We start from the raw sequence: 126,347 nt of genomic DNA, 5'->3' as shown, positions 1-126,347 counted from the left end.
ATTTCTAATCTAGTGTCAGTATTCGTTTTAAAGTTGAGATTTCCAATTGGATAAAGTTTCTGCTTGATGTAATTCTAGTGTAATTTTTTAATTTCTGGCCATCAGTATTTGTGTTGATGTTAATATTTCTAATTAGGAAATTAAGTTCTGTTCATTATTAGATCAAGGTTCTGTGCATTATTAGATCAAGGTTGTATTTGCATACATTGTTCAAGACAGAGCACTAAATGTCAACAATACTAACCCCTACAAAACGCTGAGGTTACCGATATAGAGAGCTAAAAATCAATAACTCGCAAAAAAAAGATCGATAGAAAAAAACTAGATTGCTGCGCAAGCCTGGCATCGAACCTTGATCGCCTTTGAATTAATTATTAACTTTCCTTTATGCTACACATACTAAGAATGTAGAGTTACACTATATATAAATATACATATTTGATTTAAGCATTTACTACACTTACAAGTTATACTTGACTATATACTCTTGATTAATTGGGGAAGATATACGTAAAAATATATTCAAACAAATCATATATATGCAAATCATATATATGCCTGTGTTCAAATTTTTAAAGCACTAATATTTTTTAAATAAGCCATGTTCAGGTTATTCAAGAGAGGAGAGAAAAAAAAAAAGATAAATATTCTTACCATTTTAAGTAGACTCGAGACTCGGATAAGGACTAATGGAAATGTTAGAATATTGTAGCTATAGTTGTTACAGAGTACGCGGTGTTTAAGCAATTTGACACTTGTAGAAGAGAAAACTTAATTATAAGCTTCAATTTTATACTGAGTACAGTCCCTTGGGACTGGAATGTTTTTTCATTTTTAATTACTTTTTGCATACAGGAAATGAAATTCCAATGAATAAACATTTAAACTCCATTTGCTATTTGGAAGTTAATTCAAACTCATCTGAACCAAATTTTAGCCTAGTGACAATATTCGTTTAAAAGTTGAATTTCTTAGTAGATAACACAATTTCTTGTTTTAGTTCTTGCCTTTATCAATAATTTCTTGGTGTAGTTCCAGCTTTTATCAATAATTGCTAGAAACTTGATCATTTCTAAATGGGTAAGTTCCTCTAAATTAGCTATTTTACTCTACTTCTCAAATTTCAAGGCTTCTTGTTATTGTTTGTTTTAAATGCAATATTTCTAATTTGAGTTCTCTGCTTTCTTGGCGGAAACTTCTATATTTTTTTTACCGTTGACATTTTTATTTGGATTAAAATTCTGCTCGGTGTAACTTTAGCCGAATTCTGCAACTTCTAATCTTGTGTGTATATTCGTTTTACAAATGACTTTTTTAACCGAATTAGGTAATTCCTCGGTGTAATTCCAACCCAGTTTTCAAATTTCTACGCCAATACCAATATTCGTTTTTTAAGTTGATATATAATTGGAATAAAATTTTGCTCGATGTGATTCTGACATAATTCTCCGAACTCTAGCCTAGTGTTAATATTCGTTTTAAAGTTGACATTTCTAATTAAAATAAGTCTCTGCTTAGTGTGATTCGGGTCAGTTTTTCCAATTTCTAGTCTAGTGTCAATACTTCTTTTAGAATAGATACGTTGAAGTGGATTTAGTTATTCTTCGATGTATTTCTAGTTTAATTCTCCAATTTCTAGCCTGATGTTAATATTTGTTTTAAAGTTGACGTTTACAAATGGATCAAGTTGGAAACTTCAACTTTAGGACATCTCAGATGACATTAAAGTCTCAGAGATATCAAATCTATCAGTTAGACAAAGCAACCTAGCCAGATAATGGTGTTTGGTTTGGTTGCTTCCAATTGTCTCAAGATATCGCCAGTATTTCTGCCTTCTGGTTTCAGAATGGGAGCTATGGATTAGTTGGATAAGGTGCTTCGTTCTCATCACCTTCCTTGGACTCAAAACAGCTTTGGGGACCAAAGTTATGTTCTGATGCAAGATGGGGCTTGTGCCATACAAAAAACATAGTCCAAAACTGGCTATAATGAGGCATCAACTTCTGGGATAAAGACTTGTGGCCCCTTAGCTCACTAGAATTGAATTCTCTAGATTAAAGCATATGGACTCCAATTCAAGCTTGGCGTGCTACAAAAATTATCCTTACCTAAATGATCTTTCCCGATCCATTAGAAAGTAATGGGATGGCATCTACATTTACTACATCAAGAGCAACTAAAAGAGGGTCAGGTTTCTTTTGAAAATTTTCAAAATTTTCATTTAAAAAATTTAATGTATAACTTTTTAAAAATAAATTAAACGATAAAAGAAACGAGTCTATTTTTAGCTGATCTCACGTTAACTAACTTTTTCATAATTAAGTTTGATTGGACAAATCGCCTACCGCGAGCCGTAAATTTTGTTAACTGTTTGAACTTTTTATTAAATTCAAGTTTGGACAAACTTGTTCGCAGTCTTATCCCTTATATATAAGTGTAATGTGTATTTCACCAATCAACACGTGAAAATTCACAATCACAAGAGCAGTGATGTACAATGATGTTGTTAAGATAGATTGTCGCTACTTTGAAAACGTTATTGCCAATCTGTTGCTCGGTGTCGTTGTCAATGTGTTGCTCGATGTAAGAATAGAACTTAATACTTGCAATTTTTTTTGTAGATTGGAAACTCTCAAATGGAAGTATTAGACATTTTTTTGTAATTTAAATGATTAGAACTTCAAGAGTTGTTAGGTTTTCTGCTTTTTTAATAAACTCAAATTTGATTTTCAACTTCTAGTGGTTCATGGTCGTCACAAAATCAGTGTGACCCGTTTCAGACTGATTGTTCAAAATCACACGCTCACTACATAACCTAAAATCGATCATGAGCTGCAAATTTTAAATGCATAGTTTCAGTGCTGAAGTCCTAAATGCCCAAGACACTACATAATGAAGAATACCCGTATTTATTAGATGGTGATAATTGCAGAGTGTAGTATATTCCCTCCTAGCGAAGTTTGAACAACCAAGCCACTTTTAAAAGCTTGTCTAAATAGTAGACAATCAGGTGAGTTGCATAAAAGAATGAACCAGTTTGAAAAGCAATAGTGTTAAATTATGTATGCGCTTTAATTTCTGTTTGTGTTTATAATTAAAATATCTTTTGAATTTTCTAATGAGCTGTACGGCTCTCTGACACCGTACAGACACCAGCACTAAACAATTTCTCTCTTGATGTGTTAGGTCTTGGACTGGCTAATGACTGAGACAGGAATGCCAAACTATGGCAAACAATTGATGGCTTGAGAATGCGACAACATTACTCTTATTTGCAGAGTTCAATGATGATTTCTCTGTTTTGCAATAGGCAGCTAGGTACTGGATGCAGCTAGATACTGGATGCAGCTAGATACTGATTAGTGCCAAACAACGTGAATTGTTTAAATTGTAACATGCAATCCTCACTGAACAAACATTGTAAAAACCAAGATGGGTGGCTGTTTCCTCACTGAACGAAATTTAAATTGCGAAAATGTTTTTTGAAGAGTTTTATTTCAATCTACAAAAATTGTTTTTTTTATCTATCTGGGTTTAAAACTCGCGTCTCGATGCAACAAATTTTAGTCTTCGGTTAAATGGAATTTGGGTCATTTTTTTCTTGTTTAAGGATAAGTTTTTTACTTAATACCCAGATTATCTTTAAACCAGATCAGATAAATTGCCTGTTAAGAAATGAACAGTGTCTGCTAAGTGATGAATTGGATTTAACTAGTAATGGATTCCTCAACAGAGATTAAAAAAAACTTTTTGGACGAACGTTTTTCAAATTCAAGTTTCAAGTTCAGCAGCTTTTAACTATTTTACTTTTGTGATTGGTCTTTGTTTTTGGATTTTATACTTACAAATTCTTTTTTATAAGCTCTTGGCTTTGTTTAGATTTTATGTTTCCATTCTTACTTGGTTTCTATTACTAGCGTGTTGCTTTATTTTTCACTTTTTTTTACTACACTACATCCATTATATTAGTTTAGAATATGTTGTTGGGATTTGTTATGGAAAAAGTTAGCATAAATACTTCACAGGAATGTTGTTGTTGTTTTAATGTCTGTCTGTTCTCCAGCTTTTAATTTGATTTTCTTCGTTCAACTTTTTAATTAAATCAACATGAAGTTAAACCTTTTCAAAGTTTCTATTTATATTTTTCAATGTTTAAAATGTCTGACTACTAAAATCTCTCTTTCTTCAAAAACAGGTGTTGAAAAAAAGAAAAGTTAAATATCAGAATTCTCCTGTGGAGATAAAAACTGCTAACGACTAAAAATCTAAATTGACAAATTTAAAAGAACTTTGAGCTTTAAGCTTTCAACTTTCATTCAAAATGGCTTCCCAAGTAACGATAACTTATAACGATATTCATTAATTCAATGTTCTCTAACTCTTTCCTATTAATGACTTTGATTTACCAAATAAACATGAAAATGAAAAGGATCTGAAATACTTTTTCATCTTCCTTTCACTTCTTTGTATAGCATAGCAATAAAATTGAAAAAAAAAGATTTTTATTGATATCAAAAAGTTTAGTTTATTTAAAAAAATACCGCCAGAAAAATATGTTTAATGGAGTAAAAGTTTTTTAAAAAAATTGTCTGTTTAATTAAGTTAACAAGTTATTTAAATTTTTTTATTAAAATAACAAACAAGAGTAATGTAAATAAAATTAGTTTAATTTATATTCTAGTTTATTATTTTAATCATTATTTATTTAAAATAATCATTGTTCATAATTTCCTCATAAAAACCCTCAAACGAATGTTACAATATAAAATATCTGAAATACAGTTTATCATTTCGCCATACTTAATTTCGCAAAATATTTTTCGCCATAGAAACTCAGTTACGTATAACTGAAAAAGCGGTCCACTGGTCCCATGTTGGCTGCGCAACTTATCGCTCGCATCCAGTACCTAGCTGCCTATTGCAAAACAGAGAAATCATCATTGAACTCTGCAAATAAGAGTAATGTTGTCGCATTCTCAAGCCATCAATTGTTTGCCATAGTTTGGCATTCCTGTCTCAGTCATTAGCCAGTCCAAGACCTAACACATCAAGAGAGAAATTGTTTAGTGCTGGTGTCTGTACGGTGTCAGAGAGCCGTACAGCTCATTAGAAAATTCAAAAGATATTTTAATTATAAACACAAACAGAAATTAAAGCGCATACATAATTTAACACTATTGCTTTTCAAACTGGTTCATTCTTTTATGCAACTCACCTGATTGTCTACTATTTAGACAAGCTTTTAAAAGTGGCTTGGTTGTTCAAACTTCGCTAGGAGGGAATATACTACACTCTGCAATTATCACCATCTAATAAATACGGGTATTCTTCATTATGTAGTGTCTTGGGCATTTAGGACTTCAGCACTGAAACTATGCATTTAAAATTTGCAGCTCATGATCGATTTTAGGTTATGTAGTGAGCGTGTGATTTTGAACAATCAGTCTGAAACGGGTCACACTGATTTTGTGACGACCATGAACCACTAGAAGTTGAAAATCAAATTTGAGTTTATTAAAAAAGCAGAAAACCTAACAACTCTTGAAGTTCTAATCATTTAAATTACAAAAAAATGTCTAATACTTCCATTTGAGAGTTTTCAATCTACAAAAAAAATTGCAAGTATTAAGTTCTATTCTTACATCGAGCAACACATTGACAACGACACCGAGCAACAGATTGGCAATAACGTTTTCAAAGTAGCGACAATCTATCTTAACAACATCATTGTACATCACTGCTCTTGTGATTGTGAATTTTCACGTGTTGATTGGTGAAATACACATTACACTTATATATAAGGGATAAGACTGCGAACAAGTTTGTCCAGATAGTTGAGGCTAAATGATCGTAACGAAAATTTATTAATATAGCCTTTAATTTGAGTTTTTTTCTGGCCAATTTTTTATGACTACGATCATTAGAAATTAGCTACATGAAACTTAAAAAGCTGAAAAAACTTTTGAAAAGTTTTAGTTGTTATCTAAGCAAACCAACTCTCACGTAAAAATAATCTTATGGTTAAATCTTTATAATAAATAGTATTTTATGTTTTACATGGACAACTTGTTAATGTAAATCATTGTAAATAGAAATTATTCATTCACATCAACAGCTTTGTGTATTAAATATTTATGATTACTTTAGAAATGACATAAGTTATATCCTTGTTTATAATTTCTAAAAAACTTCCTTACTGACTTTAAACTTATAAATTTAGTTTTAAAACGTTCGGCGTACATAATTGGCGCCCCATACTTTGTATAAATTTAAGCCTTTTTTGTAATATAGTCTTTCTAGAAATGAATTTTAGAAAGAAATTTAGGATGTGATTTTGGAATGTATGAACCAATTGCTCTATTGAGCGACTGCTCAGTTGTTCATTTCATCGAAAGCATTTTAAAATATTAATTAAGGTAAATAAAACGCGAATTCTCTTTCTGCTTCTAAAGAAGTTTTGAATGTTCTAAAATGTTTTGTAAGCTCTTTTCAATAAACTACAACGCATTACATTTCGTCTTAATACAAAATCAAATTTAGTATTACTTTAAGCTCCCAAAAATTATTCATTCTTTTGGATTCAATTGTTGCTTACGATTGGCGCACGTCTATTATTATTAAACCCGGTACATTTCAAAGAAAAAAAGACTTTTTTTTTTTAAGTAAAGAAATTTTGTTGTTGAAAAAAATGTCTGACGGACGTGGTCAGCGTGTTTTTCTGAGTTTATTTTTTGTTCTTTGCTGTTGTTGATTTTATTGCTACTTTCTAGTTAAAACCAGGTCATTTGAGTTATTGCTTTGAGTGTTTCTCAATGATATATTAAAAATAGCTAGATGTCTAACTACCGCGTATTTTTTGCAGCAAAAATCGGCCATTATGGGGGGCAAATTTAACAAATCAAAAGCTTCGTATTTGTTTTGTTTTGATAAATAGCGTAAAGATTTTGCCCCCCATAATGGCCGATTTTTGCTTCACTTTTTCTTAGGCCGATTTACGGCAGTTAGACATCTAGTTATTCTTAATATATCATTGGTGTTTCTATCGTCTTCTTGTTCTTCGTGGTTTTATTTGCAATTTTATTCATCATATTGTTCGCCGCTTTTTGGTCGTTTTATTGGTGCTTTTGCTAGTGCTATTTTTACATTAGAAAATTTTTTAGAGGGAAGTTTATTATGAGGCTGACTTGAAAAACGTATCTCAGCGGGCCTTGCATTTCTTAGGAAGTTTTTTCGACTAAGACCGATTTAAGACCGAAAGTTTTCATACTAAAGAAATTTACAGAGTTTTAAGTTTTTTCTTCAGCAATTTAAATTAAAAGGCAAAATAATTTAGAATGATTATAACTTTTTTATAATTAAATATATATTTTCATAAATAACTTTAAGTAATTTTAACAAACTTGCACCTTTATTTTTGATTTTTTTAAAAAGGACATCAGTTTCATCGAAATTGCTCAGTAAATTACATTTCTGGGGAACTCTCATTTTGGCATACAATTTATTAGAGCTTTATATTAAAAAAAAAAAAAAAACCTGCTGGAAATGAACTCCACGGAAAGTAACCACACCGTTGAAAAACAGTTACCGATTGTGTTTTGGTCATTCTTAGCTATTGAAGTGTTTACAATTGTGATTGGAAACGCCGCATTGTGCTGGTGTTTTTTCATGAACAAATATTTGCGTACCACACAAAACTATTTCGTTTTTTCGCTGACTCTGAGCGATTTGCTTGTCGGTCTTGTTGTTCCGCCGTGTGAATACTGCGCTTATAATAAAGGAAAGTACTGCTCCGCAATATGCGGCAGCTTTATAAGTTTCAGCATGTTAACTTCAGTGATGAATCTTGTTCTTATTGCTTGTGACAGATACTTTTCTGTCACTTTACCATTTAAATACCAAGTATTTTTATCAAAACGAAGAGCCAGAGTTATTATTGTCTTCGGTTGGATTTTTACAGCGGCTCTCACAGCAACTCCATTAACGTGGCAACTGAATAAAAAAGTAAGTGAACATCGTGCCTCGAAAATCAATGTTACATTCTCGATATTTATGTTCAGCGTAATAATCGTCATCGGAAGTCTACTATGCTTTGCATACGCTAAAATTGTCTTGCTCGTTAAACAAAAACTATCTGGCATGAAAGCAGCAAATCCGGCGGGTATAAAAGTTAGTATTATGGTAGCAATAAGCTTCTTCGTTTGTTGGATTCCAATATCTGTAATTGAAATCATGTTACAAAGCAAAGTAGATGTTAATCCATTTGTTTCGTTTGTTTCATACTGTATCTTACTTTTTAACCCCTGTTTCGACCCGATATTTTACGCCTACTATCGAAGAGATATTAGGAGAGAGCTTCATAGATCACTCTCAAGTCTTAAGAGAAACTCAGCTTTCGAAAGTGCTCAAGTGACTGCATCCTAGCATATACTTAAGCAATATTTAAAAAAAATAACAGCTTTTGTGGATTTAGACTGATTTTATTTTATGTACTCGCTATTTTTACTATACCATTATTTTGCAACTTTTTAAATTCATCTCTGAACGAGTTCCGAGTTATGTTTGATGCTTGTAAACAGTTTGTTGTTGATCTTGTTGGGTTTTTCAAACCCCTTTTAAAAACCTTCTATATATTCGGTTGCATATTTTTAATTACTCTTAAATAGCTCATTTTCACAGTTTTAAATATTTTTGAATTTTAAAATGAATTAATAAAATGAATATTTTAATAAAATTGTATTATTTTAATAAAATAATACAATTTTATTAAAATATTCATTTTATTAATTCATTTTATTAATTCTAATATCAAAGCATAGGAAGAATTAATAACGAAAACCGCCATATCTTTAAAAAAGTGAACTGCAACTGCAAAATTGCATTCAGAGGATTTTATTGGCTTTTTACATTTTAAAAATTATTTTAATAGAAACGATTGTTTTTGTAAAATTTTTGGGTTAGCAAAAGAAATTAGGCCGGGTGAATAAAAATGAGCAATTGCTTTTACTCAGTAATTGGCCAGCTTTACATGAATAAAAACTGCAACTTTTCTTAAGTTTTTATTCACGTAAAATTGAGCAAATACTAAGTAAATTGCTTACCTTTACGTGAATAAAAATAAGAGGAAAACTCCTGAAGTTTTTATTCACGTAAAGCTGACCAATTACTGAGTAAAAGCAATTGCTCATTTTTATTCACCCGGCCTATTATCACTCAGAATGCGATCAAAGTCCGCAGTCAAATTATACTAATTATACGTAAGCTGTTATTTTAAAGTAGGGAATGTCATCGGGTCCCGTTCGGCCGCTGAACGGGTAATTTCAAAAAATTTTTCGGATCCCGAACCCGTTCGGGTATAGACCCGTTAAATACCCGATATCCTGATAACTCGAAACAATGATCAAACGGGTTATCGAGCACCGACAGCTAAGGAACCGAAACCGATAAATTATCGGGTACCCGTTCGGGTATTGAACTTTTTTTTTTTACCCGAAAACCCGAACCCGTTCGGTTTTTGGCGTTATCACCGTTCGGGTCCCGAAACTTAGTAAAAAATTTTTAAAAATTGCGAAGATAACTAAAAATACTAAATTTTTACTACGAGTTTTTGCTTACGGTAATTTTAGCATCTTTGGAAGATTCTGTGAAATGTATAATTTAAAATTTAAAAAATGTACTAAATTAAATTTACTTAAGCAGGGAGTTAATGAGTATTTAATCAAAGTCCACAGTTAATTAAACAACATGAGTAAATGAAAGAGGTTAAATGATGTGAAAATGTATGCAGTTTTGGTACCAAAAGTCAACTTTCTAAACACACTAGTTGTCTTAGTCATCATAGAAATAAAACACTGGTAAGTATAGCATTTCACCTTAGAATTTTTACCTAACACTGATTACAAATAAAAATTTAGAGTTTAAGGATGCACTGATTCAGAGACTGTTTTCACGAGTCTCTTAGCAAGAAATAAATCGGAAGAATTCTGAACCAAATTTTAAAAAAACATTTTTGCCAAATTCATTGTCTTTTTCAATGTCATACATGTCCATAATCTTAATTGCGTCAACAGGGGGTTCCTTGATATCATCATTCGGGTCCTCATTTGGAATTGATGAAGAAATTTTGGTTTCTGGACAATATTTTTCTCTCAAACTAGTTGTTTCTCTTGATAAAGAGCAGTTTTTCAGCTTTCAGAGGATCCATACAATTTCTTCCCTTCGTTTCTGTCTGGCTGGCAGCGCTGAACAAGCGCTCTGAGGATGCTGAACTTGCAGGAATGCTCTGGATAGCAAAGGCAGCCTTGGAAAGATTTGGATAGATGTTCCTCAACATCATTTTCTTTGGCAAAAAGTTCTCCTTTCAATCCAGTCGCACTCTTCTTCTGCTTCTTTAGCCGGATAAAGCTCAAAGAGAAACTTCCAAATTGTGAGTGTCAAAGGCTGTCGTTGACGAGGAATGGTTCAATGTCGGAGGCTTCTTCCCCACTTTTGCCGAACAAACTTGACAAGAACTCTTTGACAGCTTTTTCAGGATCCTTGGCCTAATTCTGGAGACTGAACTTTGTTTCTTTGAACTTGGCTTTCAAGAATTTGATGTATTAGTCTGAAAAAATATAAAAGAGAATTTAAAAAGCTAGGCTTTCATGGGCAAAAAGAGTTTAAGGGCAGATGGTCAGACTTTTCATACTTTAACCAACTTTTACTGACTTTGTGTCCTAATATTTACATCTATTTGCATTTTTGGAATTATTCGCAACTATTCCCTCTCGTTTCTTTTAATTATTCGCAACTTTAGATTACTTCAGATCAATAGCATTTATTATTATTAGCAACTTTAGATGTTACTTTTGACAATTAGCATCTCTAATGGTGGATTGGAAACTTCCACAAAAGTAGACTACAGCCAGTTACATTGTAACTTTTGACTAATAATGTTTTTAAATGATTTTTCACTCACATTTGTAACAAGGATCCAAGTGGTTGGCAACCAGAGAGACAACTTGTCTGGATTTTTTTCAACTTTAAGCGATGCTGGAAAGCAGTTAGCACCCTGTGTAAAATTTACAGGCACTAAACAAGGAAATTAAACTAATTAGCAATGTATTACCTGGTTTTTCGGCTTCGCTGAGGAGGCAGGCATCTGAATCTGAAGATAGTTGGATTTTCTTTTTCACGATCACTTCCTTCTTTGTTTTCAGTATCAACATCGCCTAGACCTTATGATGACTGAGCACTTGACTGGCAAGTAAACATTTTCGAACTGCTTTTCTTTTTTACGCATGTCCAATTTTAAATTCAAAATTTTTAAATTACAACCTTTTTAACATTATTTCAAGAAACGGAAAAGGAAATAATTCTGACACACAATAATGCTTTACGATCGCTTTTACTGGTTTTGGCTTACCTTGGGTTTTTTGTAACAACCAATCAGAGTCGAGCATTTCAAATAAAGGGTGAGATAAAGTAATTTTGCCAAACGGATGGCGTGAAAAGCACAAGGAAATATTAAATTTTGTTTAACTGCCAAAAGGCCATGTGAAAATGTAATTATTGCGATTATTACGGCTATATTCCACTTTGGTAACTTTCTTAGAAATATCAATTATCTTTAAACAAAATGGACCTTTTTCACAGAATACCCGACAGAACCGTTCGGGTAATCGGGTAATCGGGGACGGGAACCGATAGGATCAATAACTTTCGGGAACCGATTATTTAAATTACCCAAAAGATTGAATCGAGTCGGGTATGAAAAAGTTCGACTACCCGATTTTATCGGCGTTATCGGGTAATACCCGTTCGGGTAATCGGAGTCCGATAAAACTATTTTTAGCTTTTATCGGTGTCCGATACCCGTTCGGGTCGGGACTTGTTCGGTTCCTATCGGGACCCGGACATTCCCTATTTTAAAGTTATGCGAATTGTTGAATACTAATAAATAGGCACGGGGGCAATGAAGCAGTTGGAAACGACCCCGCTTTGTGAAATTGATGTTAGAAATGACCCTGCTGTTGTACGATTGTAGTTTACTCATTCGCCTTGTCCAAAAAAACGGCACAATAATAGGAACGTAATTGATGCTTTGAAATCTCTTCGTTATCAACTTGGTGATATCTAGATTCATGACGGCACAAACTTCACAGGAGCAGCTGTTTATACATCACGGACATGTCTGGTTATTGCAAAATCCATTTCTAGTTTGAATTTGGATGTTTCTCTGGTTGCGTGGTAAGACGTGTTGATTGAGACCAATAAGACTTGTAAGCAACTTCAACCAAAATAATTAACCGAATTCAACCGGAACTATTATAAAAAATAAAAAAAAAAAAAAAAAACACAACAAAAGCAACCTTTAGGTTGTGTGTGTTCACATTGCCTAACTAATGGATCATACGGAATTCACACATTAGACCTTTCACCGTGCAACTAAGTTATAAAAGCTTTTGTCATGTTGTAGAGGGTGATTAAGATCCAAAAGGTATCATGTTTTTTTAAACTATATTTAAACACTTTTTCAGATGCTGCTTTAAACACCTAGTTATCTTATCACATGATATCCAGCCATGAGATTTTTCTGAGAAAGTAAAAAAATATATTAAATTATTAATAATTACTAAAGATAATAATAACTCACCGATTTTTTAAATATTGTAGACTCTAAACTTTTAAAGTATAACTACAATTTCACAATTTTAATGACTATGAATTTAATTACTCAAATTACAACTACTATAAACTAAATAAAAAAAGGTTTACAAATATTAAAGAATTATTCCAGTTAAAATACTACACTGTAAAGTTATTGTGCATCGGCAACAATACCATTCAACACTCTCTTATTCCAAAATATATCGATGTATACGTTCACAATCACGGTGAAACCAACATTCACATTTTCCACATTGCACCATATGTCCCAATAGATTCTCATTTCATTACTTTCAAATGAAACATAGCACGGATTAGAGCCAGTAGAAGCAATATGCTGTGCAAGTGTCAATGCAAACAAACCACAATCTACATTATTTGTTTGTTGTTGCACTGGTAAAACCCGTACTGTCAAGTTATCTTTGGCACACTACATTATTGTGCAAATTTGCCTGACAACATAATTTTTTATTTTTTCTTTAAACATGCTGTCTAAAAGACATACCTCAACTTCAGAACAGCCAAAAGTGCTAATTGTCAGCCAGTGTACATCACCATAATGTAATATCTGTACAAAGGATTCCTTTACCACACAAAATGACAAATTTTGGCCTAAAACTGGATCCTGCAGACCAGAAACACCAGTTATCATTTTTTGCACTGAGTGGATAACAGTGTCTGACAACATCTGGTTGGTTGTAATATCTTTTATATCATCTAAGGAAGGATTTTTCTTAGGAAATATAGTCAAATTTTTTTGCTGAATGTTCATTATCATTATCTGAAAGAACAATCACCTGGTCAGCAACAAACATTTTCTTGTTTACCGGTTCTTCAACAATTTCTTTTTCAAATGTGCCTGCTAAGTAACTCTCTTCAGTTTTGAATACTTTAGAAGCAATGATTGTTTTTTCTTTCTGATCTCCAACAGGCTTTGTTTGAACTTTTACTGGTTTCCGAACAGGAATTGAAATGTGCTTGTTTTTTTGTTTTTTTTTGATTTACCATCTGTTTGAGTAACCGGAATCCCAGGTTCTCTAGCTCTTCTTTTATTTAGTTTGTCAATGAGAGAATAAAGAGTTTTGTGTAACATAACAATTTCATCGGAGTTAGCCTCGAATTCAAATGATAGATTTCTTATAGTATTAAGCATCTCCCTAACATCAACATCAGAATAAATGTGAGAATGTTTTTGAGCTTCTACAACAGTCTGTTCTTCTTTTAAAGACAAAAATAACTCTTTTACAGGTAAAAATGACTCCATAGAAGGTAACAAGGAGTTTGAAAAAGTAAAAGGGGTTTTTTCTTGTAATATATCATGGTCATCTGCATCCAAATTCAAGAATGGAGAATTTATGTAAAGTTTTGATAATGCATCCCATGACCAAGTAGGATACTTCCAGAGTACAGTAAAGAAGTGTTTGCATGGGGAGCCTGTTAACATCCAATCATAACAAGTACATTTTGGCATAGTATTCTCATCACCAAAGTACACAAAGTATTTGGTAGAAGACTCAATAGTACCAGATACAGCAAATATACTTTCCTTTATCATTACAACGCTGTTTAAATCCATGTGATCAGCAAATGATCTTCACAATAAGCAATGCTTAACAAAACGGCGCTACTGCAGTTTCTCCCCCCCTCCCTCCCCCCTTTTTTTATTATTGATTATGATAGAGAATTTTATGCTGATTCAGAAAAATATAAAAACATGGACCTGAAAATTAACGGAAAGTACTCTAATTTGAAGTCAAAGTTGTAAAAAATCCCACTAAAAACCCTAATATTCGCCATTTTGAGAGTAAGAAGTTAAAAACGTTTTAACCGGACGTGGACAACATGGTTTTTACGTTGAAAAGTCGTTAAAGTACGTTTATCTTGCGCAATTTGAGCAAGTTAAACCTGCGGTATTTAAACCAGCGGTTATTGCAATCAAAATTTATTTATGATTTATGTTATATATAGTACGTATTAACGACGATGGATTTGTAGGCCAAATGCCTGACTTAGAAATTGATTTTAACGGGTTTTTTTAACTGACTTAGAAACTGCCAGCAGGTAATACGAGTGGTAAATATTAAAAACTGTCCAACTTCACCCTCCCTAACCTAAGTTCTTTGAAAAAATGTTTTAAATAAATTTGTGGCTATGAAAATAGCCGTTTTTTTGGTTTACTAGAGCATAAATTGTAAATGCAAGTAATGTTCTTTATGCACACAATAAGAATCATGCTGATTACACAGGATATGTTGTTGCAACTTGGTCCCAAAAATGAAAAAAACGATGTTCGTTAAATCTTTGTGCCCACATAAATTCTGATAGGTAGTTTCCAATCATCTCGCGATTAGTTGAACCCATCATAGATTTAAATTTGGCTTTAGCTCTAGACCACATAGCTTCCACGTGATTTGTGGTCACTCCGGTCTGCGGATCTACAAAGTTGTAGGAGTGGTTAACTGTGCCGTATTGATATAAAGGCCCTTGCAAACCATTGTAAGCTGCCCACATATCGCTCCAGATAGTAGTGCCAGGAAGGATCCACTGTTGAATAATTGGAAGCAATGTTGCAGCATCACGATTTTGCACTGAAATTAAGAAACCTTTCTTGGTCGCAGGTTTGTAACCACCAAATATTCACTGTTGCAGAATTATGCGACCAACGTGGTTTTTTCTTCTGCAAAAAACGGATTCATCAATTTCAACAATGCACCCAGGCCCGCCTATTGGGTCAGGGTTATTGATGAAATATTCAACGCAAATGTCTCTGCAATATTGATTCCAATCAACAATGGTGTGATCAGATTCAATGCTGAGTTCTTGCCTGATATCGTTTAATGAGAACCCTCGACTTTTACCTGCGCCTCTACTCCAAACGTATGTCAAGCCTAAAACCTGCCATAAATGTAAATGCGATTTCTCGAAGAAACTGCCTTTTCTAATACTAAGAGTTCTTTTGCAGCGCTTAACGGGACATCTCCAAATTACTAAATCGATCGTGCTGTTTTTTACTTGCTGTGTGCATGGAACGCCACATACACTACAGTTCATGCTTTCGGCCAGTAAACCATGAGTTCTGCACCAGCGAATAGTACCTTCTAAGTTATACTTAAATCTTGCTCCAATTTCTGTTAGAGAAAGAGAATCAAATTCGTTCATTATTGGTCTTCGAAGAGCCATGTTGCTTAGTACTTTATCACTCTTTGAAAGTGTTAATTTTATGTCGGTATTTGCGTATTTAATATATATATTAAAACGGGGGTTATATAAAAATGTAAAAAAAAAAACAACTTTCAGAGAAGAAGTTAGCAGTTCTAAATAAATTTTTTTTAAATTAAGAAATTTTGTTGCTTAATTTTTTCTTAATAGAAAAATTTTCAAAATTTAATTCTTAAAGGGTTTACAAATTTAAAGTTTTAAAAATACAACCCTTATGCCGTCTTAACCATTGTATGATACGATCATTATTTACTGATTTGTCTACATTTCTCACGTTCTAAATTCGATCTTTCTTTGAAATTTTCAATTGATTCAATTTCATTGTAACATTTTAAAATGCTGATATTAATAATGCTGATAGAAACCAGGTCTATTTATTGCGCAAAGTAACGGTAATTAATTTTCGTTTACAATCTTGAAAAATGGCGAATATTAAGGTTTTTAGTGGGATTTTTTACAACTTTGACTTCAAATTAGAGTACTTTCCGTTAATTTTCAGGTCCATGTTTTTATATTTTTCTGAATCAGCATAAAATTCTGTATCATAATCAATAATAAAAAAAAAAAAAGGGGGGGGGGGAGAAACTGCAGTAGCGCCATAACAGTATTATATTAACATCATTACTATGAACAATTTAAAAATTGACATTAGTCCCACCAAACATTAATTCAATAATTTAATTTTGTTTTTAACTAACCTTTTTTAGCTTATCAGTGAAGAATTCTTCAATCGATAGAGTTAACATGCCTGTCAATGAGGAGTTGTTATATTTCTTTAAATAGGAATATTTAAATGACTTATTTTGTCTTTCCACACCATTATTTGTATTGCAATAAATTAAAAGACAATTTTGTCTGTACCACGAGATCCACTTCTAAATTAAAAAGAAAGCAATTCTACTTTCATAAGCCTTGCCTTGAAATAATGCAAACCAAACCAAATAATTGTAACAAGCATTGGTTTCAAATAAAAGTTTAATTATTCAAAGTCATGCTTTTCTGAAATACCTTTTTTATAGGAACCCAATAAGTTTCAACATGTTTTAATTTTGAAAAACCCTCTTGACACTAGAATTCAGAGAGCTGCAACCTTTTTATGGCATCTACTTCCTCTTCAAAAGATCTTGACCAGGCAACGGATCTCAACATTCTTAACAGGCTTGCGGAGCCGCCCAATTTTTTTCACGGCTCCGCTCCGGCTCCGACTCCCAGCAAAAACTCAGCTCCGGCTCTGGCTCCGGCTCTGGCTCCGGCTCCAGCTCCGGCTCCTCATAACGTCAATAGAAGAATAAGATTTAAAAGTATACCTCGCCGTCTATTCATAAATTTTTTAATGAATGAAAAATAAGCTACTACATTTTTTTGAAGAATCAGTCCCTTTTATATACCCTTTCATTTCGTACTTGCAAATTTATGCCTTTGCCTGGTCATTTCTACAAAAATTTTTTAACTAACTTATTTAGCATCAAATTCCAAATTCAAAACGTTTTCTCTTTTTTTTTTTCTGTCAATACACACTCAAAAGTCAAATGTACTCTTTATTCATTCGAAGAAAAAACATGCTATCAATCAAATCCGATTCCATATGACTTGGCTGGACTGCTCGCTTTTTTGCTTCCGAGCACGTTCCATTCGAATTCGCATCCTTTTTCTGGGACTCATTTACTCGGATTCCTCTTCATTTTCCAAACCACTTCCAGTACTCTCGCTAGAGTCATTTCCATGAAGACCAATTCCACTCCCCTCGATTTCGAACTTCTTTTGCTCATTGAGCTTTTTCTGGATCTTCCACAGAGTGTCTTTAACAATCAATTGAAACATTGTAAAGCATTTTTAATGTTTTTAAATTTCAAGCAAATTATAATTTATCACATTCTTGCAGTGAGGAAAGTAGATTGTCAAAAAGTAAAGTTAAATGAAACAGTATTTTGAATTTCATTAAAAGTACGTAACTTCAAATTCCAATTTTCGTTTAAAAAAATAATAGATTGAAAACTGAGATAAAAATCTGTTGCTCTTCTCCAAGAAGGCATTGATATTCACATCTACAAAGACAGCAGCACAAAAAAAGGGATTATCGAACAAAAGTAATTCCCGATGCACCATTGAATCCCTGATATTCTTCCCAAAATCAGACGTCTTGAATTCACCAGAAACTAGCTCCTCCTTCAGAATTTCCTAAATGTAAATAAAGTTCCCAGGCGTGAGATCCTGACTCTGGAATTATTGAGTTGCAACTGCCGGTTTCTCGAGGATTTTTGCAAGTTTCTCTATTTGCTTCCACTCGTAATTTAGAAACGTAAAGTCACGGGTTTTAAATTCCGCTTCCAGTGTATTCAGGACATCACGCATCTTAAGAAGTTGGTTGAGCATGTTGAATGTACTGGACCATCTGGTTGCATTGTCGATTATTGCAACCTGTAAATATGAGAAATTTGAGTAACTTTTTTTAAATTTGATTGTTTTCAACATTCGAAAACGCATAATTGACAAATGTTAAATTCAAACTCAAGTTCAGATTCTTATTAATATTCATTTAAATATTTTCATTTATTGCGATTTGCGATTATATTGTATGTACCTTTTTAGTTTTGTGTTGTTTGCAAAATTCATTAGCTTTCGACGTTCGACAAGCTTTTGCTACATCTCAAGCTTTGCCAACCAGAGACTTAATGCCTCGTTTTTCCAAACCGTCTTTAACAGCCAGCTGCAAGGTGTGAGCACCACAACGTTGCAGATTAACGGTGCTCATGTTTTCCGATATTTCGTTGAAGTAAGGCCTCTGCTGTTCAAACACGTCGTCGTCGTCGTCAGTGATATAAGCATCCGGCAGATCACCTTCAATTTCAACCTCAAGTTCTTCTTCGATTTCGACGCCAGCAAGTTCTTTAGCAAACTCGTCAGTGACGTCACCTTCTTCATCTGTCTTTCCAAAGTCTCCAACCATTTTTACCATGTTCGACCCGTTATCAGTCGTAATTCCGAGGACATTTTCTTTTCTGATGCCATACGATTCCAGCACGCCTTCAAGAGATTCTTGGTTTTGCTATCCATGAGGAACTGCACATTGACGCCAAGAAAACTTTGATTATGTCTTGAAGCTCCGTCGACTTTCAGAAAAACCAGCTTTCCCTGTAGATTGGTTTTTAACTTAGCCCGCTTTTGTTGAGCCAAAGCCATGATTTGACTTCGAGCAGAATCCCGGTTGACTTTCAAGCCAAAATGTTTTGCCAAATCGCCAGTCAAAATCTTGATTCCTTCACTGCTGAATAGGTTAAAGGGAGCGCCGTTTTGAAGAATCGTCATGTTCATGCCTTTCTTGAAGTCCTCTTTTGAAATTGCGATGGTAACTTTGTTGAGAAAGCGATCGATGGGTGCTTGTACTTTTCTTGTCTCACTAGTCGAGCCCTGATTTCCTCCAAAAACGGATGAGGTGCGTTTCTTTTCCTTTTTGGCCTTCTCTTTCTTCAGTTTCTGCTCTCTTGCCTCAACAATTTTTGTCAAAAGAGTCGAATGTTTATTGACAAAATGGCGTTTCATGTTGGCGGTGGGTTTTTTTTTTCCGTTGCTCTTTTCCCTCGTACTTCATTTGCATGTTGCACAGCAAAGTTTGCTGACTTCCTCCCCTACACTTATCTTAACTTGACAAAAAAACACTTCGTCCTCTTCGCGATAAGTAAACCATTTCAGTTAATCATATAACCTCTCGTCTTCTACTTTATCACTCATGGTTGCAATTTTTAAATAACAGAAATAGCGGAAAAATTCCAAATATATATTCAACTTTATATAAATATTGCAGGAGAAGAAAAGAAAAATACAAGAATAATTTTGGGTCATTGAATAATTTTGAAATGAAAAAAAAATGACAGAAGATAAGAATAAATATGGCACTTCATTCATTTCACAAGAATAAGAATTTAAAAAAACAATTTAAGCAAATATATGGTGGCGGCCATTTTTTTGAGATTTATTTTTAGACTAAACTTGTAAGTGATTTTATTGTATATGAAATAATTTGTTAGAGACTTAGAGAATTTTGAGTTTTAAGTTTCTTGAATGAAGTGCAGAGGTCGCTAAAAAAATGTGTCAAAAATTAATCTAAAAATTAAAAAAAAAAAAAAAATGTTTAGTTCAAAATTTTTTTGAGAGCCGGGATCTACTAATTTTTCTCGGCTCCGGCTCCGGCTCCGGCTCCTGCAAAAAGTATCGGATCCTCGGCTCCCGGCTCCGGCTCTGGCTCCGGCTCTGCAAGCCTGGTTCTTAAAATATCATCCTTTCTGCTACAACAACCATTTGTTGTTTTTTTAATCCAACAATCCCATGCCTGTTCTCTATGAAAATAGCAGATGAATACTTCTCATCCTAATAAGATAACAAAATTTTATTAACAAGTAATTAGAACTTGCGTTGCATAAAATATAATATAAATATATGAAATATATAGATAAAATAAAGACACACCAGTAAAAACAGATTCCAAAGCACGTATCTCCTCATGAAAATAGTCAGTCATGCAATATAAAGGTTGAAAATTGACATTCCAAGATTTTATAACATTAAGGGCTTTTGAAATTGTCTCAAAAGTTTCACTTTCAGATACAAATGTTGCAACTATTTGATAATCAACATTTGTTTTTACCACTAAGAAAAACAATGGCAATCAATATCGAGTAGTTTTGTAAGTTGCATCTAAAAACACCATTTCATTACCTTATCTATTTAGAAGTTTTTTTTGCCAATTAGCTTGATATACAAACAACAGCTCATCACTTCTATGACTACTTTTTGGATGAAAATGTATTTTCACAGTAGCATCAGTCTTCCACTTGCCTATTTTGTTTTCTAAACAATCTTGATCAATGCTTGAGAATCTTTAAAGCTAATAAATTGAAATTTATGATATGAATCAAAACTTACATTCTCAGGGCTCGACAAATTGATGAACATTTAGAGAAAAATAGAGAGAAAAATGAGCATAGATTTCATAACCTTCCTTTATTGAAACAATAACATTAGAATAAAAATTTAAAAAACAAATGCCACATTTCACAATATCTATTTTTAAGTTTGTTAAATATATATATATATATATATATATATATATATATATATATATATATATATATATATATATATATATATATATATATATATATATATATATATATATACACATATCGCTATTTCCACGATGGAAATTTTGTGTTTAAAAATTTCTTTTTTCAAAAGATTTTTTTTCTTTAATTGTAGTTTAAACACCTTAAAATTATTGTTAAAATATATTTTGAGTAGAAAATATTTGAACCGAGTAGATAAATTTGATGAATGTTAGCAACTGTTTTTTCTTTTTATTATTCGAAAAAGTGAGTAAAATTTGAGGGCAAGTTATTGCAATATTTTAAACAAAACATATCCATTTTTTTGTTTAGAAAGAATCTTTGACATTATATATGTCTTGAGTGAAAACACCTTTAGTCTTTAAAAATAATTCAAGTGTTTTTTTATCACATACACATCTGTAAAAATTAGGTTGCGTCACCTGAGTTGCGTGAACTAAAAGCTAAAAAAGTTTAATTATCACAATAAAAATAAGCTTTAAGGCGAGATTTTTTTAGAAATTATATATTTTAATGTAAACTTTTCATCATTACTAAAAAAAAGTGGGTCAAAAAACATTATATTAACTTATAGTAGTAGTTTAAATGCTGTTGCGTCACTGAGCCCATCAACGTGATAATTAGCGTTTTATAAAATTATTGTTTATTATTATCTAAAGTATAAAAAAAAAAATTAAATCTTCTCTGCCTAAATATTGATAAAAATAAATATTTCTAAAACACTGCTGTTAGTTGGAGTCTAGAAATAGTAGACACCATCGCTATTCAATATTAACTAGTATAGCAACTTTTTCATCGTTTGACTAGTCGATGCTAAGACATCAATTATTGCATCGTTATTAATTCTCGGAAGAACGTCTTTTTCACAAGACATCAGCATGATTGACTGTAAACTTGACTGGCTCATCAAATTTCTTAATCTGTTCAAAATATGTTTCAATTTCGAAAATGACCTTTCGCAAGCAACTTGTGATGAGGATTATGTCAGCACAACTTTTTAAGCCAGAAACAAATTTGAATACGCAAGACTATGCAAGTTAAACTTCTGGAGGACAAAATAACAACAAAAAATACATTTTTTGCAAGATTTGCATTTTTTTCTGTGGCTGTCACTGTTTTCCACTTCTGGGATTGTAAAGACAGTTTCAGATTCTTCGGATTTACATTGTTACATGTTGTCCGAGACACAGTGAGATACTTCCGTGTCAAATATCAAGTTATATTCATCTTCAAGAGTTATTTCGAAACTTTCCCCTTTCCTTGCAAAGTCCGATAATTCCGTTTAAAGCTGACCTTTTGTTACACTAGCATCAAACTTTCTGAGCAACCCACTCAGATGCTGCAATCTGCTACTAGGCATTTTTTTCAAAATTTTTGCAAAATTTCTTGGATCTAAACAAGATAAATCAGCATATAGACTACCATGCTCTGAGAATCTCTATTTTAAACTTCTGATTACTTGATTCATTACCATGTTGTGAACATTGATACCAAATTTATCTTTTGCACTTTCAAGTAGTTGATTTGCTCTGATTCTTTTCTCTTTCAAACCAGTCTGAACTTTAATTTACATTTTATTTGGATAATATAATGTAGCCTAACTAAAAATATAATACAATTTTTATGCCAACCGGCCCATCGGGAATCTCCCGGTATCCCGGCGGCCCAGTCCAAGCCTGTATATATATATATATATATATATATATATATATATATATATATATATATATATATATATATATATATATATGTATATATATATATATATATATATACACACATATATATATAATAAAACACTAAAATACATATTACAACTTTGTTGAGGTAACTCTGAACAATCATTTAATTTATATTTTTAGTATATATTTAATTGCTTTAATATTTTTTACCTGTACTACCAAACTCTTTTGGATTGGGAAAGCAGCAAATCGAACAATATTGTATATCTCATAGTTATGAAGACATTGATTAGCTTCCTCAACCGAATTACATATGTAGGTGTCAATTTTATCTGAAATGTGAAGATCTAATTATTTCAAAATTAATGGAAAAACATTGTTTTCTTCAACAGTATTGTAAACACAAGTCGTTTCACTATCTAAAAATTTAATTTACATAGTTTAATGACTTTTTAGATTTACAAAAATTAAAATTTCAGGAAAGTGATAAGTTAACCAAAACATCTTGCAAACTTAAAACATCTTCTGCCTCACCATTTGGTATGTCTGTGTCATCACAATCTGAAATATCTGAACTAATAACATAATAGTAAAATTTGATAACAATAAATCATTTATTGTTTTTCTTTTCATTTAAATTTTTCTTAATCAAGAATTTAGTTCATTTGTTAAATGAAACAAATTTTTTTTTTAATTGAAAAAGATTGAATGTTAACTTATATATTTTCTAGATTAATAAAAATTTATAAAATGTTAAAACTACAAAAATTTAAACTTTTAAATTGACATATACATGTCATATCCATTTCCACTTCAAAATTTCTTTTTTTTTTTTTAACATCAAAACCTTTTATTTTTCTCTTAGCTTAGAAGCCTGTAAAATATTTTAAATTAAAGCGCGTTTTGATAAATTAAAAATTAAAATTAAATAGAGAAAGACAGGGTAGAATGAAATAGAGGGTAGAATGAAATAGAGGGTAGAATGAAATAGAGGGTAGAATGAAATAGAGGGTAGAATGAAATAGTTATGACAATCTTTATTCTTTTGCTCTTGATTAATTATTAAATATACTTTTCGCAAATATTTTTTGATCATATTGTAGAAAATTTTTTTCTGAATTAGACGATATCAAATTTTAATTAAAAAAAAAAAGTTTTCTTTTATAATTTGTTAAGTTTTCGAGTGCGTGATGATATTTTTTTTTCTTTTTTTGAAAGATGGGCATTAAAACTCTCGGAAATTAAATTTAATGTCAATGAACTTAATAAGTATACTGGTAGAACTTTTTACGCTGGTCAAGAATCTTTTCTCAAAATTAAATTTACTACTTAGGGAAAAAAGTTATGAGTTAAAAATGAAAACGGAGACATGTGGGGTTGAATGAAATACGCGAATTGATCACTTGTTAAATGCGGCTTTTATTTATTAAATCTCAAGTGATCAATCAATCTCTATAAATTTTTTGTATAAATTTTAAATCTATTATAATATAAAATATGTCTCGAAATAACTTGCTTTCAAAGAAAAAAGAAAAACCATACACCGAAGAGCAAGTTGTTCTTAATCAAAACTGCTCAATCATTCAGCATACCAGTAGCAACTCTTCATGGGCGTGTCCACGGCATAGGTGAAACAATTGGGAGTAGTTCAAACACGAGATTGTCGCAACAACTTGAATTAATTCTAATTGATATTCTCATCAAATTATTCAATTGGGGGCTTTGGTAGAACTTACAATGACGTCATCACACTAGCTACCGACTATTTGCAACACCAAGTTCAATCTCATTTTTTTCCTAATGATACACTACGGAGAGATTGGTATAAGCTTTTCATAAACCGGTGGAGTCGTAAGTTAAGCAACACCAAGGTCAATCTCATTTGTTAAGTAACACCAAGGTCACTCTTACCTCATAAACTCTTACTCTTGAACAGTTTTATGCAGAGACAAATTTCAGCAACTAATCAAAAGAATGTTTTAACCAACTGCAAGCAAAACTTTTTAGCTCTGGTAAAGTTTTTACACGCACCCAAATAGTTACTGGATTTCAGAATACTGGCTTATTTCCACTCGACATCAGTAAAATCGATCAGTCAAAATTGCAAATTGCTAATACGTTTGAAACACCGTCATCTCAACCTGAGTCTTCATCATCTCAACCACCAGAATCTATGAAAGTACCATCACCACTACTAGCACCAGGAACTAAACCATCTCAGCCACTGCTCTCTGAATCTATATCAGCAGCATCTAGCATCAGCATATATCGCATAGCATCAGCTTCAAAGTCTCCTCCAAAGTCAACTCCCCTGCAAACAACCTTCAATAGTGTAGTAACTCCGGCTATTCAAAAGGAAATTCAAAGAGAGGTTGAAAAACAATTGTAATCGGCCCAATCGCTTGCAGCAGCTTTGCAACTAATATTTCGTATCCAACACGTTGACACAAAAAAACGAAAAAATGTAGTCGTACCAAGGTTCGAAGGGGAGTTTCTCAATAAACCTGAAATACTCGAGAGATTGAAAAGTACTTATAGCAAAAGAGCAGCAAAGCAAGCTAAAAAACATCGCAAGATTTGCTTTAATGACAAATAAGCCAAGCAACAACAGCAACTCCAACAACAAAAACAGCTGCAAACCAAGTCAAGTGTAAAAAGTGCCGTAAAGTTTTAGGCGAAGCTTCAAGAAGTCAATATAATGGAATGGTATCAGTATGAAAATTTAAAATGCAAGGTTTGGCTTTGTCAAACATGCATACCAAAGCGATATGTAAAAGGCGCTGAGTTTTATTGCACTAAAAAGTGCCGCAAAAGTGACAACTCAACTTAACCTCTTGTACTTATCATCAACTCAACATCATCACAAGAATAAAAAAAGTTTTAATTGGTTGTTTTTTTTTTATTGTTATCATTGGTTGTTTTTTAAATTATTATGGTTGGTTGCTTTTTGTTTTTTTTTTTTTTTAGTTAAGTGTTATTTTAATTACATTTAGATTTGCTTATTTCATTCTCCCCGAATGTGGGGGTAGAATGAAATAGCTTTTTTTTTCAATTAAATAAAGTTTCTTTAAAAACTAAAAAAAAATTTTATTTTATTTGTATATATTTAAATACAGCTCAAAGTTCTCTACAACTTTTTTAAAAAAAAAATTAAAAACCTTTTTCCCCGTTAAAAAAATTAACTAAAATTCTTAACTATTTCATTTGACCCTATTTTACTCTATTTCGCATAACTTAATAATTACTTACGCATAATTATGTATTGCGAGTTAGTGGACTTTGATCGTATTCTGAGTGATACTTAATTGTGTTTACCAAATTTTTGACCCTGGCTTCCTCTTCTTAACTATAATATTTTTGACGCTGGCCTCCTCCTCTTTATTATTAAGTTAGAATAATAATAACAATAATAAGTTAAAATTTTAATACAGTAACTAAATTAGAAAGTTTAAACTTAACATAAATTAAAATAAAGAAATAAAAAAAAGAAAAAGATTGCAAATGCTTTTAGCGAAACAGGATCAGCGACATTTTCTTAAGAACATGGAATTCAGTTGAGTAACTTTGTTAATAAGAAAACAAGATTGACACATTTAAGCGTGGCCACACTCTTCTTTTTCGACTTTATTCTTTGAATAAGGTGCAAAAGTCGACTCCCTTTTTGTATTATCTTTTACTTTTAGAAAGTCTTCTTAACCTCAACACCCTTATTTGCTTAGAATTTTTACTTAATTTGGCAGAACAAGGGGATTTTATAATGAGCATGTGCTAATCATATAGTGTAGGGATGCTGACTAAGGTTGAGGATGGAGTTGTTTCATTGATTTGGGACTAGCTATTAATTTTTTGAATTTGATTTTTAACTTAATGCACCAAACCAAGGCAGCTTATTATTGTGACCATAATAAATGTTTTATTTCTCCGCATCGGCAAAAATTTTTATATTTATTTTTTCCAACTCGACGTTTACATAACCTAATATGTTAGTGTGAATCTGTTCCTTTTCTGTATGTTAAGCTGATCAAATATCATACCGTTTATCATTTTGATCAGAAAGGGGAATGGGTCTGAATGAATCTCAGCGAAAATTTTTAAGCGTTAGCAGTTAAAAAATTTATTTTTCTATAAATAATTGTAATTGTAAATATCACTATATAAGATGTATTACTGTAAATAATAGTTCCACATTTTTAACAAAGATCAAAGTTAGGAATAATAAAAAAAATTTTGCTACACAATATCAAAAACAAAAACCAACCTGGTTCATTCATTTTCCGTACATTGAGTTGTTCCTTTTACTCCTTTTTTTCCTACTCCTTCGAAATATAACATTTATCGCTAAGAATGTTTTGTCAAAATTAGCATGCAATGCAGTTTAGTTTTTTTACATTATAATTTTATTTATATTCTAATTATATATTATTATATCAACCTAATAAAGTTTTATTTGAATTTGAATTGTTTTTACTTTAGATAACAGCAGAAAAAAAAAGAAAAAAATGAAATCTGTGATAGGAATTTTTTTAATATCTTGCATTAGTTTGCAAGCATTAGGGTCAGATCCTTGGATGTCAAGGTTAGCTGATAATGTGTCAATTGATTGCATAACTATACCCGGCACTCACAACTCAGCCGCTTATAACACAATTTTAGTATGGGCCAAAACACAAAGGATGAGTCTTCCGATCAACTTAACAACGGTATACGCTTTCTGGACATAAGATGTCGTCACGTAAGCAATAAGTTTACCATTCATCACGGAGCCGTGTATTTGAAGATGAATTTTGATGATGTACTAAACAAGGTTATTGATTTTTTGAATCAAAATCCAACAGAAACTGTGCTTATGCGAATTGCACAAGAACACGATCCAGAAAAAAACACAAGATCATTCGAAGAGACCATGCGAGAATACTATTATAATCAAAGGTATAAAAGTTTCTTCTGGAACTGGAACACGGACACTCCTACTCTAGGTGAAACAAGAAAAATGATTGTTGTGCTCCAAGACTTTGTTACAAGTGGAGCTCGATTTGGTTTGTTTTATAATTCTTTTAACATTCAAGATAATTATGAAACTGATGACTACACTTTTTTATCCATTGATAATTCAACGACAAAAAAAAGAGCATTAAGGACCAAGTAGACAATGCTAAGATCCAAAAACGTATTATAAACTATTTAAGTGCTATTGGAAAGGGAGCATTGATATTTGTTGTCACGCCTGGTGCTGTTGCCCCTGTGACAAATGCATACATAAAAAGTTTAATCTATCAGAACTTATACCAATATTTTGGAATATTAGTAGCAGATTTCCCTGATAAGAGTCTCATTGATCTTGTTATCGCAAGAAACCCCCCCCCCCCCCCTGAATCTATTTTCGGTGGTCAAGTCTTAACTTCCAAAAATTTTTTACAACCACCGAACGGAAGATACAGAGCTATTTTCAAAAACCCAGGCGAATTCTTTGTTTTTGATGTTGATAAAGTAAATTTTGATTTTAACTTTAAAAGGATTCTTATTTGAACTTCAGAAAACACTTTTAAAAAATGTTTTATTTTCCGCAGATGTATTTCACCAATTTTATTTTCCAATCTTATTTTCATCAAACAAATTTTTTACAAATTAAAACTTTATCAAATACATTTACATTTTTTTTTTTTTTTAGAATGTTAGAATATGGCAAGCTTTAAACAACCAAGAGGGAAAGATGTGGGCCGTTAAAATGCAGCAAGATGGCAATTTAGTCATGTACAATGACTATTGGAGATTGTTTCGAACTGTTAACGATCCAAACTGGGCGTCAGACACAAACAGCTATTTATCTGGAGTTTTAAAATATGAGCTTTCTATGCAAGATGACGGGAATTTAGTTATCTATGCTCACAAAGCAAACGCAGGTATCATATCTATATGGGCTTCCATGAGTTTTGTCGATAAAGAAAAGTGGAGAGTAACAAGCTCTAATAGGAACTGCCAAAAATAACCATTTTTCTTAGTCCTATTTAAACAATGGTATATTTAAAATATTTTTGTTTACTTTCGTTTATGATTTTTGTTTACTTTCGTTTATGATTTTTGTTTACTTTCGTTTATCATTTTTGTTTACTTTCGTTAATCATCTTTGTTTACTTTCATTTATCATTTTTGTTTACTTCCATTTATCTTTTTTTTTACTTTCATTTATCATTTTTGTTTACTTTCGTTTATCATTTTTGTTTACTTTCATTTATCATTTTTGTTTACTTTCATTTATCTTTTTTTTTTACTTTCATTTATCATTTTTGTTTACTTTCATTTATCATTTTTGTTTACTTCCATTTATCATTTTTGTTTACTTTCATTTATCATCTTTGTTTACTTTCATTTATCTTTTTTTTTTACTTTTATTTATCATCTTTGTTTACTTTCTTTTATCTTTTTTTTTTACTTTCATTTATCATTTTTGTTTACTTTCATTTATCATCTTTGTTTACTTTCATTTATCTTTTTTTTTTACTTTTATTTATCATCTTTGTTTACTTTCTTTTATCTTTTTTTTTTACTTTCATTTATCATTTTTGTTTACTTTCATTTATCATTTTTGTTTACTTTCATTTATCTTTTTTTTTTACTTTCATTTATCTTTTTTTTTTACTTCCATTTATCATTTTTGTTTACTTTCATTTATCTTTTTTGTTTACTTCCATTTATGTAATTGAATTGCGTGAAGAAACTATTTACGGCGGATTTGATTGACGTAGTTTATTTGATATGTTGTAAATATAGTTTAAGCGGTTTATTTTATGAGCATATTTGAGGTTCTTTGTATAGTATAAATTGAAGGAAAACTTTTTGTAAAGGGAATTTTAAGGAGAAGAGAAAATGTAGAACTGAAACGTTGTGTTCGCTGCGAGAAAACAACAATTTATCATCTTTGTTTACTTTCATTTATCATTTTTGTTTACTTCCATTTATCATTTTTGTTTACTTTCGTTAATCATTTTTGTTTACTTTCGTTTATCATCTTTGTTTACTTTCATTTATCTTTTTTTTTTACTTTCGTTTATCATCTTTGTTTACTTTCTTTTATCATTTTTGTTTACTTCCATTTATCATTTTTGTTTACTTTCGTTTATCATCTTTGTTTACTTTCATTTATCATCTTTGTTTACTTTCATTTATCTTTTTTTTTTACTTTCATTTATCATTTTTGTTTACTTCCATTTATCATTTTTGTTTACTTTCTTTTATCATTTTTGTTTACTTTTATTTATCATTTTTGTTTACTTCCATTTATCATTTTTGTTTACTTTCATTTATCATTTTCGTTTACTTTCGTTTATCATTTTTGTTTATTTTCTTTATCATTTTTTTTTACTTTCGTTTATCATTTTTGTTTACTTCCATTTATCTTTTTTTTTTACTTTCATTTATCATTTTTGTTTACTTCCATTTATCATTTGGTAAACAATTTTAAAATGTTATTCATTTAAAAAACATAAAAAAATGAGTTTGATATTTTTTTTTAGTTTTGCTTCATCTGCATTTGAGTTTTAGGTCTAAAATGATTTAATAAATACCATTTTTAATCACAAAATAAAAAGCAGTGCTGATGCTTGACTCACGGTGAGAAATCCGCTACTTCTCTAAAGAAGCCCTGCATATTTTAAATTTAAAAGAAACTCTTTTTCACACCTAATAAAATTATTGAATTTCTTTTCATCAAATTAAGCAACAGCTTCGGCAACTATCAGAAAAAATTTTTTTTCTTACATTAAAAGTGAACCAAATGGTGGTAACTTAATTGATTAGCTCTTGAGACCATCTTATCAGCTCTTGAGACCATCTTTTCTTTTTATCTGATCTTTCCCCATTGAGAACTTGTCAATTACGTCAATTACAATGACAATGTCCAGCACGGAATTATAGCTAGTATTGCATTTGAGACCCCCCACTTTGCATGGGAAATATCAGAAGATGCATGTGTAGCAGCATTAGTCACTTCTAATGTAGCAGCTGTTGAGATGCCAATATCAGTATTAAATAAGCTTTTGCCGCATTCCAGGCTGCAATAAGCATAAATGCTCTGCCACTCTACCTGAGGAAGTGAATGGGTTTACAAGCTTCAAACCTCAGGTCCTCTGAGAAAGTGGCATTAAACACGGTATAAATTGAAGTATCAGCGTTGGGCGGCGCTAAAGTAGTTATTAACTACACCTTAATCCAATTTCTGGTTAAGTTTGTAATTTCTTAAAGTAAGATAGAATTTAAAAACATTACTTATAGATTTACATGAAAATCATATAAAGATGTATACGCGAGGTTAAAATTATTTTGTTCTATCTCCAACTTTAAACGTTGAGAGAAAGTTTTTGATTTTTTTTAAAAGTAAAAATTGTTTAAAGTTTTAGCTTTTATTTTTAGAGAAATAATAACTTATGCTTTAAATAATATATGTTTAAGCAAATTATTTAGAAAAAAATTAATAAAATAAAGCGTATTTTAAATGTTATTACTAACTAAATTATTTTTTTTCATGCATAATGGAAGTCTAGTGGCCTGAAATCTGAAGTGTAGACTGTCTATATGTATCAGTTGTGCAACTTTCCTCATATTTAAGATAAACATAATTTTTAGACCATCACCAATTCTTTCGAGAGCCGGTGTGATGAGACTTTCCGCGTAGTTTTCGCAATAATGGAATACAATTGACACATGTATTGTCAATAGAAGGGAGTAATTTGCCAGAAGTTTTCTCTGCATTATTCGTTTATTTCAGGACAAAATGTTATTGATGTCCCAAGATAATCGAACTAATGCTTAATAAGACTAAATAAATATATCATTACACCAACATTTTTTCAATTTCAAAATTTAGCAACACCAGTGACTCCTACTCAAACCATTAAAATTTGTAACACTTCACAGAAAGACTCGAAGGTAATTTGAGAAATGTTTTACAGCCCCACCATGTTGACACACAAAAAAAAATCTAAAAGAGTCAACATTCCGAGTTTTGAAGGACAGTGTCAAAGTACATCTCAGGTACTCTAGAAACTAAAACAAGAAGATAAGACCAAAAAGCAGTTAAAGAAACCCAAACGCAAACTGTCGATCGTATCATCAAACCACTGATCGAAGGTCGCGGTTTGATGATACAATTTAAAAAAATCTAAATATTGATTACATGGTTCTCGAAGTTTTTCAAAAATCCCATGGGTCGTTACTATTGCAGACAAAATTTGTGAAAAAACTCTTCACAAATTCAAAATTAGTGAAGAGTTTTTTCACAAGAAAAAATGTCGTGACCCAAGTTGTCTTGGAAAAAATGAAAATGACTTCGAACAAAATGCACTTTCAAATTGATGCAGTGGCCCATAATCTTATTAGGTTTTCGTAATTCTTGCCACCACACATCTTTATAATTAAGATCTTTGTAATGCCCAAAAAACCCATAAACCGCATAAGGCAAGACAAACAGATTTCTTTTCCACTTGGCTCATTAAACTCACTGTCTTCAATAAAGTTACGATAAACGAGAAATTCTCGAAAGATTTGTTATCTAGTCTAATCAAAGTTTGTTAAAAATTAAAAATAATAACCGATTGAATTTGAGGATCGCAACATGAGGGTGAATGACAGAGTGTATAGGAGAGTTTAAACATGAGTTTGAACACATTTGAGAAATTCACTCACGGGGATCTTTAATATTGAAAGTACAAAAACAAGTGTTGTAAATACACATCACGTTTTTTCTAAAGAGAAGCAAAGATATCAATATTAAAAAAATTTAGATCAGTTTATTATTAAATGTGACCTTATTTTTGATTTTTTACAGTTTTTAAGAGCACATCATGGACATAGATTTAAGTTCTGCTTGAAATCAAGTTTTTGTGATAAAAAAAAGTGGTTTAAAGAATACAGAAAACAGACACATTTTAATATGGTCAATTCAAAACTTTAGATATATTTCAATTGATCGTATAAAAAGAGATTTATAAAACATTTTTTTAAAAAAGTATTCAAAGCTCATTTTAGATTGATCTTCATTGATAAAACACATTTATAATAGTATTTTAAATTCCGCTCAAAAAAGCCTCGCACCTTTAGCCAGTTATTAGCTCTAAGTGCAAGCCTAAGTTTTTGACGACATTCAACTGCTGGTCAGGATTAAACTACGAAAGGCAATAGAAGTTCTTGAATTTAGAAGTGTTTTGTAGATTTAGCCACAAAACTCATCAAAACGCATTAAAAACACGAATAATAATTATTCTTCTGCTCACAAAATAATTTGCATATAGAAAGTAAAAAATAACTTTTATATATACTACAACCGCTTTTCTATGCAATAGATAATTAAAACTCGTATAAAAATTCTAAACGACTTAGAGAAGTTAACTTCAAAATCGAATTTCAGCGAATTAAACAAGTTGACATAAATAACATTGTATTAACTAAGAAAATATAAATAAAATTGAAACGCAAACAAGGGTAAAAAGCATAAAACGTAAAATGGGGTTAATTTAAAGTTGACGTTGTATTCGTTATCAACAATATTACCAAATAAATATATTCTCATAATGAATCGAGATTAAAAATAAAACACAGACCGATAGTAAAATACTCTCATAGCACATAACAAACGAATATAACAACAGAAACAGCTTAGAAATACACGTAGTTTAAGATAGCACTAAGCTCGTTATAGAAAAAGAATCAAGGGAAATGGAAATGACAACATTTATATGAAGAAATAACTTTAATTTCATGTTAGAGAGACAGCAATAGGGCTGTGCAAAGTGAGATAATCTGAAAGATAATTAGGACGAACAGAAAGAACGTCCTGCCCGTAGTTTTCGCATTCTGCAAATCCGTTCTCATACTTAGGTTGCTCTTCTATATCATTGTTATCCGATGATTCACCTAAGTTTAGTCTATTGCGAAATGATATAGCACGTTTATAAGCCTCCTGCACATTTTTTCGCATTGATGGTTTTTTAGATTCAATAAGCTTAACTTCATCAAGCCGTGAATCTAATCCCAGGGGTTCAATTTTATCGCGAGGAAGCCATTGCCTAAAAAAATTCAAAACTATGAATTATAGTACGATTTTTTCAAGATGAAAGACCAAATTTTGGTTTGAGAATAGAAACATAAGCATACCATGTTCTTCTGGCATCGAAGAAGAGTATTAAATAGTTTTGTGTGTCGTCATTCATTTCGAGAACATCCATTGGGGGTACAGATATGGGAACACCATTAAACTGGTAACCTGTGCGGGGTGCGTTTGGATCAATAGTCTGGAATAAAGTATTACTACAGTAATATTTTACAAATTTCTAAAAAACTATTTTTTAGAAAAATTAGATTTTAAAAACTAAAAAATATAAATAAAAATTACTTAAAGCATATAAAAGTATAAAAAAAAACTGCAAAAAGTTTGAAATACAAATAGTTATAAAAAAATACTTACCAATGCAGGATACGATGGATACCCTTTACATTTGGCCCAAACTAAAGTTAGCATATCTAAGGTTTCTGGGTCTGATTTTGGATCTTTCAAACCAACATCATCTGATGAAATCATATAAACACCACATTTTATATCATTCAGACCTTCTAAATCTTTGAACTCGTCTTTTAGACACAACTTATTCACAGACTTTTGACGACCTCGTTTATGATTCATCTTCCGCTTACTATAATGATTTTCACTGTCAGAATTAGCTGAGCTGCTATAAGTTCTTTTCCGAGGTATTTGCCCAAAACCAAGGTCTTGCTCCAAAATGTTGTCAATTGTGTCCTCTATACAAGCATCTGTTTCATTAGAATTTCTTACACAAACAGGTTTTGATGTGTGGTCTTGTAAACGAATAACATTTTCATAAAGTGAACTAGATCGTCTCCTTTGAGTACATTTAGCTATGATATTAGGGTCACTATTTTCATTTACAATAACTGCAGACTGATCTAATTTACTTTCATTACAAGGAGCACTTTCAGTAACAGTGTCTGAATTATTTAAAATGTTCAAATTTGTATTGTTTGGTGAAGCAATTAAAATATCTTGAGTATTTGTTGGGGAACAATTTAAAACTAATGGGCTTGGTTTAACTGGCTGGTACTGTTTCTTTTTAAACAAAACACCACTTCTGCGATTGCGTCCAGGACTAGGATTTTTTATTATAGGTATTAAATAATCATTACTGATATCATTGAGTGAGGATTTTATGCTTGGGATTTCAGCAACAGGTAAATCGAGATTTAATTCTAATTTTTGATTGTTTACTATATTATGAGGTGACTTGTAACATGTCTTGATCTTCACCTCACCATTATAAATGTTTTTTTGCTTTGTAAAACTCTTAGGTTTACGTCCTCGCTTTTTTATAATTGGAGGAACAAAAGATGACTTCATATCTAAAAATTATTTTTATTCTAATCAGTGTCATTAGTAAAGAAAAATAAAAAAAAACTTAAACATCAAACAAAATGTAAAAATTGTGACTGAAAGAATAGAATTTAAGAACCTGTGTATTCTGAGACTTCATTAGGAGGAGTAATATGCAGATCATTTGCCTTTAAAAAAAAAAAAGCCCATATTATAGTGTAGGATAAAAAAAAAAGCCCATATTATAGTGTAGGTTTATTCTAAAGTAAAAACATTTTTTTATCAAATACACATAAAAGTTTACCATGATGCGCCTTTTCCTCCTTAACTTGGCAATTTCTTTTCGTAAGACCTTCTGACGCAAAAAACGAGCCACTAAAATGAATTATATATGAAATATATAGTACATTAAAAGTATATAAAAGTATATCAAAAATATAAGATTAAAAGTACAATAATGTAATAGAAATAATAAAGAAATCTAATTTAATATATTTATAAAAGAATTAACCTTGCTTAACTTTAACTAGAAGCAAAAGAAGTTTTAAGATTAAAAAACATTAAAGATCATGGAAAAAAGGATAAAATCCTCAAAAGATAAAAGCCTCAAAGATTATTAACAATCCTTCTTTTAATTCTTGCAATTGTTTGCTATTATCATATTATCTATATATAAACTAAATTTATTGTAATACTGTTTAAAAAAACATACATGCTGACTGAATTGTAGATGAAATGTTTAACTTTTGCTCCAGATCATCTATTTTTTCATCTATTGTCATAAATGGATTATCAACAACGCCAAGTACATCTAAAATTAAAAATAGTCAACGCTCAAACTTAAAAATAAACAATTTTAATACAGAACAGTTTCACTGGCAAAAACTGAAACTTTGTGAATGTTTGTGGCATAAAATAGTGTTACAGGTACAAAACACTTAATACTACAAACAGCTAAAAAAAAACTATTAATGATGATGATCATGATTGTGATTTAAAGGACACTACATATTTTTCCATTCATCCACAAAATAAGACTGATTACATTACTAGACAAAGTACATTAAAAAAAACATTAGTTAAATAATATACCATCAGCAACTGGTGCTATAGTTTCTCTTTCAGGAGAACATAATGCAGGAGGATGATCCATATGCATCCCAGTTTTCTGATCAATGCCTGCCTGCTTTATACGAATTTTTGCAGCCTTCAGAATAGGCTTGCATTCTTTTCGCAGACGCACAGCATATCGATAATACGTAGTATCATCTTTATTAAAATCAAGACAGTTCTTAATGATCAAGTTAAAATCTGCTTCAAAATCATCAAAGTTCATGTATTCGTAGTCAGAAAGCTTTTGCCGCATAGTAGATAAATCCATTGGATTTTTTATAAACTCGTGGTAATCAGGTGCCTGTATAAAATATTCCAAATTTTGTTTACAATTAGCAACAACAACAAAATAAAATAAAAAATTAACAAAGATTTAAACTTATTTAAAACTAAATTTTTTCAATTATAATAAACTATTAAAAGAAAACCAGGATATTTTTAGAAAAATAATTCAAGGTAGAAGAATTAACTTAATAGAGAAATAAAGTAAGAAAATCTGTTTATAAATATAAGGGTTTAGGGGCTAGGGTTATGAGGTTAAGATTAGGGAATTAAGGTTACCAGTTATGATAGCATGACAACTTTTTATCAATAAAAAATAATGAATTCTTTATGAATTTTTTTCAGGAGAATTACCATCAATGTTTTAAAAACACACAAAGTAAAAAATGATAGTCACATCTTAAATTTTCTAAGTTATTGGTCCTGATATTCAAATAAAGATTGTTTTGAATTAAATTTTAAGTTTTTTAAAATTTAAGTAAGAGACAATTTAGTCCAAAATCAAATTTTGAAAGAAGTTAATATTAACAATCGAAAAACAGTCAGCTAATTGAAAATTCAAAAACAGAAGGCTAATTGAAAAAAAAACTGATTATACCCAGACCAGAAGTGTTATTTTTTTCCCTGTTGTCTTCATTTCTAGATCAGACTTAAAATAAGAGTAATATAAAAAAAAAAATTAAGCAACCTGCTCTGGGTCAACAGGATTTGAAAATATAAGTGAAACATCTTTCTCTTGAATCATTTGTAATGTACGCTCCATTTCAATTTGCAGTGGTTTTAACTGAAGATCAACAACTTGCTGCTTCATGCGATACTAGTATATAAAAATCCAAAAGCTTCCAATAAGAAACTTCATTCAGATTCTTTCTTAAATTTATGAAAAAACTAAAAATGTGTTTACAACAATAATAACAATAATAAAATCTCATTTAATTAATATCAATTGTTTATTTAAACCTATTTTGTAAAACCTATTAACATATTATCAAGAAATGAAGATACCTGATCCTTTTTCATTTTCTCTCGTTTCCTAATGAGTTCAATTAAAAGACGAGCCCTCTCCAAATCATGCCGTAGTTGTTGCCAATAACGCAACTGCTCTTTTAACTCCTTTGATTGACTCCAATCTTCCAGAGACTTAAATTAAAGAGATTTTCTTACTCAAATTTTCAGAAAAAAGTTTTCAAAAAATTTAAACTATTTAATTTGTTAGATAATTTTTTTACAAACCTGCTGTTCATCTCGTTGATTTTTGTTTATGCCTGTGCCAGTATTGGCTTGCAATCTACGTAGCAATGGGACACCATTGCGGGATTGTCTTTTTAGCATCCAATAGGATTGAAGCTGTTGTATGAAGAGTGATTTTTTGGCAATTATCACCTTTGAAACAATTTTCCCCAATCTTAAAAAAAATATTTCAAATTTTTCAGTTGCAATAATAGCTAACTAGGGCAATTTTTCAATAAACTTTTAAACTGCACTGTTTTGCAGCACTTCAAGATTGAAACCTTAATTCATGAAAATCTACTTTTTATTGCCTTTTAAACATTTTTCCTATAACTCTTTATTTGGTAGAAATAAAAAAAAAAAAGATTATATAGAAAAGGAAATCATTTATTTGAATGCCTCTAGCCTCATTGCCTTGACAAACATCTGCTAATTATGCCAGGCAGTGTAACTATGTAAAAAGCAGTTTTAGCTAACAAAAGAGACATAAATGGGTCATAATAGAATTGAAGACCGTTTTTTCAAAAGGGATATAAGTCACATTTTAAATATTTTGAAAAAACTAAAAAAAATTAATAATCTATTTAAACTTTCAACAAATAAAAAATTTTCTTTTTGTAAGCGGTAGTTTATTGTGATTTTCATAAAAATAATTTTACAATTAAAATTTTTCTTTTTTTGAAGTATACTTATAACGGGTTAAAATGTAAGAAGTTTTTCAAAAAGGGCATAAGTCCACATTTTTTTAGAGAAAAATAAGTATTTGTGACAAAATTATGTTTTAAATTGTTTGCGAATTAAGTTTATTTGGATGGACTTACAAATTTGTAACGTAAGTTCTTAAAACACACCTAATATTTTGACCACCTCATCCCTTGTTACATGATAAGTAAGACCCTCTCTGTGATTTTTCTTTTTTTGTAAAAATTTAAAATTCATACGTACGCTGTTTAAAAAATAAAAAACTGTTGTTTAATGCCAGAAATATGTTTAATGGAGATTTGAAAAGCGAAAATATTTTAAACGTTTTTTGATGGTTTTCAGCCATACCAGTTCAAAGCATGCTGCAGATCAGTTTTTTTATTTTCATAAAAATACTAAATTGAGTTAATCAAACATTGGTTAAAGAGTTTTTAAGGAATTCAAGATGCCTATGATATAATTAAATTGTTTAATTAAACATTTTTGTTTTAATTCAAAATTTTACCAATAATTACCATCTGAATTAATTTACTGATACTCCCTTCAGCAGAGACGTCATTAGTACCCCTTTAAGCAGAGACTTCATTAATGTATGAACCCTTAATGTTTGGGACAAAAAATTATTTGAATGGATTTAATATTATATTCTTTTAGTACATATTTTTAGACAATCTCATTTTAAGACAACAATAGAGAACATTTTATAATACAAAAAAACAAAACAAAAGTTTAGTAAAATTATTTTATTAAGTTTAAACAAACGGTTCATTTTCATCAAACTCATCAACATCATTCTGCATTACTCCCTCAATACCATCAAGAATACAGGCATAGAAGTCCTTTGCATCATATGGTACCTCAAAGAAAGCCATTAACTTTTTTACATCTGCTTTCTTTTCCTTTTTGACTTTGTTTTCTAATGGTCTTGGTATTGCTTCAGTCATTTTTGCAAATAACTGTCCTTTTTTTAATAAAGAACTAACTAGACAAGGCTCTGCAGAATATGCACTTTGCACTTCGATTTTCTTTTGAGAGTAAATTATAATTTTCTGATCTCTCATTGGAAATGGCTTTTTTTTTTTAAGAATCTGTTTAGCCATTTTTTGGTAATCTTTAAGAAACCAATCTTCTCCTAGTTTTTGCACTGCTCCATGCTCTGAAAATATTTTGTAATATTCCAGAGGAGAAAGAATGGTTTCTTTTTTGCGTACCACTTTTTCTATACGCCCAAAAACTCGATCAGGAGGTAAAAAACTATGACCCCTGATTGGAAAAAAATGTTTAACAGCATTAAACATAACACTCGTTTCCACAAAATTTTTCAAACAACACAAAACAACAAAGTTTTTGTTCTGTGATGAACAAGCATCAGAAAATAAATGTAGATCTAATTTCACTTTAGCTCCTCTTTCTGTAATTAAATCTTTTTCCAACTTAGACAAATAGTGAACCAGGGCTGAAGAAACTTCATTAGATCCTCTACCACTCTGAGTTTCCAACCAGGTATAAATAAAAATGTTATCTTTGTTTTGTACTATTTGATCATGTCGAACAAATGTTAAATTATAGAGCCAAATTTGTCGAGCATAAAATACTTCACTAACACTTAATTTAGGAAGTGGTTGGTTTTGTTGCATGTCAAAGCACACTTTAATGACATTTTCATTTTTCTCTTTCATAAGAGAGTAGAATTTTTTTGCTCTTAATTTGTGCAGACGATATTTAGCAAACTCTTCTCCCTTTAACTTTGTATCAAATGTTTTTCTTATCAACTTCTTTTGTGCTTCACAAAAAGAACAGATATCTGTTCTTGGGTTTCCAAATCCAACATTAAACTTTGTGTAAAAAATGTTTTTAAATTTAGAAAGTGATGAAATACCCATATTTTCTTGGTTTCTATGAAGTTTCCAGTTTCTCCATAACTTTACAACATTTAATTCAGGTGAAAGGTACACTCTAACACTTTTCCCTCTCCCATAGTGTGAAACACAACCTTTATATTGACTTATAAAATTCACTATTGAATTGGTGATTTCTTTATCACCTATCGTTTGTCTAAATCCTCCGTGTTTTTCAGGTCTCAGACACCCATTTTTAGAGTAATATTTTATAAGATTATGCAATCTTTTTATTCCAACACATGTTATGGAAAGAAATGTTTTTTTACAAACTGGAACTGTTTTACAACTTCTGTCAGCAATACTGTAGTTTATTGAATGTTTTCTCAAACAAAAATATTCATTCCTTGGCCTGTGTCTTTTAACTTGAGTTAATTTAACAAACTTCAGAAGAAAATTATCCTGTTTAACTTTTAATTCTTCATTGTACAGCTTCTGGAAAAAACCTAAAAAAAATTTTGGTATGTCAAGATTGATATAATAAAGAATTATTTGTATTTTAAATTCATAGTATAGATTGAAACTCATAGCTAACTATAATAATTCTGAACTAACAAAAGTGGCTAGTGTAATACAACTGAGCTCACCAACAATATCCAGGTTGCCAAGATTGCCTGCTTTACATCTTTTGTTGTTGTGCCTACAAGCTATGACAGGTAATTTTCCAAGAGATGAATATCTCTGGCGTTTTTTCTCTCCTGTTTTGCTTATTTTCGATCTTTTCCGACCATGTCCAGGGGTTAGAGAGTAAGAAAATATTTCCAGTTCTGAATCTATTATTTTAGATACCATTTTTAGATAAAATTTGTTACGGAAGTTGCTACTGCGCAAGCGTGAACTTAAGTTTTTGCTATACTTTTTTCTAATGCTGGGACTTATGCCCTTTTGAAAAAAATTGGTGATTTTAATATTGAAAGTAAAGTGGATAAATAATTTTCTATCCATGTTATTATAGTTAGATTTGTTCCATTTACACTATAGAATCCAAAAGTAAAAAAAACTCAATTTCAGCAAAAATGGACTTATATCCCTTTTGAAAAAACGCTCTTCAATTGGAGAAAGCTATTAGTTATACATAAAAAACTCTAGGCTCTGTTTGAGAAAGTCAATTGTGAAAGAGTGAACTATTAACTAAATTATTAACTTAACAGTCTCATCAATACTGTATTGGAAATTATATCATAGCAAATTTAAATTAGAATATGTTGTAAGGCCAAGAACCAGTAGTAGTGTTGCTTCTAATGCTTCAGATCAGTTGAATGTATTAGTTTCTGAAAGTTTAATTTTTTAACTTAAGCAAGTAAGCTGAAACATTCTAATCTGAAAGATTTTATTGTAAGAACATATATCTATCAGAAAAATTCTTTAGATAAGCACTTAGCTCACTTTTTCTTCAGCTTAAACCCATCATTCAATTCAGTTGATGGGCCAGAGTTTAAAAGGCTTTAATCACTTCAGCAGCTTGGATATGTTTTCCTAAATTGCAAGTTTCCTAAATTGCAAGTTTCCTAAATTGCAATTGCTAAATTGCCTTAGGAATGGAGTTGCTGGATGATGCACACGATATCTCGCTATTGAAATTTGCAAGGAACTTGAGGCCAAAACCACACTGGTTATTTGTCAAGATGGGCAGTCACGCATTTAGAATGAACCAAACATTGCCCACTAAGTTCATGATGGGAAAAAGAGTTATGTGCACAACATTGTTGATTTTGGAATAAAGAAAACTGGAGACTATTGCTTCACAACCTTCAATGAAGCAATTGTAGAGATAAAATACAATATGGCAAATATGTGTTTAACTAACTGGGCAGATAATGAGTCCCAGAAAATGAACATGAGAGAGCTGACTCTGAAAAAGTATCCAGCAGTTCTAACATATGGATGCAGTGTTTCAAATATAAAAACTCATTACATGAGCTTGCTTGAAAAGATATTTAAAACACTGCCATTTTGAAGCAGATTGTAGAAATTCAAAAGATTGTAGAAATTTAAAAAATTTCAGAAATATTTATCTTCCCCTTAGACTGTTAAAGGAGTACATGCCACAGTTGCTTGATGAGACACAGAGCTTGCAGGTTGCATTGTTAGAGGCCTACAAGTGGAACTGCAACTTTTACTCAGTTATCTTGGGGAAACATGAAAGAAATACCTACATATTGGAAGGTTGATTAGCAACATTAAATTAGATAGAGAAGCCAGCAGTTTTCTTGAACAAATGAAGACATTTAGAGCCACTCTAGACAAAATGGAAAGAGACCATTGTCATCTCTCTGATGTTGTTTACATCTGGTGAACACTGATGAAGAACAATGATCTGGCCTACAACCATGGTGCAATATAAAAAAGAGATTTGGAGCAGTTATGCAACACTTTTACTTCCTTACATGATAGATCACTGCTACCTTGATGAGTGAAAGGCATCAATGTTGTCAAATTTAATTTTAAGTTATCATAACAAAAGATATTTTAAAAGATATTTTCTTACTAAAAACTGACTATTACTAAGATTCATTTTTTATCATAAAATTTACAGTAACTTTACATTAGGAATTTTTTTACTGTTAATGCTTATTTTGTTGAAGTTTGCATTACCTGATTATTATAGTTTACATCAATTCTGTTTATTGTTTATTCAAAAGCTTCATTTAAACATTTTCTTAAGGCTCATCATGATTTAAGTTTGCTGCTGTAAAGTTTATTTGTTTGATTAGTAAATTCAGTGAGAAAAACAAACAAACAAAAAAAGTTTTTTAAAAAGCTTTTTTCAATAACTTAAAGTTGCAAGCTGTGTTTGGTTAAAAACATAGTGATCTGTTATGGCAGAGGCATGTAGGTTTTATAGGCTTTTTATTTAAACTTTATTGACATGTATGTTGTTAACAGCATTACCTTTAACAAAAAACTGTAGATTTTTCTGAACAATGTATTTTTGTACATTTCTTACATTTAAGTACAAAGTTACAAAGTTTCTTATATTTTGAATTTATTTGAATAAAAAAAAAATTTAGGCAATTAAAAGAATTTTATTTATAAGAAAATATTCCTAAAGACAACATGAATTTAAAAAAGAAAAAAAAAAAAGAAGTTACCTGTGAGCAGGGACAAAAGGGATGTGAACAGCTGGTAATTTAAAACTTTGTTTTTCTAACAACTTTTTTTGTACTTCTTTTAGTTTAGCAGACGGAGTGATCAGATTTGATTGACTTTTTAGTTTTGATGAAATAGACACTTTACTATGGACTGAAGCTGAATCGCTGTCTTCATCGCTACAACAGTCACTTTGATAAGGAGTACCAGAATTAGGTGATGTTGTCAATGGAGTATGAGCATCACAGTAGGCAAACTTTTTTACAGTAGGTTGACCATTTTCTGTTCGTCCTGGCTCTATTTTCATATACAAACCACCTTGTTGTGCACAAGTTACATGAAAGGCAGTGTAACAATTTGTTTTAAAACATTGAATACATGCACCCTCTTTCTTTTTGCAAATATAGCACACTAATTTCCACCTGGCAGAAGGGATGTCTTGAATAGAGTCTATAGGTTCCAAGAATACAGTATTTGCAAAACAAACCTCTGGGATCCACAAAGCACATACAACATGTGCCCAATGGTTTGTGTCTGTTTGCTTAAAAGCACCGCTTTTGGTTGGACAAAGAAGACAACTAACTGGTTTTGAAGGCGATCGAAAACAACGTCGACAAAGCCACTGACCTTCAGGTATATAGGGAACACCGTAGCACTCTTGATGAACAGCTAAGTTACACATGTCACAAAACAGTATTACATTACTGTTACTGCATTCACCATCACAGCAGATACTGCAAACAGCATCCTCATCAATTAAATTATAGGGATCACCATTTACAGTCCTTGTTTCAAAATATGATTCTTTTTCTAATCGATCCATAAGAGTTTCAAAAATTGAATGTGATACAGGTGGTATTCCTTCAGACTTTCGATTTTCATTTACTGCTTCCAGCCATATGTAATCTTCTTCATCCATTCCATACTCTACTTCCTCATCTAACTCTTCATGTGGCTTTTCTATGTAACGATAATACGTAGTTCTCTCTGGAACCTCTGATGCAAGAACTTCATCATCTGCTAGAATAGAGTAAACAGCTACTGGCAAGGAAGGTTTCTCTTCACCACCATTTTGTTTAAATTTGTTAAGATAGCTGTATCTATGTTTTGGCTGATTAAATCGAATTTTTGCACCTTTCCCTCTCTTTCTCGGAGTAACTTTTAATGGAGATTTTTTAGGTGATAAATTTGGTATATCAAAACTAGATTCACAAACTGCATTAGTTTCAATTTGAATTGATAATGGCTCTGAAATGAGATTTCTAATAATATTTCCTTTTAAGTCGAACTCCACCATGCACTTGGACTCAGCATAAGTTAGTGACTTCTTAGTTTTCTCAGGTATAGATAAATTAGTAGGACTTGAGACAGAAAGACTTACTGGATTATCTGAATGAAATTTTACCACATGATAACTAATTCCACTAAAACTTCTATAAAATTTTCCACAAAATGGACATTCTAATGGCGACTTTTGTTTCTGTAGACTTTTTAATATTGAAGCAATATCCATTATGTTTAATATTTAACTCTAACTATAGTTATAAATATATATATTTTAGAAAAACTCATGAAAAAATAGATAAAAATAGTTTTAAAAAGAAAAACTTTTAAATTTCAAATGAAAAGTATATCTTAAGACACAAAAATATATATATCTTTAACGACACTTTTGCTACTTTTAAGTGATTGTGCTAAAAGTAAAACTTATTGAAAAGCATTAATTTAAGTTCTCAATGCACCGTATCAATAATATTCACAAATCTAAATACAAAATACATATTTTCGAAAAGATTGTTAAAGTCGTTCAGGATGCATACACAGTAGATATTTGAAAATACTTCATACTTAAAAAATAAACTTTCGCCATATTTCTGTTCTCTTTGAGGAATGAATATAGACAAGAAAGCATCGATTGGCGCAGGTAAACAAACAGTAATTTGATTAGGAAGCTCAAATTGTATTATTAAAGATTTTAATCCTTTTTATAAAACATATTTAAATAAAACAGAAAAATTAATTTTATTAAAAAGTTAGTAAAAAATTATAAAAAAATAATATTTTATTGAATTAATGATAAAACTTAATTTTTATGACCTTAAACTAATAAAAATGCACCCCCAAACAGCTTTTTCATTCGATAACGATTTTTTTACTACGCAATTAAATTGCTGTCGACTCTTAATAATTTGCACTTTTGTTTGCATATACTTCAAATATTAAATAAATCCTATGCAAATAAATTTGTAAAACTTTTTATTTGTAACTATTTTATATTATTATTTAAACGGCTAACTAGAATATTACTTATTTAAAACTAAATTTACACATAATGCTATTGAAGAGTTCTTTGTTTACCTAATGACGTCACTTATTTTTAGAAATTTATTAACTCTTCAGGCTCTCATCAGGCATCTGGCAGATTTGAGTATATCTGCTGGAAATTACTAGGTTTGAATATGAAATAAAGAAAAAGAATAAAAAATCAAAATTACTTAATTATGCAAAAACTTTGATCTTACAAATTTTTTGGTAAATATTCTAAGCTCAAAACATATGAAAAGGATCAGTATAGAGAAAAAGTTAGCTACAAGCTTCGGTAATAAAAAGTTCTGTAATAGACAGATGAAAAAATGGTAGGTATTAAATAGATGATTATAGTTCTTTAACTTTATATTCTTATTTTTAAACTCTATTAGCTAGACTGTAAGTAAGGTATTGTTAAAACAGTAAGTTAATTATGAAAAATGATCTTCAATCAAAGCACACTTACCATTATTAGATGATTGTGGTAATTAAAGAAGTTAAGAAAAGCTGAATTACCCTTTCAAATTTTAGGTAAGAAATATTAATTAAAATACTGGTTGGTTTTCAACATCTTTGGTTATTGGTTAGGTCTAATGATTTTTTAACTAGATTAAAATGATAGTATCATGGATATACTAGATGATAATATTACTCTTTCCATGCTCATGAAGCGCAATAGTGAAAAGACACCTGCTGAGCGAAAGAAAACTGAAAGTTTAAAAGTTACTGATTTGCCATGGTCAAAAGAAAAAGAAGTCTATGAACTTCAATTAAATCAATTGCAAGAACAATTAGTGGCTTCCATCCTCCAAAATCAAAATTATGGTATTTTATATTTTGTACAATATTTTCATATCAGTGTTGTTTCATATATGTACAATATTTTCATATCAGTGTTGTTTCATATATGTACAATATTTTCATATCAGTGTTGTTTCATATATGTACAATATTTTCATATCAGTGTTGTTTCATATATGTACAATATTTTCATATCAGTGTTGTTTTATATATGTACAATATTTTCATATCAGTGTTGTTTTATATATGTACAATATTTTCATATCAGTGTTGTTTCATATATGTACAATATTTTCATATCAGTGTTGTTTCATATCAGGTTTAGCTCCTATTAAAATAACTGCCAGTCTATAAGTCCAGATATTAAGGTTTTAAATGTGACCCCAACTTATAAATCAAGCTGACTTATACACTGGTTTAGACAGTATATAATAAGTAAATAATGAAGAGTTTATTGTAAATCTAAATATATTTCTGTTTTCTTTCTTATTCTCTCAGAAAGTGAGATTAAAAAATTAAAGATTGAAAAAGGGTATGATGCTATTGAAGATTTAAAAAAAGAGCTAGAACAAGAGAAAGAGAAACAAGCGAAAAGTGAGGCATTAGTGAAGATTTTGCTGGAAAGAAACAAGTTTGTAATAGCTTATAGTTCTTTAACAATTAGTATGCATTCAGGAGAATTTCACACAAGTATTTATGAAAATTTTAGTTGTCTACTTGATTTCACAATTGAGCTGGTGAGAATCAGAATGGTGTAAGTCAAAAAAAAGAAAAAAAATTAGTTACTAATGACTTACACCAAGCTCAAATTTAACAAAATGATGCATTGTAATCATAAATATTGACTTAAGTAGAATTTTTTTTTTGATTTACACTATTTTGATTCTCACCATCTCAATTGTGTAAGAGCCTTACAATTTTTTGTGTTTTGTTTAACAAAGACATTTTCTCCTCAAATATTAGGAATGAGTTCAATACATATAAGCCTGGAGATTTTTGTGAAGTTGAACAGACGGGTGGTAATGAAGAAAGTTCCTTTAAAAAAAATGATGGTATATATATTTCCTGCTATTTAAATCACATGATGAGATGTAGTTTATTTAATATGTTTTATCCACCTATTTTTGTTTTCTGAGTGAATTAAATAAGTGTAGCACTTTTTTTGTTTTTAGATGACCTTGTGACAACCAGAAAAAGTCAATTAGCAAAAAGACTATTTGAATTAAAAATATCACTTTGGAATTATGTAAGTTCCCTGAATGATCCTTTATTTCATTTTAAATGTTAAGCATGAAAAGTTGTTCATTTTCTTTTACCAATAGAGAAATGGCATTGATAAGTCCGCCTTTTTTTTTCAGTTAATAAAATTTTTTATGAACACATGTGAACTTTCATTTAAATGTGTCTGTACACTCTTTTTTTTGCAAGTCAGGTATTGTTGACATGTCTGTATTTTTTTACAATTGAAAAAGTCAAATATTTCAGTGATTGAGTTCTTGGAAGGTTAAGACTTATAAATGTGTGAAAAGCAAAAAAAAAATTGTATATCCACCTTTACATGCAATAGTATAAAATTGGGTTTCTGGGTTTAAATTTGTTTACACAAGCCTCTAAGGTGATCCACATACCAGATGTCCAAAAATTGTTAAAATACCAGAAATCATTTCAAATGTTCCTGATATGGTGTTAGATGATAAAAAATCGAAAGTATGTAAAGTAGCTGAGGACCTAAGCATTTTAATAGACTGAGTGTGTTATGTAATATATGAAGAATTTATGATGAAAAACTCTTGAGAAAGATGGGTGCTGCATTTGCTATCAATTGATCAAAAGCCTGCTTGAATGCTTGTTTCTCAAATTTGTTTAGACTCTATTAGCAGATAAGTTTGTTGCAGGAATTTTTTGAGATTAAAAACAAATTTTTTTGATCAAGTATCTTCAGAAAGGTAAAACTAATAACATTGAATATTGTACAAGTCTTTTATATCAAGTTTTGTGAGCTTAAACCAGGGTTAGCAAAGAAAGAAATTACTTCTCATAAAGACAATGCATCTGCTAACAAAACCATTTTGATAATAGCTAAAATCAAGAAGTTATGCTATGAATTTTTTTTGATCATCCTCTGTATTCACCAGATTTTGCCTCAGTTACTATTGTTTATTTCCAAACCTGAAGAAATTCCTTACTGGAAAGCATTTTACATTAAATGAAGAAGGAACAGACAATCAGGAATCATTTTATAATAAAGGAATAGAATTACCGGAAAAAATGCTGTTACAAATTTGTTGTAACTGAAAAATGTTGTGTGTTGAAATGTAAGGAGAAAATTAAACCTTGTTTTATGCCCCAAATAAATTTTTGATTACTTTTCTAGAAAATTATTAGACACCCCTTGAACATAATTAAACTGGTTGCTATTTTAATTAAAAATAACTTAGATTGTTTTTAAAAAAGCTAATAATGGGGTGAATACCAAAAAATATGACTTCTGTTTTTAGGTTATATCAATGAAAATTTTTATAAATTATTTACTGTTTAATAAATTTACCCAAATGAAATTTCATTGTCCAGTATTAGCAATCAATATTATTTGAAAACCTCTGTTTGTCGTTTAAGTTTATAAGTATGCACTTTTCAATTCTTCATCACCCTCTGCAGTAAGCTGGAAGGCTTTGTAACATAACTATAAGATGAAAAACTATGGAATTGTCTTAACTTCAAAAGCTGTATGGATTGTTAGCTAAAGCTCTGTTAGTAGACAGAACTTTAGGGGTTTCTTTTAGCATTATTTACTTAACTTTATTTTGTTTTTTGGCAGTCTTTCTCTTTCTCTCTCTCTCTCTCTCTCTTTCTCTCTCTCTTTTCCTCTCTCTCTTCCTCTCTCTCTCTCTCTCTCTCTTTCTCTCTTTCTCTCTCTCTCTCTCTCTCTTTCTCTCTCTCTCTCTTTCTCTCTCTCTCTCTTTCTCTCTCTCTTTCTCTCTCTCTTTCTCTCTCTCTCTCTCTCTTTCTCTCTCTCTCTTTCTCTCTCTCTCTCTCTTTCTCTCTCTCTCTTTCTCTCTCTCTCTTTCTCTCTCTCTTTCTTTCTCTCTCTCTGTCTCTTTCTCTCTTTATCTATTCATACATACATGCATACATACATACATTAGTATATAATTCGGACCCAGAAAACCTACAGGTTCTGGATACACCTACAATCTCTCAAATTTTGGAATTGGCACTTGGGCACTGAGCAAACCCAGAACTCATTTTTTTTTTTTTAATTGCATCTTGAAGCTTGGTTCTAATTTTTTTGTTTGCTTTTGTTTCGATTTAAAATTGATTGAAAAAGCCACCACTGAAAAAAAATGCTTGAAATTTAAATTCATTTTCATGAAAAATAACAGGATTAAACACAAATTAAAGAGAAGTTTTCCTAACCAGAGTGCCTATGACCTGTAAGGGTAAAATGTGCTAACCTAGTAAGGAGGGATGGTTTAACTGTGACAGTACTTTTAACATGTTTTAGCTTCATGAAAGACTGGCAGATTTTGTTAATGATGAAGATTTAACTGTATTAGAGGAAGAAGATGAACAATTATCAGTAAGAAGGTTTGTGAAGATTTTATAATTTTAAAAAGCTTTAGCTAGAAAAATGTTTCGTCATATTATTGCCATTGTTGTTAATTTTACTGATAATGTGATTGTTGCTGTGGTTGTTATTGTTTACATCATAAAAAGAAGAGATCTACACTTACAAAGAAATAATTGGACTTTAATCATCTGCTGTAAGCTATCTATTAGTGCATTCTGTAAATCAGTAATTAACATCTGTTTAACTCTTACAAGATCAATATTTTATGAACTTAAGACTTATGTGATAAGATCTATCCCTGTTTGTTTACCCCATCAAACATTCATCTGACAATAGTTTATAACAACTTATGAGTTAAGTTTTATAGGTGTGTTTAAGTTGGACGGATGGTTGGTGGCTTCATCACCAAACATTCATCCATTAGAAAAATTTTTTTTTAAAACTTCTGCTTCAACAAGAAAAAAAAAGTTAGAGGATTTCAAGTCAAAAACCTTAATTGTATTTTCTTTAAATAAAGGAATAGTGATCTACAATCAGTAATTTGTAGAGTTTTTTAATTAGAAACTTGTTGAATTGGTTTATGATCACATTGTAATTTATAAATGAATCATAAATACTTCTTTTTTTACTTTAACAATAATTTGGTTTGTTATTTTAACTTCAAGATCCATGTCATTTTTTAATTTATTTTTTTAATTAAATTTTAAAACTCTTTAGGTTGAAAGAAAACATGTCACGCTTTTGTAAGAAATTTATGTTTTTCAAATATTATTATTTTAAATATTATTATTACATATTATTATTTTGAATATTATTATTTTGGATTCAGAGTTATTCACAAAAGGGATTTTTTTTTCATTGTTAAATGGTTTTTTTATTTTGATTTTAGCTGATGCAATCACACCTATTAAGAGGTTCTACAGTGTTATATATGACTTGTTTGCATGGAGGAACCCATGGTTCACTTTCACCATATTTGTGGTATGTTTTACTATATTTATCTCATATCTTTTTAAAAAGTATTTGAAATATGAGAACAATCATTTTCTCATTTGAAAAAAGAAATAAAAAATTTGCTTAATCTGAACATTTTCAAAATATCATTTTAGTTTATTATGGTATTTTCAAAATACTATTATAATTTTTCTTTGGTATTAATACATTAAATGAAAGAAAGTTTTGTTTTGACATATGTTGGTAGTGTTTGAAGTTAGGTCAAATCAGATCAGCTGAAGTCAGATCAATTAAGGAATTTTAGCAATCAAAAGACACTAAAATTCTTGTAAATGTAGATGAGTTAAAAAATCAACCCATGTTACTTTTTCTACTCTTATTTTGTTATAAACACGACCTGCTTTCTAAAATTTGTAGAGATTATAGAAATTTACTGCTTATTATTTATTATTAGGATTGTTAATTTTCTATCAGAGATCATGGCAAAATTCTGATTTAAGATCAAAAGCAGCTTGTTTGATTAATCTTTTGACAAAAAAGTATTCATCATATTATCTGTTATTTCTGGGTTGTTTCAGGATATTTTTCTTTGACAATAATGCTGAGTTGAATGCTGAATATTTTAGATGGCCTGAAATATTGAGCTTTCCCTCATCTTATCAACAATTTTTGAAATCTGATTCATTTCTGTAATGTAAACAAAATAAAAAGCAGGTTTTCTAGTTGCTGTTTTGCTTTTATGATATCAAGCTCATTGTAATGCTGAATATTCTAATGAAGTTATTAGACAACCTGTGAAGAATACTGCAAGACAGAATGGCTAATGAATAACTTACCATGTTACAAATCACAGCTGATTAAATATTTTTTTTTGCATCTTATATAAAAAAAACACTCATCAAGAATAAAATTTAAGGTGATCTGTTATAATTGTTAGTAATTTTCTATTCAGTGTCATTCTGCTTCTTTGCATTGATATCATCTGTTTTAGTTGAAGAATCATTTCTGCTTTATGTATTTTTACTTCATCTTGTTTTTTCATAGAATACTTTCTAGTTTTGTGAAAAATTTCACTTAACATCTTTCACTTAAAATAGCTTGGATTTTTTCTTTCTTTTTGATATTTGAAAACCCATTATGTGGATGTGTCCGTGTAACCAAGGCGTTTTCTGTAACTAAATCGCTTAAACTTCTAGGATAAAGACTTTAACATTTTCTTCATTTAAAAAGCAATTTACCTTCTACTCCAAAAAAAAACTTTGAGTTTGTTTGGTTTTTAGAATGACAACAAGAAAAGCTAAACATATGTAAAAAAGCAAAGAAGAAAAGCTAAAAAAATTTTAAATACTCAATTTTAACTTTGTTTTTGATAAAATTATGACGAATATTAAATTGTTAGCATAATCAAGTCTTGCTCATATAAAAGTAAATTAGCAGTCGTTTTAAAAGTTATAGCTTACTGTTGATAGTTTGAAATTTTTGAATGCCATTGTTGTGAGATAAACTTCACTTAATTTATCAATTTACCATTTATTTACATTTAGTTTTTATTTACATATTATATCTTTTTTTCTAAAAATTTTATATATTTTCTAATTATTTTCTAATTAAAATATTTAAGTTTAGTAAATTTTTTTGGTTGCAAATCTTTTTTAAAAAATTTATTTTTCTTTGTTTAAATAAATCAAATAATTTGTATTTAGATTTTTTAATTTTTTTGTTAGGTATATTTGTATGCTTTATGGGTGGAGATGACAATACCCCTTGTGTTTTTACTTGTTCTTATTCAGCTTTCTTTAAATTTCCTTCATATGAGGTATTTGTTTTTTTGTTTTTTTTTTGCTGTTGCAATTTTATTTATTATTTTATTAAACAAGCTTATTTTGCAAAAATCTGAGTAACCTATTTACAGTTACATTATAAAATACTTTGACCATTTTAGTTTTTTCTGGTCATATTTTAGATTAATAATACAATTAGGGTAAAACACCCCACATTTTTGAACTTCCACCAGTGTTCATCTATACGTTTCTTTTTAAATAATATCTATTTTTTCAGTCATTTTTTGACTTTAATGTATTTAAAATTTATAAAGACAAACCAAAAGAATGAAATCTAAAAAAAAAATTTATACAATTTTATGCTTTACAATTAAAAATTTGGTTTTAATCCTTATTCATGTAGTTTCACCAGCTCAAACTTCATTGCACCTGCTCAATGACATCATATCAACTGAAAAATAAAGATAAATTTACTTAACACATTTTGTATCTATAGTGCAATTGAATTGATAGAATTGGGCACCCTAAAACTTTAGATATTTTTATGTTACGTTATAAAAAGAACAGATAAGTAGTTAGACTTAAGTTATTTTTAAGAGGTTCTTACTAGAATCAGAAGTGTATTGCACAAATGGCTTTTTCTGTTTAGGCTTATTCTTAGATTTAACTTCCTCTTTGCCACCACTGATTGACCTGCAAAATTTTCTTTGAAACATACTCATTAGGATTGGCAAATCAGAAAACATCCACAACTTCGTCCAGCCACTTTTCATGGGGCCAAATAGCCCCACATCGAGTGGCTGCATGAAATGAGTTTTGTTAGGTGGAATGAGGAGAAAAATTATTTGTAAATAAATGAAATTATTTTGGACTTTCATGTTTATTGGTCCAAATAAAAACTGGTATTTGAGTATTATCATCTGTCAGCCACTGGTCAAGAGTGCTGCATAAATATTCCTAAAGAATTTCATGGTTTATATAATCCTTAGCAGATATACCAAGAGCAACTAAATTTGGAGTCAATGACTGGTATACAGTCATGAGGATTCTCTGGTTAGCATATATAATAGGAGCAGGAGGAAGAGATCCATCAGCACCGACATTTGCTGTAATAAAAGTACAAAGAAAATTGTAAAGAAAAACTGAGGAGACTAAGCTCTCATGCTATCATGCTATCATGCTATCATGCTATCATGCTATCATGCTAAGCTCTCATGCTAAGCTATCATGCTCTAAGATATGTAAAGTTAAAAGCAATTTATATTGCTGCATTATAAATAATAAATAAAAGAAATAACAGAAAGATAAGCAATAACTTTTATATAATTTTACATACCATAGCTGTAATTCTTTCTTTGTCTTTAGCTACTGTGGCATAAGGAACATTTTTTGATTGTCTCTCATCAAAGTTAAATTTGTGCTTGGGTTCATATAGGATATCTAGATCTAGTCTTTCTCTGCCAAATAGCTTCTAATGTCCACGAACTGCTGTTTAATTACTTGTTGTGACACATGTTGTTTGGCACTTAGTGACTCCATCATACATGAAATTATGTCACTATTCCCACAATAAATAGTTTGTACCTTAGAAATGATTGGTAAAGATAATATGGTAATGTACTTTTGAAATACTCTAAATAAATTAATATGCAGTTATAGGCCTATTACAAATTTTATTATTGAATTAAGTAATTGCCAATATTATCAATAATTTTTAAACTAAAAAATTAGTAGTAAAGTTATAAAATTAAAATTTTCACCAAACACGCATATCCAGGTTTTAATGACTCTGATCTACCAAATTGATAAGATCTATCCCTGTTTGTTTACCCCATCAAACATTCATCTGACAATAGATGGCACTTGAGTGACATGATGATGTCTTAGGTGACAGGATGAGCTCTCCTTTGTGTACTGATTATATAGCTAGCCAACACTCGCTTCTCAGCTTTGGTCAAAAAAATGCAGAGATCCATTTTTTTTTACCATAATCTTCTTCTTCAAGGTTGTTCTAGGAGTCCCATAATGCTTTGATTCATCAGTTGCATCTTTGACTGCTAAAAAATAAAAATATATAATATGTAGCTACCTAGGCATTAAGAACTTATAGCAAAGGTTATTAGATAGTGAAAAGTTAATAGATAGTGATGTTTTGTAATGACAAATATAATTTAAGCTTACCTCTTTACATCTGCAACACCCTCCGCTATATCTTCTTCAGTATATCCATCTGAAGTAGCCATTCTAGATGTGTCACAACTTTTGTTAATTATCTTTAATTTAATTGGTTAAATTTAAATAACAGTAGCAAGTTTAATTTTAGTAGCCTGGTACCCAGTATTAAATGTAAAATTGGTTTTAAAATTGTTTATGACCTATGAAGAAAGTCTGAAAATAGAAAATAAACATGTATAATTTTGTTAATCAAAAAATATATATATATTTCTATACAACAACTACTATTTAATTATTTAATTTAAAATACATCATAACTATTCAAGTTTAAATTTTTTTAATTAATCTTAAAACAAAAAAAACAGTGTTGTATAATGGTTAATAAAAAGTTAAAATGGTAATTATCAACAATGGCAAAAACTAGCAAGTGGGTGTGGCAAAGACTGCCAAACATTTAATTGCTTACTACATGACTATTACAACATTGAATTTTGTGTCACAGTTTGCATTTTATAATAAGTACAAAAAAAGTCAGTTTTGATAGAAATTACCAGGAAAGGGGGTTATATTGTCTCAAGTGTTTGCCACCATCACCCCACACCCATTCTTTCAAATTCCTCCATTAATTTTACATTTATGAGATATTCCTGCATCTTAATAACACCCTGAAAATGAAAAAAAAAAAAAAAAATTAGATAATAAACAACATGTTTTTGTGAGTGATTATCCAAAAGCTTTTCTAAAGTTTGTCATTTTAGATTAAAGGATTTTTTAGGACAGTTTTTTTTCTAAAAATGTTCTGTGCGTTTATTTTTAAAGTTACAATAATCAAATTTTTGTCAGTTATAAAAAGAACATCAAAGTTTTTTTTAGACATGATTTCTGAACTTCTCAATTAGTTTTTGCACTGCATGTTTTTTATTGACCAAGTGGTGAAGATTAGGTTGCATGGTAAACACTAGGTGTTTTATTCAATTTGTTTCAATCAACTATACAATCATTTATTTCAAATAATTGTACAATCATTTGTTTCAATCAATTGTACGATCATACTTTAATAAAATTTTGTTTGCAAGGTTTTTATTCTTTAAAGTTCAGTTCATTTTTTTCTGCAACTTTTTTTATTTCCAGTGTTCTTATTCTTCTCTGCTTTCTAATATACTTTCCATACTCTTAATAGTGCAAGGGAAAATCCCAGTAAAAAATATAAAGTAAAAAATCTCGTACATAAACATTTTTTCTTTTAAAAGTAAAAAGTATTTATAAGATTTTTTTTAATAGTCTCAAAATTTCCTATAAGATTCTAATGTGTTTACTTTGCTTTATCATTTACCTTCTTATTTTCTAAAATGAATTTTTATATTCTCTTTTATCACCAGAGGTGTTTACATATTTACAGATAAGAAAAAAGATTCTGATGCTGAGGTCAGCCTTTTTTTTTTTTTTTTTTTTTTTGATCCATACGCAAGACATAAAGAAATTTTTAAGAAACAATGTTTATTTATATTTATTATAACCATATAATCCTTTCATTTTATGAAATTTTCTACAAATTTTTTAACTATTCGAATATACAGTTCGTTGTGTTTACAAGTAAGAAAGTATTATTGATCTTAACCTCTTTTTTTGTAAATGAAATTGTATTAAAGCAAATAAAAATACAAACTTTGTTCTGATTTAGTCCTGACTGCTTCTTCTTTAAATTAAGTTTTTAAAGAAGTTTTAAGTAAAAAAAGTTTTTAAAATACTTTTAAAAAAACATTTTTAGGAGATAAAAGAAGATTCATCGTCTCTCAGTGAAAGGTATCAGTTAGTTTTGCAGATAGCAAAAAAAGTACAAAACACGTTGGGGAGCTTTGCTGATACTTTAGAAAAAATTGAAAAGTAGGAAATATATTTTTTTTAAATATATATTTTTTGTCTGTCTTCTCCACTATTTTATTTTATAATTTTTGATTTTATGTTATATAATATTTAATGTTTTCATCTTAAAAACATAAAAGAAAGCCTTAATAGTCTAATGGTAATTTTTTTCAGAAAATTTGTAAGTCTTATTATTGTTGTTTTAGGTGTAATTATGTGAATAATTTAATTAATATTTAGTTTTAGAATAATTGCTATATTACATTAATGTTACAACAATTTTTTTTTTTTAGTTTGTTTCTTTGGGAGCAGATGGAAGCAACCAAAACAATTTACTGTTCTTTATGGCTTATGTTTTTAGCTTCATGTATTTTGCCCACCAACACCTTTCTGACATTAATAGGTTTGTTTTGTATTTATGGTGTTAATGGTTTTCTTCATCCCTGATCTGATTATGATCTATCTTGGAGGAAAAAACATCATTAAAAAAAACATTTTTTTGTTCAATCATTCAAATATTTCCAATCATTCAACCAGATTTCCTATGTGATAAAATGTATATAAGGAGTTTAAAACAATTAAGAGATGTTTTTTTCTCGATATCTTTTTTGTTGTTAGAAAAGTTGTAATAATGATTACATGGGTTGCATAAATGAAGCGTCTATATAAGTAAATTTTAAAGCTTCTATATAAGTAAATTTTAAAACTTCTATATAAGTAAATTAGCTGTAATTTTTAAAGGTTTTTTTTTTTTACTTAACTTACTCCTTATTTCCGATTCACTGTAACAAATAAAACTCAATTTTTAAAATCACTTTTATAAAAAATAAATTTTTTACTCAATCTAATCTGGATGTTCAGGATCAGAATTTAACTGGGCACCAAGTGTTCTTTGGTCGAGCAAAAAGTTAAATAATATTTATATGTAAATATGTATATGTACATGTATGTGTGTGTGTCTGTAGAGGGTAAGGTTGCTTAAGTCATACTTTTTATAAAAGAATCCACTTAAAACTAAGGATCTCTCAAATATGTTGGCAAGTTGTATTGTTGTTATTTATTTTAATGAAATTAGTTTTTGTATTTTTTTGTTTTAGTTTTTGTAATTAGTTTTTTTATTTTTTGTAAATTAGTAATGTAATTAGCATTTATTTTAGTGGAATTAATCTATATGCTTTCAGTAAAACAAACTGAATCCTTAAAAAATGTTTCTCAGTTTGATTCAAGGAACCTGTTTACTCTCAAAATGGTTAGCTGTGTTGTGACTTGTGAGAAAGTCATACATTTAAACAATTATACATTATCAAGTGTATAATTGTTTGAATCCTCGTAGTTTGTGTTCAAACCGTAGTTTGTGTTCAAACCGTAGTTTGTGTTCAAACCGTCATAAATGCAAAGAGTTTTTTTTCTCTATGAAAGTACGCACTTTGAGTGCAATAATTTTTTTTTAAAACTAGGAACAGAAAAAATTACATTTAGTCTTGAGTATTTATAGCATAAAAAAAAATCAATGAGAGAAAATTACATTTTGAGTCATGAAGATCATTTTTGTTAAAATTCAACAAAAAGTTAAAATTGGATTAATTGTGGCTGTGGCATAGAAATATATTTTAAGAAGTGAAACTTTTGCTCCTGTAAAGTGCTTTTGAGTTTATTTAAGGTTTGTATTTTAAAAAATGCCCAAACAGTGAGATACCTGGCCTGATAGACCAGAAACTTGAGATTTTCAATAAGATCAACTACAGTTAAAGTTATGGAGCATCAAATTTGCCAAGTCACAATATTATTTTATGATTCTAAGAATTAAGTAGCAACAGTAACTATAATGTATTTTTTTGTTAACATGAAATATTTAAGTATTTAATAAGTATTAATGTTAAATGCAAAGTTTTTTTTTATCCTTCTGTCAACTTCATCACAAATCATGCATCATAATGATTTGCTATTTAAGCATTGAATCATGTTTTCCTCCCAATCTTCTTCATAAATAAAACAAGTCCCAATCTTTAAATTTATTTTAAATCAATTTTTTTCTTCTTACTTTTGAAGCCCAAATTCTTTTTATTAATCATTGCACTTTTTTTTTTTTTTTTTTTTAACGTTTTTTTATCTGCCTTGCCAGTAGAAATAGTTAACATTATTTCTACTGGCAAGGTAGAGCTCTGTGGAACACTTTTCTTTGGTATATTTTTGGGACCTGAGGTAAAACATTTGTTTTTTTTTATTTAGTTTCTAGGCGCAGTGCATCTTTCTCATAGATTTCTTTACTTTCTTGAGCAACCACCACAGGAAATCTTTTCTTGTTTATTGATGTCTAACAAATGAGTGCATAATGAGTCAAAATAATCATCATATTCATGCCTACTGCATAGCCAAATATCAGTTTTTTATAATTGGTTTTAAGAAATTTAAAAAAAGAACTGTCCTTTAGTTAGAGATGGTGGGTTGTATGAGTAAAAATGATAAAGTTGTAATGCCATACTTGCGTGTTAGCTCTATACCTTTAAAATCATTTGTATGAAGGTGTCCATCTAAAAGAGGAAGTGCTTGTTTATTGTTACACCAACTTTGTGTATTTGATGTTCCAAATTTAGTACACTTTAGTGCTCCTTTCTTTAAGCAATTGTTCATCTTTCTACATTTAAATATTATCAGAGCAGGTATTAATTCACCTGCAGCATTTATACAATATACACCAGTAGTGAGCAAACCTTTTTCATCACTTGTAAGGCCAAGAAACTTGATTCTTAATTGGGAATGTGTTCAACCGACTCCTACATACTTTCAGTGATATTCTTAGGCCTTCCAAATTTGACACTCTTAATTATTTCTTTAAAATAATGCTGTGAAATTGGTACCAAAACATATGCCGTAAATTATAAAAAAAATTTAATTTAATTGCTGTGAGAATTTATAACAATGTTGGTTTACAACAGACAATACTATAAAGAAATCTGTGACACCTGACATGTATTGAGTTGTGATTATTCGCAAAGATGTCTCCCTAGTTTGTTAGAAATTCAAGTGATACAACTAAAGTAATCGTATGATTTGAGCAACTTTACACTAAAGGAAAATTTAATTGTAATGTTTTATTAAATAATAATGCTTTTAATTAAATCATTCTCTTAGGTATATTTGCAGGTGTAAAACTGTTCCTCATTACTCCCATATATGTGCGTTTTCCCAAGGTAAACTTATTTCATTTGGTTATTTTGAATTGTCCTTAAGGCTATTCATAATCTTCATAGTTGCATTATATATAATCAAAAAAATATATATTATAATTAAAAATAATTAAAAAGTATGTTTAGAAATTATGATTGTTTAAAATTATGTAATGGAACTTTTACAGCATATATTATCTTCCTTTTTTCCTTTTTTAATTTTACAAGAGATTATTTTGTTTTATTTCAAAACTCTGACATTATTTTAGAGAGTTGTAAGAATAGTTTTTCTAACAGGAACAGCCTTCTTCTATCAACAACCTTTTGCTTAAGTTCAAAAAATAATAAGTTTAATAGAACATTTTAACTTTTTGTGTCCCTACCAGTTCACGGTTATCATGGATGATGATAATGCCAACCTAGCTGACCCAAGAATGCCACTTATATGGGGTATAACTTCAGTTGGATTAGTTAACTGGTTACGGATTTATGGTAGTTTTAGTTTAAATTTTGTTAATTTTTGCTACTTATACCTCAAATCGTTAGCGATTACTGTGATATTCGGTCACTACTTTTAAAATAATGGTTACACGAGTGTTCTACTATGTAATACCAACAATTTTTATTATAACTGTTTAATTGCTACATGTACCATTTTCATTTTATAGACCAAAATATTGATTTGCTATATAAAGTGTGGCTTGACTTGGCTCATGCATAGCATGAAAATCTCAGTATTTCCTAAGGTATAAACTACTGCCAAAGTGCAAATAAACCCTAAAAAAAAGTGTAAAGCCTGGTCAAAAGACTACCAGTTGGTAAAAAAAAAAAATATGTTTCTGTTAACAAATTTTTATTGACTCTTGAAACCTTCTTAAACTTTTAAAAAAAACCTTCTTTACTTTCAAAATTAAGTGAAAAAATAACTATTTAAGCCCTTTTTTTTTACATTATATTTTACCATTAAATAGCATCTGATTATAATTTAAAGCATGTTTTTTGATTTTCTCCACAACAAGTTTGTTAATAAATAGCTTAATAATACTATTTTAAATGTAATATTAAAATTCATAATTTTTAAGTTAAGAGCTTTTAAGGATTAAGTTGGTTAAAATGTTCATTACAAACTGTAAGCTATGATTTTCTACTTATCTCTAATAACTCAAATTGTGCAAGCAGTTCCTTAAAGATGCTTACTGTTTAGATGCAGCACAACAATCATTCTTTGTACTTTGGATGATTATTGTTTTGTTTATACCTTGACAAATGTTGATAAAAATCTTGATGAGTAGTTTTGACAGTTTGTTCACTATTGGGCCCCAGAGGGGATCCTTTGTGACTGATGAAATCCTTGTGGTAAAAGATGGTGTAAATTTTAGGAGCCATGCTTGTACCAGTTATCATTAAGTAACACCTTTTGAAATTTTCAATTCTTTCAGCAAAGTCTGGCTGTAGGATATATTCAAAGCAAGCCTTGACAACTAAATTGAAACTTTTGAATGATTTAACTATGTAAAAGATGTTGGGAACCAAGTTTGTATCAGCAAGTTGCTGCAACACATCCACATTTTTAAGATGCTTTCTGCATTTATTTCTGTCAAACTGGTCCCCATGATATGAGCTAACTTGAATGCGGAGGGCAGCTGGCCACTTAGCAGCTTCTATCCAAGTAGTTTTAAGGATCTTGAAAAGATGATTGACTTAAGAGGAGATGCAATTCAATTGGTGGAATGATTTCCAGAATCAGAACATTGTCAGGCCCGCTGATGATTGGCTTTCAAATGACATTGCCGAACAGCTTTGCATTAGCAAAAATCCCGCCAGATTGCTGAAAAGACTCAAGGCTAGATTTGATTGAGTCCAGTGTTCACAAGTTTCCAGATTCGGCAAGACACCTTGATTTGATGTCATACTATATGCAAGGGTGCATAGTTGAATGGGTTTGAAGACCACAAATTATATTTGCAACTCTCATATCACAAGCCTAGTTTAAGTCCATTTGCATTATTGGTTTGTTCAATATTGGAGTAAGTTTTTGGCAATTCTTGTGTCTTTACCAGTCCTTTGAGTGAGAGACTGATTTTGTGGCGATGAGCTGGTTTCACCCCTTAATGCAGCATTGACAATGCTTAGACAAAGCTTGAGAAAACCTTTGCCACCATAAATTCCAAAATTAACAAAATAGCCACCAGAAACTTTGTGAGATTAAATAACATGATTCACAAGACTTGATAATTAATTGCAATGAACATTACCCAAACTGTACCAGAAACTCCTTTTCTGTTGGTGATTTTTTAAGTCAATGCAGTTGAAGAAATCACTTAAGTGTTGACCTGCTTTTAGGAAATTCAAGTAAAAATTTGGCTCTAACATCTTGCAGCTTGATGTTTGGTTTATAGTTTTGACCAGTTCTTTTAATCCGTGGTCAATTTTGGAGCATTTGATGGTGATCGGGCACTACTTTGACCTGAAACCAAAACATGCATATTTTATGTTTAAAATAAGCTTTGTTTCGAAAGTTTGTTAAAGCTTTTAAATTATTCTTTTTTAAAGAGATTAGAAACTTGTCAAAAATATATTTCCTGAAATCTATCTATTCTCATTTCTTAATAGCCAAGACTTTCTTTCAATATATGTATGCAAAAATTACTTAAGTATAAATATTTACCGGGGGTAATTGTAAGTGGAGGCCTGGCGGATGCCTAAGCAAGTCAAATAGTTCCTTGCGGGGATAAATCTTTATTGGAAATAACTTGAGATGCAATTTGTTTGGCTGCTTTGGCACCATTTGCTGCTAAAGACTGAAGGTTTTCCCTGTACTTTATTTGAGAGCATTGGTGTGGCAAACATTTTCCTAAAAAGCTGAAGCATGCGCTGCAACACACAGTTGGTTCTTTCTCAATTGTGGTTTGCTCTTCAAGAGGATGTTTTTCTTGCAGCTTTGAAGGACCAATTTGGCTGATTAGGCAATAGCACATCATGCCTCTTGTTTCAAGTCTCACTTGTATTGATTTGAAATCAATCAAAGGGAGGAGTGAATTTCCTTTCCCCTCTTATTTCCTGTGCAAAGTAATTCTGCACGATTTGCAGAGTCCTTGTTGTACTTGAGAATCACTGATATTGATCTTGGTCTTGTACAGTTAGCAAATTCGATCTGCTCGGAAAACTGTAAGCTGTCTTAAACATTTTTTCAGACAGAGCAAGCACACAGACTTTTGATTTTCATCATGAATCTTTGCTTGATTTGGCATTGTGTTAATTCACTAAATCTAACTCTGCCTTTTATTAAATTTAACCCAAATTTATATTGGGTAACAATCCACTTAACATACAATTATTAACATACTTATAATTATTTAAATTAATGATACTTTTTAAAAATTATTAATGACACTTGTTAACAATTATAATTTTAACATACTTATAACTATTTAAATTAATGATAATTGTCACACTTAATGACAATTTAGAAGAGATCTTATTTGATGAGATAGTCCTACAAACAATTTTTACTCCTCTTCAAAAGACTATTTTGCCCTTCGTAACATTTCTCTCTTCACAATTTATTACACTTTTAAAAAACTTTTGATAGAGATTTTCTCTTTTTGTGCCTCTGCAATTATTTTTATAAAGTTTTTACAGATTGTTACCCAATATAAATTTGGTTTTTTTAGACTGGTCCTCCAAACTTTTTAGCAATCAGTTATCTTAGTTATCTAAATTTTTTAAGTTAATTATCTTAGTCAATATAACAAATATTTGGTTTTCTCACAATTTTTCTGTTTTAAGAGAAATAAATATTTCTATTTTCTATGTAGGTATCCCTAGAAAAGCTTTTCAATCATTTTTTAGCATTTTTATGCATTTTGGTAGAAGTTTGTACCTTAGGAAATGCTGAGATTTTCATGCTATGCATAAGCCAACTCAAATCACCCTTTAAATAGCAAATTAATATTTTGGTCTATAAAGTGAAATCGGTACATGTAGCAATTAAGCAGTTATAATAAAAATTGTTGGCATTACATAGTAGAATACTCGTGTAACCATTATTTTGAATAATGGTTACACAAGTATTCTACTATGTAATGCCAACCGAATATCACAGTAATTGCTAATGTTTTGAGGTAAAAGTAGCAAAAAACTAATAAACTTTAAACTAAAACTGCCATAAGTTCTTAACCAGCTAACCATTCCGACTGAAACTTTATCCAGAGTTTAATGTGGCTATAGTCTACATTTGCAATAATTTTCATTAAATTATATAGAGGCGCACTTTGAAATCAAAATTTCACTCAATTTGAACATTCAAATTAAATTGTTTTTCGTAAACAAAGTAAAAAGGTTTCAAAATTTGCATCACAGGGTACCTTGATGTGTATGCTATCACCCCATATAAGTGGCGTTCTTGGGTCTGCTAGGTTGGCATTATCACGATCCATGATAACAATGAGTCGTTTATATCCCTCTATAGCTTATTTACTATGTTAATAGAAATACTTAAAGTAATCAGTATTGAGTTAAATAGAGGAGTAATCCTGCATTATGTTTATTTCATCCTGCATTATGTTTAGTTCATCCTGCATTATGTTTATTTCATCCTGCATTATGCTTATTTCAACTTTGACTACTGTTTACTTCTCTGTATCAAAGAAATTTTTGTTTGTAGTTTTGCTTTTTAAAATTCAATACATCACAGTTTTCAACTTAACTGTTGTTTGATTGGCTGTACCAACTAAAGCATCAGTATAGGCTTTTTGATGACTGGTTGAAAAAAACATCCATTCAGTTTACAATAAAAAGTCTTGTTAGTGATGCATTATTTTAGAAATATTTTATCATTTTTGTTCCTTTTCATCCATTAGAGAAAAAATATAGTTTAGAAATTAATGGAAAACCTTCTTTAATACAGTTAGATAGAACAGTCTGAATCTGATAAATAAAGTAGGCGTCGTGATGAGTATCATCATTTAAATCTCAGCTGAGAATGGGGATCCAGCTTTACACTGATGTTGTAGCTTTTTATCTTATCTTGTACAACAATTTCATAGTTTTCAGAAAATTTACAAGGGACTATTTTTCTTCAATGATATTAAAACTTTAACTTTCAATGGCATCTGGAAATACATAACATCTTGATCTGCATAACATTTGGGATATAAAATATCTGGAGATGTGACATTTAGAGATATATGACATTTGGAGATATGAGTAGGCAATCACTCCGTCAAAATTTTTAGCACTAAGTTTTAACTGTATGAGTTTGTTTGATGAGTTGATTGTTTGCCACTGGATGAAACTTATATCTTCCTTAGAATATGCTCCTTTAGCTTTCTGAAAGGAAACATTTAAGGGGGTATGTTCATAGGCATTTCAAACATCTATGAACATTGGTTTGTGATATCTTTTGTTATATCACAAACTCCCTTTTAATAAGATTTTTTTTTCACTAATTTATCTTGATTTTATATTAATATACAGATTTCAAATGTTTATAGAAAAAGATTTACAAACAGCCAAAAATCATCAAAGAAATTTCATCAAATATAATTTAGGTCAATTTCTAATTGAAATTGCTCATTCTATAAGCCTAACTAAAGAGTCTATGAGTTTTAATCGAGGTAACACAAATACTCTGAAATAATATCAGGAATTAACTTTTTCCTTGAAAATAAATTTCCTGAAACTTGAAAAAAGTTGGGATTCAGCTACTTACAGTTATTACATACACTTTTATCTTTTGTTGTTGAATTTTATCTGATGTGTTTTTGTAAGCAAAGTTTTTAGTACCTAAAAAAACTGCTGTGTATTTTTTAATGTTTACTCCTTTTGTAGACCTTTGAACTTATGAAAGGTGATAAAAAAATTCATAGTTTTGTAAATAATTTCATGAGTAATTTTGTTAGTTTTTTAAATAATTCTTTATTTTTATTTAATGTTTTTAGGTTCAAAATCGTTATGATGATTTTAACCGTATGTGGAAGAAACTCCCAACTCACCGTGAATTATTAAAAGAAAAAGTTGCAGAGGTTAATGAAAAGGGTTCTCAAAGTTCATCTGAAGTGAGTACCTACTTTAATTGTACCCAATTTATTTAGTTTAAAAAGGTTATCACAATCTAAAAATCATCTAAAATGTTTTTAAGAGAAAGAAAAAAAAAAATAGGATTTTAAAAATGAAGAAGTTTAGTGGAATTCTTTTTTAGACACTGGAAATTTTTTGCCCAGTATTGCCTTGAGTTCAACTACCATTTAACAATACTTTGTGAAAAAATTAACTGCTTTAATTGCATTTTGTTGTGAACCGTCTTTCCAAACCAGACTTATTAATTTGACTGACTTATTGAGGCTAAGAATCTTCAACTTATTTTTAAATAAAAGTTATTTAATAACACAATGCAACAGTTATTAAACATAAGGGTTTATTTACTAAAGAATGACAAAATAGGTTAACTTTAATTCAAATCACACAAAAGTTTGTTTTCGATGGACTCAAATGATAGTGTGTATATACAAATAGAAAAATGAAGGTATGAGGAGATATTGTCTTTGTTGAAATAAGAGTCGAAAATACCTATTCAGCTAAAAGTAGAGGAAACTGGGGAAGTACTGTGAATAAACCCTAAATCCTCTGGCACCCAGTATTATAGTCTGATCAGTATGCAATATGTTGAAGAAAGCATAAATTTGAATTAACTATAAATTGTTACACTAAAGAAATCCAGATAGGGATAAAGGGTTTATCTGATAATGGTCTGAAGGGTGGATGTTCCAGAACCTTCAATTACAGAAACACAGCAAGAAAATCTTTTAGGAGCAAGAAAATCTTAGATATTCTTTGAGAGGATTTGATGAAAATATTTTTATATCATATTCTGTGTGTTCTTATGCAAGCATTATATTATCAGAAATTTGTTGTTATTGGACAATTGTTTGAGGAAGCAGTTGAGTACAACCAAGAATGTGAACAACTATCAAGAACATTTGAGCAAAATGTTTTCAAGTAAATTTACTAATGAAGGAGGTTCCTGTGCAGTTCCAACCCATATATTGCTTCTCTGAGAAAATATTATGGCTCCAAGAGGTAGTTGGGTATCACTTAGACTTCTATGAAATAGTAAGTTAAAACATGTTTTAAAACATGTTTACAATGTGTAATGGATGTCCACTGTATGTTGTAAATGTTTACCAAAAGCTTTACAGCTCCATAAGCTTAAAACCAACTATTCTCACTACTAGTTCACTCGTTTTTTATAGCAAAAAAAAACATAAATTAGGACAACCTAAAATGCTTTTTGTTAGTGATATGTGCATATTTTTGGTTGGAAAGAAAGTTCTTTTGCACTTTCATGAAGTATTTAATTACAATCCTCTAAATAAACACAATCAATCTACAATATGATTGCCATTACTATCAAGGAATGGTTCCCTTCCTTGTAGAAACTGCATAGGTCATAAAAGCAATTAAACAAGAAAATACTTTCGGCAAAATACTTTATTTCATGTCATTCTCCCATGAGTTTTAAAAAAATTACTCAATCTGTGAACCATTGGCCTTGATCACAGCCCCAATTCTGGGTATTAGCATCTTCAGGACATACTCTTTAGCTTTCCAATCCACTGCTTGATGACAGAGGCCTTCAAAGCTTCAATACTATTGTGGGAAGATGCATAGACCTTTGACTCAACATATGCTCATATACTGTAGTCCAAAGGGTTTAAATCTTGGGAGCTTGGTGGCCACAAAATTTTCTCCTAAAAAACCCATCATGTTTTTTTTCTGAGTCAACCTTGTGTCTTTCTGGCTGTATGAGACAGAGCTTCATTGTTCTGTTACACAATTTCGGGATTAGGGTCAAAGTTAGAGATGATCAATGGTCTGACATGGCCTTCCAAGATTTTAACATGGTCTGACATGGCCTTCCAAGATTTTAACATCTGCATTGGTTTTGACCCCTGAATCAATAAAAACAGGAGGCATCTTCAGGCTATTGGAGGCCACAACTCCAAACATTATTACAGAAGCAGGATGTTTTGTCTTGAACTTGAACATAATAGGCTCTGGAACATCTTCTGGCATTAAGGTGCTATTGTTTGAAACTTTCTTAAAGATGGATAAAAGTTTCTTACTTCTTTCTACTTGTTTTGAGTTTTTTAGTGTTGAGATGCCTTTTGGATCCAGCTTTATACTTGGCCTTCAGGTCATATTAAAACAAAATTTCTGATTGTGTACTCACAGAGAGTTCCTTAGTCATCTTCCTTTTGATTTGGATTGCGCTGAATTTGCCCTTTTACTGCTCACACAAGCCTTGAAGTCAAAGATGTTAGTTTGAATTAAAAACCAAAGACATGAATGTCCTTTGATTTTAATAATCTGTGGACAAATTTTGTAGCATCCAAGTAACATTTTATGCTCGATATATGGAAGCATTACCTTGTTAATAATATTCTTTTACATAACTTGACAAAGGATACCCTCAAAACAGTAAATTATTCCATCAGGTCCGAACAGCATAAACTTTTTGTTGATAATTCTCTTTCTCTTATTTACAACATGAGGTTATCCTTGTTTTGATTAATACACCACACTGTTATTTGTATTGTTAAATGACATTGCAAACTTTGTTTCAAGCTCCAAATCAAACTCTAACTTGATGCTACAATAAATCTCTCAAAGACAGAGAAATGAGTTAATTTCGACTAAACTCTAAAATCGCGCGTGTTTTTGTATGCACGCTATTTTTTTTACTTATGTAATTAATAATAATTTTTATCAACACAGATGATGTTATTAAAAAACTAGCTAAACAATTCTCAAACTTTAAAATGATATAAAATATTTTTCACCTATCCTTTTCCCTTATTAAATTATTGTCCGGCATCTTCATGCGTCCAACCGTATAATTGTCATCCTCATCTCTTAATTTTCTTTTCCCTCCTTTTGTCGTACGTTTAAACTTTTATCATTTGTTGGTTCGAAGAAGAAAAAAAAAATTATTGTTGATTTGGGTTGTGGTTAAATATAAATGGCTTCTTGCTTACATTTACATTTACTTTCTCAGACCTCACTACGGTGTGAGAAAGTAAATGTAACTTACTGGCTTACAGAGGCTAATGACATTAAAAGAAATTATTATAAGCAAATTGCGAAGAAAAATTTTTGAGTGTTTAAACTTTGGAATAGTTGGAGTAAAGATTATACTTTCTCATTATGTTCTCGAGAGCTATTACAAAAAAAAGCTATTTAAAAGATTTAAGTAGTTGAATAATTAGTTTCTTATTAGGTAAATCCTGCTTCAAACCCTGCTGGCTCAACTGTTAGCAGCAGCAATCGTCCATCTTCTACTGATAAGTTAGATGACAATAGTTCTTGGGAAAATATAGTTTTTAGCGATCGCTTCCAATTACCTTCAACGGAAGTACCGCTACATGGTAACATTTAATATTTCGTATCTCGTTTATTTTATGTTTTTTCGGACAAAACATTGAATAAAATGCCTTACTTAGATTGGAGTGAAGGTCGGCGCTGTACGCTAATGGATAAGGAAAGTCCGCTTTCCAGTATGAAACACGGAAGGTTGTATTTAACACCAAAGTAAGAAAAATATTCTTGTCATGAAATTTTACCCTTTTTTTAGTCTTTGCTTTCTTGCTACTTAAGCAAAATAATATCTTAAATGATAAAAATAGTTTATGTAATTTATAATAATTTATGCACGTATTTAGTTACATTTGCTTTGAAAGAAATCAGTTTCATACAAAGAAGAATATCGCAATAAAACTCTCAGATATCGTCAGCCTCAAAAAGGTAGTACGTTTATTTCGCTACATTTTATATAGAGAGGCTTTATTAAAACTTTATATAAAAGGTGTTGGCTTAAGAAAGAACTTTTGATATTTAAACGGATATACATTCCCTTTTCGTTAAATAGGCAAAGCCGATAGCTTTTTTGCCGGGACCGGGAATGGCTATTGAGCTTGAAGTCTCCGACCATGCAAAGGTTTAAATTATTTTTTTCTTTCAGAGAAGTTTATATTAGAGGAGATATTCTTAATATTAAATTGTAACATTAAGAAAATCTCTAAAATAATGACGGTATTACATCAAAGCGTAGTCTAGAGAAATTCTTTTTTAGCCTTACGTTTTTGCTGCAATGATGGGGCGTGACGAAGCCTTTGACTCGATCATGCGTGCTGCAAGATTACTAAAGCTGTCATGGAGTTTTTAAAATTTCGATAGCTTTTTTTTGGCAATATCTCTTCAATATCAATCTTCAATTTTTAATCCAAACTTTTAAATGAAAAATTTAGAAAGATATGTTTGCTGGTTAAGTTATTTTTGTAAAATTTTTCTTGATGCGTTTATCAACTCGTTGGCTTCAGAAATGCAGACTTTTTTATATGTGCATTTTTTTTATAAATGATCATAAATATATTATTGCATTTTTAAACTGTACATACTTTTGTAAAAGAAGTTCCATAAAATGTATTTCTTATAGTTTCGTTTTTCGTTTACTCTTTGTATGTTTTTCTATAAATAATATATTACTCGTATTTTATTGTTTTCATGCTTTTTTTATGTTGAAGTCGCGAAATTAAAATGTTTAGTATAATATATGATCTAGCTATATGTACCCCGTGAATCTGGCACCTGTTTTAAACTGTGCTACCAAATAACAAATGACGTTACTAAAATAGTGGCCAGAAAATATTGTAGAGGATAATTCGACAATGCGCGACTAAAATTCATTTCTGATAAATTGAATTATCAGACCTTAATTCATAATGAAAAAACGAGTTTCAATTGATTAAATTCCATTTCTAATGCAATGGTGGGTCGAAAATCTATTGGAATGTCTTTATCGGTTGCAGTTGTTTACACCTGTATATCTTAAAAATACGCTTTAAAGTAATCAACATGTTTATTTTCTGTCTGGGTTGTAAAAAAAAAGCAAAATTCTTGGTTTATTAGTTCAATTAAAGCAACTAGAAATTAGAATGGAAGCCAGAATATTTTCAACATAAATTACGCATCAAAATCTTGGATTTCGGTGTAACGTGTATAGAATGAGCCTTTTTTCAGAAAACGGATACACACACACACACCTTCCCTAAAAGTTTAGCAAAAAGAAAGAAAAGTATCGCAATAAAATGTTTTAGAATGTAGAAACGTCAAGAAAAAGTTAAGTGTAATAGAAAAAAGTGAAAAGTTTATGAAATGAAAAAAATAAATAAAATACAATAAGATAAATGAAATAATGGAAATTATATTTTTGTTGGACTTAGACTTTTTCTGAATCCTTTTTTTAGTTTCTAAAATATCCTGAAGCCGATTGGATGCCACGCTCTTGATTAAATCTTCCATATAAGATTATTAACAAGCTCTTAAATACTTATCAATAAATTTCTTTTTAGTTGATGCATCAATTTTTGCTATTTGCAGTTTTATTGAATTATTCCCTCCCATCACTCTTTCATCATAATGGATGTTTTCACGAGTGCAACAATTCTAGAAGTGAACATAGCGTGGGGTTTTAACATTCCGTGAATACCAATAGAAAAAGACAAAAATTCACAGACTTGGTCCAATACATTGCAAAAGGTTATTTTGGATGAGTTTCATTTGATTGAATGTTCTTTTATTCTTGGGTAAAGTTTGGGCACATTATAAAGTATTGCAAAATAATAACCCTCATATAACTCAACAAAAAGTTGAGATTACCAGCTTACTTTAAAACAAACAAAACCGTCATCCAATTACTACACATTAAGCGTGCAATCTCATTGAACTGACAAGTATTGTCGTACTTTTCTGGTGTGATAAGTCAATAGTAAACTAACATCTATTAAAGCCTTCAAAATGGCCATTTGCATGTTTGATTTTAATGGAAAATCCAAGTTAGCTTGAATTAATTTTAAATGTCCAGGTTTTTTTTTTTTTATTGATTGTGTGGTGAATAACTATAAAAACTTCATGGATTTATTTGTCTTCTTTAATAAGAGAATTTTTTTCCAAAACATCTTAGCAGTCAACAAACCATATATAATGAATGGTCACAATGTGAACTTAGTTAAAAGTTTTTTTTTTTTTTTTTTTTTGTTTTTTCTGACGTCGTTGTGACAATATGTGCTTTTAAGAAAGTATTTCCTTAGTTTCAGATAGTGCTTACGTTAAATTGGATTGGGAGTGATGAATTTTTGATCTTTATCTGACTTTTTTTGTTACATATAATTTGTCACAAAAATGTTTAGAAAGTACAACATTCTTTTTTTTAATATAATTTTAAATCTTTTTGAATGTACCTTATGTATTTATTATATTATTTATAGCATTTTACGAATTTAAAAAAAAATCATTAATTATTTAACACCATTTTTTCTTTTTTTTTTTTTTTTTTTTTTTTTTTCGTGTGAGTGTGAACAGCATTTATATTTACATTTTATTTCTCGGGATTATTTTGGGGAAGTGACCTTTGATAATTTTATAAATAAAAAAACACGCATCCATAATCCAGAACAGTTATTTGTGTAATCTACCGACAGTAGATAACCGAACCTTTTATCTTCCCGATTCTGAAAAGTAACTTTTTAACGTTTGAGATGAATTTGAGAAAAAGAATTCGCTAAATCCATTTATTTGCTCTTTTCTAGCGTTGTAATGTTAACATTAATCGTTTTATGGCCAATAGATTTTTTATCACGGTTTTTTATTTTTTACAACACGAAATGACGGTATTTCGAGATAAAGCCACTCAACTTGTATACAATAATGTAATTTAATTTGCTTTTTGGAAAAATGTCTTATTATGTAAACAGTTTCGTTTTAGATTTTTTTTATTATTAAATGTTCTTAAAAGTAAAAAAATAAATAAATAAAAAAACAGAAATATTACTCTTAGTTTTGGCTTTTTTTTTTTTTTTTTTTTTGGTTTATGTTTTTGTGTTTTCCCATTTTCAAAGAAATGCAGCTAATACTCAATTTTAGTTTTATGTGTTCAACTTTTAATTCACAGACATTTTTAACTTATTTTTATTTTTACCAGCAAGTAAAACATAATGCCTCGTCCAATAATTACGCAAATAACTTATTCAAAGGAAAAGCCATTAACGCCGCGAATTATTTTTCCAACTAAAAAAGCTCTTTCGAAAGACGATTCAGACACTGATGAACCAGGTATGAGCAAAGCATCGCTGTCAATTTGTCTTGAATTATTTAGATCTACTGCTGTAGTCAATTGTTCGCTCTATTTCATCGCTTATTTCTTGATATTGAATCGCCGATAGTCTATGGTGTAGAGTTATTTTCATACTAATAGATTATCCGCAATAAAATAAAACGATAAAACTTTTTATATGGATATTTTATCTTCACTGATCAATTTATCAAAATCATTTCAATGCCATTAAACTTCCATTTGTTTTAAGTTCGAATGCAAATCGCATTTTTTTTAAAAAAAGGCCCGTAAAACTAATCAGTTTTTATTTGTGGATTTTTAAAAAAGCTGTTAAGGAATTTATGGCATCCTTCTATTTAAAGACCACACAAAAAAATAATTTCTATCAGACAAATAAAAAGTCAGCGCCTTCGTTTAATCAGCTGTAATCGATCAAAAGCAATTTTTTGTTTTTTAAAAAAAAAAAAAGCCACACGCATATTAACATTTGCATTGATAAAAGGTAACAAATATCGCTTAAAAACGCTCATTAACTTCAAAAGAAGAAATGTTTTTATTTAAGAAAAGATTGAAGAAAACTTGCTGTTTGAAAATTTCTTTAACGTAAAAGATTATGTAAGTCTAATTTTTTATTTTCTCCTCATTGCGTAACAAATTTTTACGTCTAGTGGTACATCTTGATGTTTTTGTCAACGTCTTATAATGGATTTCCGAAATAAATTAATTAAAACCATTAGTACAGTATGATAATCGTACGTACACGCAAACTTTTATCTCGATTAGGTTGAGATTTTTTAAATTTTCATTCACACTCCGTTGTATTGGCCAAAACAATTGCATTAAAACAAAAACGATTCTTTAAAAATAATAAAGTACTTTAACAGATGATTAATGAAGTCAAAAAACAGTTATAAATATAAAAATTCTCTCACAAAACATTTATTTAAGAATATAATCGTATCAACCACGAAGAATATTGCGTCTGACAAATTTAGATGAGTTCCCGCCCCACTCGACCGTATATATTAAATTTTAAACGAAGTACGCATGCGCAAAATCTAAAGAAAAAAAGCGGATGCCATCTTTTAAAGATTTTAAAGTTATTACCGTAAAGGAAATCGTTTCATTAAGTTTATTTCATTAGCAAGCAATAACAAGTTTTTCGGACAGGTGCATACTGATTAAAGATCTACCTATTCTCTCAGCAAGCTCGTTGTGATCAGTATGACTTTTTGACGATTTAATTTTAAAGTACTAATAGAATTCTTGTTACTAAATATAGTGATAGGGAATTATATTTTAGTAGATAGCTAACAATTATAGCTAGTCTATCTTGCAGACAGCAGGCGGTGCTACATTAACAAGTATAGAATTTTATATAGAATTAAATTACTGGAAATTAACAAAGTTTATAACACTCTCCAAAAGCTTGAAAAAAATGGATTTTCAAATACCAGCAGGATTAACAGAACTTATGCAAGATTTTACAGTCCTTGTTCTTAGAGAAAAACCAATTGATCTTGTTGATTTTGCAGCTGATTATTTTACTAAGCTAAAAGAAGCAAAAAAACAATATGGTGAAAAAAAACCCAGCTCCAGCAAAGGTGTAAAATTTTTAGAAAGTTACAGCAGCAGTGATGATGAAGAACCAGGTAAAGTTAGAGTGTATATCTAGCTAGCTTATATATGCTATAACATTTTTAAATTTTGTAATTTCTTAAATTAATAACAGTGCATAGAATTTACTCACTCAAATAGTAGTGGTAATGATTTTGAAAGAGTTTTTTTTTTTTTTTTTTTTTTTTTTTTTTTTGTTTTTTACCATTAGATTTATTATCATCAATGCATTCCAGTAGTACTTTATATGTAGTTTTCTAATTTTTATTTCCCCAATAGTTTATTTTAAAAGGCAGTTTTTTTTGATTTTTTTATGAAATATTTAGAATCTGGTTTTGAAAAGTGAATTTATGATTTCTTTGTAATAAAGCCTGTTGTTTTTTTTTTAAGTTAAGATTTGAATGATTCTCCGTTTGTGATTCACTCTTAAAAAGATATTCATGTCACTAATTTTTATTTAGTGCATCAGAAACTTTTTATCTAATGCTTTAAAAAAACTGTAAGTTGTGGATTATCTTATTACATAATAGAAACCTTTTTTAAACAGATTAGAAAGAAAGCTCAAATCCTTTGGTATGTTTCAAAATTGTTTATGATTTTTTCATTTTTAATGATCTTAAACATTAGTAAAATCAAGTGAATTTTAGCCTATATTACATCATTGTAAAATTCTTCACATACAATCCTGAAAGGAATTGAAGTTTACTGAGTCATGTTTTTAGATCTGGTAACTTGTTTATATTCTTATGAGTTTCTGCAAGTTTCTGCAGGATTTTATTTCTTACTGTTAAGTTATTAGTTCATTATTAGTAGAGAATTTTATTAAAAAATATTATATTTGCTTTTTCTGTCTGTTCTAAAAATTATTCTTTTTATATACATATGTGATCTGTAAATTTTTTAAATTTTAAATAGAATGAAAAGAAGTTTAGCAAAAATTTGAAAATATATTTTGTACCATATAGTTTTTAGTTTCTAGATTCTAGATAGTAACCAGTGTAGGAGAGAAGGGGAGAGTGGGCAGAACTGGGACAATTTATGCAGCTGCTCATTTACTGCAAGAATGAATCCAAGTCTAGTTTCAAACATACATGTTAAAGTAAAAGTCAAGGGTTGCAGAAAAAATGGGTAGTTGAGTATGGTGTCCCAGTTCCTCCTTCCTTATTTCTTTAAATTGAAATGTTTCATGGCCACTTTAATTAACAATCAGAAAATGATCATTATAGTAAATAGTTTTATTTATGCTTTTACTTTGCAGTAAATGTCCTGATAACATTGAGATCTTATACTAAACTTTTACCTTGAGAAAATATTCCTAAAGTTTCTGTTTCTAAGTTTCTTCCTTTATAATGTGATTTATTTTTATTGTTGCTTCAAGAATATATTTCTTTGTTAATTCATATTGATAAAGTTGAAAATGGCGCAGAAATGATTTTATTGGTATTCATTTTATTTATGTAAACTGATTTATTTTGCACAGAACCTCCTCAGAGTCGATATGATAGACGTAAATCTGTTTGTGCTGAAGCATACAATCCTGATGATGATGATTCTGATGAGGAGCAAGTGGTTAGTTCTAATATTTACTTAATAGTATTTATAATTTATGTAATTAAAAGGCAAGCAGTTTTAACTTACATTTTAAGATTTGTAAATTAGTAATCTCTTAAATGTATTGTTGTGAAATTAATAATCTAAGTTAATTATTATAAAAGAATTTTATTATAATTTTTTTACTTTATGTTAATATTTAATTGAGCATAAGATCTTCATTTAAAAATTTTCTTTATATGTATGAATATCTTGTATAATGTCTATCTTTATTTTACAGTTTTATTTTGCAAATGTTTTCAAAATACAGCTAATAGTACATTAACTCAAATACTTATATTTGTGTTACTTAACAATCAGCTGTATTTTGAAACTCACTTCATGTACTAACAGTTGCCATATGAATCAGTTATAAGAAAATGATGCTGTATAGATTGTTAGAGAGTGGACCATACAGGTTGTTTAAAATTTTCTTGCTTCATTGTCTAGTCATTTTAACATCTCTGTTGCAGCTGGTATTCAATGATCAAAAATTTTTTTTAAAAAATGAAAGCATGTGTTTCATCATGTTTTTATTTCTTTATTGAAATTTTATTTCAATTGCAGTTCTTATCAAAGATATTTCAGCTAAAATAAGAAAATCAAATTTGCTTAAAAATTAATATCCATGTGTTGGAAGCCATAATTTTTCTTTTCTTTAAGTTTTACTCTTTTTGCCCTTGCTACTTCACCTTTATCTTAATGCTGTTAAGTTTTTAAAATTCATCCACTTTCTGTTTGTAAAAGACACATTTATATCACTTTTTAAACTTTATTACACAATTCTCTATTGTATTTTATTTCTTCTTGTTTTTAGCCTATTAACCCTAAAACAAAAGCTCAGAGAGAAAGGTTGAACCAAGCAGTCAAGAATATCCTATTGTTTAAAAGCTTAGATTTGGTTTGATTTTTTTTTTTTTTTTTTTTTTTTTTTTTTTTTTTGATTTTTCCTGTTTCTTTTCTTTGATTTCTTGCTACTTACTTTTTTAAATCCTTAAAGTCATTTTTCATCACAGGAACAGTTGAATCAAGTGTTAGATGCCATGTTTGAAAGAAAAACAATTGCTGGTGATGTTATAATTCATCAGGGTGATGATGGAGATAACTTTTACGTTATTGATAATGGTGTATTTGATATTTTTGTTCTTATTGATGGAGTTGATAAAAAGGTATGAATAAATTATTTAAATGTATCAACAAGTACTAGTTTTTACTCCTTTTTTTTTTATCATGAATGTTTTTCTTTGTGATGTCTTTCTTTTCTTTTTTTTTTATCTTTTACTTTTTTTTTTAAACTATAAATCTAAAAAAGAAAATAATTGCTTTATTTTGATTGTTTAGTTTATAAATTTTAAAAGTTTCTAAAAACAAAAAATCATAGCATTTAGTTATTTTACAAACCTGTATGCTTTTGTGTACAGGTTGGAGCATATAATAATAAAGGAAGTTTTGGAGAGCTGGCACTTATGTACAACACTCCCAGGTATCTTTTACTTAACACTGTTCTTAGGAACAGTCTAAGTTTTGATAATACATTATACATCTATGCAGTCTAACTGACCTAAAATGTGTTTTTAATGAATATTTGAAAAAATGATTTGATTTTTGCTATATGCTTTTCTTTTAGGGCAGCAACAATAATTGCAGCATCCGAAGGTATCATATGGGGTCTTGATCGTGTTACCTTTAGAAAAATCCTACTTAAAGCAGCTTACCACAAGGTAAAATTTATAAATATCTCATTTTGTTTAATTCATGTAATACTTTTAGCTTTTATTAAAAAAAAAATTTTTAATATAGATATGTATGTACATATATTTTCTAATTTAGCGTAAGATGCATGAAGCACTTATTGAGAATGTACCAATGTTAAAGTTTCTCAATGTACGTTTTTCATGTTTACTTTTTCTAAATGGTTTTTAAAAAAAGTCACAAAGTTTAGTTTTTAAATAGGAGTTTTATTTTGAATTGCTAATTTTATAGGAGTATGAAAGAATGAATGTTGCTGATGCATTAGAGTCCAAAATATTCCAAGATGGTGAACTTATTGTTAAACAGGTGAGTTGAGTGTCCTGTACCATTATTTTTGAAACAATTATTTGAGGCTTTTTTTTTTTTTCAGGTCATTGAGTAAATAATGGGTATTGATATTCTCTTGTAGGGTGATGAAGCAGAAAACATGTATTTTATTGAAAAAGGACAAGTTTGTGTAAAAATTAGCAGACCAGTAAGAAATTCCTTGAAAAAAAATTGAATTTCTGTTTCTATCAGTTGAATTTGGCATGATATTTAAAGCATCTATTTTTAATAGTATAATGTATATGAAAGTTGTAAATGACCTTTGTGTGCCCTTCGCAATTATCCATAATGCATAAATGTGGAGGAAATATCAGCATTAACCAACTTGATTTTTTTTTTGACTTTCTTTCAACTTTTAGGATACAAAAGAAGAAGTTGAAGTTACTCGCTTATCTGATGGTCAATATTTTGGAGAACTAGCTTTAGTAACACATAATCCACGTGCTGCATCTATATATTCTGTTGGTGTTTGCAGAGTGGCAGGTATATGTACATTCTGATATTGAACACTTTCTCAAAATAATTTTTTTTTTTTTAAATTGTGTTCTAGTTAGGTTTTAAATTTGACTAACAAAATCTCAGTAAGTTGCAATTAAATTATTTTTCTCAGTGTGTCATACCGGACCAAAGTAACTGCCGGGTTAAATGTCTCTCAAATGAAATCTTTTTTTTATGAATGTTCTGTGTTATAAAAAAGAGGCTTCTAAAATCTGAGTTCCAGAATTAAAGTATGAACTAAGTATTAAGCTTAAGGAACCCTGGGAAATTTGAAAACAAGGAGCCCTTTAATTGTGTTTTTTGTTGTTGTTTTTCTCTTTAGTTTATAGTAATGTAATTTACATTTATAATAGTAAATTTACATACCAATATGTAATTATGTTTTACTCCTTAGGTTGTACATGACACAATAAAATGTGGATTTCCCAAGTTGTGTTTAATTTTTAAGCATACTTAAAGCAAATTTATGTAGGTGTTGACACTCAACTTTTAATAGTTTCTGGTGCTAAAATTGTTACTTCCAAATTTAAAGAATAAGCAGAGAGTTACCTTTTTTTTTCCAATTTTTTCAGATATATTTCTTTTAATAAATATATTTGAAATTTTTATAAATATATGCGACACCTTTATTTGGTTAATACTTTAAAAAAGGTCTCATTAAAGCGCCATGACATTGATCCTTCAGTTACTTTTGTCCAGTGTGGCCTGACTGTTAAGTAATAATTTGTACTAAATGTGGAAATATGATTTATTATGTTAATAATTAGGTTGAAATAAACAGTATTTATGATTCTAATCTGCAGACCATGTTCCTAACGAAAAATTTTTTTGTTGTTGATAAAACAGTAAATTGTTTAAAAAAGCAATCAAAAAGCCAATACTAAATCAGCTCTAAACATTTTTTACATCTACTTGCGCTAAGTTCTATTGATTTTTAACAAAAAGCATATGTATAGAATCCAAAGTTAGAAAACCTAAAATTTTCCCAATTTTTCAATGGTCCAATATCTATAATGAGGAGAGTTTAATGGTATGACCAGACTTGCCAAGAGAGGGAGGAGGGGGCTTTGGGGATTAGGGGTGAAGCAACTAGATTCTTCACAGTGTGCAAGTTTTTATTATTGGTTTTTATAGTAAAGATTTAGATTGTTGGGAGAGATTATGATTTTGCAATAATCAGTAACTAATCGATTGAGGATTAACTTTCTTAAGTTTTGTAAGTGTTGCATTTTAATTTTTGCACAACAGATTCTTTTTTTGTGTCTGATTCACTTTAACAGTCGTTTTTTTTTGTGCAAAAGAAGGCCTTTTTCAAACCATAATAAATGAATTGTTACTAATTTATTTGGTATATCTACAAATGTATGTCGTTCCTCTACTAGACAAGTTTTTTTAACAGCTTTAAAAACTACCCATCAATGATGTGGATGATCATAATAATAAATGACTGCATTTTTGGATTTTGACCATGCATCTGTTGTGATTGAATCAAGAGCGAAATTGATTTGCACTGCATATCTTTTTTCCTGCTGACTCTGAGAGCTTGACGAATCTGCTGAAAGCAGTTAATAAGATTTAAATCTCTGATACTTGAATAACCTCTTCCACTTGCATCTCTTTTATTTTCTATTGACCCTTCTTCTAAATATGTATTTAAAACTAAATATGTATCATTTAGTAAGTAAAAATATGTATTTAAAACTAAATATTTAATCATTTAGTAAGTAGAAAATGTTAAAAAACAAAATTAGAGCTTAATTTTGAACTAAACTAATTACTTAGTACTTTGATTTCCCTATTTCAAGGGAAGTTTCAACAAGTTTCTTGGCAATGTAAAGTCAATTCAGTTCAAATATGAATTGCTACATCACTGCTCGCTTCGACTTTTAACCACCATTTAAATATTAAAGAAACTAACAACAGGGAAATCAAAAGAATTCGGTGGTTTCCTGTTTTACAGTCGTAAAATAAAAATAAAAAAACTACAAGCAAATCTAAAGTTAATTAACAAGGATAATTTATTTGAATCTTTTAAACTTTTGTTTTTCTAATTTTACCGTCGTAAAATAAAGTTAAAATACATAAATCGCATTTTTGTTTGCGACTGTAAAATAGTAGAAACAATAAAATGGTAAAGTAGTAGAAACGATAAAATGGAAAAGTAGGAGAAACGATAAAAATGATAAAATAGTTAAACGCGGTAAAATAATAAAAACGTTAGCACATTTGCACGCTTGCACGTTTGATTTTTTATTTATTTGCGGAATGTAAAATAGGAAATCGCTAAATAAATCTTTGATAAGATAGACGTTGGTTTACTATTTAAAAATTTTAAATAATCGTGCGATCAATCAAACGCGTAATAAACACACAATTCGATTATGCTATCATCGATGAATTGATTAATCTCTCAGTTCTGGCTAGACCAGCGTGGGAGTTTGGGGAAGTTTAAATTAACCGTATGGCGACTCTTAATTTCTTCTGCAATCAATTCAATTTTTTGAATGTTAAATGTATATGTTACATAGGGGGCATAAAATATTTAGAAAAGCTCAGGTAAAAACCCAATGTTTCCTAAGCTTTTCTGTGCCATGTTAATAAACATGGCACAGAAAAGCTTAGGAAACATTGGGTTAGATCTAAAGAATGATTTCCCTAACACAAATATCTAAAGTCTAAATATTAGCCAGCTTGTAAAATTCTGGTCAGGGTGAAAAAAAGTTATGTTTAATTCCAAAAATGAATTCCTTGACCCCCTAAAAATTCCTTAATTTGACGCATAATATAATATTAAGTTTTATTCTTTTTATATTTTTGACTCTTTATTCAAATCTAAATTTTTCGCTTCAAATTCTAAATTTATTTTCTCAAAATAAAGATGTTATCAAAACAACTTAGGTCCAAATATTTAAGCTGAAATAAGTTAACTAATGTCTTTAAAAAGATTACAATAGAAATATTTACTTTTTTTATTGTTATTTATTGAGCAAGTATGAATCAATATGATTTTCCGATTTGAATTCTCCCTCAAAAAAGAATACTAAGTGTATCAAATGCTTCGTTTGAAACAATATTATTGGTAGTGTTTTGTTGAGTAAAAAGATTTTCTAAATAAAATATAATGAAACTTTTAATTACCACATAATATTTGCTCAATAGATTGTATCTATACAACAAACTTGGGCATATTTAGTTTGATATTTGGTCAAAGCTCTGGTTATGAATTTATGCAAAATGTCAAAAAGAAACATTTTTCGAGTATTTCGCTTATTGAGTAATTATTTTTGTTCTTACAGCTTTAGACGTATTGGCTTTTGAGCGTCTTCTTGGTCCTTGTATGGATGTCATGAAGCGAAACATTGGTGATTATGATGAACAATTGAATAAACTCGGACTAAATAATCGAGATTTACGGAAAAATTAAAAGTTTAGAAATAGATAATATAAAGTATTTGAAAGTGGGATAAAAGAAAATTTTAGTATAACTGATCAAAGTTTAACAAAATATCGCGGCGCCGCTGTATCGCTTTGACGACGTTTACTTTGCTCTGGCCCAGTTTTCTTTTTTTAATTATGAAATGGTTATTTTGTTATGAAGAATTCCTCAAGTATTTATTTATAGTTTTTATGTTTTAAATTTCTTACATGGAATCAAGATTCTATCATACAAGGTCTTTGTAACCGTCATCGTCGTATAAAGGGTTTTATGACCGTAAGGCAAAGTTTTTATTTAGTTTGCATGAACGTCGATTTGTTCATTTTGATCTTCCTTTTTTCTTTTTTTTTCTTTTTTTTTTTTTTTTAATTCCCTTAGTCTACTTCAACGAATGAATTTAATTTAGTGGACTTGTGTAAATAAAAATAAACTCATGTAAACATTTTAAACCTTACTTCTGGAGTAAAACCAAAAAAATGATTTTATTTAGAACATGGTTTTCTTTTCGGAGCTTTTTTGTTTTTATTGTGTTAATATGTTGGTCAAAGCTGTTTCGAAAGAACTGAGCAGGAAGCAACTTACCAATTTGGATAAATATCGTTAACTTATCGATTTTTGAGATTCCTCTTGTAACCCATGGCGTGAGATCCAGATTTTTTATATTCTGTTTGCTATGGTTAGTCACTTCGCGAGGTTAACTGGACTTATTTCAAGTCATGCAAGGGTAAAAGCTATGTTAATGCTCTTGATAGTTTTTGCAATTAAGAAAAAGCAACTTTGAAAGATATTAGACGGGTTTCATGATGAGTTTAATCTTTAAGGTGGTCCACCCCAATTCAAAACGTACTTTTTACATTTTTTTGAGTTTTTTTTTTTAAGTGATTTTTTTTAATTTCAGTTATTGTAGAACATAATTAGAGCACTTTTTTTAGTTGAATTAGTATATTAGTAGGTCTAATTGATCTCTTTAATAGGATAGATATATTTTATTTACCTAACAACGCCCATAGCAACCATTTTTCAAAGAGTATTATAAAATTAGCATCTCAAGAATCAATAAATACATAACAAAAATAAAACTGTTTAGTCTTACATGAGTTTTTGATAACTTTGGCTATATTTTAAAAGCCTATCGCGATGTGCATTTACTGTAAAGTGATATATAAAGTGACAACAGCAGTACAGACATTTAAAGTTTAATTTTAAATAGAAGTAAAAATTGTAAGTTCTTCACAAAAATGCCAAGATCTACTAAATATGTTAAAAAAAGAGTATTTCGAGGTAACCAACATGTTAGGAATCAACGCATACATAGTTTTGAAAACAAAAAAGGAAGCGCAAGTGAAAAAAAGTTGCAACAAAATGTTGACTTTAACGATGTAGAAAATGAGCTTGATGAGGATAATTACAATATTATAATAAACTTTAAAGTTTTAAAAACAATGTTTAATAATTGTATATGTAAAGAGTGTTGTTCAAATGATGGAAAGCTGTTACGAAAAAACAATTTACAAAACAAAAATGGGTTCTCATACGAGTTACAGTTATCATGTGATACATGGGAATATATATCAAAATATGATACATCTCTTCAAAGTTATAAAAAAATCTTAACCTCTCCAGGAAAACCTGTTCCAGCTGTAAATTTTAATGCCATTGTAGCTTTTAGAGAACTTGGCAAAGGTTATGAATCTTTGCGTACTTTTGCAGCATTGATGAATATGCCACCTCCTATGACGCCAAAAAACTTTAACTATTTGACTAACAAATTATACAAAGCATATGAGACTGTTGCTATTCAAAGTACTATTAGAGCTGCATTCCAGACCAGAATGAATCTTTGTGTTGATCATAATGAACCTATAAATTGTCAGGTATCTGTTGATGGTATCTGGCAAAAGCGTGGACATCAATCACTAAAAGGTATTGTAACCATAATTTCAAAAGAGAATGGAAAGTGCTTAGATGCCATTGTTCTTTCAAAAAAATGCAAAGGTTGTTTGTACTGGAAAACAAAAACCCTTAATCCTGGATATCTTCATTGGAGTTTAAATCATTTATGTGATGCTAATCATGAAAAATCATCTGAAGCAATGGAATCATGTGGGGCGGTGATATTATTTTCTCGATCGATAATGAAGAATAATTTAAGGTACACTTCATATATTGGGGATGGTGATACCTCTTCATTTACTGATGTTGTTTCCTCAAAACCCTATGGCAATATAAGTATTGAGAAACTAGAATGTGTTGGTCACGTTCAAAAACGAATGGGAACTCGTCTTCGTAACTTGCACCAAAGTCAAAAAGGGAAAAAACTTATTGATATTAAACTTGGTCAAATTAGTCTAAGTGGCAAAGGTAACCTCACAGACAAAGCAATAAATTTGTTTCAAAACTATTATGACATGGCCATACGACAAAATGTTGACAATCTCTACAATATGCAGAAATCCGTATGGGCTGTGCTTTTTCATAACTCTGACATTGATGATGAAAACGTCCGCCATCAATTTTGCCCAAGGACAAAAACAAGCTGGTGCTTGTGGCAGTCTGATAAACTAACTAACTAATCTAAATATCAAAAGAAATTGAGCCTTCCATTAGCTATTCACAAAGTTTTAATTCCTATATTTAAAGATCTATCTAATCAAGATTTACTAAAAAAGTGTCTTCATGGTCAAACACAGAATAATAATGAAAGCTGGAATAGTGTTATATGGAAAAGATGCCCAAAAGATATATATGTTAGTAAAAGGTCTTTAGAACTATCTTTAAATTCAGCTATTATTTCGTTTAATGATGGTTTTCAAGGAGTTTTAGAAGTGTTTAAAATTTTAGGTGTTTACACTGGGAGGTTTATGATTGATGCTTCTAAATTACATGATGCATTACGTATATCAAAAGGAAATTATAAATCCACCGATAAATGCAAAGTTAGAAGGCAAAAAATAAGAGGAATTAAAAAAGGGTTCTTAGATAAAGAAGCAGAAGAAGAACCTGTATCATTTTATGAATCTGGAGCTTTTTAAATAAGATTTTATTTTTGTTTTGTGATTTTCTCCACATTAGCTTTTTAGCGAATCAAATAAAGTTAAAAAAAGATATCTCCTGATTGGCTTATTCTTTTTCTTTGAAATTTTCCCAGTTTGTTTAAAATATATTGGAAGAGGACTGGTTGCAGAATATTTATTTTTGCTTTTTTTTAAGTTTGTGTTTTTGTCATCAAACAGTGAGACCTTCACGATAAAACAAGGAACCATTATGGCAATGCCTATAACTTTTGAAATATTCCAGTTAAATAGATAAAACTGCTAGGGTACCTGAGTAAACATGTTAGTAGCTGAAATACCAAAGGGCATTAAAAAGGGTCATTTACTTCCTGAGAAATCTTTTTTTTAAAAAACACACCAAAACAGGGAAAATGTTGAGTAAATGAGGCAAATTGTAAGATTTTTTTTTTTTTTTTTTTTAATACTTTTTTTCAGTAAAAAACAACATAAATAGACTAAATTGAAAAATATAAAGTCAATATTAAAGAAAGTCATTTGAATTGGGGTGGACCACCTTAAACAGTTTTTAATTGCTACACACTACCTTGTTCCACTCAGTGGTTTGCCTTTCAGAGTGTTTATCAAACGCCTTTTAGTCTTATTGTATTGTATACCGTAAATCTAAAGCAACTTTCTACTCAACCTATTTGTTACCTTTCTGTTACATCCTGTACTGCCATCTTTTGTTTAAAAAGTCATAATTTATAGGTTGATTGTAAGTTAATTTAAGAGAAATAATTACAATAGCAATTCCTCATTTTAAATAAAACATTTAGGATTCGGTGACGTTGGTACTAACGCAGTTATCAAATCATGTGATAACATTTATGCATACTACCCTAACACTGTTCCAAAAAAGGTCTTCCCACACAAACCATCTGATCCAGAGAAACCCTCTTAAGCGATGATAGTATGTACCTCGAGGATCAAAAAAATATTAAACTCAAAATCACTGATTGGCGTCCGAGAGAGAAAATTGCATTTTAAACTTATGTCTTAAATTTGAAGGAGTTTATTAATTTTTAGTATTCAAAAATATATTTTCCAACATAAACTCATCAAACAATCACAAAAGATTGAAAAGGTGGTAAAATTCTAAAAATAAGATGAGAAAATACTACTTTTCTTTGTTTTACAAGCTTAAAAATTGATCATAATTCTGAATTTAATTCTAAGTTTTCATTCTTCACATGTGCTTGCTGTTAAGATCAACCAGACAGTTGGTCAAGTGCTCTGCATATTGAGGATGACTAGGAAAAAGTTTGAATCTTTGCTAATGGAGCTTAAACTCATGATGTAGTGCCTCTGTCCCTTGTTCACTGAAGATGCTTAGAGAGCATTTCCTTCTGTTGATGAAATGTTGAATGTGGTGAAAGACTGTGTGAACTTTCGGTGTTACAGTTGGCCAATTGAGAGCAATGTAAGATTCCTTGAAAGTTTGGATTTTTTCAGAATAGTCTTTCTCAAGTTTATTGCCAAAGCATGACTTGACAACAGCATTAAATTTTCGCATTGTGTCAACGTAGTCAAAAACTTGAAATGCAGACTCTCTTTCAGCTAACTGTTGAAGTAAGTCAATGTTTTTCAGGATCTTTCTGCATTCTGGTCCAGCCAACTGACCACCATGTATGGCTTAATTTGAATGTGTAGTGCAGAAAGCCACTTGTAAACATTAGTCCAAGAGTCTTTAAGTGACTTAAGCAGATGGTCACAACTCCTAATAGCAGATAGAGCTCCATTGGAGGGATAAGGTCAATAAGGAGAGAATCATCAGGAAGACTGATAATTGGAGAATGAATAGTGTTGTTAAACCTTTTTGCTTTTTTGGTATCACCCCCAGAGGCAACGAAAGCTTTAAAGTTTTTCTTGACAGAACCAAAAGTTCGAGGAATTCCACGGCTTGCAAGATTCTTTGCATCATTGTCACACCATGTATAAGGGTGTGAACTAGAGTGTGACTTTATTCCACAAATAATGTTTGCAAGTTTCATGTCACAAGACAAGAAGAAACTTATTTGCTACACTTGGACGAGTTTTAAGATTGTTTTCACATTCTCATAGGTTTCTGGAAGTTCCTCACAAACAGCAAGTAAAAGCTGCCTTTTGACACTGGAATCTTTTGCAGTTTGATGAGTCAGAAGACTTCTAGTGACATGTTGTGGGGTTTGTTGCAAATCAATAACACCCAAACTGACTTTGAGAAAACCTCCTCCCCCATCTATACCCATATTTACAAGGTGGTTTTGAGAAATGTTTCTTTTAAGTAGAGTTTTTTCTAGAAGAGACTTGGTACTAATGCAATGTGCAACTACTTTTGGTTCTGCTGATTTGCTTTCTAATGAAAACAGAACCTCAGTGTGAGTAAATTCAAATGCAAGTTGTCGCCCAAAAGACTGAAAGTTAGTTGCAAAATTTTTTTCTACAATGCGGGTCTGTGACACATTGTTCGAGGTTGAAACCAGTTTTTGCACTCCAGAGTTAGAAAGACCAGTGTTCATTCGTACTTTTGCTAAGTCTTCAGCACCAAGGACTTCTTTTTCTGGAAAGAAATTACAAAATGTTGTCAAAATTCTCAACTATTATACAAACTAATTATATTTCTTAATCACATTATAGACATTATTTACCTTGAAGGACTGGAAATGGACTGCCTCCTTGTGCTTGTTTGAGACGAATTGTTCCATGTGTAGATGCTTCAGATGAAGAAATGACTGACACTGCAACTGTTTCAGCAGCAAGTCTGTCCTTTGATGTCACTTCAACCAAGTTCTTGCGTAGAGTACTCTTTGTACATACATAAGCAAAACCAATAACGGCCAATTACTGAAAAGCATTTTCCACATCTTTTCTCTACAGTATTTTGAGCTTTTGTAACCTTGGCTGATCCTGGTTTACATGAGTTTTCAAGAAAAGTAGGCTTAGTTTTTCCAGATAGTCTTGCAGTTGAGCAAATCTTGCAATCGCAGGTTGAAGTTCTGATCAGTGTTTTTAGACTGATTGAATTAAAGTTGTGAAGTTCTGGCAAAGTGACCTTATGACCTTTATCACATCTTCTAAGTGATGATCTACAGGTCTCACATACACCAAGAAGGACTCTTGGGTCTTGAAAATCAATCTGTTTCTGTAAAATAACCTGTGATCTGTGTTTCATATCGTCAGTCAGTGCTCTAGAAGCCTTTTTGAAACAAAGAAAGCAGATACATTTTCGGTTTTCTTCACGAGTCTTTGCCCTATTAGGCATTTTGTCATGAAAAACTATGTTTTTTGTTTTAAATAAACACAAATCTAAAAAAACGCAAATGTAAACAAACATATAGGGGAAAATCTCAATGAATGGGACAGTTTTTGCAAAATGCTTTTTAAACGTAGATAAAATTGTTTAATATATATATTTAAATATATTTGATAACCACCGACTCTTGCTCAATGATATTGTAAAACAAAAAAATTGGATTTGCATTTGTTTATTGGTAAAAAGAGAGTTTTATTGGAGCATGACATTTGTCCCATTCATTAAGTATGTCTCATTAAATGGGACAAACATAAAAGAATTTAAAATAAACGTATTTAATTCAATCATTTTTCAAATTAGTTTATTAATTGTAAATGTAGTTAAATATATAGATACATACATAAAGACCACACAAAAAGTATTTTTAACTTTAAACATTTTAACTCTAATTAAATTTCAATCAAAGTAGAACTTTCTCATTTTAGACTATTATATTTAGTTATTTTTATTTAAGTAAAATATTGCAGTATAAAAGTGTGTAAATAATACCCATTACCAATGGGAATAAAAGTAAGGGACTGCAGCATTCCTCTGCTGAGCTGTAAATAATGCTTTATTAAATTCATTCAATAGGTAGTACTTTGTCCCATTCAATATGCGCATCACTTTACCCAAAAATGATTAGTCACATCAAAAACACCATTAATTAAGCTTGAATGTTTTACTCACTGTAGTACTAGAAACTGTTATCTATTTAAGCATGGAATTTTATTTTCCATAACTTCAAAAATCGCTGCAAAATCAGAAAAAAAAAATTTTAATTACTTTTTACATTCGAAAACACAATAACATCCATTGTCATTACGGTCATAGAGCAATAGTATGGATGAGTCGGTCATGAGTTCTTGTTTCTATCACTTTTTGTTACAGGAATTTGAATATCCTTACATCGATGTTTGTATAAGAATCTGAGTTTGTCCCATTCAATAATCGTCCCATTCATTAAGGTTCTCCCCTACATATCTTTTCCCAGAATTTTACGCAACTTTTAGGTTTGTGTTGCGCTAAAAAACTCCGAAGGCTTTGTTCGGTTAACTCCAGAAAAAAAAATTAAAAAGATTTTTCGTTTTTTTTGTTGTCAGTGAATTTAATTTCATTGCTTTTTAAGTATGTAGAGTTACTTTGACTTAATACAGAAATTTTTTTTAATACAACATTTTATTTTCTTTGAACCTTTTAATTTATAGCATAAACTTTAAATGTATTTTTCTCTCTCGTTTTAAATCTGTAAATTTGTGGTGATCAAGATTTTAATGGCTAAGATTGAGGCCTAATGACTAAGATTGAGCTGGCTGGCTAGGCCGGTGTGCTTGTATTAAACTGATACTTTTCTTTTTTTTTTGCCCATTCCTCAAAGGGGAGGCAAATTCAGGGTCTTCCCTGGAAAGGAGTGGGCAGTCTGCAAGGGAGTTGCTGGAGGACTTAAAACACTACAACACCTCAAGATTTTAGAATAATTTTTTTTTAACCAAATAAAAGTGTATAGGCAAAATAGGCAATTTAAAAAAATGTTAAAATGCAACGCATAAAACTCAATAACTCAAAGTCCGATGTTTCCTAAGAAATTTTAATCCACTCTCATCCAAGACATTTGTAAAATAAAAAAAATTTAATCTGACAAAATTGAAACCTGAAAATTTAATCATAGCATCTTTACTTTTTGAAATTTTTTTGAAGATTTTAAAAGCAAAGTCTTAGAAAAAGCAAAACAAAAAATAAAATTACAAGATAGTATTCTTTTCATAAATACATTGCAAAGAATATGATTTTTTCAAAAAAAAAAAAAATTTCAAAAACTAACAGATTAAATATATTTCTGTACAATGGTTTCATCTTAAAAATTTCAATTGTTTTTTTTGTTTATTAGTCTGCAACCTGCGAAATAAAATGTCCTAGTTTCATGTTTAGTCCATTAAATGTGTAAGTAAATAACATAGATAAATAAATAAAATACTAACATTCCAAAATTAGCTTCAATTGCATCATAAAATTAGCTTCAAGAGTATCATAAAATTAGCTTCAAGAGTATCATAAAATTAGCTTCAAGAGTATCATAAAATTAGCTTCAAGAGTATCATAAAATTAGCTTCAAGAGTATCATAAAAGCATTTGAGATGATTACTCTTCTCAAAGATCACTTTTTCTTACCAGTTTTTTTTTACTTCTCAGTCAAATTACTTTTTACTGTGACAAAAAAAGCTTATATTGTGATTTTAATCAACTATACATAAAGAATTCTGCAGAACGAATTAGCTATTTTCAGGAATAGTATGAATTGTAGATCTGTTTACCGTTATAATTACTATAATTTTTTTCCCACCATGTCCGCAGTATTATCGCAGTTCCCGTTCGCAATAACAACTAGAAATTCAATAATGTTTGCATCGATAAAATCATAATACTTTTAAGCATCGTGAAAATTTTGAAGCTATTTTATGATTTTTACGAACGCGTTGAGAATAGAGACAAACGCTTAATAAGTAGATAAATAAATAACTGGTAAAACCTGTTAAGAAAATCATGACTTGTCGAAATCAAAAGGCTAAACGAACATGTACTATAAAAAACAAAGTCTATATTAGAGAAGCACCTGATTTAAGAAACATCTGCAGCCACATAAAAAAAAGGGTCGAGAAAGTTTTAGAGGAATTTTCGATAATAATTTTATTTCGGAGAGAATATTTATAATTGCATCTAAAATACTGTTGAATAAGCTGTTTGTTGGGGAAGTTATCCAACATAAAGTAGATCTTTTTTTTTTTTTGTGGCATTTTACAATTAACACTCAAATCATGTTGTATTTAAAAATTTAGATTTTTAAATACAACATGATTTGAGTGTTAATTGTAAAATGTTAAAGAAAAATTTTGAGTGAAATATTTAAGTATTATAAAAGATGAGAAGGATCAGCAGTTATTATTATTATTATATATATTTCGAATCAGGATTAGCATATGAGTTAGTTATTACCTGCATTAAAAATTTATAAAAGCTTTGCGTTTTGAAAAATCCTAATAAACAAGAAGACTACCATTACACCAGCAATTGCGCGAACCGCATACAAATACCATTAGATAACACTTTGTCACTGCATACAAATACCATTAAATAACACATTTTCACTAATAAACATACCATACTTATCCACAAAATAAATAATTACACAGACACACACCTCCAAGATTACAAACACACACTGAAGGGAAGACGAACGAACATAAATAAAAATAAAATCTCACTATAAGAAAAAAATAACACGAAGTTTGTTTCAAAAGAAACTAAGTAGTTAGTATTTGAGTGACACAAATGTGAGGATTTTTAATAAGCGGTTGAACTACTCGTGAGCATGCAGCCTGGCTATACAAATTACTGCTAATTTCTCTGGAATTAGGATTGTGATGCAAGAGCTTCTCATTAAACAATCAAATGTTGTACATATGTTTCTAGTCAACAACAACAAAAAAAAAAACAAAAAAAAAACATCTCATCAGCCATTGGTAGATCCAAATTCTTTTTTTCCTCTCTTTCGTATTTAATTGGGTCTCAAGTAAATTTTTGTAATAGTTTATGATGGAGCTGAAATTTTTAGAAAAACAGAAAGAAAATGAATCAAAGTTGTACAAAAACCTTTTAAAAGCCGTTTTTTAGAGAACTTTTGTGCATTACTTCATTTTCCCATAAAAATAAAATTCTAACGCATTTAATACAGTAGTTTCTTTAAACTAGAAAAATACAATTTTAAAAACTCTAGTCAAATGGTTTTAAAAAAATAGGAAATAATACGAAAATAAAACAGAAGTCTTTTAATAAAACAGGAAATAATACGTTTCCTAGAATAGTGGTAATGGTATCATCTCCACTGGGTTCTCTAAGGATCAACAATCAAAACTAAATTTCATTTCTCATTTCAAACTTAAAAGGGTTAAATAAAGCTTTTAACAATTTAAAACAATTTTTTTTTTGAAGATAAAAAATTGTTTAACTCATAAATTTTAGAAAAAGGGGCGTAGCAATAAATCCACATTTTGTCTTCTTTTTGTTTTAAATTGTCAATTTAATGAAACTTCGCGAAGGCAAAAACAACTGAAGAGTTTTTCGTGCCTTGTTGCTCAAACTTCTAAAACTTTGATGTTTTTTTTTTTTTTTGTTTTTTTTGTTTTTTTTTTGTACATTGTTGATTGGTAATTAAGTTTAGTGTTGAGATAGTAGCAGTCTAAGAACCATATTTTGGAACAGTGTTCTTAAAATCCTACCACTCTCCAGGTTCTCCTGTCTTCGGGGTAAGAGGACCTGCTATACCAGCTAGTCGGTGAAGATTGTGAATGAAAGAGTTTCTACTCCTATTACTAGAGAATCATCTCTTGTGACTCTCTTTTTGTTTTTAGTGTACAAAAACAGAAATATAAAATTTTATATAAAGCTGGGGAACAGAAGACTTTCCCTAGACTCCAAGAGTTGAAGAGCACTGTCCCAAGTAAGAGTTAGTTTACATATTAATATCAGACTTTTAACCACGTGCTCCCTCTACCGCAGTTTTATAGTTTCTCGCTTATTAATATACTCCATTAGAAAATTGAGTTAAATTTCCTTTACTGAGCGAGATTTCGGCTTTCAAGTTTAAACCCCACTTCTATTAAATGAAAGAACACTCAGCCGTATAAACCACTAAGATACTACACTCCTCAAAATCTTAGATATAATATATACGTTATATACATTTTCGTAGTTTCTTAATCATGGCTAATGCCCTTGAAAGTTATTCAGGACGTATCTTTTTATTTAATAGTTTAATAAAATGAACTTGCCATTTGGCGGGAATAAGTTAAATTCAATATAATTCAAAGAAGTTTTAAAGAAATTTTTCTTTTGGTAAACTTTATTATTCAGCTGTGCATCTCAAGCAGCACAGTCCGTAAGTTGAGTGAAGAGCATGCTTTTGCAATTATTTCATTTGTGCACTACCAGAATTAAAGGCACTATTTTTAATTATCCTTGACATAAGTCAGATACTGTAGCTGTAATCACACAAGATGGTCGAATGATTGTGGTAAGAATTTGAGTTTGTATTTTAAATATTAAATACAAATATGTTAATCTGCTGCCATAGAATGGTTTAAAAAAATAAAAAAATAAATAAACAGTTATAAGTGTATATATGTATGACTGTTTAAGTGTTAAGTTTTTTTTTTTTTAATGTTAGATCTTAAGATCATATTCTTACATATTTTGTAACTGCTATAAATGGCTTACTATAAAAAGTATAGCCATTTCTTTTATATGCATAACTTTTAAAATTTCAGGGAACACTTAAAGGATTTGATCAAGCAGTTAATTTGATCTTAGATGAAAGTCATGAAAGAGTATTTTCACCTGATTGCGGTGTTCAACAAGTTGTTCTTGGTCTTTATATCATTCGTGGTGATAACATGTATGTGTATTCTCAGTTTTCATAACAATCTGATTTTAAATTATTTTCTTTTTAGGTTAATAACTTTAATAAATTCACTTTGGTCTCTTTTGCAATGTTTATATACAACTAAGGAAAAATGTTGGCAGGTGTCTTTTTTGTATAGATTTTAAAAGTTCTTAAAGAGTTTAGAGTTTCGATAAAATCTGTGACAGCAGAAAAAAGCATGTTATGAAGTTTAACAAAGTGTAAAAAAAAATTTCTTTCAAGATTCATATATACAGTGGAGAAAATAGAATTAGCCTCACCATGTACTGATCCGATATTTTGTAAATCTGTAAACAAGTTTGTACGGTGCATCTTTTGTATCCACACACATATAATTGTTACAAACAACAACTTTTTAGATTAAATATAGCATAATTAAATTGCAATACATTTGATAAAACCATAAAATGTATAATACTTGAAATTTGCGGTAACAAATAGAATTAGCCTCATCAATATTTATTTTCAGTTTACTTGTATATTTTGATCTGGTGATACGCATTTGTGACTTAGTTTTTTATCATTATTTGTAAGTCAAACAAAGACTGTGAAATCAGTGCTCATAAAGTTTTTAAGATTTGGTTTTTGATACCTTAATTTGAAATGGGACATGGTAAGCGTTTAACGAATGAAGAATTAGCAGTTATCAAAGCATACAAAGATACAGGCTTATCTAATTGGGAAATTGCAAAGAAAATTAAAAGATCTCCAAAAGTGGGTAATAATTACTTCAAGATTGGCGTTAATTATGGAGCTTATAAGGGAATTGGTGGCAAACATAACTTTGATAATTTACTAAACGAGTTATTGTACGTTGTGCTGCTGCTTAGCACATGAGTGCATCTCAAATTCGTGCTGATTTACAGTTTTCTGCATCTGTTTAATATGTGAAACAAATCTTACATGAAGATCCAAACACAGTTTGGAAAAAGTGTCATAAAGAAGTTAGATTACAATTTGCAAAAGAACACATGGCAATAAGAGCAGCATCAAGTTCTCTTTAGTGATGAAAAAAGTTCAATCTAGATGGTCCTGATGGCTATCAATATTACTGGCACGATCTTCGAAAAGAGAAAGAAACTTGAATGAATCGTAACTTTGGGGGTGGAAATGTTATGGTTTGGGGGGCTTTTTCCTTTGCTGGAAAACTTCCACTGGCATGGATTTCAACAAATATGAATTCACAGGACTCCATTGACTTATTAGAAATAAGTTTGCTTGAGAAATTGATGGGTGAAAATTTCACTTTCCAACAAGATAATGCTACTATCCATAATTCAAAGCTTACAAAAGCTTGGTTTAGAGAAAAAAATATTTACGTAATAGAATGCCCCGCATGTAGTCCAGATGTTAACCCAATTGAAAATCTATGGGGAATACTTTCTAAAAAAATGGTAAGCAATTTGAATAGACCTTGGAGCTGAAAACTCAAATCAGAGAAGCTTGGAATGAAATATCTATAGAAACTATCCATAATCTTGTGACTTGTATATCAAGTCGTATATTTGAAGTCATTAAAAATTCAGAAAGCAATACTAAATATTAAATGAGCGTAAAAACAAAATATTTTCTTTATTTTTTTGTATATAATGTTAATGAGGCTAAATCAATTTTCTCCAAAAATTGAATTTTTTTTTTTTTTTCCATTTGTAATTAATTAAACATACCAATTTATAAACTTTTTAGTTGTAGTAGAACATAATAAGAAATAAAGTAGATTTAATAATGTTTTACTGTGATTTTTGTTAAATTAGAACAATTTTATTTTCTCCGCTGTATAAAAACTTTTGAAAATGGAATTTGATTTAAGATTCACCCTCTTCATATTTGACTGCAAAATTTTAGTGAAAGTTTTCTTGTTTGCTTTTTTTCTACTTGTAACAAAGTTCACACCAAGAAAATTTTTCTATCACAAAATGCATTTTAATTTCAAAAAGGATATTTTGTAAAACCCTTATTTTTTAAACCTTTTAATTATCTAGTTAAAGAATTCTCAGATATAGTAATAAAATGAGCTAGTTTAAATAACTCCAAGAGAGTTTTCTGTTTTCCTTCTATTTTTGTTTTTGTTCATTTTTTAACATAATTTTAAATTTAAAATAGTTTGAGAAAATAGTCTTTGTATTTTGTTCATAGTTTAAAAATATAACAACAGTTATATCTATTTTAAACAGTTATATCTATTAATAATGGTATTAATAACAGTTAATATCTATTAATAACAGTTATATCTATTAATAACAGTTATATCTATTAATAATGGTATACAATGTGAATTAAAAATTGTGTTAATAAAAACAGATCTTTAAGTAACTAGTAAATAAATCAAGCAGGTTCTTCAGTCACAATTCAGATATGAACAACTATGAATAATAAGTATAAGTAAGTATCAATGATAAACATCTTAGTATAAGCAAATATAAACAATTCAAATTTACTGCCATTAAACAATTAACCCTTCAAGTAAATAAAGTTCTGTATGGGGGTCAATTGTTATCTATTGCAAGAAATTTTTTAAAAAGTTAACATTTGTTCAAAACTACAAGAGGAATTCAAGAAAACTGAAAGAAAGACTCAAGGGATGCTGATTTTTGTAAAAATTTAACAGCAAAATTTTTAAATTCTATTTTAAATCTTCTGTTTATAAATGCATAAACATACATCATAGGAACTTTGTTGCGTAAATCTTTAAAATAAGTAAAAAGTGCCACAATATTTAGGTAATAATAATATTTTATATTAAAAATGTAATTATTACTAGTTTTTGAATTTTTTTTTTAATAGAGCTGTTATTGGAGAAATTGATGATGAAGTGGATTCTGATCTTGATCTTAAAGAACTAAAAGCAGAGCCTTTTAACCCTGTTGTTTATTGACATTTTCAAGTTTCAGCATTTATGTTGCTGTTCTTAATGAAATATCCACTATGTTTTAGTTCAAAACATAGTGGTGAATTGTTGATAGAAATATGCTCTCTTGACAAATTTATTATTTGAATAAGGTTCAAATAATCATAAAAATTGTTGTATCATTTTGTGATCGTTGATATTTCTATTATTGCTTTATGAATTATTATTCTTCATATATTTATGAAGTGCATAACTGACATACATAAGCATATATAAAAGTTTATTTCAAATTATTTATGTTTATTTTTTTTTTTAAATATTTTTGTTGATTTATTGATGTTCATCAAAAACTTATCATTTATAACTTGATCGCATTTTTTCTAATAAAAAGAAAAAGTTTTTTTAGAAAATCAATTTTCTATCAGCTTACAAATAATATCAGCTTACCAATAATGAAAAGATTTTAGCAGGTATTTCAAATAAAAAAATCTACCAAGTTTTTTTTTTTTTTTTTTTTTTTTTTTTTTTTTTTTTTTTTACTTGTTAGTAACATTTTATTTCTTTCGAGGTCCGACGGCCGTCCGGTAGTGTAAATTATAATTCTTTCTAGGTCCGACGACCGCCCGATAGTGTAAATTTACAAAGTTAAATGTATCACATGATCAATGTGATGCATTTGAGTTTGATTCTAAAATGATAAAGATCAAGTAAAAAGAAAAAAAAATTTCGGGTTTTTCTTCCTAAATTCAGGACTTTTTTGGCTAAAAGTTTAAGAAATCCATAAATCACACATGATAAATTTTTTTTAATAAATTCGTTTATTTAGCAAATAAAATTTTTCATTTACAAAGTATTCTATCTAGTTAATAATGATATTACAATTTTATAATATTTACTAAATATATTAACAAGCTCTTCAGTTTTTCTAAAATAACCAAATTATTAAAAAAATTTATTTATAATAATACTTATGTTTAAAAATTATTTTTAAAAAATATTTTAGAAGAACTGACCATTCTAGTTTTTTAGATTCGTAAAGTGTTAAAAATATTGATAAATATTCTTTCACCAATTCGTTTCAATGTTTGTTAAAAAAAAAAATGCTTGCTAAATGCGATAATTAGTTTTAAAATCAGGAACCTAAAAATGTTTAACATGCGATAATTAGTTTTAAAATCAGGAACCTAAAAATGTTTAACAGATAGATTTAGTATATCTATACTACTGTGGGCAAAAAATAACGGGAATTTGTTTATAAATCAAAAAATCTTTATTTATTCTTCTAAATTAATTTCTTCTACCTCAAAGTAGTACCCCCGGATGCAATACACTTGTACCAACGTTTTTTCCAATTTTCAAAACATGCTGCCTAAGTCTTCTTTCGGTATAGCCTTCAACTCCTTCGTTTCGTTTTCTATCTCTATCGACTCAAAACGGTGTCCACGGAGCGGTTTCTTGAGTTTAGCGAATAGCCAGAAGAACAATATGGTTCGAGTTTGTGGCGAAATGATCACGAATTATGAGTGCATCGTGATGTAAAAACCAAGAATTGTCTCTCCACAAATCCGGTCTTTTTTTACGTATAGCATGACGCAAACAACGTATAACCTAAAACAGTATTCTTTATTGACAGTTCAGCCGACTGGAAGGAATTCATAATGCACCACACTACGATAATCAAAGAAAGCTGTTAATATGACCTTGATTTTTGACTTGCTTTGACGTAGTTCTTTCGGTCTCGACTCACCTTTGACACTGTATTCACCCGATTGATTGGTTGTTTCCGGGTCGTCAGCGTCGACCCAAATCTCATCTCCAGTTATGATGCGTTTCATTTTGTCTTTATAGTCGGAAAGCATTCTTTTACACACTTCAACAAGGCGCTGTTTTTCCATGAATTTCAGCGATTTTGGCACAAATCGAGGTTTCACTTTTCTGAAGTCCAAATGATCACTCAAAATGGTTTTCACTGATACTTCCGATACTCCAACAAGGTCAAGAAGGTCTTGGACTAAATCAAGCAGGTTCAACTCTTTGATTTTGTTGACGTGTAGCTTGGAACAGTATTTTGACGTGTAATTTGGAACAAATATTGGTAACAGTAGTGCCAACTTAAAAATAAAAGCATTTGTCAATGCTTGGAATCACACAAAAATTCAAATTTTGCGTTATTTTTAACCCATAGTAGTACATACATACGTACGTACGTACACCTAGTATTCAACTACTTTTATATTTTTTTCCTAAAAATTATCCTAGTGATGAAATATTCGCTCGTAGAACTTAAAAAACAGTTTTTAAAAAGCAATCTTTTCCGTCAATGCTTTTTCTGTGTTGTTTAATTAACAATTTTCATGAAAACAAATTTTCAATACTTAATTGGGTTTCGCTTTATTTCTTGAACTGGCTGGAATTGTTGTGATACAGAGTTGACCAAATTTTTGGTAACTTCGGCCAGGAGATTATTTCATTTTGATGAAAACTAGCTTTCCGAAACATGGAGGGATCCCCACTGAGTTCATCATTACGAGATCATCAATCATAGAATCCTCTCTATATTTAACTGCTGCCGATAAATTTTTTAGCCTAAGCGCTGTGTCTGATTTAAGCTACACATGGAATCAACATTTTGATTAAAATATCTCCGACCTACTTCTATCTGACCAATAACTTTAAATATAACTCTATCTGACTCTTAACTTCAAAAACAATTACGGTTTATTCACATGACTTTTAGCATAATTCATTAGGATAGGAAGGATTTTTTTAGTATAATTTGGGCATAATGACCTTTTTTTCAGTAGCTTTTGTAAATAATTGACCATTAAATCTTTTTTTTTTAATACTCTGTCCTGCTAAATCTTCCAGTCGCCTTGCTGACCACCTTACATAATAAGTATGAATTCTTTCTGCCAATAGGGTTGTTGTCTAACCTAAATCTTTGTCCTAATGATCGTTTTCTTGACGGCAGTTCAATTCTAAAATATCAGATGTCTGTAGAAGCATGAAAGAGCGTTACTATGTTATAGTTTCCTTTCTAGAAAAAAAAAAAAAATGTTTATCATGTAGTTACAAAAATCAATTGAGCTTATGAATGATCTTTGATATTGCCATTAAGATCATGTTAATCCTAAAAGAAATAGAGTCTGAAGACACTTTTCAAGCAAAAAATATGTGAAGGAAATAGCAACAGGAAGAACAACGGCACATTAAGAAAAGTTGAAGATAGTTGGGAAGACCGCTACAATCGCTCAAGTTTGTCAATTACACATGGATAAACTAATATTTAGAAAATATTTTTCACATGTTCATGGTGGACAAATGACATGACCTGTAACATCATTTGGTGTCATTGCTAAAATATTATGTTTAATCCAAAAGACATCCCAGTTATTGACTTTTTTCCCATTTCTTTAGGTAAGAATTATTTTGTTCTATCTCCCATTTTAAACGTTGAAAGAAAATTTTTGATTTTTTTCTATAAGTAAAAATTACTTAAAATTTTACTGTTACTTATTCTTTAAATAATTTATATTTAAAGAAACTATTTAGAAAAAAATTTTAAAAATAAAATGTATTTTAAAAGTAATCATTACTTAGTAAAATTAACCATTCATTTTCTCCCAACGTTTAAAATTAGAGAACAAAATAATTCTAACCTGACGATTTCTAAAAAATTTGTTGATGTTCCTGTCTTTGCACAATCAGGGATATCTTTGGAAAGAATATTTAACTGCACAGGTTGGACGTGATTCGAATCAGTACACACCATTTCTAGAGTGTAGCCAACTAGATAATATAAACATGCTAAATGGCTCATAAAAGCTAGCTGAGTCTTACGTTTGTATATGTCACAGACAATTGCATCAAAATCATTGTACAACGCTAGTTAGTTTCATAGTTATTGTCTATGGCCATACATGGTTTCACATAAAATGTCATAGTGGATATTAAGATGGGTCAAAAAATTTCTTTTTTCTTATGAAGCAGTGTCAGTAACTCGATAAGCCAGATCAAGATATTGTATTTCCAGTTGCAGAGCAACAGCTATTTTGCTTTTTCTGAACATGTGTTGACACCTGCTATTCGTGATGACGATTAGGATGTTCGCAGGCAAGCAGTTAAAATTATAATATATTTAAGACAGAGAGTGCAACCTAATACTGTTTAAATTTTTGATAAAAATGACATTAAGTTGAATTTTTCTGCTCAAACGTTTTTTAAAACAATTGATTGGGACAACTGCCAGGTAACGCTGCCTCCTCTGCTTTCACATGTATCCAGTGATGACCTAAAGACATGCCAACAGCTTATTCTACCCATATTTCCATGCCATTCACAAGCCATTGAATGGACAGTTAAAGAAGTTTCAGTAGCTCAAATTCAAATAGCAAGTGAATCTTCCTTATTATTTAAATAGCTTGTCTGAACAGTATCATTGCTATTGAAAAAAGGTTTTGACATGTGCATTAACCGTCAAAAACATTTATGTAATTGTTAAATTTTTAGGCTTATGTAACAATAACAGTTTTTGTATTATTTTTTCAATAAAATTCAGTTACAACTTCATTAAACAAATCTAATTTTGCAAGTGTGGCTTGTTGTTGTGCAATAAGACCTGTGATCTTTAATTGTCGTGTGTTAAAATTTTTTTTTCAAAAAGTAAAATGACGTAATCTAAACTTTAGGAAATAATCATCTTTATATAAAAGCACTTTTCTACAAGTTCATTTATCAACTGAAAACAAAAACATCAGCGAGTGTAAAACATCAGAGATCGTATCGGATACACATCAAAATGAATCATAACAAAAAACAAGTCTCTAGAAAACAAAAGATTTGCAGATTTTGGACCCTTTGCAAATGTCTTAATTTTATATATCCCATATAAGACGTCATATTGCATGCATCAAAAGAAAGAGCGCAAGATGAAATGCAATTATGAAATCACTTGTAATGCTTCAGCTTATATAGCATATATACATAGCATTTATGGTTGTTTCCAAGTAATCCGATCTTTTCGTCAGTTTACACCACTATCTACATATATTCTGACAATTAAAAAATAAATTTAGACTGATTTGGTATTTGAATTTGATAAGAAAATGATTGGTGGATTGTTATGATCAAAAATGTAAATATTGAATAGCAATATGTTAAATTGTATTCTTACGTCCTCGTGGCCCTGTGCGTTCCTTTAACCCCTTAAATGAATGAAAAATGATTTTTTTAAAAACATCAGAAAAAGCCATACACATGTATTTTGATACGTCTTAAAAGAATTTTGAAAATTATATTTTAATTTTGAGATTTTATTCATTTTTATTTAATTTTAATATTTTGGTTTTTTAAACTAATTTTAAAAACGTTGTGTTAAATAAGTATGTTGCATTTCTGCAACACTATGCATTTAAGGGTGATTCAACAACACTTTAGTGATAAATATATATTATACCTATGAATCACATTCTAGCCATCATAACAACAACAAGCACCACTACAACACATTAGCATGAAGTTAAAGTAAAAGTCTTTGATTTTGATAACAAAAAGACTTTATAGTTTTAACGGTAATACGGTGTGAATAAGTTGTAAAACAATATTTAAATATTATTTGTCTCAAACTAAAAACTATCAAATTTGAATTTCTTTTTTTCATATTTCCCAAATTCTTATTTCAGTTGATAAATGAATCTGTTAAAAAGTGCTCTTACTAAAAGTTTAGTATTTCCTTAAGTATAGATAATACCATCATAACATTGTCGTAGTTTTTGAAACATAGCATCTACTAAATTTACTTAAGAGAAAAAGTTAAGGTTTTTAACCGTAAAAATAGATTCCCCGTAAAAATCTGGTTCTAAATGTATTCATTACTTTTGGATGATTATTTCTAAAGATTATAACTTTACTTTTTTAGTTACCCTCTAAGCCGGCCTTAAATGGGTTATTTAAAAGTTGAATATCTTGAGAACCACTTTGAACTGAATGTCCATTCTCCACAAAAATGTTTTCATTTATTTCCTTTGACTGTGATAATTTTCAACAAAATCAAATAAGTTTGGTTAGACAGCTTTATGGAGTTGCCATGGAAATGTCTTCTCTTGTTTGTTTCCTTTAATTTTTTTATCTTCTATTTTATTCTTACTTATTCTATTTTATCCTTGCTTATTCAATTTTGTTCTTGTCGAAAATCCAATATTCCTGATTTATATTCTTTATAATTTTTTTAAATTTTACTCAGTTATTTTCTTTTTGTATATAAGAATTTTCATACTAATTATGTTGAGAACTTTTATGTTAGAAGTAACAATAATAATTCTAAGAAAATAGTTTTTGGTGCTTATAAATAACTACTAATTAATCATGCTGTGTTCATCGCCAGGTTGTCATGGAGTTTTATGATTTTTTTCTTAGTAATATCTTGGAATTTCATTTTCAAACAATATTTGACAGTCTGAATAATTCACAATTTCTATTGAACTTCAGTTACTTCGATTGTTTCTGTTTTCAACTCTGGAAGTTTCTTTTAACTGGTTTAAGCGGTCATTTACTTTAGTTTTATTTACAAACTCAAGTAGTTTAAATTGTAACATCATTCTATTGCGCACAGTATTGTTTGTGACGTCACTTGACTCGTCTCTTTTGTTCTTAGGTCCATAATAAGATTACAAGATGATGATTAAAACCAAACTATTGTTTTTCTAGAACATGTAGACGTATTTTATACTTCAAAAATTTATTTCAAAATAAAGTACCAACTGTGAATAATTTACTTGTTTCGGTTGAATATTTGATTATCAATTTAAAAAGCATAAAAGTTTTAGAAAGAGATTTAAGAAAAACAATACTTTTTTGATCTTCCTTGATCATAATTAGAAAATAGAATTCAGCAAATAGATAACACACGTTATGAATTAGCTTCATGTAGAGGCAGAGCTTACAACAAAGTGATGATGACGTAAAAACTGTTTAATGATTGAATTGCTTCCAAACTCAGTAATGTGAAACCTACGAAAATTTTTACGTTACGTACATATCCTCTTCTTTCATTGTTCTTCTCTCGTCAATCGTAAATATGCTAACTCCATATATTTTATATTACGTAAGCATTACGCTTAATTTAGCTCTGTTAAATAGTGACGAAATTAAAATTATTTTGTTCATCGTATTTTTTTTACGCTTTTTCAAATTACGATTCAAATATTTTACACTTTTTTAAAACTATTTTAACGTTTTTGTAAAAATAAAAAGCTTTTTTACTTTTTTAACTTTTTTCTAACTTCTTTTGGCAGCAATCTGTTAATTTTTAGGAACAAAAAAAAAAACAAGTTGTAAAATAATTCTAACGTTAAGTGTAATCTCCTTAATTACACTTAAACATTAAAATTACCTCCAAGTCGCTACCACCATGTTTATCTGCTAGCATTTGATACTTAGGAGCAAATCTTTCATCTTTAGGACGCCTTACGTACTTGATACCATCGCTACTGAACATGCAAAACTTTGATTCGTCGCTGAATAAGAATTTTCTTTTGAAGTCGATTCAAATTATAAGACCATTTTTTGTAATTCTCTACAAATCCTTCATGAGTTCTCATTATCTTTTTAATTACATTTTTGCTATTTAGCTTCTTTATTTCTCAACGTTACAATTAGTTCATTTCTAGGACGGTAATTTAAACAGTTTGAAGATACGTTTAAACAAAAGGGTATTGGTCACGGCCAGAAAGACCATCCCATTCTAAGAAGATGTCAGAGGTTTGTACTAACGTAGTCTTCGCAATCAATGTTAACTTTTGACAGTCTATTTTTGTATCCATATTAATAAAAAGCATTACCGTCAACTTTGATGACTTTTTCTTTGCAAATTATTTCTTTTGGTATTGTGCTTTGTTGTTTTAACAAATTACTGCCTGATGTCATTTTTTCTGATCAATTAATTGCAAGTAAACAAGATAATAATTTGCAGGGAAACAAAATGACAAATAGTTGCCAAAGTCAGCCCAGTTGACGGTAGTTAAATTGACAAATCAATACTTTTTAATAAAAGGTGAGGAAGCAGTTCGTTATAAAGGTTTTCTAATACAAATATTAAAAGGATTGTTGGAATTTTTTTTTCATTTTTTGTAAAGTCAACTTTAAATTCACACATCTTTTTTTAACGCCAAAGTTAACAAAATGAATAATAATAATAACAAAAAAAAAGCTCGTTAAGTGGCTTGTTACTTGGAGAAAAGATGAGTTTCAGATAGAAACTTTTACTCAAATTGTTTTAACTCATTTCCCAGTAATCCAACTTTAAGATCATTTATTTGCTTTACGTTACATTAGGTTATCGTTCTTTCATCAGAATTTATTATTATTGTTATTGTTATTATTACTATTATTGCTATTATTATTATTGCTATTATTATTATTATTGTTATTATTACTATTATTAATGTTTGTTGTTGTTGTTGTTATTATCATTATCATCATCATCATCATTATTATTATTATTGTTATTATTACTATTATTATCATTATTATTATTATTATTATTATTATTATTATTATTATTATTATTATTATTGTTATTATTGTTATCATCATCATCATTAGGTACGTATGAATATTAAATATTTTCTTTTCTATCATCATCATTACTATCAGTAAGAGATAAGCCCTATGGTAATAATATTAGGCTTTTTTTCGTTTTAAGTAATTCAAATATAACATGACAAAATATCGCATATGGCAAATAAATTCAGCAATCTAACTTTTTTTCATAAAACAAAATGAAATACTAAAAAAATAGCAACAAGACGGCTTTTAACACAATAGATCGCGCTAGAAGTAATAACTACCTTTTTAATAAAATTAAAAAGAAAGTATTATGATTTGGTTGACAACCTTGAGATATTTGAAAAAAACAATTTCGATATACGAACAAAACAACTCGTTCAGAAAAATTGAACATAAACTAGTTATTTAAAATTTTCGTTCAGTTTTTCTACTATACATTACAAAGGAAAATAACCGAGTTAGCAGATTAAATTTGTAAGGAGTTTGCTAAAATATTTATCAACAATTATTTTTAAATTAACGGTGTAGAAGCCAAGTGAGCGTTCAAAGCAAAATTTATATAATTTAAACTTATATTGTTGTGACGTGTATCGGTCCATTAAACACCCCAGATCTATTCCTCTGAGATAAAATCTCTTCAATAGTAATAAAGTTATCGAAAACCGCACCGGGCAGAGTCATGTTACGTTGGACCAGTTCTGCGATTTTTCGCCCTGTTGTATTTTCATATGATGCTTTTATTGCAGCTTTCTCTAAAAGTTTTTGACGGCGATCTTGGTGCCGGACCAACTGTTTTTTTCTCTGATCTCGATCCCAATATTGTCCTTGATATACAGTAAACGCATCATCATCAGTTGTCATGCCACAACGTTCTTTGTTTATTTCTTCTTCTCTCCCTTTTAAAACCTTGTTGCGGGATGAGTTAGTTTTCTTAATATAAACATGTTTTCCGTCTTTAGAGCGGCGCACCCGCCATTCAGCCTCAATTTTTGATGGATCTGGTGCATTTTCTTTTGCTTCCATGCTTTGTATTATTTTAAATTCTTCCCAAACTCTCTTTTCAGTAGAACTCCACCCTGGATGAGGGTCGATTTGAACATGTTTTTCGGGTTTGGTTTTATTTACTTCTTGGCTATTTTTCATAGAAGAGCGCAAACTGCTTATACTTTCACAGTATTTACGATTAATAGCTGGTTGTTCTGCATACTCAACATATGGTAAAATTGGAGCATTTGAAAAGTGCTGTATAGGTAAATTTATTTTGCAAGAATCCTTTACTTTTTGATTTGTAATATTTATAGTGTCTTTTGCTTGAAAACATTCTCGGTGACTCCCTTGCTGGTTAACTCTATGCCTAGCTACAGAGGGTGAGTCTAAGTAAGCTTTCATTCTAGATAAATGCTTTTGTTCTTTTGTCATTGCAAGTTCATTATTATCACTTATTTGCGTTTTATTGCTTTTACCACTCGTTGAAGACGAGTTACTGTCACAACGCGGTATTTTATTTTGATCTTTTGATTCGTCGCTTCCGCAACTTGAACGCTTGTCCGTTTTTTCAAAACCTCCAAGTTTATTTCTCACAAAATTTTTCAAGACTGACGTCATTTTTTCGCTTTTTGTATTTTCTATAGTAACCTCTCGTAATCGCTCGCTATTATTATTTTGGTCATTACTTGTCAATTGAACCTTGCTAGAACTTTGTTCGTGAAATCTAAACTTGTCTGTTGACGAATAGTTGTTAGGAGAAAGTGGTTTATCATGTGTTGCGTTATCCAGACCATTATATTTTAAATTCTCAGCATTTTTCAAATTTTCAGACATTAAGTTTAAGTGTTCAGGATTTTTTAAAACTGCCTCCATTTTAAAGGCACCAGAAGTTTGTGGCGAGGTCATACAATTTCGAGAAGGGAAAAAATTAGATTCAGTTTCTTCGTTTATGCTATCCAATAAGTCTAAATCAGTCTCTTCTGCTTCGTCGAAATATTCACTTGGTTGCTTTAAAAAATCAAAAAAAAAAATTTAAGATTTTTTTTAAAATAACAACTGCATGGGGAGCACCACAATTTGGGAGCTTCAACCCCTCCCACTTTCTGCTTTAAGGTTTATGTAATAAAGCGCTATAGCAATTTTTTAAATTTTTTTATAAGATTTTAAAACCACAACTTACCTCATAAACTGCTCTCGCCACTACTAGTGTAATAGTCTCGTTTTCCTGTAAAATTCTATAAGCTTGTTCTACACTTCTTACATGACATCCGTTAATCTGTTATAAAAACGATATGCTTATTTATTAGAGATTTGCTAATTTTCGCATTATTTAATCGTTTAGGAAGTAATTAGTTTGATTGATTGGAATAATTTGATTGGAAGTAAATAATTTTGATCGGTTTACTAAATTAATCTTTAAATTACCTGCACAATCTGGTCGCCAACCATAATTTTTCCAGTAGTATCAGCTTCGGAACCTTCTTCTAACTAAAATTGTCAAAATTTTTTTTTTTCGTGAGTAAACCTTACATATCTTTTCCCTTTATCAAAACCCATTTTAAATCGATTTATCGGTCCCGGTTTCTCAATTACCCGTGCCAATCCCATGACTCACCATGTTTCAAAACCATTAACACGGCTTCATATGACGTTTTTTAAAAACAATTATTACATAGAAGTATTAAGAAGGAGTTGCTTTTCTAATTAAATTATGAAGTCATTGCAGTTTAACTTCATTGCAAATTTTTAGTTTATAAAAGCTGATTAAGGTAAAAATATATATATATATATCGACAGTAAAACTATGAATACTTACATCTCCAACATAGACAGCTACATCATTTTCATCTCCACCTACGCAGAGAAGCAGACCAAACTTTCCATTAAATTTCCTCAAAACAACCTCCTAAAAATCCGAGCTATTACATAACTATTTAAAAGATCTTCAATATTAACATGATGGAAGACAAACTCTTTTTACAATAACATAAAAAAAAATTATATTATATCAAGTAAAACTTCCTCTAATTACTTGGTTCCTTTACCTCGTATTCAAAATCGTAGTCAAAATTGACAACTTTTTCCACTTCATTCCATTCCTTAGCAGATAAATCTTCGGCGGATGAGGGAAGGATATAGAAAGTACTTAGCCGGTTGGTCTCGCTTTGCTCACTTACGGATTTGTTTCTCATTGTAACCCCAGATGTATCATCGTTTCCTAAGACAGGTAGCGAATGTGTTGCGCTTATTTCAACAGAATCATTGGAAGATACAAGTCGATTGCTACGCGATGATTTTTGCGTAAGCAACGTGTCATATGCTGAATCATACTGTTCATTTTTATTCCTCTCTAAATTTTGCTGATTCATATCTACTCCCTCATCACTAAAGCTAACTGACTCTGCAAACTCATGAGGATTAAGCCAGCGCTTTTGATTGTTAAATTTACATATTGTCTCTTCTGTTTTACAACAATTTGAGTGCTTGCCGTTTTTTTCTTCTTCGCAAGTAACTGCAAACATAACACCGAAAGTTTGGGTACCGACATCGACAACATCGCAAGTGGAACTTTTGCTTATTTGCCGTCGAACCAACATCTTCACAGGATTTCTAGATTCGCGAAAAGCTTTAACAGCTAGTTCGTGTGTTGCGTTTCTTAAATCCACACTGTCAACCTAAAAAAAACTCCGTTGGTTATTGATGAAATCGGATTATCGGGCATTTATATATATAGTTCAAATCTTTTTGCAACATAAGCTGTATGAGCCCTAAGCTTTTAAACGACTTTAAAAAAACGCGCATGAAAAGCTATCAAAGATTAATTGCAATACAGCAGATTAACAACAGCAAAGAAAAAATTTTAAAACCTAGATAAATTTCCTTCACGATAAAGCTAACGAATCCACCTACTTATTTCGCGAAGACTTAGCATCAGCGTTAATTAAATAAACGTTCTTCTGCCTATTCTTTGTTTATTTTAATGAAAAGCGCAATGACCATGAGATCATTAGACAGCGAAATAATATTTACATTTAGATAAAAATAAGGAAAAAAATATTATTGATGTTAAAATTCCGTAAATCTGTAAATGTAAAACTAGTTTGTTATTTTTTAATTCGTTAAATCTTGATAGACAAAATATTCCATAACATTAAAACAAACATTTTTATGAGCAAAATTATACAGAGAGGTTGCCCTCCCAAACATGAAAAAACAAAAATGAACAGCTAACAACGACTCTATCACGACCTTCGAAAACAATAAACTCGACAATTGCAAAATATTACATTCACGGACTATGTTTTTATTTTTAACGAACACAACCGCTGTTATATTTTTTAAAAAAAGACAAAACGCCAGTTGTTGTTGTTTTTTTGCCCAACCTTTATTAAACAATTCCAATGAAGATTATTTTAAATTACGTTACATTTTTTAGCAGCAATTTCTAAATTGAAGTCTTGGTATAGGCTAAAAGATGATTTTTTTCTTTTGGAATTATGGATAATGGATAGGCGGCTATCTTAGAAGATTTAATCCTCTAAAGACAGTTATCGTTTTTTTTATTTTTTTATTTTTTGTTAATACATTAACTAAAACCACAGTTTTTTAGTAATGAAATTTTATAATCCTCAATGACAAAAAATGGCTTCAAAGCAAAATGTTTTAGCTCGAAATCAAAAATCGCCGTATTAAAAGCAAAAACCACGTTTTCAATATCAATAAAAACCTTCGCCCGTACAAAAACCAACATACTTAGTTTTAAAATAACCTTTGAAGTGTAATTTTATTTGATCTCAACATAAGAAAAAGAAGTAAATCCCAAAACAAAAGACAACATAAACCAGAATTATACAAAAAATTAAAAAACTTGTTATCAAAAGTTAATAATTTTCGTTTCTAAAATTAGCTATTTTTTAACTACGTCAATAATTTAAAATCCAGCAAAAATATCGTGTTGTCTCCGACAATTACCGGTATAGTCATAAACACCGTCTTGGTTAAATATTGTGTAACAGGTAGTAAAAACTTAAAGTTTCAGGAAAATTACAGGAAATGAACAGTTATACGGTGAACTATGAAGTCATTTGTTGCGTTCGTTCGGTACGTATAGTGAACTATGAAGTCATTCGTTGTGTTCGTTCGGTACGTATGATGCATGTGAAATGTATTGAATCTTACTCATATTAAAAATACGTGTCTAAAAGGTATCTTATTATAAGTAAAGTTATATATTGTTTTGAAAATTTTTTCTACAAGAATCGATGTTAAAACTTTATATTGATAAAATAGCTATTTATGTATAAAAACATTTAACAAATGCTTATATTTATGAAATTAATATTGAAATAAAAAGTCAACACAAATTTTTACCGCACTAACAGAATAAAAATCTAAATTGCTAAAAGTAGTAAAAAAATCTCTCAACAACTGTTTATCTTACACAACATATTCAAAATATCAACTTTAATTTTATTTTAACACTTTTTAAAGACAGATACTTTTCAAAAATTGATGACGTCGAGTTTGTTTCCATATTTGTTTTCTTTTTTTTCCAAAGTTTACAGAAATGTTTTAAAAAGAATAAAAAATGCAATGTTTTCTTTTTTAACAAAAGTTTACAGAAATGTTTAAAAAAGAATAAACATGACAATGTTTTGACAAGCGCCAAAAGATTTATGAACGGGGAGATTTAGCAGGAAATACTTTCATACATTTGGAACGCAGGAAACATAAAGGACCGCCAAAAAAGTGCATAAAAAGTGTATAAAGAGTTCAATGGACAATAAAAAGAGCGGAAACAAATTGCAGAGATTACTAAGTTAAGTATTCCAATTAAAAAAGCCAACCACTAAAATTTAAAATTAACTTGTAATTCTTAAGGAATACTCTTACCTCTAAAATGCAATCGTGTAATTGTAGTTTACCATGGGCAGCGCCACCTTCTACAATCCGAGATACAATAATACCACTGGAAATTTTCCCGTCCTATAATGAATTACTTAATTAAAGCTAAATTCATTTGTTAAAACTTACGCAAATGAGTTTAAAGATGACAATAATGTCAGAAACAAATGGAATTGTGAGATAAACAGTATTGAAAATAAATTGACAATAGGATCGATTCATTAGTTTCTCCTAAGTATTAACGTCATACCTTGAGAAGGCAAGGGTTATTTATTTAAAATAAATACCTTTCGAATTGTTATCAAAATATATTTCCTGATCTTTTAAATCAGTCTATAAGGGTTTGAGAAGATTTAAGATTGATTTGAAAATTAATAGTTAATCAAGATCACCAAATAAACCTTAAAAAAAAAGTCAATTAAAATTACCTGAGATATACCTCCCATTATATTGAAGCCCAGACTTCCATTAAGCCTTTCCAGATCGATACGTATATCATGAGAGACCTTTAAAGAAAATTTACATGTAGAAAGTTGATTCATCGTTTTCTATATTACCTATATTTACTTTCTCTACAAAATAAAAATCCTACAGCACAATTAAACTGATTTTTTTCTTATTCTTGTCTGTCCCATGAGCATTAAATGATGAAGCAATCCTGCGCTTATAATCGTTATTATCATTATCATAACCGCTGTTTTGTTTGTTACGCGAGGCATGAAGAATTTAGGGTATGTTAACAAGAATCTGAGTCACGTTGAAGAAATTATTTGCTGATAGAAAATTATTCACTATTTGTTTTATTTTATTTGTTTCTTCGCTGTTTATACTTTATTTAAAATGTTTTGTTTACTTTTATTTTATAATAAGAACTGAAAAAAATTTTTTTTTTACTTCACAAGTTTTCTTTTCTTAATGAAAAAAAAGGTTGGGTTTAACGTTAAAGTCAAATCTACAATGAAGACTTTGAATTACTGTCATTTTTTAAAGCCATTCCTAGACGATAATCTTCTAGTAGAAGAAGAAATGAATTCAAAAGGCCGCCCACTATTAATATTGATTTTAAGTATTAATAATCCAAGAAAATGTAAACGCATAACAAGAGCACTTCAAAAATTTTCGTTTCTGTACTTAAATTAATTCGAAGATATGTTTAATAAACAATAACAAAATCAAAACAGATTGTTCTGAGTATTGTTGACGTTACGCATTCTTAAACGAGGAATCGACTAAAAAAGTGAATTGAATGAAAGTTGGGGGATATACCTGACAGATCATAGAACTTAGCACAATTATCAAAAACATAATGAGAAAGAATGTATTACAATTACAACTACAAGCTATTTACGAGTAAAGATATTTGCGAAATGAGCTTGTGAATAATGTATAATATTTAATTTGAAGCTTCTTCTTTTTTTTTTTTTAAAACTTCTGAAGTATGAGAACGAAAAAAAAAAAAATCTATAAAAAAAACGTGTTGTTCTATGTTATTTTTTTTTTAAACAAGTATTCACGAAAAATTCTTGTTATTGATGGAAACAATTAATTGAACTGTTTTTGGCGTTACTTTTTTGTTTTTCATTCATTTCACGTTTCTTTCGTTGAACCGTGTAAATAGAACAATTGCAAGTTGGGTATACAGAGCCTATTAGATAAAATTATTCAACTAAAAGATATTGCCGAGTGACAAAGTCTCGAACTCACAATAAATCAAATGTCCTTAATAGAAACCCGAGCCATATTCAACATGCGCTCGTCTCAAGTTCTAGCCAAATGCCTGAGGCAAACTCCCCACTTTCAAAAAAAACAATAAATTTAGAACTTTGATAAAAAATGCTATCAATTAAAAAATATTTACTTGGTTTCTTTTCATGTCGGAATCTCCTTGAGTAGTGGCAATTCGCACTCGCAGCTCACGAATTTCTTTGTTATATTTTAACGACTCATCGAATAATTGACTTTCTACTTCTGAAACTCGATCTAAATATTCTTTTTCCCTATTCATCAGTTTGTACGACAGACGTTCGTTTTCATGCTCGAGATTAACTATTCTTATTGAACATTGCTTCATTTTTATAGAGAATTCTTTAATACAATCATGAGTCACATCCGCATCATGCCCACAGGCAGAACATTTATCTTTTAAGGCTACGCGGTTACTTCCTTGGTATAAGCACTGTCCTTCATGAAGTTTGTTAAAGCTGTATTTATATATGGCCATGCAACCTTTTTCTTTTTGGCTGCAATACACATTATTATTTTGAATGAGTTTCCATATGAGTTTTGCATCTTTTGTTATAACTGCACTTTCGCCGCAGTATGCGCACGAAGACTTCTCGGCGCTCCAATTTAGCCAGCAAGTCCGACAAAAATAATGACCACAAGGATTTATTTCTACAGGATCTTCTAAAATATAGTTGCATATAAAGCAACTGGCATCCTGGGTTATTGCATCCACGAATCGCTCCGACTCAATACCCATTTGTCAACTATTTGACTATAAAAATTTGGAAGGGTTTTCGGTTTTTACCAAATATCAAAATTATCCGTGCAAAAGGCTAACAGGAATCCCAGCGATTTTTTTTTTAAAAAAAAAACAAAAAAAACATCAACAGCAGGTATTTAATCTTTAAATCGGATCAACAAAAAATTGGATCACCAAAGATAACGGCTTGCGTCTTGTATTAGTGTATTATATTTTTTAACTAAAAAAAGAATATAAATGTATTTTAATGCGCACAAAAGATTTAGTTAAAGATAAAAATTGCTAATTTACTTAACGAGTAAAATTAAGTTTGTTTGCGTTCTTGCTTTAAAACGTAATCCAAAAGTAAATGTTATAAACTAAAAATGTAACATGTGCTCTTCTCCGCTGATCCTTTAACAATGACAAGTTAATTCGTTTAAAAAACAATTTCCTTTACACACTCACTTAATTCCAGCAAAAACAACTTTTGGCCAGTAGACTTACGCAACAAGAAGTTTGTTTTCCTATAGTTTTAATCAACAAACCTTCAGCAGATATATTTATTTTTTTTTTTTGAAAATTAATCGCAGATGATCGATAGATTATATATCTTTGTTTAAGAAAAGAAACGAAACTCTGAATCTTTAGAAGATTCTTAATAGAGCATTTAAAGATCAATCATGTAAGATCTGTAAAAATATACATTCATATATAAACCATAAAATAAATCTCAATCTCAGAGAACTTGCTCAAATAAAATTATTTTAACAAAATGACTTTTTTAGAACAGCATAAGAAACAAATGTCATAATTTAATAGTACTACTTTGTAGTTGGATTATTCCCCAAACGCCGAATCATACTCTTGCACGTGCAGCACTTCCTGATTTACAACTGGTTGAACTTTTTTGTAGTTTGAAATAGCCAATGAATGAAGCATGTCCGATTTTGTGATAATCCCTTTATAAAAAGCGTCAAGTGAAGTACAATGCGAAGTACAAAGTAGGAAAAGAAAACACGTTTTTTAAACATCCTATCTTTTTTTTTTTTTTTTTCCCCCAATGTTTTTTTGTTTTAAGGTTACAAAAACTGCATGTTAATAGGTTTTCCTTTTGAAGATCTAGAGAGTACCTAAAGATCAAATGTGATGTAATCTTATTTGCCTTAATCTTTATTATTGCAACATGTAAAACTATAAAACAAACGAACAAAATGATCCAAAAGTAACTTGTTAAACATACATGAGATTGTTTTCTTGATGACATTACTTTTCTTAATTACATTATTGATGACATGTTCTTGATGACATTGGTAATGAGAAGATGACCGTTGCCACATTTAGTGAGATGACACAGTTGAGGAAAAATTACTCAGATAACTTGTCTAAGATGCAGAGACGATACCGGTATAAGACACGGTTATTGAAGAATATTCTCGAGATGATGCTGTTTACAGAGCTGAAACCGCAAATCGATAATTGATTCTATTCGTATTTAATGCAGTTGAGGCATGACCTATCAGTTATTATTACTAATTCAGAGTAAATATTTTGTCAAATTTACCAAAAAACTGATAGGCTATCTAACTATACTATTTCATAGTATAGTTAGATAATAGATTTAAGAAAATAGTCTTAGAAAGTCAGGTTAAAACAAACAAGAATCTCTAAAGTTTGATAATGAAACGTAATTAAGTAGTCAATGATCTCAAAGGAAACCCTAAACAAAACCTATTATTTGAAGAGTAAAAGCGCTCAAACGAGTTTTGACATCTTTCGGATATTGCAGAGCGGGTTCACAGGAAAATGTTAACTGCGTACTTACAATAGTCTAAACATAGAAAATGCAATTTGGTAAAATAAACCTGTTTCAGGTCAAATACAGTTGTCTCAGTTCCGCATTTTATATGATCATTCAAAAAAAATACGGTTGTCTCAGTTCCGCATTTTATACACAATCATTCAGTTAAATGTTTTATTGCTTCCTGCTCATAATACCCAATAATAATGAGTTTATTCTACCAGTGTTTTTTTAAACAAAATTGATATTATGTATTTCTTTCAATGGGTCTATGAATTTCTTAGATTAATCTGATTAGTTTTTAATTGATCGGTGACGGTAAAATATTTCTTGATAATCTATCTTAATCCTTCTACCCAGATTATCTAGGATCTGCCTTTGATTTATTTCATACATAAACCTTTATTTGGGTGCAACTTTTGCATAACATCCACCAATTTTATAGGTTTTATAGAAGCATACATATAACTTGGTAGCTCATGTAATAGTATAAATCTAAATTGATAGTTCATATAAAACTGGAGCAGGATTATATTCAAACAAGAATATGTTAAAACAACGTACATAATCAGAAAAAACTATGTAAAAAAATATTACAACAAGAAAAGTTAATCAACAAACCGAAATCCTGTGAAAAGTCGTACCGCTACGGCTACAAAGTTTTTCTGAATCCTTGATTGCCATTATTTAGCCATCACCCTTAAAAGAAGCTAAAATGGAAACTTTGTTTCAGTTTAAAAATCGATTCAGGCTCCGGACACAATAAACACACAAATTTCCGTAATAACTTCAATTGTAAAAAAAGGTCTTTGTGTAAACATTCCAATTGAATAAAGAGAAAAACCACTTCTTTCAACGTGAACGTTTCCCAATTCGACCTCGCATTTATAAAGAATATATTTGAAAGTTTGGAACTCACTTTTCTATTATTCTTCATATTCTGTTGATAGAGTTTTATGAAGTTCTTCACTCTACTTTGTCGCATATCGTGTTAAAGAAAAATGCTAGCGTCGAACCTTAGTTAAGGCGATTTACTGTGGTGGACCTCTCTCATAAAAGGTTGTGAGAAAAAGCCATATGATTAAGCGGTGCCTTACTACTTACTTAATATATTCAAATAAAGCGGTTTTTATTTTCTTAGAAACATAGAAACTTAATAACTATCGGACTTATCTTAAATTGTTCGGCGATTTTTTAGTGTTAAATTTAAATACAAAAGCGTCACATCGCGCCGCTAAGCTTTTTCGATTTAACGGAACAGTGCAAGTTTATATCAAACGATCGTAATAATCGTTTATATACAATCAGCGTTTAATGTGTTTCAGAAGCTCTACTATATTTGCGAAAAGTAAACAAAAATGATTCACGAATTACCATATCATGTTTTTTATTTTGGATGCATTAATATTAATATTTAAGTAACGAACAATCAGCAAGAAGATCTTTTTTAAGAAATTATTAACAAATATTTAGACGCACTTCGCTTTTTTTAAATCACAGTAGAGACGCAAACTTTTACAAAGATCAATCGTAGTTTTTTTCAAATTTCCGTCAGTTGCCTAAAAAACGATTTCCGTGCCCACTTTATTAAGATAAATACAAGACAAATTTATTTTTTCCTAATATTAAAAAAAAAAAGATAAAAAAAAACAAACTGAAATTAATTTTAGCTGTAGAAATGTAAAGAAATAACTGTCTATTGTTAGGTATTCGCAAACGGCAATTTTTTTTTTTTTTTTGTAAAAAAATGGAAATTCGTATTAGAGCATACGTTTATCAGTTTAACTTTTAACTTAAATAAAATATTCATAAAAGCAACGCCGAATTTTACTCATTTATTTAAAACACACAAATGATTAGGTAATGATTGCAAATATTTTAAAATATATATAAAAATCACTAAAAAGTTTAAAACTATTCAAAAAACCAAGTTTCACCTAAATTATTCATTGCTTTGTAGTTATTTGTTATATAAATGTAATTATGTAAATATAGTAAATTATTATAAATCCTTTAGATTGCTTATATCTTTCCCGCCTAAAACATGTTTTGAAAAAATAGTTTAAATTAAAATGCACTTCAAAAACTTGTGTCGTCTTAAGACGTACGTCAAGCTTATTGCCGAAAAACTGTATTTAAAGAGCCTTGCAAATAAACCCAACGACAGCTCTTACACTTAAAAACACGAAGTTACGTTTCTTATATTATGTTTCATCATAAAATTAAAGCGACGCATACCAAAAATTTAGCAAGTTAAAACATTTAAAACAAAACAAATTCTGCAATACTGTTACCAGTCCTCTGGCAATAACGAGGAATAATAACCAGTTCTCATTCTTGATCAGCAAAGACAACTTGAATAGCGATTTTTCCCCAAACCATCATGACTAAAATACTAAAAACTGTGAAAACTGTTTTAATTCGTGAATAACTGAATTTCGTTAGCAGTTGATACTGTATGTTTCAGAGCAAATACAGGATCAGTCAAGCTACTTTAACATAAATAATCCGTCAAAATGCCTGATTTAAAAAAAATATACACATAAAAAATGGCGTAAAAATAGTACTCCAAAATACAATAAAGTGAGAGTTGGAAAAACAAGTATCACAAGTTTGCCACCAGCAAAATAACCTACCTCTGAACGCAAGTTCAATGATGGCGCCACGCCGCGTTTTTCATTAAAAAAAAATACAATTAACTATTGTTCAAAACAACAAACAGCAAACTGCGTAAACAAGATGGTTTTGCCTGTCGACCAAGCTGGTTGTTGTTCGTTCTTCTTATTTTAAAGAGAGTTTTAACGTAAAGGCAATACTATGCAGAGTTATAAGGTAGATATAAGTTTGTGATTTGCAAAAGGGCAAGACTGCGGTTCCGTCGTCATTAAACAAAGCTGCGAAACGCAAAAGAAAACAAGTCTTCCTCAAAGCAGCTTTTTTTTAAAATTGCTTTAGTTTGAACATGAAATTAATATTAAAAATTACAACTATTATACTATTATTATTATTATTATTATAAATATAACTATTGTTTTAATAAACTAAAAAACAAGAAGCTGTCTAACTTTTGCATTTTTGTTTTCAGAAATTGATTAGATTTACCGACAGTCATCTGATACAGTTATAAAAAACCGCCCGTGGAGATTAGAGACAAGGGCAAAATCAATAAGTATTTGACACAAAACTATTAGGGTAAAGTTGTTTAGTTAAGAACAAAAGTTATGGTAGTGACGAAATACTTTAGATTTATGCGCGTAGCATTGTTTAAAAACGAATATTGTTACATGTTGTTTGGATTATTTGTATGTATTTTTCTGTTTTTTTGTTTTTGTCATGTTATTAGATTGTCAAAAAACATGACCTGACGATTTAGAGAAAACTGTCAGTCCAAGTAGGTCGAAGTAAGAAAAAAGTTAAAAGCAATTTTTGATATTCTCATTATGATAATGTATTCATGTATTTGTTATTTGCCAATAATAAAATAATAAAGAAAGCAGTTTTTTTTTGTAACATAAATCTCTTCTAACTCTACGACTTTTTGAAGGTAGATTTTTTTAAATTGGCTACCAGCATACTTTACACTTACTTAAAAGTTTGTTTTTTTTAATTTTTTTCGTTCTTCTTTATTGTTATTCTTTTAAAAAAGATGTAAAGTAACACTTATCAAGAAAAAAAATGGCAAAACAGGAGGTGAACTTAGAGCAAATAAAAATTAATCTCTAAAATCAAGTTTTCCTTGAAATACTCATTTTTGTTTGTGGCAACTCTTCGTTGTTTTAAGTCAAAACCAGCTGTTTGTTTAATGCACGTGGCCCTAAAAAGTGAGTTCTGCCAGAAAAAATGTAGGAAAACAAAACAGATCCCAAAACTCTAATATTTAGTTTAAAATTGAAACATCTATCCAATCAAACCATCCCCATTTTAATAGGAGTTTCGTAATCCATTGTAACAAGAACAATAAATGTGGACAGTTTTTGGCATCAAGTTTTCTTTTTCTGTAAAGCAAATCCCGTTATTGTCACCCCATGGTGACATGTTTGATGGATAATTAAACTGTGCATTCCAAAAATTGACACTCTAATCCAAACACGTGGCCAAATGGAAAAAACTCTTTTAAAGAATAATGTAAAATTAACAACAAAGTAACTTATTTTGATGAAAATGGTTGTTACAATAGCGAATGCCCCATTATCATTCTTCGTTAGAGAATTACTAAATAAAAATAGTAATAATAATGCTAATAATAATAATAACAAAAGTAATAAGAATGTTGATGATGATGATGATGATGATGATGATGATGATGATGATGATGATGATGATGATGATGATGATGATGATGATGATGATGATGATGATGATGATGATGATGATGATGATGATGACAATAATAATAGCAATAGTAGTAATAATAATAATAGTAGCAGTAGTAGTAGTGGTAGTAGCAGTAGAAGTAGTAAAAATAATGATAATTGTAAATCACATTATACTCGCTCTTACAAACACCTTTTTAGTATTTTGTTACAAAAATGGAAAAAAATACTGAGGCACAATATGGTGTTATTACTCTTTAGTATCTTTTTTTTTTTTTATTGAGTCGAGAATGTTTCAGCATCAAAAAAAGCCCTCAAAAATTTTTGGATATTTTTGTCATGAGTGGAGAAACATTTTTGAACGAGACGGAAGATTATTTCGAATGAAAATTCCTTAACAAAGAATTTATAAACATAATGAAAAAAACGAAACATCAAAACGAGGGAAGATATAAGGTAATAGAAAAACTTATCAAAAAACAATAATAATAACCTATATAACTATTAATCTGCAGTAAACCATTGCACAACATTGTGCGCAATCATTGACATTTATTGTTTTATTGATAATGGAATTTTGTGAATGGTTGCGCACCTAAACTAGGCTTTACATCTTATCCTAATACGTATACGTGCGTGTTTGAGCGAGTCCTAGGCTAGAATGTTCTAAAACAAAAATGATAAACATTTATTTAACGGTCTTTATTTACATAATTGACCCAAAATAATTTTTTTATTTCTTGAAAGCACTTTCCCGGATGATTTTTGATTGAACCAAATGTGCCATTTTTTTGCAGCATTTATTATAACTAGAACTAGTGGAAAAACAAATAATAGAAATAAAAAAACGTACGCAAATTTTACCATGGCAGTAATCTGCGTTTAAATCCTGTGAACATTAAATATCCAACGACCAGCTCGTCAATATCTTTCAGCCTTCGCCATTAAGTCAGAAATTTGTTCAAATGCTTTTTCTAAAATAAAATTTAAGCGAGTGTATGGAAAACGATTAGCGTAATCTCGTTGCTTAAAGACGATAAACTCAAATGTTGGTTGAGAAAATATACATGTACTTTACAAGTTTTCTTGTTTTGCAACTTAAAATAAAATCAAATCGACATGTTTAAACCATATAAAGATTATTAAATCGCCATTTTGACTGGTGGATTATTTATTTAGTAGATTTTTTAGCGTCTTATAATTTAAATTGTCTGTAATAAAGCTTTTTTGACATAAACATTTTTCAATTAATTGTAAAACAATTGGATAGGATCTGCTTTTAATAATAAAATTCAATAAATATCATATAAATTATACAAACCATTAGTTTCAGAACTGTATATGGTAAAATTACGCAGAAAAACTGGTAATATGTTTTATTTCGTTTTTGTTGCAAATTTTTTTTATTTTAGACAGAAAAAAAAAAGGTTTATTTTCTTCATTACGTAAAAAACTGCAGCAAAATTTGTAAAATATTTTGTAGGAAAAAAAAGTTAACGAAAACTGTTTTTTTTTTTTTAACATTAATCTTCAAAAGGTATATATATATATATATCTAAAAAAAACAGTAATAAATATTAGATTGGTCTGGTTGCAGCAAAGAGTCGGCGAGACTTTTTTTGCTTAAGGAGAAATTTTGATTATCGCTCAGCTGACGGAAACCGTTTATCAATTAAAGTCTGAAATTAAAAATTTACGCACCTAGTGTAACAAGCAACGTTATAAACAATCAAACTATACGGATTTAGTTAAATTAATAGAACCGTTTCACTTGACTTGGAGTTTCCAAGGGGTGCTATTTCATACAATTATAACCGTTCTGTAAATTAAAACAGCTCTCATTGAAACTATCAAAACTATTAAACAATTAAAATAAAACAACGAAGTTAATAATTGTAGATTTGTCTTTGTGAAATTTAGGAGGGGAAATTATTTTAAGCAATTTAACAAATAATTATCAAGGGGGGGGGGGGTACTTTGATACGCTCGTGTAAAGTAAGGCGATCTGAAAAGAAAAGAAAGAGTGACAGTCTCCCGTGCAGAGGGGGATCGGGCAATTTTCTTTTAATGTCAAAATTTTCATGGACATTTCGTATTTATGTTGCACAATTGTTTTTCTTATGTACTAGTAATATTTAGTTGATTAACACGTCACCTGTACAACTTTATATATTGTGATAATGTATAAAGTTGTATGGGTCACGTCATCCATACAACTTTATATATTATCACAGATGAAGTATTTAAATAGAGCTCCTCATAAAATTACGGCTAAGTAAGTTAAAAAAAGGTAAATATGTTTAGGCTAGCTAAATGGCTATAGCTTAGACTAGCACTGATAAATATAAAACTGTTTTTTAAACAATTTTTTTAAAACAGTTTTATATTTACCACTATCAATTTAAGTTTAACTTATATTTACTTAATTTCTTTTAATTCATGATATGTAACGTTTGCTAGTAATATAAACTGTGTAATTCCAAACTAAGTTATAAAGTTGTTATAAATTTGAAAGCAATAAATTCTAAGTCTTTTGTCTGTTCTTACTATAAAATAGTGGTTCAAACTTTTTAAATATTGTACCTTAAAATGACTTTAGTGAAGTAAAATTAACATTAAAAACGAAATATTTCGTCTCGGGCATTTTTTTCCCATTATGGACAACGCAAGAGTAAATTACAGTCGATTATATATAATTGACCACAAATTTATTTACTGCCTATTTTATAAATTTGAAAAAATTTTAAAAATTTAACTTTTTTATGGTTGAAACTATTTTCATAAACGAAATTGAGCTTGATATAATGAATGCCCTAAATTATTACCTCTAGCTTTACTAAACGTAGAACTGTAACAAGTGGCTTTCAGTCATCGCTGTTATTCTAATGCTTCCTACTGGTCCACTTCTTTTACTTTAAAGTTTTCTTTTTTCGAACCACTCATTTTTTAAATGGGTCTTGTTGAAAAATATTAAGCAAGTATGAAAAAGGCATCAAGTTCAATATTTAAACTAAACAAAGAAGTAAAATAAAAAGCAAATGATTAATAAATCAAATAATACAACTAATAAGAAAAGATATTTGCAGTTGAATACGAATTGTTTTTGTTTTTTTTAATAATAAATTACCAAATTTAATACAAAATATAGAATAGCATGAAACATAAATAATTTTTGATGCTTAATAATTAAACTAATATATGTTTTAAATTTTTCAGTGAGCAATGATAAAATAGCTTACCTCGATGCTGAGAGAATACCAGCAAGATTGCAGCTTCCAAGCGCAAGCCAAGCAGTATTTATATAACGCTATTTACCTGTAAATATTTGACCCAATCTTAATTTTTTATTCTCGGTGTTGTTTGTAATATTTGCCGGCTCTTATAAAACATTAAAATGCATAGCGCGGAACTTGAAAATTCAGAAAGCAGATGAATTAAACAAAGTACTCTGTCATATTAGTGCGATAAAAACAACCATTTAGATTTATGTATCTTGTTCTTATAGTAGGTGTATACGCTTCTCACAAAAAAAAAATTGAATGTTTTAATGGCAATAAATTTGGCAATCCATTTATTTTGCAAGGTATTTGTTGTTGCATCAAACTCAAAAGTTTAGTTAATGGAACGGCAACAACGCTATCGCACCCGCACGTTTATCGAACCCGTGCGTTTATTTAAATCGTACTTCGATGTTGTCATACGCTTAAACCAATTTCAACGAAGTTAAACGAAAAAAAATTTCACAAATATCGCTTTATACGTATTGTACGAGTAACGTTTGTTTTACAGAAACATGCTTCGCTTTCTGATGACGCTATCCAAGTTAAAAATTGCGTATATAGCTCAAAGAAACTGACATCCCTTCGTTTAATATTTAGCACATTTTATACTTTACTAAATTATGACAACTTTTAATGGTATTTTTATTAACTACTTAACACTTCAGTGTTGTATTTGTTTCTTAAGTTTTATTGAGATCTTAGATCACGTGTTTTACCACGTGTTATATTGATGTTTTTAGTCTTCATAGAATTGAGAAACTTTTAAAGTTACAGAAAAACAGAAAAGAAACTAGTATTTTTGTTTAGGAGGGGTTCATCAATATTAAGAGAAGGTCGGGCCTGGGTGGGGCGCAATAAGATTGGTGAATGGAGTGACTATCTGACCCTAACTTAAAAAACAGCCGTAGTCTAATAAACTAAGCTAAGCTCTTGTTTTCGCACTACTATTTGTACATTCACAACTATTCCTTCCCCCCTCCCCCTCCCTCTTCGTATGTATTAATATTTTTAGATTTAGATGTTTAGACAACGAAAAGTTTTCACGAGAACAAAGCTAACATTTGTTATTAGCAGTATTCATTAGAGCGAATGTCATCTGGAATTCATATTTAGGTTTTTAAAATTTCTCCTTATTTTTGATTGGTGCTAGCAAACCTTAATCTTCATCTACATATGAAGTATCTAAATGGAGCAACCATTATAAAATATATATACGAACCAAGAAAAACTTTACATACAGCAATCAAAAAGTACGAACCTAGAAAAACTTCACAGCAATAAAAGTTATTAAAGTATTGGGATAATATCTTTTAAACACTTTGTTTGCATAAAACAAATGTCGAAATACACTCAGATCTGTCCTCAATTTCGTCGCGTTTTTAATTATTAAAAGCAAAGCAAAAGAGTTCTAAATAAAATGAAGCCGATTGTGCTGATTGTCTCGTCAATCTGGAATAGTGGTAGTACTTTTGGCGCTCTCATCTGCAAAGTTTCTATTTTTAAATTGGCAGATTTCTATGACAAAAGTAAAAACCCAAAAACTTTTAATGAATGTTGGTTCATTTCAAAATATTTTTAATTAAACACGAAAAAGTAAATAAAACCACGAAAGAAACCCAATGTAGTTTAGATAATTTATTATCATTTTTATTACTGCTATTTTCACTATATACATATACATATATATATATATATATATATATATATATATATATATATATATATATATATATATATATATATATATATATATATATATATATATATATATATATATATATATCTGTTATTTAAATGGAGAAAAACAACATTTTAATAGTACTTAAAGTTTCGTGCCTTACGGCAATCATCAGCTATTAATTACAAATTAAAAACGTAAAAAACCGTTTAAAAACGAATCAAATTTACGGTAGAACGAATTCTGACGTAATGAGCAAAAAGACGCAATCATTTAGTCTTCAGTATCAAAAGAGGATAAAAGGAACTTGTTAGCATGTCGACATTTAGATAATATTTCGCTTCTTTTGTTGAGTAGGTTGTTTTCTTTATGCGATAAAATTTCAAACTTCTCGTGAAGGCAAAGGTTACAGGTCTTGGTTTCAGGGTTGGAAGGTTTGCATCGCTTTACAATTCTCCACTTTATTATAGGTGTGATGGCTTTTTCTTTTAATTTCCAAATTTCCTTTGAAAGTTCTGTATCATTCTTATACCTGACCGTATTAAAAGATTTTACATGGTTAGCATATCTTAGTTTAAATGGTGTCTCGCTAATGCCAAAATAAACTTTTTCTTTGAGTTCAAGATTTTCGGAACTCACGATAGCTTTATAAACGATGTTGCTTAATAAACATTGATTGTTTAAAGGGCAAGTAGTTTTGTTAGTACAGTTGCAAGTGTTTTTTGGTATGCTTTTTTGGTCTTGTAAAATTTTGTGGTTATGCGAATTAATGATGGATTTTACGTTTCGCATACAGCTATAACTTACCTTGATCGAATTTCTATTAAAAATTTTGTGCAATCTATGATTTACCGGGAAGTGAAGGTCAACCAATGCAAGTAAACGGTTTCCTATTTTTGTTTCCACGTTTTGACTGAATGGAGGGTTAAACCATATAATGTTTCGCTTGCGTTTTGTATTTTTAGTGGTGGCAACATGATGTTGATAACTAAGTTTACATTTATAGCCTGCTTTATTTAAAGCCTCTTCGTAAGGTGGAGTAGCATTTTTAAAAATAAGTTCGTTTGATGAAGTGGAAGATAATCTTAGTTCAACAGTGCGAGGTAGTCTTTTGATAACACTTGGTGGATGGTTGGAATCACAGTTGACGTAACTCAGTTCGTTATCACATTTCGAGTAAGGTCGAAAAGAATTATCATTAAGATCAAGTGTCACATCAAGATAATTTACGATTTTCATATTGCATTTGATGGAAATAAGAAAGTCATTACTTTTAAATATTTTCACGAAATGCTTTTTGATTTTTTCCATCTGCTGGCCGTTTTTGTTTTTAAATATTGC

General features: G+C 29.8%; 8 protein-coding genes, 4 long non-coding RNA genes and 2 pseudogenes across 26 annotated transcripts; 7 read left to right on the top strand and 7 right to left on the bottom strand.

Moving 5' to 3' along the window:
- The first annotated feature begins 2,463 nt into the window (after positions 1 to 2,463).
- On the top strand, positions 2,464 to 3,256 carry LOC149885286 (uncharacterized). The gene is made up of 3 exons (XR_016455264.1): positions 2,464 to 2,583; positions 2,741 to 3,010; positions 3,187 to 3,256. It is a non-coding gene; the product is annotated as an uncharacterized LOC149885286 (long non-coding RNA).
- Positions 3,257 to 4,740: 1,484 nt separating this feature from the next.
- Positions 4,741 to 5,997, bottom strand: LOC149885285 (uncharacterized). Its single transcript, XR_016455170.1, has 3 exons — positions 5,643 to 5,997; positions 5,216 to 5,485; positions 4,741 to 5,039 (listed from the first exon to the last, which is right to left on the bottom strand). It is a non-coding gene; the product is annotated as an uncharacterized LOC149885285 (long non-coding RNA).
- Positions 5,998 to 7,434: 1,437 nt separating this feature from the next.
- On the top strand, positions 7,435 to 8,606 carry LOC149885284 (histamine H2 receptor-like). The gene has a single exon (XM_090095961.1). It carries the CDS (start codon positions 7,543 to 7,545, stop codon positions 8,419 to 8,421), a length of 879 nt encoding a protein of 292 aa, XP_089952087.1. The 5' UTR covers positions 7,435 to 7,542; the 3' UTR covers positions 8,422 to 8,606.
- A 1,779-nt stretch (positions 8,607 to 10,385) lies between these two features.
- LOC149885283 (uncharacterized) lies at positions 10,386 to 11,627 on the bottom strand. Its single transcript, XR_016455161.1, has 3 exons — positions 11,105 to 11,627; positions 10,955 to 11,028; positions 10,386 to 10,600 (listed from the first exon to the last, which is right to left on the bottom strand). It is a non-coding gene; the product is annotated as an uncharacterized LOC149885283 (long non-coding RNA).
- Positions 11,628 to 12,796: 1,169 nt separating this feature from the next.
- Positions 12,797 to 14,265, bottom strand: LOC149885282 (uncharacterized; annotated as a pseudogene).
- A 2,305-nt stretch (positions 14,266 to 16,570) lies between these two features.
- Positions 16,571 to 23,258, bottom strand: LOC149885281 (uncharacterized; annotated as a pseudogene). The gene is made up of 4 exons (XR_016454980.1): positions 22,877 to 23,258; positions 20,329 to 20,746; positions 20,121 to 20,229; positions 16,571 to 17,014 (listed from the first exon to the last, which is right to left on the bottom strand). The product of XR_016454980.1 is annotated as an uncharacterized LOC149885281 (transcript).
- Positions 23,259 to 32,845: 9,587 nt separating this feature from the next.
- Positions 32,846 to 45,093, bottom strand: LOC145194592 (peregrin-like). The gene is made up of 11 exons (XM_090095930.1): positions 43,357 to 45,093; positions 37,668 to 37,839; positions 37,440 to 37,574; positions 37,123 to 37,251; positions 36,132 to 36,453; positions 35,752 to 35,850; positions 35,344 to 35,414; positions 35,179 to 35,227; positions 34,122 to 35,068; positions 33,812 to 33,948; positions 32,846 to 33,723 (listed from the first exon to the last, which is right to left on the bottom strand). Exons 1-11 carry the CDS (start codon positions 44,865 to 44,867, stop codon positions 33,414 to 33,416), a joined length of 3,882 nt encoding a protein of 1,293 aa, XP_089952056.1. The 5' UTR covers positions 44,868 to 45,093; the 3' UTR covers positions 32,846 to 33,413.
- LOC149885280 (uncharacterized) lies at positions 38,332 to 41,609 on the bottom strand. Its single transcript, XM_090095939.1, has 2 exons — positions 40,852 to 41,609; positions 38,332 to 40,710 (listed from the first exon to the last, which is right to left on the bottom strand). Exons 1-2 carry the CDS (start codon positions 41,207 to 41,209, stop codon positions 39,119 to 39,121), a joined length of 1,950 nt encoding a protein of 649 aa, XP_089952065.1. The 5' UTR covers positions 41,210 to 41,609; the 3' UTR covers positions 38,332 to 39,118.
- Positions 45,094 to 45,158: 65 nt separating the features above from the next.
- Positions 45,159 to 70,532, top strand: LOC145195416 (GRAM domain-containing protein 4-like). Of its 5 annotated transcripts, XM_090095943.1 has the most exons (21): positions 45,159 to 45,278; positions 45,736 to 45,990; positions 46,137 to 46,192; positions 46,271 to 46,486; positions 46,961 to 47,093; positions 47,426 to 47,514; positions 47,635 to 47,708; positions 49,968 to 50,050; positions 50,751 to 50,776; positions 50,923 to 51,014; positions 52,712 to 52,803; positions 56,323 to 56,368; positions 56,712 to 56,827; positions 57,100 to 57,209; positions 59,939 to 59,997; positions 65,916 to 66,032; positions 69,254 to 69,401; positions 69,477 to 69,564; positions 69,696 to 69,777; positions 69,902 to 69,970; positions 70,106 to 70,532. In XM_090095943.1, the coding sequence occupies exons 4-21, from the start codon at positions 46,288 to 46,290 to the stop codon at positions 70,196 to 70,198; spliced, it is 1,716 nt and encodes a 571-aa protein (XP_089952069.1). In that variant the 5' UTR covers positions 45,159 to 45,278; positions 45,736 to 45,990; positions 46,137 to 46,192; positions 46,271 to 46,287; the 3' UTR covers positions 70,199 to 70,532. The 5 variants fall into 5 exon arrangements, with proteins under 5 accessions (XP_089952069.1, XP_089952070.1, XP_089952073.1 ...); XM_090095947.1 differs by lacking the exon at positions 45,159 to 45,278 and having other exon boundaries at positions 45,730 to 45,990; positions 46,333 to 46,486; XM_090095944.1 differs by lacking the exons at positions 45,159 to 45,278; positions 46,137 to 46,192 and having other exon boundaries at positions 45,726 to 45,990.
- A 2,459-nt stretch (positions 70,533 to 72,991) lies between these two features.
- LOC145194627 (cAMP-dependent protein kinase type II regulatory subunit-like) lies at positions 72,992 to 82,874 on the top strand. 3 transcript variants are annotated; one of them, XM_090095958.1, is made up of 11 exons: positions 72,992 to 73,143; positions 76,242 to 76,330; positions 77,169 to 77,252; positions 77,368 to 77,520; positions 77,773 to 77,834; positions 77,979 to 78,072; positions 78,182 to 78,235; positions 78,335 to 78,409; positions 78,513 to 78,578; positions 78,790 to 78,913; positions 82,225 to 82,874. In XM_090095958.1, the coding sequence occupies exons 1-11, from the start codon at positions 73,026 to 73,028 to the stop codon at positions 82,350 to 82,352; spliced, it is 1,047 nt and encodes a 348-aa protein (XP_089952084.1). In that variant the 5' UTR covers positions 72,992 to 73,025; the 3' UTR covers positions 82,353 to 82,874. The 3 variants fall into 3 exon arrangements, with proteins under 3 accessions (XP_089952084.1, XP_089952085.1, XP_089952082.1); XM_090095959.1 differs by lacking the exon at positions 72,992 to 73,143 and adding an exon at positions 73,618 to 73,759; XM_090095956.1 differs by lacking the exon at positions 72,992 to 73,143 and adding an exon at positions 74,141 to 74,796.
- A 220-nt stretch (positions 82,875 to 83,094) lies between these two features.
- LOC149885279 (uncharacterized) lies at positions 83,095 to 85,872 on the top strand. The gene has a single exon (XM_090095952.1). The coding sequence runs from the start codon at positions 83,603 to 83,605 to the stop codon at positions 84,935 to 84,937; it is 1,335 nt and encodes a 444-aa protein (XP_089952078.1). The 5' UTR covers positions 83,095 to 83,602; the 3' UTR covers positions 84,938 to 85,872.
- Positions 85,873 to 93,316: 7,444 nt separating this feature from the next.
- On the top strand, positions 93,317 to 97,228 carry LOC145195004 (U6 snRNA-associated Sm-like protein LSm8). Its single transcript, XM_090095964.1, has 4 exons — positions 93,317 to 93,476; positions 93,716 to 93,756; positions 94,010 to 94,137; positions 96,949 to 97,228. Exons 1-4 carry the CDS (start codon positions 93,446 to 93,448, stop codon positions 97,037 to 97,039), a joined length of 291 nt encoding a protein of 96 aa, XP_089952090.1. The 5' UTR covers positions 93,317 to 93,445; the 3' UTR covers positions 97,040 to 97,228.
- An 8,729-nt stretch (positions 97,229 to 105,957) lies between these two features.
- LOC145194596 (E3 ubiquitin-protein ligase PDZRN3-like) lies at positions 105,958 to 117,324 on the bottom strand. 8 transcript variants are annotated; one of them, XM_090095932.1, is made up of 10 exons: positions 116,654 to 117,324; positions 116,356 to 116,444; positions 113,328 to 114,174; positions 111,898 to 111,975; positions 111,458 to 111,550; positions 108,610 to 109,239; positions 108,381 to 108,470; positions 107,990 to 108,052; positions 107,745 to 107,840; positions 105,958 to 107,572 (listed from the first exon to the last, which is right to left on the bottom strand). In XM_090095932.1, the coding sequence occupies exons 3-10, from the start codon at positions 113,949 to 113,951 to the stop codon at positions 106,148 to 106,150; spliced, it is 3,099 nt and encodes a 1,032-aa protein (XP_089952058.1). In that variant the 5' UTR covers positions 113,952 to 114,174; positions 116,356 to 116,444; positions 116,654 to 117,324; the 3' UTR covers positions 105,958 to 106,147. The 8 variants fall into 8 exon arrangements, with proteins under 8 accessions (XP_089952058.1, XP_089952057.1, XP_079928380.2 ...); XM_090095931.1 differs by having other exon boundaries at positions 116,356 to 116,433; XM_080072254.2 differs by lacking the exons at positions 116,356 to 116,444; positions 116,654 to 117,324 and having other exon boundaries at positions 113,328 to 114,197.
- Positions 117,325 to 118,381: 1,057 nt separating this feature from the next.
- On the top strand, positions 118,382 to 121,023 carry LOC149885278 (uncharacterized). Its single transcript, XR_016454983.1, has 2 exons — positions 118,382 to 118,566; positions 118,820 to 121,023. It is a non-coding gene; the product is annotated as an uncharacterized LOC149885278 (long non-coding RNA).
- Positions 121,024 to 126,347: the final 5,324 nt, after the last annotated feature.

This window comes from Hydra viridissima, unplaced genomic scaffold, assembly GCF_058129835.1.
Source record: "Hydra viridissima isolate aposymbiotic clone 2 unplaced genomic scaffold, HvirCarnegie_v1 scaffold_8, whole genome shotgun sequence".
NCBI classification, from domain to species: Eukaryota; Metazoa; Cnidaria; class Hydrozoa; order Anthoathecata; family Hydridae; genus Hydra; species Hydra viridissima.
The sequence above is the reverse complement of the archived record's forward strand: the minus strand, read 5'-3'. Positions and strand labels throughout refer to the sequence as shown.

Coding starts and splice junctions, on each gene's coding strand:
- LOC149885284 (XM_090095961.1), top strand. CDS start 7,543: ATGAACTCCACGGAAAGTAACCACACCGTTGAAAAACAGTTACCGATT.
- LOC149885280 (XM_090095939.1), bottom strand. CDS start 41,209: ATGGATAGAAAATTATTTATCCACTTTACTTTCAATATTAAAATCACC. Junction 40,711..40,851: donor TGGCAACCTGGATATTGTTG/GTGAGCTCAGTT, acceptor AATTTTTTTTAG/GTTTTTTCCAGAAGCTGTAC.
- LOC145194592 (XM_090095930.1), bottom strand. CDS start 44,867: ATGGATATTGCTTCAATATTAAAAAGTCTACAGAAACAAAAGTCGCCA. Junction 37,252..37,439: donor AGAAAATGAAAAAGGATCAG/GTATCTTCATTT, acceptor TTTATATACTAG/TATCGCATGAAGCAGCAAGT. Junction 35,069..35,178: donor TGAAGTCTCAGAATACACAG/GTTCTTAAATTC, acceptor AATAATTTTTAG/ATATGAAGTCATCTTTTGTT.
- LOC145195416 (XM_090095943.1), top strand. CDS start 46,288: ATGGATATACTAGATGATAATATTACTCTTTCCATGCTCATGAAGCGC. Junction 66,033..69,253: donor GTTCTCAAAGTTCATCTGAA/GTGAGTACCTAC, acceptor GTTTCTTATTAG/GTAAATCCTGCTTCAAACCC. Junction 69,565..69,695: donor AGGTTGTATTTAACACCAAA/GTAAGAAAAATA, acceptor GCACGTATTTAG/TTACATTTGCTTTGAAAGAA.
- LOC145194627 (XM_090095956.1), top strand. CDS start 74,583: ATGGATTTTCAAATACCAGCAGGATTAACAGAACTTATGCAAGATTTT. Junction 77,521..77,772: donor TTGATGGAGTTGATAAAAAG/GTATGAATAAAT, acceptor TTTTGTGTACAG/GTTGGAGCATATAATAATAA. Junction 77,835..77,978: donor CTTATGTACAACACTCCCAG/GTATCTTTTACT, acceptor CTTTTCTTTTAG/GGCAGCAACAATAATTGCAG.
- LOC149885279 (XM_090095952.1), top strand. CDS start 83,603: ATGCCAAGATCTACTAAATATGTTAAAAAAAGAGTATTTCGAGGTAAC.
- LOC145195004 (XM_090095964.1), top strand. CDS start 93,446: ATGGCTAATGCCCTTGAAAGTTATTCAGGAC. Junction 93,757..94,009: donor AAGATGGTCGAATGATTGTG/GTAAGAATTTGA, acceptor TTAAAATTTCAG/GGAACACTTAAAGGATTTGA. Junction 94,138..96,948: donor ATCATTCGTGGTGATAACAT/GTATGTGTATTC, acceptor TTTTTTTAATAG/AGCTGTTATTGGAGAAATTG.
- LOC145194596 (XM_090095932.1), bottom strand. CDS start 113,951: ATGGGTATTGAGTCGGAGCGATTCGTGGATGCAATAACCCAGGATGCC. Junction 109,240..111,457: donor TACACGATTGCATTTTAGAG/GTAAGAGTATTC, acceptor AGTTTTTTTTAG/GTTGACAGTGTGGATTTAAG. Junction 108,471..108,609: donor ACTACGATTTTGAATACGAG/GTAAAGGAACCA, acceptor TCGGATTTTTAG/GAGGTTGTTTTGAGGAAATT.